At 47.9% G+C, this 144,179-nt stretch overlaps 1 protein-coding gene across 1 annotated transcript; it reads right to left on the bottom strand.

Moving 5' to 3' along the window:
- Window positions 1–18,495: 18,495 nt before the first annotated feature.
- Window positions 18,496–102,950, bottom strand: KCND1 (potassium voltage-gated channel subfamily D member 1). The gene is made up of 5 exons (XM_086940301.1): window positions 102,797–102,950; window positions 58,849–58,932; window positions 52,825–52,920; window positions 47,319–47,554; window positions 18,496–20,495 (listed from the first exon to the last, which is right to left on the bottom strand). Exons 1-5 carry the CDS (start codon window positions 102,947–102,949, stop codon window positions 20,285–20,287), a joined length of 780 nt encoding a protein of 259 aa, XP_086796427.1. The 5' UTR covers window position 102,950; the 3' UTR covers window positions 18,496–20,284.
- Window positions 102,951–144,179: the final 41,229 nt, after the last annotated feature.

Genomic DNA, 144,179 nt, shown 5'->3' on the forward strand with positions numbered 1-144,179 from the left:
GATACTAACATGCCACAGTGATCGGTGACGGAGCCTTCCTTCCTATTACAAATGAGTGGTTTTGAGCCCCTTCCGATCGCGTTCAGCAGCGCGAGACCTTCAGTGTAAGACAGTCTGGTGCTTCGTGGTCCCCACACAATGGTGCCCAACCTAAGTCATGTTACTCCATAATATACTATTGAAAACATAGGTGCATGGCATCTTCAAAGTTCAGTCACACTGAGGTCCACTGCTTCCCCCATCCCCCAGAATTCTTGTCCATGGCAATCTATGTGAAGCATCCTTAACTGAGAGACTCAAGGTCAAGTGAGGTACCACCCCCCCATTTACCTATGAGTGGAAGACCCTGCAGCTCCTTGGTGCACACACACATGCATACGTACATACAAACATACATACATGCATACATACCTACATACATAAACACATACATACATACACACATACGTACATACATACACACATGCATACATACATAACCACATACATACATACACACACATGTACATATATACATACATACAGAAACACATACATACATACACACATACGTACATACATGCATACATACAGAAACACATACATACATACACACATATGTACATACATGCATACATACCTACACACATACATAAACACATACATGCATACACACATACGTACATACATATGTACATATATACATACATACATACATACATACGTACACACATAAACACATACACACATACACACATACATGCACATAAACATGCATACATACATATGTACATATATACATACATACGTACACACATACATACATACATACAAAGTGGTGGCGGTCACTCATACCACGTATCATCATACTCCAGGGGTATTGTCGTGACAGTCTGTCCTCTGTTTTGTCACTTTCTCGCACATGAGTGCCCCAGACTCGCTTTGATCCTCTGCAATAAGAAGAGTCCGCGATATCAGACTCTGCAAGCTAAATTTGGCCGCCATGTTGGAACGGGAAACCTTCCTTCCTTTCAGTTACCTGAATTTGACTATATCACAGTGACAACGTCTCTGAGACATCCTTTTCTGTGCCTCAACAAACTGCGGGTAAATGTGGCTGTGATATAATATCAAATGTTCCGGATCTGCTCTTGAATTACTGAAGCCAAAAGTGAGGTGTTGCCAGCGAGTACTCACATACCCAGGTACACTGCTTCGTAGGTCCACCTTTGGGTGAGAACTGGGGAGTACTTAGATCTGGCATGAGTGACAATGGGAAACATTCTACTTACCTCGGTTTTTGATGGCACTGCTCAGAAAAGCGAGCAAATCCTTCCCGTTTAGCAGGCGTAATTTAAATTAAACGGCCTGCATTGCTCGTAGAACGCTTTACAGGGATTGCTCTTGTTAGAGCATTACAGATTCTCTTTTTTTATAATTGCATTGGCAGTCTAGCGTGGAAACTGTCCCCTTGGGATACAACGAGGGGGGGGGGGCTGTTAGTTAAGGCATGGCAGCCTTGTTGAGGTGCAGGTTGGAGAAGCTTAGTTGCTCATGTTTTCTTCTTTTTCTAAAATCAGGCATTGTCTGCCCAATGCAGATTCGGCATTTTGGTTTTCTACTCATCCTCATCCAATCCCCGATGTAAGAAAGGATGTAGTAAAAAGAATTAAGGGTTATACAATACAAACGAGCATTTGCAATGCAATTGGTCTCGCCTTTGGGACCTTATATGTATTTAGCTTTGCAGGACATTAGCCTGGGTGCTGAAGCATCTACTGGTCTTTAACATGGAGGGAAGGTAAGCACCAAAACTGCATGACACGCCAGGTATGGGAACACATGGAGAGAAATATTGCCTTTTAGCGGGAAATTGTAAGCTCTGTTTTTAAGACAAAATCAAATATTATTGTCTTCGTGTGCTCGTGGAAGACAATTTCTATGGACTGGAATATAGAGAATGCTAAAGTGATTCTTGTGTTTTACTGCTGGTCGTTTTCTATCAAGAAAGTTAAATAGAGGTAGTTGCCAGAACAATTAAAAAAATTAATTTTCGGGTATTTTACTGACCTCTACTGGTCGTTTTCTATCAAGACAGTTAAGGAGAGGCAGTTGAACAGAAAAAAAGTCCCTAGGTGGAAGCAGACTGGTCCTAGGGCTGATCTCCAGAGGCCACAAAGTACAAACACAAATGAGTATATACTAAAGTATATACAAGAGGTCTCCAATGCTCGACCTTAAAATGGTGAGCCATGCAGAAACACTGATTCCTGCATGTTACTCCCTAAAAACTTTTAACAGGGCGTTATTAGATGACCGTGGTATTGGAAATCCGGGAAGTGGAAGAATTAAAGTTTAATCAGACACTTTTGTGACCCACTCATAATTGATGTCTAAGTTAGGTCTGATTTATTCTGCCAATACCTCTGCCTCAGGGTACAGCACGCTCCCTTCTAGGAGGTGGCCCTGACCTTTTAAGAACAGTGTTTAGTTGTTTGTGGGGCTTGTCCGCCAAATGTAGGTGTTTGTTTCCAAAGGGTAAGTTCAAAGCTCAAAAAGTTGAAAAGAGACCCATCCTATCCAATCCTGGACTGATGACTTGGTTGGAGCTATGTTAGCCTTCGCCCCCTCATCAGCACCTGCTCCAAGCAATCTGCCTTTCTCCACTTCTTTCCCCTACAACCATGGAAACCAACAATGAGAAAGACAGGCTTATTTTAACTCTCACAAGTGCGAAAGGGTGGTAGGAGACCAATGATGGAGCCTTGCGTGTTCTTTCAGAGCTTCTCTTACTCTCTTCCCAGCACAGAGTAATACTTATCGATAATCCAATGTATAAGCATAGGTGGTGGACCCTAAATAGAAAAAAGTGTTCTGCAAGAGCTCTCCACCACCTGCCATTAAAACAGATGCCAGGCGCCCGGTGATTCTGTGCACAGTGTGCCGTGTGGCAGCATTGCAGATTTCCACTGGTGGATTGTGTCTGATGAAGGTAATATATTGATTGGCCATAGGACCATGAACCTTCAAGCCTTCAGGTGCAGGACATTTCTAACTGCATAGGAAAGAGACACAGCCTCCCTTCTTCCTTTGCCTCCAAGGCAATTAACAATATGTTTGTGGTTGTTGTTGATGTTGTCAACATTTACCTGATAGAGCTCCCTTTCCAAGTTGGAGCTCTGAGGCCCGGGAATCAGGGCTGTCAGAGACACTAATGGTCAAGATAAAGAAAAGCAAGAACTTGCAGTCAGTACAAAAGATCTTTTCCAGATGGGATTTAAATTCTAGCGGTGTAGGTGAAATTCTTCAATCTCACTACTCCCTCAGGCGGAGGTGATGGTAACCAAATAGCGCTGTTCGAAGTCAAATGCTAAACGGTTGGACTAATGTGTGGCGGGATGAAACTAAAGGTTAAGACAAAAAATCCCAAAGCAAAGGATGTGAAGAGTTAGCAGATAGGAAGACCTTCCCTGGTGCTCTCATGAGACAGGAAGGCCCCTCTACAACCCATGAGAAGGTATGTGGTGTGCCTATTCAGGATAAGGAAGCACTGCAAGAGCCAGGTGCATCTGATACCCTCTGGCTATAAACTCCATACGACCATATAAACATTGGCTACACAGATGGAGTTGGACTGTGAAAGGGCCAACTTTGGGGTCAGCCAGTGATACGCTGAGGGTTCTACATCTCAAAAAGAGAATGCGAAAGGAGTGGGACTTCCTGGGTCACATGGAAGGGTGGTAGAGGTGGAACCTAAACCATACTGGGAGAGAAAGACCAGGGGATCCTAATGATGCCACAGGCTTCCCTGGAAGCCCTTAGTGAGGTATCAAAGGTCTGATAGTGGAGCATCGAAGGTGCACCTCAGTGCTGACGACGACAGCAGCCAGAGGAAGCCGAAGGAAGACCAGTTGTGTGGACATGTGGTGGGTCAGTTTCGACCACACTTTGGGAACTTTAACATCTGCATTTTTTCCACTTCTTATGTGCACATTTGCAAAGGATAGAAAGGAAGAAACAATTCTTCGGTCCACATTTGGCCGAAAGAACCTGAGCCCTCTCGATGGCACTAGGTAGGAACAAGAACAAATAGTGTCTTTAGCCGCTGTGTGTCACGTCTCTTTTTTCACTTTTTGTCCCTGTCCCGACTGGAAGACAAATACAGCTCTTGAGTCACATCACTTTGACTCTCTTGAGAACAAGTTACCAGGACCTGGGAGGAGTCCTCCTGGTCTTCTGCCCCCCTCTGGCCTGAAATGAAATTGCACAAGGATCTGCAGCAACTTTCATTAACCCTTGACCTATTCATCTTGCCAAGAAGTTTATTTTGAAACAGAAATCCACAACTGTGTCTTTAGAAACAGGGAGTTTGCAAGTAGGGGGAGAATCAGGCGGGGCTGGTGCTCTGTGTGCATATATCCTTTCAGTGCCAACAGCCTCGCTGGCTGAGTTTGTGCTGCTGCTCCTGAAACATTCATGCATTTAGTTCGCGTCTTGTAAGATTACACTCTAAGATGTAACCTGGTTTTGGAAAGGTTATTTCATTTTTTTGGGGGTGGGGGGGTTCTTTTCATGGCCTTACCACAGTTGCCTATCAGGGTCTAGGGGTGGAAGTTCTACATTCTCTATGTAACTTCATTCAACAGCATTCACTTGGGTGTAAATGGCCATAATATTTTCATGATATATGGGTTTGCAAGTATAGGAGCACACTCTCTAGGTTTCTGGAGGTTCTTTGGGGTATGTGTTTCACGGTATTGGCTGGTGTGAGGAAAATCCCAGGACGTCTAAATGTACACTGTGAACAATCGGGATGGATCAGTAATCAAGCAGGAAAAATCAAGAAGTTAACAATGTCTATATAAAATATATATCTTTAATGAGTATTTGTTTAAAAACAACATATAGTGTGTGACCACGAGGTCAAACCATATAATAAGAGTAAAAAATGTTTCAATTACATACAGTTCTAATAATCAAACAACATAAAATTCATAATCAGTACATGAAATTTATACACAAAAATACATGTAGTACGTCAAATATTAAAAAAGAGCATAAGAACTCGACGCGCGTTTCGGCAGTGAACCGCCTTCTTCAGGAGACATAGAATACAGTACTTGACTAACTAGAACTGTTCATAGATTGATCATTCATACTAGGTCCAACCTTTATCCTAGAGAGACATAGCTGATAACCTCTTCTTAGACCGCTATATATTAGCTATATTTCAAACGTTACATTATATCACCCCATTGGTGGAGGTTGTAAATATGAAGTGGATCGATCCACTACAATCGATAGACATCTTTCTGCTAATCATTGCCACTGAGTGAACAAATTGTAATGGAGGGTCAGTGTGATAGTAAGGAATGTCATGTTTTGATGTGTTGATATATGGATTGTATTTTAATAGACATTTTTCTTTCATATATGTATTTTCAGGATTTATTCTATGTCTCCTGAAGAAGGCGGTTCACTGCCGAAACGCGCGTCGAGTTCTTATGCTCTTTTTTAATATTTGACGTACTACATGTATTTTTGTGTATAAATTTCATGTACTGATTATGAATTTTATGTTGTTTGATTATTAGAACTGTATGTAATTGAAACATTTTTTACTCTTATTATATGGTTTGACCTCGTGGTCACACACTATATGTTGTTTTTAAACAAATACTCATTAAAGATATATATTTTATATAGACATTGTTAACTTCTTGATTTTTCCTGCTTGATTACTGATCCATCCCGATTGTTCACAGTGTACATTTAGACGTCCTGGGATTTTCCTCACACCAGTTGTTACCCTGCCCTAGGAGTCTATATACTACCCAGGGGGTCCTTGTTGTCTTCACCTTTTCACGGTATTGGCTACACGCGTGTATGCCAGTGCCTGGTCATTCTAGTTCCACATGTTATGGGGTGCCCCTGTGTTCATGCATTCACTGGCGGGTGTCAATCGCGCAATGTGGCTTTGCCAGACATTCTGGGAACTCTTTGTTGTCCTGGACTTGCACACAAATGCCTTTCACATCTCCTGATTTGTCAGTGTTCTCTATATCTGACATGAGCAATATTTCCATAATTTTCCCATCCATTCATGGGGCAGTGACTCCCATCAGGCTGTGCCATTACTCGCATGTGTCTGCAGCAGAGTGGCTTTGCCAGGCTTCCACACATTCCAGAGATTATAACTTGTCCTTTTCTAAAACCAGAGAGGTTTCCATATGACATAGGGAAGACCCAATCATTATTGATTACCCTTGTAAGCCGGACCCCTTGAGGTGTGCGCCCTGGGAATAACCTTGAAGTTTAATTACCTTTAAATGCAATATATCTGGTTACTAAGCAACCAGTTGTGGGGCCCCTACAGGTGGCCTAAAGCTCCTAGACACCTTGTTTTAGTTCATAAAGGCGGTGATGAAAATACTCTGTTTCAAATGATAATGTCTTGGGGTCATAAAAACTTTCTGTGTATGTTTTGTTGCAATGGCCTGAAATCCTGATCTCTTTACTGCTTCCTGCCCTAACCAATATCCTGTGCTTAATTTGTAAAAAAACATAATTGCCAGGGCTCTCGTCAGGAGGTCACTGCAGCTTGCACCACACATTGGCCCTTCGTAACAGAGCAACTACTAAACATCACACTCCTGCAAGTGTGACAATCAGACTATTTCAGGCCCCCAAAGCTGGCTTTGACGGCAGGTAATAGTCATTTTTAAAGGATATTGAATAAACAATTAACTATTGTTGTGGTCATTTCTAAATTAGCCAGACAGCACCACCTTGTGGCAGACTGTCACAAGCGCTGGTGTTGACAATTAAGTGCCAGTGCAGAGCACCGCTAACCACTGGCTCAAATTAAGCACTGCCCATATCCCTCCTGTGACATGGTTCATGAGGCTGAACGCCACTCAGCTGGGATGTCTTGTGGTGAATCACAGTATAGTGACAGTGCCCAGACAGAAAGTTAAAAATAAACAAAGCTAGTGGCTGTTTTATGGGCCGTCTATGGGATCTTATCCGTACACCCAAAAAATAATTCATAAACAGCAGTGTCGTTCTCTCACATCTAACCTCCAAACACACAGACATAAGTAGGTCCACCACTCCCCAGATCAGTAAAAGCAAACCAAGGGTCTTGTGGCGAATGTCGTCGTCAGCTGGGTGTCATCTCAATACAGGCAGAACATTCACGAAGCCACTGGTGGCAACACTGGGGACTGCTCAACTGGAATCAAGACGGGATGTAGGTACCAACTGGAATACAGCTAGCAAGAAAGCAGATGGTGCAGACAGATTTCATCCTAGGAGGACCCCAGCACCTCATCTTACATGCAGTTGATAGACGATGCCCCCCATGTCCCACAAGGAGGCCAGAAGCCCATGCCGCTGAGGTCTTGCCACCTGTAGACTGTAACAGGAGTGATCGGGGCAGACAGCAGTTCTGAGTTCATCGATCCACTCCCCCATCCCAGGGGCCTCCCGCTTGTCAAGGGCACCATAGCTTCTTTTGATTCCTGGCATGTCGGTGGTTCCCTGTTAGCCCACAGTTCAGGGTGGACAGATTGGCTGCCCAGTCAAGGTTTTTAGTGCCAAACCAATGTACGCAGAAGCAAGGTATGCTCCTCTCTCGCCCCTGATCTCTCTGGCACATTAGTGGTCCTCTGAGTACCAAAGAGTGGGTGAAGGACAACAGGCGGCCCTGATTCATATAGATAGACCCTCTGAGCTGAGCCCATCACAGTCTTGCACCTCGTTCACAAAGATTTGCACTGGAACAAACATGAATGTGCCAGGAGCATCTTCAAGGTGCATCTGAGCAATTCCTAGTGTTATTCAAACACAATCGCGAGGGAATAAAACAAATTGTATACAAAGAAAGTTGTACAAGAAACAACACTCACTTCATATTTCACTTACTCTTTTCACTCGCCTTTTATAATATTTTTTAAATTATTTGTCTTCTTCCTTCTTGCTTTCATTTTTTTTGTAAATATATATATAGGTGGGCAGTATGTACTTTGGTACTTTTGTATATTTGTACATACATGTAATTTCTAGAAAAGTGTTTGCCATATTGTATAGCTGTGTTGTGTAAATCTCTAGACCGAATGGCTTGTGTATGATGGATTAGAATGTAGTATGTTTCGGTGGTGTTATGTTCAATGACCTATTTTGGTTTCCTCTTTATGTTTCTGTAAATCCCTTCTTTCATTGTTGTTTGTGTCTTGGGTGTGGGTGTCCACACTATAGGTCAGATCACAATATGTAACTGACAGTTTGTGTCTTTTAGTGAGTATATAGTTAAATCTGTGTGCCTTGCATGTTTGCAGCCCTGAGGAAGCCTTTGATAAGGCGAAACGCATTGTCGGCGCTTGTTTGCATATTATGAAGAACACGATTAAAAGACAAAAACAAAGGACCTACTTGTCTTGTTTGTATTATTTCCTTTACAACTTTCTATGTATACACATTGTTTTGTAACCTCTTGATTTTTTTAAATGTCTCTAATGTTTAAGCAATTTGTAGCTGGTCTTTAGAGGTGGGGAACTATAGCTTGAAATCCAGTGATTACCTTAGGTGGTGCTTGCTGCGAGAATTTGTTCCATTACTAGTGTGCTCCATTCTCACATGGACATTTCAGACATGGTTTAGGCATCTTCTGAATTGCTACAGTGCAAATCCTTGTGAGGACAGTCAAAAACAAGTGGCTGGACAGGCCCCCGTTTTCCCCAGAGCAAATCTATGTTACTCAGGCTGGATATCTCGACGCAGGAGACAACAAAAAAGACAATGAACATTTAAGAAGAAATATTTTTTTTAAGAATCAATGTAAGTGAGAGCATGCCAGAAATCAAAGGAAACCAAAACATAAAGTAAATAAAACAAAAAACGAAGAAACAGGCCATGTCAAGCAGTTCTCTTCGATTTCTGTCCGCCACCCTGTGGAGTACCTAAATGTTCTGGGGGGCCCTGGCCTGCCCCTGCCCCCACCATTGCAGTACTGTATTTGTTAACATTTGTGGTTCCAAAGAGAAGGGACCTGAACCCAAAAAATGCCATGGCTGTCCCCCCAAACGTGGCATCCCTGATACCTAGAACGGCACCGAGTGGGCGGTATCCATGCTCCGGCCACAGTCCATGGCTTTTTCTTTAGTGACCCCCCTTCCCCCCTTCCCACCTCCCAACCACCCCCCCCCAAACCCCCCAGGCTCATTATCTTACATTTGCAAAACAGTTTTGCTCTTTGCTTTGTACATGTTAGGTCAATATAGTTTTTTTTCTTTATGTACATTACATTTTATACATGCAGTCAGACCTGGTTACTCAGAAAGCCATGTTTTCTTAATAATCATCTGTGACCGTAGACCTGTGGATTGGCGCCACACGCTACAATCAGAAAGGACCTTCGTGCGTCAAAAACTATATTGCAGATCAGTCCTTTTAACCCCTTTAAATCCAATTTCATTGGGATATAATTTGCAATACATTTTTGATTTTCTTTCTGCAGACTTTTCATTGTCTTTTTTTTTCAAGGTCATTAAGACACAGCTTTCCTTTAGTTAGGGTCAGATGTTTCACAGTAGTTGTGGGGTCTGTTTGCATCACTTACAGGTCTTTGAGGTGTGAATGAGCAGAAGTGATCACTGCTTTACAACAAAGAGGACACAGAGGACAACGGAGCGTCAGATATAGGCGACAATTAACATGCATTGTGTTCTTCGAAGGTGAGTAAGACAACTAACCTATCAAAAGTGTTCTTCTAAGGCAAGTAATCTAAACTGAGACATTCCCTGTATCCAAGCTGAATGAATGAATGACAAGTACCACATTCACTGGGCCACCCCCATTAGTGGTTCCACTTTGGGAAATTGAGTGGCCGTGTCTAACCTGGCACAAGGACTTTGGTCGCTCACCATTACTGTGTGAAGTAAGAAGGCGATGAGAAATGTGCACTCCAGAAACAACAAGCACAACGTCTGTGTGGAACAAAATAAAGCCCGCTTGAAGAGACGCGAGGGATGTCCAAACCAAGGATGTCCAAACCATTGGGTAGTGCTGGAGCCTACTCGATAGGAAACATGTTATGGCCAGCGTGGAGTACGTGGGACGAAGGATGGGTAGTAAAAGCGAAGCTGTAGAAGGACAAAATGAACTGGAGTGGCTATCAGGTGTAGAATTGTTTTTCTTTTTTGTCCATATGTCCCTTCATTTCTACATGTGAAAAGATTTCTAAGAGTGATATACAGAGAGAGGGACAGGGGAAACATGGGGCCCGATTCACAGAACTAATTTAAGACAAAATCCTAAACTTACTACTTTTGGTATTCACAGAAGTTAGGATTTTGTCTTAAGTTTGTCTTAAGACAGACTTAAGACAGACTTAAGTTAGGATTTTGTTTTAAGTCTGTCTTAAGTCTGTCTTAAGACAAAATCCTAACTTCTGTGAATACCAAAAGTAGTAAATTTAGGATTTTGTCTTAAGTTAGTTCTGTGAATCGGGCCCAATATGTATGGAATATTATTGTTTCTCACAGCTTCTCTAAACTGGGCACCAGCCCTGGAACTAGTATCTAATAGATAACATTTGTGAAAAGTGTGAAGAGGCATCCAGATGGCTGCCTGATAGATGACATCAATTAGAACTTATTGAAATAACTTTTATCCTAGCATTGTGGGTTTGTATTCTCAAATCAATACGGTAGTGGTGGAAATTCTAAAGGGTGGAATACAATTCTAAAATGTGCTAAGTAATTTACTCGGCAACAGATGAGCTACAGTATTTTCGTGGCTTTTCTGCATGGACCAGAATCACACAGGCACAATGCGCTTTTTGATTGATAGTGAGGTGCATAATATATTCCTGCCCAGAAGGGCATCGACAACAGGCCCACGCTTTCTCTTTATGGCAGTATACAAACCCAAGAAATGCAGGCCAATCTCTGTGAGAAAAAGCCTAACTATGGATAAATCATATCTCTAGCTGAGTTAGAGGTGGAATGAGTGAATTGAAGGACTGACTGTAGTTAAACCAAAAGAAGCGATGGGGCAAAAGCTTCTAGAATTGGTAAGAGCTTCAAGATAAGATCCAGTTAAGTAATCAGGTCTTGCATCTTTAAACCTGAGATACAGCGCTTAGCATGGCAGGAGCGTTTGGCACAGTAGGCTCTGTGTCCTTCAAGGAGTTTTCTTTTTGAAAACTTTGTCCCAAATTAGGAAGTCTTCCAAGGTGAATCCTTAAAGCACTGGTGGATGTTTTTGAATCAGCAAACTCCAAGATTCGACTCATCGCTGTTCACTCAACAGCTACCTTTGTCCTCTTTTCACAGCAAATTTGAAAAACATATTATTGGGCCGCTTGCCTGTAATCTGAACTTGTACGGGTGTTCTCAACCAAGCTCTTTTATCTTCAAGCTTAATGGCATAGGCATGTACATATACTGACTAATGGTGCTTGGCCAACATTTCGCGATTTGTTGCACATCAGCTTTCCCGCAAAGTAAGGTGAGCTACAATGGAGTGGAGCAGTGGGCGGATCTTCGTTCGCGGGGCAAGCTTCCTACTCGAGTCCTTCACATGACTCATATTTTGGGATATTTTTAGATCTGTAATAACTGTGTAGGAGCAGGCACACTGCAGCTTTCAAGAGTGTGATTACAGTGTTAAGGATGGCAGGTCTTTGTAGGAGTCACATTGGGAACCTGCTTTAACTATCTGAGAACTAGGTAGATTGCAGGTTTGTGAAACAGAAAAGTATAGTTAATTTAGTTCAAGCTTTATTTTAAGGATTAACATTTTTGTATAATATATGTGTCTCTCTAACATTCAGATTTTTGTGCCCAGGTTCATCTTCACTATTCATCTATCGGGTCAGGTCATACCACTCTCGTTCACCATTAAGGTACATACGAAAGATATCACCAGTTGAATCCAGCTGTACTACGTAGTCTCCCATCGACTCTTCCTCTGCATTTTTTGGGGGGTATCTGTCCATTTAAATGTGAGCTTAGTCTCTTCCATTTTGGGTTAGTTCATGTTGTTTCTTCCTCTTCCAAGCCACTGCATTATGGGACAACTTGTAGAAACTTTAGCAGGGATATAATCAATTCTTAGATGATTGTTGTCTTTAGTTATGTGGAATTTGGTAAATTTAGAATGATAAGTGACATAAAGCGGTGCATAGGTAGTTATTCCACCTATACAAGTTGAGATAACTTTTAATGACACTGGTTATTTATCAATTGTACAACATCACTTCATTAGAAGGAAGATGGACTTCATTGGTACAGAAGAGGAAGAGCAGGTGTAGAATCTGCTTACCTAAATGTGTACAATTTTGGGATTAGTTCATTTTATGTCTCTCATATTCTTGCTCAAGGAGACCAATGCAAGAAACATAATCTGTAGCATTCTCAGTAGCAATTTAATGAATCCTGAATAAGTTATTTTCCAGTATGTGGGAGGATGAGCACATAAAATGTAATTTGACAGATTTTGCCAATTGTTGTAAAGATTGTTGCTCTGAAGAAGGCTTGCAAACAACAGTCTCTACCTAGCCGAAACGTGGCATCAACAAAGACAAATGCTGTAACCAATACACCGTTCTAAGGATGTTATAGGAACAGGTGGATGGTACAAGACGTAGGTATATGTTGGTAGCAAATCGATTTGTAGACAGAAAATATGTCTGAAGTAGTGTCACATAGTGGGGAGTTTGTTCTAACTTATTATAGAAGATTATCAATTTTTAGAATGAATGTGACAAAATGAAATAATGAGATGGAACTAACAAAAACATTCATATATCTAAGACTGCAAATAAGTGATGGTGCGAAGACACAATCATGTTAATAGTCATGGAAGGTACAGTATGTTGTGTTAACGGTTGCAGACAGAGATTCATTTTGTTAATTTATTTAAAAATTCACCTGAAGAGTGGACCTGTCTTGAATTTGTTGCTTTTGCTGTTTTTTTCCTTGTATGATGAGAAAGTATGAATATCAACTCACCTGTGCATATGTGAATGGATAGTCCATGTATTAAGAGACAGACATAAAATTGCACCTGATAAGAAACCCCAGAGAAATGCAAGCAAAGTATCTAAGAGTCAACATTGTGAAAGTGACGGCACAGCAGTTGTTAAAACAAATGCAGAGGCACAAGCTAATGGGAATGCCATGAAATTCTACATAATTTCTAAAAAAATAAAAAAAATAAAAAAAACACAGAAGCCCAGACTTCTCAGTGAATGAAAAAATACATCAGCCTGCTCAGTGGATGCCTCCTGAAGATTATACAATATTTCCTCTCTACTACTGAGAAAAAGAAATGAGGAGTGTTTCCTGGGGGTGAAGGTTGCCAGGGGGCAGCCTATTCCCAGGCTTTGAAGCGAAGACTGCCAGGCTCTTAAAGTGACATTGGACGGAATACTGCACTCTCCTATGGCTTGGACACCCCATAGGTAGGACGGGACCCAAGAGGCCATTTATTATGGATTAATAACAAACATTGTCAATGGGAAATGAAAATAAAGCAACCATATGTCAGATTGCGAGACACGCGGGTAACCCAGACTAACCAGGGTCTGACTGCATAAATGTACACATATATTTGTGTGTATATATATATATATATATATACACACACATATAAAATCTCTTCCAGTCTCTCTCCCTCTGCTCCCCCTCCCCCAAAAGTTAAGAATAACCCATGACCCACCCTCCACCCTCCTCTACCCAATCCCCCCCAAAAAAGGAGTGACAAGGACATGCAAGTATTTTCTACAGCATACGTCTTGGAATCATCGCAGAGATTCAGGCATGCAGATTCTGCAGGTAGGGTGATGCAACCGCGGCGCAAAGAGAGCTCCTGCCCGCGGCACAAACGCCTGCACAGTTCAGATTTGCTGAGGCCTCCGCACTTCAGGGGATTGTGGGAAGGGTCAGTATTCTATCAAAAATATTATTTTTACATTATTTTTAAAGAAAAGTTCAAGTTGCTGCCCTTTTACCTCTGCCGCCACCAGAGGCAGACTAGCCTGTAGAGAAACCAGGAGGGCTGATGGCTCTGAAATGTTGATAGGCCTGGGGGTGAGCCAGGTTTGATGCTAACTGTGCCCCACACCTACCCAGCCCTTGATTCACACCAGGATGCATAACTGACTGACACCTGGCTCTCTCTTGCATTCACTGACCTTTCAGAGGCAACAGCCTTCCAGGAGATCCCCCATTTCTTATAGGCCTGCCGGGCAGACGCAAAGCGAAACAATGTTCATCTATGGTTAGCCATCTCTAACCCATGGCTGACCATCTCTAACCCATGGCTGACCTTATCTAACCCATGGCTGACCATCTCTAACCCATGGCTGACCATATCTAACCCATGGCTGACCATCTCTAACTCATGGCTGACTATCTAACCCATGTCTGACCAAATCTAACCGATTGCTGACCCTATCTAACCGATGGTTGACCATATCTAACTCAAGCTGACCAAACCTATCTCAGAGCTGACCATCTCCAACCCAAGGTTGACTGGGTCTAAACCATGAACGACCATAGACTTTTCACGAACATAAGAACAGGATAGGGAGCGTGATGCAACAACCCTAGTGACTTGTGCAAGGCATGTGCGGGCACGTGTGCTCAACTGCACAGAAGCCCTGTGTTGCAGCTCTGCAGCATCCTCATTAAAGCTCAGGAGAGGGCAGGGGAGAGGGGATTTTGGCACAGCAACAAATGGGAAAAAAAATAGTGCAAATTGGCTGTGGAATGATAAGTGTGACGCTAAACTCAGCCCTTGTGTAACTGTGCACCTAAAAGTAGTTTCACAATGGAAGGTGCAGACCACACCTGAAGCAGGAACGCCTCCCTCATTGGTTCATGCATAGATTTCTTTGTCCGCGGGCAGCGGAATCAAATCTGGGTACATCTCATAGATCTTGTGCACAACACCTTGATTTACCGGGCCCTACTGAAGCGAATCTCGGAACTGGCCACGTTTTCACCAGCCTAGTAGACTGAGGAATGCCAGTACCCAGAAGATGCCACGCGTGCTAGGCCTAAGATCAGCAGTCACCCCACAGGTGAGATGGGATATGTTCATGTTTGGAACGAAAGACGCTTCTCAGCATTTAATGACAGCTTTGCAAGGGCTTTAAGTGCGGTGTCACCAGCTCGAACGTGGGTTGCTCCGAAAGCAAGGTGGAAGAGGTGTGGTGCAGCGGCCAGGGTGCCTGACTCTGGACTATGGGGTTCATGGTTCGATACCCGTTGTCCGCAGCAATTTAGCCCAGCACCATGTGACTCTGGGCAATAGCTCGCTTAATCTTCCCGAGGGCCCCCAGCAACGGGACACCGCTTCGGAGGTAGCTGTGCGCTTTACAAATACTGGTATTTCATTTTCTTTTCATTTCATAAGATCAGGAGTACAGGAAGGCATTACACCCTTTTTCAGACCTGGGGAGTAGGATGAAGGTTCACTCTGGCCCTGGGTAAGGACATTCGGAACCTGAGTAAGATGCAGAAGGTGGGCGACATTTAACCTGGAACCAGATCCGAACGGACAGAGCCCCTTACCAGACACTCATTCCAAGGGGGTGTATCTCCCCCCACAGGAATGCTAGGAAATGACAGATATATCTGGTGTGGGGATACACTTTTGACAGGGTTAAACATTTATACTGTGAAAGTCTGTGAGTTCTGAATGCCTGAAAAGGGCCCAGGTGGCACTTTTTGGTTATGTTATTGCTATGTGTCCATCTCTTGCAGCCATGACACATGTGATAAGTGAATTAGTAAAGAACAGAACAAGGCAAGAGGCCTTGCCCAGGATTAGAACAACATCCCCATATCCACCAGGTCTGCCCCACGGCTGCTCCAGCCCAGGGAAGAGCTGAAGACGCCCCTTTAAAGGACACCACTTCACAACGAAGCAACTCTTTACTGCAATCTCACAGCCAGTTTCCCTCCAATCACTGACTCTCTAGCTTTGCCTTTTACCCAGAATCCCTTGCATTTTTGCTTGTTTCGCTCATTACACATACACAAATCTACATACAAGTGTATGTATGCTTTCTTACATGTCCGGCACGACAGCAGTTTGCTTGATTCAAATCGGGTGGACATCCGACCCAGTCCTTTCTGAATTCTACACTTAATTCGTTCCCACAGCTGTGATATTTAAACTTCAGATGTTAAGCCGCTCTTCCTCCTCCCTTCCCTTCTGTCAGGTGTGAACCCTCGCGTGACCCATCACAGCGGCATCATGTCTCGCGAGACCGGGTTCCCCACGTGTCCGTGGTAGGAGAGTAAAGGCAGCTCAAGTCTGACTGTGAGAAGGATAAAACACAACATGAGCTCACGAGAGAACGACAAATAAAGAACAGCCGTCAGATATGCCACGTGGTTACACCTGCGCCCTCTGAAAATAGGCTATGCATTTCTCTTTGAGGGTTTCATGATGATTTTTGATACTTTTGAATTACCCATGTGTATCGGTGAACCCTCTGCATCCCACAGTCAGGTGCAAGAGCCTGGGCTCCTCGCTTCCAGAACACAAGCCATTATAGGGCATATGCCGTGGGCACGGTCTGGCACTTGAACGTCAGTGTTAGTGGCACACCCTACACACCACACTTCCCACATCCGTAATAAATATTAGGCCTGGGCGAAGCACTACGCTACACTCGCGGAGTTTGCGAAGTTTGCGCAACTTCGCACTACGCGAGCTGCACGTAGCACAGTGCGAACACGCGTAGTGCAGCGTAGCGTAGTGCAGTGCTCATTTCTTGCTTGTTCGCGGTCCTGAACGTCATGTTCGCGACCGCGAGCAAGCAAAATTACATCCCGGCGAGATTCTCAACGCGGGGAGGTCAGGTTTCTCATTGCGAGTGGTCGCGTATGCTCACGACCGCTCTCAATGAGAAACTACCAGTTCGCGTTAAGAAAGCTGCAGCTCGAGTAATAATCTACTCGAGCAGCAGAAAACTACAGCTCCCACTGTGCAAGATGCCGTTTTTAATGATTGCACAGTGCCGTATGCTTGTCCGCACGGTGCAATCATTGAAAACACATCTTGCACAGTGCGAACATGCTACTACGCAGCTCGCGTAGTGCTACGTGAAGTTAGCGTAGTGTGAAGTGCACTTCGCGTAGCGCTACTTCGCGAACTACGCCCACCCTTAGTAAATATCCAGCAGTTTGCCCTGGATCAGCCATTTTGTTTTTGCTGGAATCCATTTTGTGATTCTTGCACGGCATGGTTGACTCGGTGGCATGCACAGCAGGTATGCCACTTTACCCATACAATGTGGCAAATATGTCTAAAACATGGTCCACATAGACAATAATGGTCACATACTCAAGAGATGTAATGGCTCTCCGTGTGTTGAGCATCCACAGGGTACGTCTTGGGCACTCAGTTCGGAAGCTGGCATGGAATAGCTGCATCCTGTGCATATCACATATGGCCTGGCCTTCAATGTGCCATGAAGAGGTGAGTTTGGGCACCATATAGAGGTTGGCATCAATCTTAGGGAGCTGTTAAAACATGATGCGTGGGACGGGTATTTCCCTATGCCTCAAGTCACTGAGTAGCATCCCTGTACCTGATGCACGTGACAATTTAGACCAAAATGGGCACATATTGATACTATCCTGTTCAAGAGAGGTATTCAGGCGTCAAGCAGCTGCAGGCTTCAAGTGAAGTGCTTCCAACTACTTCTACCCGCTCTGTTTTTCATCGCATCCAAATCACCACCGCACTATAGTGCTTAGCTAATCACGATAGAGGTGAAAAAGGGATGCAGCCAAAACACCCCTAAAGGGATCACATTTCGCATTTTCCACTTCATAAAAAACATAGTCTCATCTACAAGGCATAGGGCCTCATTTAGATCTGGGCGGACGGGTTACTGAATCATAACGGTGATGGATATCCCGTCCACCGTAAAAAAATAATCCCATATGATTTTTTTGGGCTGACGGGACATCCGTCACCGTTGTGATGGAGAAACCAATCCGCCAACATCCAAATCGATCCCTATGTCCTTGGATTCTCATCAAGTGGCCTGCTTTTTAAGGTCTGCCCATCTCATGGAGACATGGTTTCCCAAAAAGAAATAGCCGAATACCTCAATGTTTCTTCTCTGTTTAAAGTGGTAGCATTCAAAGAGCTGAAGAAGCTTATGAATTCCTTAAGTTTCTCCGATAAATAGTCGATGGCAAAAAAGGACCATCTTTGTTGGGTTAGTGACCTTCAACATTGTGATGATAAAAGAAGTTTGAATTCTAAGAGATCTTGAGGCGGGCGCGCCCACTAGATTGAGCAAGCCTGACGCAAGGCTTAAGAAATGCTGGCACGGGCATGGACCATGAGCCCCAGAGTCAACCGGCAGGTCTCTCAAGCTAATTGGACATCATCTGGTGTTGTCTCCTCACCATGATGGTCGGCACTCGGGATGGCATAAGCTGATCCTTTCCGAATTCCGTTCTATCCCACTTAAGAACCAAGCGTACTTAGCGATGCGTGAAACATGCACTGAGCGGGAACGAATGTACCAAGTTCCCACGTGTCTTCACCCACCTTGGGTGCCATTTTGTGTCGATGGAGGTGGCAAGCGCGTACAGCACTGTGCTGGGAATCACCTAGCCAACTAAGCAGATACCTGAATGTCAGGTCTCCGGTAGCATTAAAGCCCTGAATGGCATGTTCCTTATGACAGTGTCTTCCCACGATCCTTTGGGAAATCCTTACTGAGAAGGAAATGTGCTTATGAGGTGTCAAGTGTACTATTGTTTTGGTGAAGACCTTTGCTTCTAAGACATTTTGCGGTGGTTAAGGGGGTGTGGTGGGCACTGATGGCTGCTTCGTAATGTTCCTGTGTCTTCTGGAAATGACTGCTGCTGAAGACCTCTTATCTGTGAGGGACTGTGGCACCTTCTGACTCATTCCCACTGAATTATCTGATGGGGGTATTTCACCCCTGATTAGAGACTGGTGCGAACCTGCCTGATTCTGCTGTTTTCATACAAATTATTTCAAGGTTCAGAATCTTCTATTCTTGGATGATATAAAGGTCTTTGTTTTCCTGTTAATTTATTCATAGATTCCTTGGACGGTCTGATTCATTTTATTAACTACTTTGCTATTCACTGATTTCAGCTGATGACTAATGTTGTGTTAACAGAATTAATAGGGTTGGTATTTTGTGTGGGGATTAAGTGGCTGCCAGATAACTTTGGCCTTCAATAACTAGGGGCCTGTTTAGATCTCAGCGGACGGGTTACTCCATCACAACGGTGATACTACTCGCTCTTCAATAAATGCGAATTTACCCTGTGTTAATTGGGTCGTTGCCCACTCGTGATTGAGTCTTTGTCCATCAATGATGTTACCTGGACCAGTGATGACTGGTACATGGCTCATCGATGACAGAGTTTGCCAATCAACACCTTAGTGTTTGTCCGTTGTTAATTGGGGCTTTGCCAATCGATATATGGGACTTGGCTCGTCAATGACTGGGACTTGGCCCGTTAATGACTCGCACAGCCCTTTAAAGGCTAGTTAAAGGGAAGGTTGCAGGGATTGATAGGTTGGTCTGCTCTGTAACCGCCACAGTGAAAGGGCTGAGCATGGTGGCTGGCTGACACGGCAAGCTAGCAAAGCTGTCCAGGATGCAAACGCCTTGCGTGATGGAGAAGCAATGACCCTGCGGCGCGGGATAGGCATGCATGATACATGGGTGCTCTGCACATTCAATGCATATGAACAAAGTGATTGTAAAGCAGAACACGTTATGACTATGGCAGCAGGGTAGGAGACTAGGACAACTCTGGCTCACAGTAGTAACTTCTCCATCTATTCAGTCAGCGCGCAGGGTAGATGGCCCAGTCCTCTTTGTGTGCCATAATGTCCCTGACTGCTTTAGTCCCACAGGAAAAAGCTGCCCTCAGAAACAGGCTCCCTGTATATTTTCAATAAAATGTGACCCTCCAGCTCCCTAGGAGGCCGGCCCTACCGTAGACTTGCTGTGGGCAAGCTTGTAAAATGCAGAGTCGTCCTTTGCCGAAGCAAAGCAGCAAATCTTTCCCCTTGTCCGTGTTACAACTGCGCGTTGCTTTCTCAGTGCATAGCTCTTTGCACATGGATACACACATACGTGTTCCTCTCAGTGTACAGTGATCTCGTGTCATCTCCATGCAGGCTGTGGTCTTGACGTTGGTTTTCCCCCAAGTGGGTCTCCTTCCGTCTGTACCGCGGGCCGGAGACCGCCAAGGCAAGGGTGGTGCGGTCAACCCTACAATGAGGAGATCTTCACAGTTTCCTGGACGTAGTGCGCCGTGAGGTTGGAGTTCCTGAGAATGCCCAGAATGTTGGGGGACGAGGGCTCGCTGTCATCTGGGGTGTTGGCGGGTGGCGTGGGGATGCTGATGATGGCTGCGGTCAGGTCCGTGGAGTCACAGTTTAGCTTCATGTTGTCATGCGATTTGGAGTTCAAGCTCGAACGGCTGAAAGTTAGAGGGGAGAGGGAGACAAGAAAATACACTTTAATGGAAAAGATCAGGAATTCATCTATAAAACTGTCATGGTGATGCGTGTGTGACCCATTGGTGCGAACTCACATAATTTATCCATGGACACAGAAAGAGGACAAGATGAAATAGTTACTGCAATACCTGTAATGTCATAGAAGTACAACTAGAGGGGGTGTGAACTCACATCATTTATCCATGGACACAGAAAGAGGACAGTTTGAAATAGTTCATGCAATACCTGTAATGTCACAGTAGTAAAACTAGAGGGGGTGTGAACTCACATCATTTATCCATGGACACAGAAAGAGGACAAGCTGAAATAGTTAATGCAATACCTGTAATGTCATAGAAGTACAACTAGAGGGGGTGTGAACTCACATCATTTATCCATGGACACAGAAAGAGGACAAGTTGAAATAGTTAATGCAATACCTGTAATGTCATAGAAGTACAACTAGAGGGGGTGTGAACTCACATCATTTATCCATGGACACAGAAAGAGGACAAGTTGAAATAGTTAATGCAATACCTGTAATGTCATAGAAGTACAACTAGAGGGGGCATATGCGACCACTACCTTTCTCCTTGCAACCCCCTCGGCTGCTTGGCAGTCCCTAAAATGCAACCAGTCTCACGACTGCTTTTTCAGGGGTCAGCATGCATTCAGCTTTTACTCGTTTTAGGAAGTGGCTGTCAGCCCTTGTTGGCCTGACATGCTATGCTGTAACTTCATGTTCTTTTCAGTTAAGATTGTTCAAAAGAAACCTACCATAGTTTGTCTTCGGGGTGAAAAGTAATTTGGTGTCCTATCCTGTTATGTCATCAGACTCAAATGGTGTGTCATGTCATATTTGCTAGTGTTATGATTTGGGTGAAATTATACCACTCAGTAATAGAAAGGAACTACCTAAACATAAATCTGAATATGTCTTGAAAATAGTCTACATCCAAGATGGCTGCCACTTTGCACCCTTACTTTTGGTGTTTCGAGAGAAAGAGGAGAGAACTCTCGGTATTACATTTAAGAGAATCAAGGCTATTTGTAGTGTAGTTTAAAAACGATATAGACTCTTATCAAAGTATAATAAAGCTGGTGTGTTTTAAGGTTAAAGTACTTTGTTTAATCCTTCATTGAGGAGCTTCTGATTGTGGTTGTACGTCAAAATACCCAGGGAAATATTATCGACCTGCCCTTACATCAACTTCACAATTTTGACTCCCAACATGTCTTTAAGGGAAGCAAACACAAGGAAGTACAGGTTTACTGTTCTTAACTCCACATCGAAGGACCTTGATGGTTTACTGATGGTCGATATTGTGGAGTCGATGTCAGATAAATACTTGATTTTTTGGGAGAACACCCTATTTGGTTAAAGGGATATTGTAGAGTCACCAGTTCCCTTCAGATCCCAAAGACTGTTTAGCAGCCACAGCCTTTGATCCTGAGCAGACACTTGAACCTCATGGTGCTTGAGAAAGATAAGCCAATGGGTTGGATGGGGGGAGAAAGAGAACTGAGTTGTCTTAGAGCCAGAGGTTTATGGATGGCAAAACTATTGGTCTTTGGGGAAGATCCCAGTGAGCGAAAGCAGATTCAAATGGCCGAATGTTGAGAACGTTAAATATCAACAAGTTGCAAACTGTTTCCAACTAATCTTTGATGGCCCGCTAAGGAAACAACCTTATCTGGACCTTTCGTCTTCAAACTCACCAATCTCATATGCGGTTTCCGTGAGCCATTCCAAAGCATCTCCCACTCTATAAATTCCATTTGTTCGGGCGCACTTGTACATGATTTCCAACAAGTCTGTGAAGAATTATCAACCGTGTTCACTGAAAAATTCATCAAAATCTGCGATCACATTCAAGAACGTAACAATGGCATGTTCAGCTGGTAGGTCCTCAGAGCCTAAGCTGTTGTTACCCAACTCTATGTATACTTTGAGAAACATACCTTCTAGACCCACCTTCTTGACCCGCTCAAGTCCAGTTTCTTCCCAGGATAAGGAAGGCACCAAGAGATGCACAGCAAGCCTGCTAGCGCTTAGAGACCTCAGAGTGATTTTTAAAAAGGTAGACCATGAGCCTTTCAGGTTCAAGCGCTTCCTCTATGGCCTAGCTCAATGCCCCAGATTGGGCTGCTTCCTCTTCATCTCTTGATAGATCTTGTGTGGTGTCCCACAATGACCCAAATGTTACCTGTGCTCTTTGCCATCTACATCCACCCCATCCTGAAGATCCGAGACCACCAGAACCTGCTCTACTATGTCTACGCTTTAGGCGCTGCCTATGCAGAACCAACGAGCACGGCCAAAACCAAGCCTGATAAACCTTTCCAGCTGCCCCTGAGCATGGATGGAACTTCATAAAACTTAATCGAAATGGAACTGGACTATTGCTCCACAATGCTGAAACACCGCCAAGCCCCGTCCATTCGAACTCTGATGCCCATCCTTGGTCAACAATTCCCACTATCACTAAACTGCAACTTGACCTTCGATTTTCAGATCGACTCCTCGATCAGCACTTGCCACTAGCCTGTGCCTATTCCAAGGCATCTTCCCTTTCAGAGATCAGAAGGACTTCCCAACTCACTCCTTCTAGGCCAGCCAAAAACTGAAAATGTCTGATGATGTGTGGTCTCGAAGATGGCAGGTGGTAAGAAGCCCTCAGAGGGCATCTCACTGATCCGGAAGTCACAGCACTAGCGTCTACGCACACTTTTTAGTCCATTTGCAAAACACCTACAAATGCCTATATGGGAAGCCCACAGAGTATCACATCATCAACATACTACATGGCATCCTTCAACATGCCCTGCGCCTATCCAACACAACTATCTCCAGAAAACCCAACACCATGGGGCTCAAAACGAGGCAAATGCACTAACGCCCAAGGACCAGGGTAAGTCAGTCCTTGGGAGCAAGGACTAATGGCTGGGGGTGATTGCACAAGGATTGGTGACCTCTGGAGCCCTTGTGCAAAGAACCTGCCTCTATACAAACCAGCAGGTAACCAATGGCACTTGGCCAACACCCACCCCCCTGCCCCCATTGGAATGGTCAGATACTGCAGCAGCTTGCCTCCTTTGTAGACTCACTGAACGTAAGAGTGATAGGTAGTGATTCACAAAACTTTAAAAAAATAATGACATTTGGTTTTGTAGCAAATCTCTCACTTCTTTTTAAGAGTAAAAGAATTCCAGGAGTAAAGAAGGGAATGTACGACACAATAGCTATGAATAAGTATTCTGTCGGCAGAAATATTCACATGTCAACTATTTTGTATGCAGAAGTTGATTGTAAATGTTGTCAATGAGTATAAGGGGAGGGAGGCTGCCTCCTTCCTGCGGCTGCGAGGAGCATAGACGACATGGGACCGGATCGGGCGGCTAAGGTAAGTAATTAAAAAAATATATAATTAAAATTGAATCCACCAACCCCTGCGCGACCCCCTACCCGCGTGTCCACCCCCACACCCGCGAGTCATGCCAGCGGCGACTGTTTCATCCACATAGAGAACGGGGCGCTTAGGGACCTTAGCAGGATCCTAGCTTAACATGGGCAAGGGTTTGGTTCTGAAACTGATCTTTGCAGCTAGTCAGATCACATCCTGATCTATCAACAATGCACAGTCTTCATTCAGTTACACAGACATCTAGTGTGGATGACTTAACAGGAGGAACCCGGAAGCATCTGAAAACTCGATCTGGCAGACCACAAATCAAGGCACATAATGTGCATTTTATGTATGCATCCCGTGCAAACGATTTTGTCACCTTTTCCCGCTGTCGGCGAAGAATCATTATCAATGAATAATCTTGTTGTTTATTCATTATTCGTGGCTGAGCTCATCGCTTAGCATATCCCAGCTGCTAGGATAGAAATCCGAAAACAGGTTTTACATCTAAAAACAGATCTAGGATTTGGTGTAAAGAATGACATGACATCATTTCCTGTGGGCACCAATATTCACAGGCAGCACAGTTGTTTCTTCCTGCTCCTAGGATGGAGTATTTTAAGTACCATCTCTGCTATAACAATGTTTATATTTCTTCCTAAGGCATTGCCTTTCAGAGGTTGATAAACCCATTAAAGTAATGTTAAATAGAAATGAACATTTCCAAAGTATTAATAAAAGGCAATGTTTATGAAGGATGCTGACCTTGAGACTGAGTCTGACTGCTTTATAGTGACCACACGAGTGTAATCACCTATTCACAGTCAGGTACCATCCCTGCTGAAAGAGATCTTACTTCACTCTCTGTTGTCCATCTGATAAGGGTGCTGGTTCTGAGGGGTTTAAACGTTTACAGCTGTTTGACAGTATGCGATAAACAACTTTAAGGAGTCAATATTATTATTCTGTGCTCAGTCTTTCAATGTATGACCACACTACAACATATGGAGCCCCCTTTTGCATGTCTGGGTTCTTGACTTTTATATTTTGCTCCTTCCACCTTTCTGGTGTGAGTGAAAGCATGCCCTCGCGTCCCTTGTTGGGGGCACTGGCTGCTTGAAAAAGTGTCAAAAGCCTTGGAAACCACGCATCACCCAACCCAGTGCTTAAGTTGTCAACTATAAGTGCCAGGGGCCTCGCCAAGAGGCCATTGGAGCTTCCATCACCCACTGCCCCACTACCACTGCCAAAGACAGCACCAATACAACTATCAACCCGCACACCCCTACAAATGTGGCAACTCAGACGATCCCAGGCCCCCAAAGTTATAAGAATGGCTAGGGTTACAGGTATTAGTCACCTTAAATACACTTTGAATTCTTAACCCCTTCCATGCTTCCGTCGGCCAACGGCCGTCATGAGCACTACCTCCGTAGTGCTGTGCACGTCTGTTGGCCGACGCGGCCCCGCCCTCTCATTAAAACCGCCGCACCGCAGCGGAATTCGCTCCGATTAAGCGGTTAAATAGCTGTTGTGCTAATATCTAAATTAATCCACCAGCCTCTCCATGTGGCAGACTGTCATAGATTGCTGGTGCTGACAATCAAGTGCCAGTGCTGAGCACCAGATACCACCGTCTCAAATTAAGCACACTGACGTCCATGAAAGCCCCCAAATACTAATTCTAGTCATGACCTCCAGTAGAGGGTGGATTAAATATTTTTGCAAGGGCTGATTTTGGTTTCCACTCCAGTCCTACAATTCAGGGGTCGCCTTGGGCAGCTGCTACCCCAATTTCACTCTTTTCTACTCTCGAAACTGCACACGCACCCCCTAGTCTCATAAGTCAGAAAGTCATGAGCAGGAGCAGAGAGTAGGCATTGGTTTCCGAAATATCCAATCTCACTATAATGTTCACACAAGCTCTTCCCCCAGCACTCAGCAGCACATTGGTGCTTGCTGAGGAGCTAAGGGTAAGACAAGCTGTGAATCCTGTGATGTCATCAGTGGGCTCAAAGGGTGCATGATGCTACTTCCACTACACCCTATATTTTAGTTAATCAGCATTTGTGATGCAACACAAACATTGCCTTTCTGGATACAAACACTGATCACCCAAAAAGAAAAACAATGTAGGGAAAATGACCATGTTTTTCAAAAATCAGGTTGAATCTAATGAAAAAAAGGAATATGAAAAAAAATAAAAGTTTGTTTGAAGCAATACAACACACAGAGCAGAATCCAATGATTCCGTATTGGAAGCGAGCAATATTATTTAGCAGGACTGTGATTGTTATCAACGTTATTATCTTTATTATTGCAATTATCACCAAGTGAGAAACCAGAAAAGTATACCACCCATTCAGATCCATATTGCTGAGCGGTTGGTAACCTTTTTACTTCAGTGGACTCCAGCCGACTCACTAGGGAAAGTTTGCGCCTCCGGCTTAAGCAGATTATATGATTTGAACCTCAAACACAATACACAAATTAACAGAAACAAATATACATCAAATATACAAATTATGAAATATTTTATGTAATTCACATACAAAAAATATACAAAAATAAACATTTTAATTGGGAGGTTGGAGCATTTATAAATGTATTTTTATTTCTATAAGACAAAGCGATATTCTAGACTCTAACAAGTCACTTGTGTTTTTTGCTCCTAATGCATGCTTCCTTTTTATCACTGCGTTATTGGCCACCAATTGGCCATACTTGATTCTGTATGCTGTGCATGTGCTACTCATAAACACAAAAGGGCAGGTAGGATAACTTGCCAGAAAGGACAGTCATGGAGGATATCCAAAGATTTTGGAGTAGACGTCTTACCCACTTAATAGTGGCATGCATCATCATCAGCGCCTAGCCACACCCTGGTATGATGGTACAACCAGGGCAGACTCAACTTAAAAAGGGCGGGGTTCTTTTATAAATCATAGCTGTTAATGTGGTAGTGATCCAGAAGGTAAGAAATAAAAATGTCTCAAGGTAAATCCAGGGACTTTTCCTTTAATAAGTAAGTACCCTAGACATAACTAAAAGCAGAGTTCCGGTCTTAATATTGGGTTCCAATGTTTAAAAAAAATCCTAATAAAGGCAACATGTTTCGGCTCACCTTAAAATCCCATGTCGTCAGGGATGGAAGTGTCCCTGCCTATCTAATCAGCCATGTCCTTCAAACAGTGAGGCCAAAGGCTCTCACCTTGGATCAAGGAAAAATTCCTTCAAAAACCCTGTATTTGGGTGGTTCAAGAGTAATGCGCTTCGGCAGGAGACACCCTCCTGTAGTCACACATTTGTCAAGGAAGGGTGTCTGTAGATTGAACTTGAATCGTCCCGTATCACACCGTCGCCACGCATGGGTAAAGCTAAGAATGACGACTTAGGGTCTGAGTTCGAGTTTCGCAGACAGGGTACTTTGTCCTAGTAAATTCTCGGTTTGCCCGCCTCATTTAAGGACATAAGGACCCTAAGCTTTCTGTTAAAAGAGTCCTGTTAACTCTGTTGATGGGACGTTTCCTCAGACAACCCGACAGAGGAGGGGCCGTGGGACGAAGGCCATTACACGGCCTGCCCTATTTAAGGGGGACGGTGTAGTGCCCTTTTCTTTCTGTCTGCCACTGCCAGGCAAACTTGATGGTGAGGGAAAGAAAACAACACATAATTACCCCAACACCCTGATAGAAAACACCCAGAGTTTTGGGGTCATTAATTTTTGCTTTTCATAAACAAACTCCCACTTTGGAAGTTTGTTTCCGAAAAACAAATTTGAAAAATTTGGAGCACCCCGATTAAAGCTGACAGCGGCTGTCCACTATACATTTTGCACCTAGAAGGCGACCGCTGTGTATGTGGCTTGTTTCAAAGCGCCAAGATGGATTGGCAGTCATCTCTAAATTTGATGAACGGATTGTCGTCAGGATGGCAGAGGCAATGTCCTCCACCATCCCAAAGGACACTACTCCGTTTGTCAAATTCTAATTCAGACCCTTCATTTTTTAGCCAGCAATGTCAATTTCCTTCATATTTACAGAGCGCTTTAAAATATTCATTTTCACATTTTTAACTTTTATGCATTTACACTTTGGTAAAAACTATTTCATTTCCACAAACCCCCTAAAAAGTGTTACACTCAGGCATCCATGGGCCTTAGGTTAGGAACTGCTGATGTTGCTAATGTCATCCTGTGAGACCTGCACACCTTCCATCCTTCTTTCTAGCCATCAGTCAGTCCGTTGAGGCATGCTTTCATCCATCCTTTCACCATTCCTTCTATCCATCTGTCCTTTTACTCATCCACTATTTCACGAATCCATCACTCCCCCATTCTTTTTATCCATCAATCCACCCACTTATATATGACTCTTTTCATCCATCTTTCAGCATTCCATCTATTTACGATCTATCCATCCATCCTTTCATCCTCCTTTTCGACATTCCATCTATTTATTCTTCTGCCTCCAGTCCGTCCATTCTTTGCCCCTTCCATTCATCGACTCGTTCTCCCTTGTACCCATTCTTCTGTCCTTTTGCCCTTCCTTACTACCATATTTTCGTCCTTCCTTCTGTTCATGTCTTCCTTTCACTCTTTCTTAGTGCCTGCTCTCTTTCTCTCGTTCTCATAATTTCTGGGCCTCCAGCCCTGTGCTTGGCTCTGCACCCCCAGCTCTCCCATGGTTTTCCTTTATGTTCTTTTAGGCGTTCTTCCTGCAACTGAGCGGCAGAACAGGCTCAGAAACAAGTAAACATGTGTTCAGGACCAGGATCACAGCCCGTCAGAGCCATGTCACCCCCCCACCCCGCTTTATCTGAACAAGTGTCGACTCCACTGCCTCATCGCCATCAATGTTATCATGACTAATACTCTTTTTGAACGGAGTTCCCTCGTCGGCCTCTGGGTGGCAGTGACGAACCGCGGTTCAGTGAAGCACAGCTTTCTGGCATGTGTCTGAGAGACCTGGGCCCTGGCCTGCCAGGCACAGCCCGCCTCAGCACACCGTGTCCTAAACCCGCCCATGTAACAAGGCAGCTGTGGATCACGGGCTGAGGGAAAGAGGCTCTCGTGCCATGCCTGGCCAGATCCAAATGTATTTTTATTTGCAATTTTATATAGCGCCAGCGGCGTAGCAAGGTCAGGTGGTACCCAGTGCGGAGCATTTCTTGTCACCCCGGCTTGACAAAATAGCAAAAATATGTGTTTAAAAAGACATATTTTAGCAATTTTGTCAACCGCCCCCCCCCCCACTCAGTGATGACTCCCGGGGCGGCCCGCACCCCCCTTCCTATGCCACTGTATAGCGCTGACATGGCCCGAAGGCATCAGAGCGCTTTACAGCAGTAGCATGATGCAAGGGTACAGCAAGTTACAGTTACAATAATTACGTTCAGACATATTGCATCACTATCTGTGACCAGGACAAAGGCAGCCGCTGGCAAGAGACCTACACAGTTGAAGCATTGATTCAGATGAAGGGGGGACACATAAGGGCACCCTTTGGCCCCTATATTTAGGATTTTGTTCTCCCAAAGGGTGAAGCGGTTAGTGAATCTCATGATGCAGGCAGGCAGGGCCTGATTTTTATATTGTGTGAAGTCACAGATTTGGGTAGCGCTACATTTCCATTAGTATGGCCTCATGGCGCTGTGGCAGCCGCGCAGACTGTCTTTGATTCTGAGCTTTCAGCAGGGTGGTTCTGCTATCTATATGTTTATTGGTATGGTTGTTGTGATCGTCAGTGTGGTTGAGTGTGTGTTGGAGGTCTTGATCAATTTGTTATGTGTCAGCAGTAATTGAGAGTATGACACAATAGTTATAGACTACATTTTCCCTTTAAACTACACCAGCTGTAGGGTGTTTGTTGTGTTATATGTTGTCTAAGGTGAGTGAAGTCCTGTCGTCTGCAGGGGACTGGGACTTTTTTATTAGTATGGTAGGCACCGCCTGGATACACTCACAGGTAGCAAGAAGCCCTCCCCAAATCTACTGATTGGTTAATTGATTGTACTGTACACTGTGACACATTTGATTCATTTGCATATCAGAGGTTATATATGTTTAGGGCTCCTAAGACCTATTGTTACCTTACAGTGGGTCTCAAGCCAGACCATTGTTTACCATTGCCTGACTTTGTCACTCTTATTTCCTCGCTTTTCATTTGATGGCTTCTTTGGGCTTTTCTTCCTCCCCTTCTGTTTGCCCTCCGCTGGAGCACGGCCACAGTACGTGTCCTTCCACTGCTTGCTTTTCCAGCACTTCTTCTTTTATTTTAAGTTCAGCACTTTATGAGAGAGCATGTGTTATCCTTCTACCTCCCTATTATACTTTTCTCTCCTGGCCACATTTCGCATTCTTCCCTACCACCTGTGTTCCTCTCATCACCCCTCCATGTTGTGATTGCGCCGGCATGCTTCTAGCCTTATGTTGCTTTCCCGCTGTGCACTTCCTGTTTCCCACTCCACATCTCTCTTGCCCATTGCTTCTCCACACCACTTCCATCCTCTCTGGTCCCGCGCCATCATCCTTCCTGTTGCTTCCCCCACCCACACCCGCCGTGCTTCTTCCTACCACCCACACACTCTGTTTTTCCCTCACCTAAATCCCTATAATGCTTCCCCCTCTTGCGCCTTTTTTGACGCATCCCTCGTCCATGCCCTCTGTGTTGTTCCCCCACTCGTGCTTCAAAAAACACCAACGCGTTTGCGCTATTTTTTCAATTTGCTGATCTCATTCTGCAAATTGAAAGCCACTGTGTCACTTTGTAGGCATGTGCATGCTTGGAAGCATGTCTACAAAATGACTCTGACGCAGCATCACTGCACCTTTTTTTCTTTTTTAGTTATGCTGCACAGCATTAGGGAAGCTGTGCATCATGGCTAAAAAACATTTGCAGTCAATAGGCCCAACAGGCGAGACCTATTGGCTTTGCCCATGCTTGTTTAAAATTTTGAATAAACTTGAATTAAAGGAAAAAAGTTAGAAAACAGAGCTTCTGATCTTTTCACATCTATAAACTTGAAAAAGTTGTTTATAGGTGATTTGCGCCCATTTTATTTGATACTTGGTAGATGAGATTTATTCGCCTTAGCGTAGTCCAACTTTCATGCCCACGATCCTGTTGTAAATATAAGCCTTCCCCTTTTATGGTATTTGATGAGTGTCTGCAAAAAGAGCCTTAACCCCTCCCATGCTCGTGACGGAACCGTTCCGTCACGAGCCTCGGGTGGGCTGTGCTGGTGATGGAACGGTTCTGTCATGGCTCGCTCGCCGCGCCTGCGCGGCGCAAATTCGGCTCCTGCGCTGACGTTCTGAAGAGCAGGCGGGCCGTGACGGAACCGTTCCGTCACAAGCACAGCTCACCCGCGGGCCGTGATGGAGCGGTTCCGTCACGAGCACGGGACCGCCGCGCGGCCCCGCCTCCCCCTTAGCGCCGCGGCGGAATAGCTGCCGCAGTGAAGGGGTTAAACTTGGATTTAGTTCTTCCCACAGCACCAGTTCTGCTTTTCAGAAGTGACGCCCTGGGGCCTCATACCTCTATCTCTTCCCCTGCGATGAGAGCTCCTTCTCTTTAAAGTTGAGAACAGGATGGGATCATTCCGGTCTCAATTCCTCTACAAATGTGCTTTACTTGTCTGGGATTCCATTGTCTTCTATCGTGGAAAACTGCATCAAAGCTAGACAAAATCCTCATTGGGTGGAAAACCTGAACATCTTTCGAGTACATAAAATAAAATAACAATCCATTTGTATTCCTTTTGGATTTTTATATGCAGATGACTTCAAGAGAATATGAGCTCTGTGCCTTGAGGGCTGAAGCTCAGTTAGCTTCAAGGAGGCTCTGCTCGCCGCCGGCCATCTCAGTTCCAATCCACAGAGCAAGAATGGGAGACTGACACATCTCCAATAACTGCAAGGGAGGGCTGCGGGTTGTCAATAGAATGACAATTTCTATGATGGAGATGGACAACGAAGGTTAGAGGCAGGAGATGCTTGCTTCCTTATCATTATATCTGCATTATAACCTCATCACTGCGGCGCAAATTCCGCCGAAGTGCTGAACATTCCTATCGCGGGCGTGGTATGACGGCTCCCGGCCATCATCAGCACACGCCCACCGTGACTCATGACGGCCGGGAGCCGTCATCAGCACCGATGAGGTTAAGTAAGGCTCCCTGTTTTCCGTTTTTACTGATTTTTACAGATAAACACAGACAGAAAACGTGTTTTCTGTCTGCATTTATTTTTAAAAGTGAATGACTACAGACAATTGTGATTCTTTTGAATGACCCCCAGCGCTGTTTATCATGAATTGTAGCCCAACAGCTGAGCAGTTGGACAGCATGGGAAATGAAAAAAGCAGGATGAAATGTATTTAAATAATGGCATATGTCAACATGCATTTGTGGCGTAAGGCTAGTATTTAGTGGGTGTTTTTATACGTAATATTTGGCAGCTTAAATAGCTAAATCATGACAGGCATCAAATTATGAGTGTGTGTACATCAGTTAAATAAATATGGAAATGTACAGTTTTGCAACTTCATTTATATACAAAACACAAAATAAATATGAATAAATACTGATAAAATGACCCAAAAATAAATATGGATAAAAACACACAGAAAAGTAAAAAAATTAAATCCCTTAAAACCGGGAGCATTTATTATAATTCACTCTCTTTTGTGAGCAATTCATATCCATATAGAGGTCATTAGAAGAGGAGCCCCCCCCTCCCCCCCTGGAAAAAAATAGTGTTTTTGACCAATGGCTGCTCTTACATCTGGGCCCAGGCTTGCACGGATATCTGAATGGCTGAAGACATTGCAATAGTGTCCTCACACTGCTAATACATCCTATACAGCACCCTAGAAGGGAACCCAGGCCTGCCAGGTAACCTGCGGACTGATTTAGAGTTTGGAGCACTTACTTTGCCACAAACGTGATGGGTTTGATGTAACAAGGTGGATGGGATATCCGTAACGTTTGTGATGGAGTAACCCATCTGCCAAATTCTAAACTAGGCCCTGTGTTTTAATCGCAAAGGTCTTCAGTTAGTGTTTGTGCGGTGGAGGGAATTTCATCTTATTTACAGTCCTCCACCATTGCAGACAATGTCTTTCTAGCAAAGAGGCAGTGACCGCGACACGAGGAACCACTTCAAAATGAGTGTGATTGAATTCCAGTCGAAAATCCACCGATTGCCACTGGTGGATGAGGGAATTTATGCACCAAAGAGAGTAGTAGCAATTAAACGGGAAGCAGTAGTCGCTTCTCAGTGCCCATCTTTCTGGTTTCCAGATCACAGTGGGGTGTTCCCAGCATGCCAGAGGTGCAGTAATTTGTGTGAAACCCCCAGGTTTCCATGGCCATCTTACAGATCCACACGAGAGAGGGACCACCAGGAGATCCGGCAAAGCATCGCCGCACTCTGGTGAGGCCGACGGTGGAGCTGGGGGCGTTCCATAGGTGAGCCCTTCTCCTAGAACTTAACGTACCCAAGAGGCAAGAATGGCGTATCTTCCTGGTCTCTAAAGGACTCGCTCTTACCTCCCTTTTCAGGCTCAGGCCTAAATGCTGCGACTAGATGCAGCAGTAACTGCTTGTTGGATTGTTACAGCTCATCCCTATACCTTTACTTGTCCTTAAAAATGAGGTGGAACAAGCCCTGTTGTGTGTCATGCAGAGTAATGCCACTCGCCCAATAGAAGATCCTGAAAAGGACAGGTTAGCCCCAGAGCTCACCTGGTTTAATGCATCCAAAGGAAACTCTGGGCCCGATTCACAGAACTAACTTAAGACAAAATCCTAAACTTACTACTTTTGGTATTCACAGAAGTTAGGAGTTTGTCTTAAGACAGATTTAAGACATACTTAAGACAAAATCCTAACTTAAGTCTGTCTTAAGTCTGTCTTAAGTTTGCCAGGATTTCAGACTAAATACCTGAGCAGGAGAGGTCTGTCCAGGGATAGTGTCTTAAGTAGTACTACAAATGCGTGTGCCACATGTGTCCTACAGGTGTGAGGCAGGAATACACCTAAAAATCTTGTATTTGGTGAAAAGTCTGGCAGCTCTGTGGAGTCAGAGATGGCCACCAGGTGAGTGACACGAGAAGGACAAGGACTACACAGCTGTGTCGTCATCAGAGCATAGTCTGAGCGCCACAAATATAAGATGCCAGTGTTAGGAAAACAAGGGAAGGTCTGAGACTGCTCCCCGGTGTACGCTAAGTGGATCTGTGGGGCCTAGTGCTGGGACTGCACCTCCAAAGGCAGGAGGAGCAGCGCCCCTTAGGGCAGGTGGATCTTAACCTCCTAGGGATGGTGGATCTGCACCTCCTAGGGCTTGTGGCACCTTCTGAGGCTGGTGGGTATGCACCTCCGAAGACTTGAGGATCTGCACCTCCTGAGGCTGGTGGATCTGCACCTCCTGAGGCTGGTTGATCTAAACCTCCTGAGGCTGGTGGATCTGCACCTCCTGAGGCTGGTTGGTCTGTATCTCCTGAGGCTGGTGAATCTGCACCTCTTTAGGCTGGTAGAACAGCTTCTCCTAAGGCTGGTGGATCTTCACCTCCCAAGCAGGTGGATCTGCACCTCCTGAGGGTGCTGGGTCTGTATCTCCTGAAGCTGGTGAATCTGCACCTCCTGGGGCTGGTGAATCTGCACCTCATCGGGCTGGTGGGTCTGTATCTCCTGAGGCAGGTGGGTCTGCACCTCCTGAGTCTGGTGGGTCTGTATCTCCTGAGGCTGGTGAATCTGCACCTCCTGGGGATGGTGAATCTGCACCTCCTGAGGCTGGTGGGTCTGTATCTCCTGAGGCAGGTGGATCTGCACCTCCTGAGGCTGGTGGGTATGTATCTCCTGAGGCTGGTGGATCTGCACCTCCTGAGGCTGGTGAATTTGCACCTTCTGAGGCTGGTGGATCTGCACCTTCTGAGGCTGGTGAATCTGCACCTTCTGAGGCTGGTGAATCTGCACCTCCTAATGCTGGTGGATCTGCACCTCCTGAAGCTGGTGGATCTGCACCTCATGAGGCTGGTGGATCTGCACCTCCTGAGGCTGGTGAATCTGCACCTCTTTAGGCTGGTAGAACAGCTTCTCCTAAGGCTGGTGGATCTTCACCTCCCAAGGCAGGTGGATCTGCACCTCCTGAGGCTGGCGGGTCTGCACCCCCAGACATTGGAGGATGTGCACCTTCTGAGGCTGGTGGATCTGCACCTCCTATGGTTGGTGAATCTGCACCTCCTCAGGCTGGTGGAGCTGTACCTCCTTGGGCTGGTGAATCTACACATTCTGAGGCTGATGGATCTGCACTTCCTGGGGCTTGTGGATCTACACATCCTGAGGGTGGTGGATCTGCACCTCCTAAGGCAGGAGGATCTGCACCTCCTAAGGCTGGTGACTCTGTACCTCATGAGGCTGGTGACTCTGCACCTCCTGAGGCTGGTGGATCTGCACCTCTTTAGGCTGGTAGAACAGCTTCTCCTAAGGCTGGTGGATCTTCACCTCCCAAGGCAGGTGGATCTGCACCTCCTGAGGCTGGTGAATCTCCACCTCCTGAGGCTGGTGGGTCTGCACCTCCTAAGGCTGGTGAATCTGCACCTCCTAAGGCTGGTGAATCTGCACCTCATGAGGCTGGTGGATCTGCACCTCCTGAGGCTGGTGGATCTGCACATCATGAGGCTGGTGGATCTGCACCTCCTGAGGGTGGTGGATCTGCACATCATGAGGCTGGTGGATCTGCACCTCCTGAGGGTGGTGGATCTGTATCTCCTGATGCTGGTGGAGCTGCACCTCCTGAGGGTGGTGGATCTGCACCTCCTGAGGCTAGTAAATATCCCCCTGCTAAGTAAGTTGGACCTGCACCTCCTTGTGCTGCTGGATTGTCACATCTTAGGGCAGTTGCCTCCTAGGTAGCATTAATGCACCTTGTTTCGAATCCTGGCCTTTCATTTGATAACCCAATGCTTTGTGGGAGTTGTAGTTTTGACTCTCGCCGTTGTAACCCTTGGGTTGAATGACCAGATTACACTGGTTTGTAAAAAGAAAGCACAGACTAGGTCGTTGGTGCAATGGAGTCTTTCTGCTACCTTCTCCTAGCACCACCATGCACGCTAGCAGAGTGGTATGCACGTGCTCGCGCGCTGTGCACTTCCCTCCTCGCGTGCACGCGCATGCTCGACATACAAACGTGTGAACACAACCACGCGCCTCCTGTGTCCTCTAACTGTGACTCTGTAAGCTTTCTCTCCCTTGGAACAGCAATTGCCTTCATTAGAATAATAAATTAATATTTAATTAACCAATGGCAAGGAGATCTCTCCTCTTGTTTGCATAATTAGCGCCCGGCAGGCCCCAGAAGTCTGCAGCGTCTCCCCCCGCGAGCGCCCGGGGATTTGAGCTAATGGGCGCTTTAATGTGAGCAGATCACCCCTGGGGGCCTAGGCATGCGCCGGGAGGGCGCGGGGGCTCCTAGGCCCCGCCCCCCGGCTACAGGACCGTCATGGCCGCCCTCCTGCCACCAGGGCTGCCCCTCTCAGGGTCGCGCCTCCCCTCTATTGACTTTGCTTTAATCACCCCAGTTTACACTAATGGAATTAAAAGCGGGCGCTAATTGGCGCGTGCGCCGGGAGCCCGGGCCGAGCACGTGCGCAATTAATGCCAACCTGCTGGAGAGCTCGCCAGCTGCAGTGTGTGTCTGCAGTAATGAGGGGGTCAAGGACTGAGGGCGCCTGGAGACTGCGCAGAGAGAGGCCAGGCAGCGAATGGGTACCGGCCGGCCTCCGTTCTCAGCCTCCAGAGGTGACCGAACCGGAGCCTGACGAGGGTTCAGCTGTGTGCACTGAGGCGGGGCAGTGCTCCTCCCTGCACGGAGGCGGTGCTGCACCCTGCAAGTTGGCAGGGTATGCTCAGACGTGAGTCCCTTGCTCACTTTGCCACTGGATTCAAGCAAGCCGGGCTGAAGACGGCTGGAATGCCAGAAACCGATCCTCGGAAGCTTGTTTCCGGTCCAGGGAAGACGTGGCTTGGCAGTTCGGGCTGGACTGTTCCCATGAGGCACAGGGTCAGGCTGATTTGCATATAGCCATGTCTGAAATGGGGTGGCAGAGTGGGCTAAAGAACGGTGATGGATTAAACCCAGATCTGTTGACTGGGTGTGAGTGTTTGATTGGTTCAGATGCTTCGTCCATCACCACCCCCTTTTGTACCGCTTTGTTCGCCATAAGTTGGCAGGGTATGCTCAGACGTGAGTCCCTTGCTCACTTTGCCACTGGATTCAAGCAAGCCGGGCTGAAGACGGCTGGAATGCCAGAATCCAGTCCTCGGAAGCTTGTTTCCGGTCCAGGGAAGACATGGCTTGGCAGTTCGGGCTGGACTGTTCCCATGAGGCACAGGGTCAGACTGATTTGCATATAGCCATGTCTGAAATGGGGTGGCAGAGTGGGCTAAAGAATGATGGATTTAACCCAGATCTGTGACTGGGTGTGAGTGTTTGATTAGTTCAGATGCTCCGTTCTGCACCCTGCATGGAGGCAGAGCTGCACGGGGACTCTACAGTGTGTCCTACTGAACACCGCCATCAGATGCAGTGTGCTGATAATGGAGGAGGAAGGCCTCTGCTGGGGAAGTGACGATGATGAAGATGCGCCGACCACCCCAGGAGAGGATATGTACAGAGATAAGGACTTTTGTCGCAAGATTATGTGGTGTAAAACTAGTTTATAGCAAAACCAAAGGGGATGATGGACGGAGTGTTGAACATTGCAAGCACACACCCCCAGTCAACTGATCTGGGTTCAATCCATCATCGTTCTTTAGCTCACTCAGCCACCCCAGTTCAGACATAACTGGACATGACCATATGCAAATCAGTCTGACCCTGTGCCTCATGGGAACAGTCCAGCCCGAACTGCCAAGCCATGTCTTCCCTGGACGGGAAACAAGTGTCCTGGGACCGCTTTCTGGCTAATCAGCGGTCATCATCCAGGCTAGCTTGAATCCAGGGGCAAAGTGAGCAAGGGACTCACGTCTGGGCATACCCTGCCAACTTAGGGCGAACAAAGCAAAACCAATGGGGATGATGGACGGAGTGTTGAACATTGCAAGCACTCCACCCCCAGTCAACTGATCTGGGTTTAATCCATCATCGTTCTTTAGCTCACTCAGCCACCCCAGTTCAGACATAACTGGACATGACCATATGCAAATCAGTCTGACCCTGTGCCTCATGGGAACAGTCCAGCCCGAACTGCCAAGCCATGTCTTCCCTGGACGGGAAACAAGTGTCCTGGGACCGCTTTCTGGCTAATCAGCGGTCATCATCCAGGCTAGCTTGAATCCAGGGGCAAAGTGAGCAAGGGACTCACGTCTGGGCATACCCTGCCAACTTAGGGCGAACAAAGCAAAACCAATGGGGATGATGGACGGAGTGTTGAACATTGCAAGCACTCCACCCCCAGTCAACTGATCTGGGTTGAATCCATCATCGTTCTTTAGCTCACTCCACCACCCCAGTTCAGACATGGCCATATGCTAATCAGTCTGACCCTGTGCCTCATGGGAACAGTCCAGCCCGAACTGCCAAGCCATGTCTTCCCTGGACCGGAAACAAGCATCCTAGGACCGGTTTCTGGCTATCAGCCTCCATCAGCCAGGATAGCTTGAATCCAGGGGCAAAGTGAGCAAGGGACCCAAGTCTGGGCATACCCTGCCAACTTAGGGCAAACAAAGCAAAACCAACGGGGATGATGGACGGAGCGCTGAACATTGCAAGCGCTCACCCTTTGGTTTTGCTTAAAACTAGTTTATTCAAGCACAGATACATGGACATGAAGCAGCTACACTCCCTAGGCCTGGACCTAAGTGCCTCCATCGAGGCTCCCTCTGTCCTGTGTCCCTCCCTAAGCGAGCACGTGAACGTTTTCCTTGTCCGACCTCTTCCTCAGCCCCCAGTGCCACACATCTCTGGTTTGAATCCATGTTCCTTTGGTTGCAGAGGTTCTAGGTGGTCTCAGCGGAAGACCACACACACATGTAGAGCATCAACCTACCAAGGCGAGGACTGCTGTGAGCATGGACGTGCTGTGGTGTAGGCTGGCTCCCTTCAGCTGAAGCCCGTCCCACCGTCCAGCCAGAGGTTCTAGGTGGTCTCAGCAGAAGACCACACACACATGTAGAGCATCAACCTTCCTATCAAGGCGAGGACTGCTGTGAGCATGGACGTTGATGCCCGGCCTACTGTCTATGCAGAGGTTCTTGGCGGTGTCAGCGGTAGACAACACATACATGTTGAGAGCCAACCAACCAACGTGAGGACTGCTGTGAGCATGGACGTTGATGCCCGGCCTACTGTCTATGCAGAGGTTCTTGGCGGTGTCAGCGGTAGACAACACATACATGTTGAGAGCCAACCAAGCAACGTGAGGGCTGCTGTGAGCATGAACATGCTGCGGTGGCGGCTGGCTCCCTTCTGCTGAAGCCCGTCTCATCATCTATGCAGGGTTTTGCTTCTGTCGCCCAGCACTGTTCTGAGGGCATGGATTCCATACTGCTGCTCCCAACAGGTGGCTGATTGTCATTTTGGACCTGGCATGAGTCCAACACATGCATACATACATGTCGTGAGATCGTCATGGAGTGGCATGCATCTCCTGGCCTGCTCATGTCCATGAACCAGCGGTTCTCGTCCACTCTGGTGCATTTCCTGCAGTCTGGCTGTGACACGGGCTGAGACTTCTCACCGGTTGGTGTTGCTGGGGCGGGATGGGGCTCACATGCTTGTCGGTGGAGTGGGCACAGAACCAACATAGGTTATCCATATTATGGCCAGTCTGCTCTATGTCCCATCTGTCTTCGTTGCGCAGGTGATAAAGTGCTTCACGTCCAACGGTGATGGTCTCAGAGGTCCTACCAGATGGTTTGTGAGGGTCGCCACCGTCCTCATGACTTGAGGGCGGCTGAACCTGTAGTACGTGTGTGTACTCATCACAGAGGGGGGTTGCGGACCTTGTCTGTCCTCATGTGATGGGATGATGTCTGTGGTGCTGTGTGTCTTCCACATGCCGATGGATGCCTGTGCTGTTTGCGTGTCCTTCACATGCCAGTAGATGTCTGTAGTGCTTGAGTGTCCTTTGAATGTGGGGATGCCTGTAGAGCATGTCTGGTGCAAACACGCCAGGGCATGCTTTTAGCTCGTGTGTCCTCCACATGCCGGAGGTGTCAGGAGTGCATGTGTGTCCTCCCAAACCAAGGGATGCCTGTGGTGTTTGTGTGTCTATCACATACCAGGGTTGTGCTTGTAGTGCTTCTGTGTCCGCCACATGCCAGTGGATGTATGTGCTGTTTATGTTTCTTCACATGCTGGGTGATACCTGTGGTTCTTGTGTGATTATCTGTCTTCCACATGCCATTAGATAACAATAGTGCCTGTGTATCCTCCACATGCTGGTGGATGTCTGTAGTTCTTCTCGGCTCTCAACATGCTGCCGATGTCTGTTGTGCTTGTGTGTCTTCCACTTGTTGGGTTGATGCCTGTATTCCTTGTGTCTCCCCCACTTGCCGGCGACTAAGTATAGTGCCTGCGCATCCTCCACATGCTGGTGATGTCTGTAGATCTTCTGTGCTCTCCACATGCTGGTGATGTCTGTAGATCTTCTGTGTTCTCCACATGCTGGCGGGTGTCTGTAGATCTTCTGTGTTCTCCACATGCTAGTGGATGTCTGTAGACCATATGTGTTCTCCACATGCTGGCGGGTGTCTGTAGATCTTCTGTGTTCTCCACATGCTGGCGGGTGTCTGTAGATCTTCTGTGTTCTCCACATGCTAGTGGATGTCTGTAGACCATATGTGTTCTCCACATGCTGGCGGGTTTCTGTAGATCTTCTGTGTTCTCCAAATGCTGGCGGGTGTCTGTAGATCTTCTGTGTTCTCCACATGCTGGTGGATGGCAGTAGATCTGTGTTCTCCACATGCTGGTGATGTGTCATGCTTGTGTGTCCTCCACTTGTTGGGACGACAACTGTATTGCTTGTGTATCGTCCACATGCTGATGCATGCCTGTGGTGTTTGTGTGTTCTCCACATGCCTGTAGTGCCTGTGTGTCCTCCATGTGCAGGTGGATTCCTATGGTGTTTGTGTGTCCTCCACATACCCAGGGATTGCTTGTAGTGATTATATGTCTTCCTACACACTGCTCGGTGACATTTCTTTGTTTTGATGTAAGGACTGTGCATCTGTTTTCTTGAGGCATTTACTAGGATCTGATTGGCTCCTGTTACCTGGGATTAGGTTGCACCTGCAACTGTCCTTCTTGCTCTGTCCTGATAACTCAAACCCCAAACACCCCTGTGGAGCTTCCTTGCCCTTCGAGTAGGCCTGTGCGAAATTGGGAAATGAAATTTCATAAAATGTCACAAAATTCCGAGTACGCGTGAGCAAGGTATTACGAAATACCGAAACACGTTGGTTGTGTCCCTGCTCCTATCAAATGGATTTAAGAATAAATAAACTTACTGAAACATTGCCGCAAGAGTGTGACCCATTTTTCTTCAGCAACGGAGGATTTGATATATATATATATATTCACAATACTCCTGGGAACCCAGGAAAAGATGGGTCGCACTCACCAAAGGAAATCGTTTCAACAGAGTTTCTTCTTATTTCTTAGCGTTATGTTTCCATCGGTCACTCGGCAAGACAACAAAAAGCTGAATAATTTAACAGCGTGGTCCTGCCGTTGGAAACCGCACCGCCAGAGATCGCTGGTTAGCAGGGCAAACAGGACTACTATCGCCATATATATATATATATATATATATATATATATATATATATATATATATATATACAGACCTATATACAGACCTATATATACAGACCTATATTAGGGAAGCAGGGAACTCTGGGTAGTTCCAAAGTTTTAGTTGGAGAGCCGCTCCTTTATATAGAGCACCCTATAACACCAGATACCCTCTGAATCTGCTAACCTCAGATGTCTATTTTTCTAGCAGTTTTTAAGCATAGGATTAGCACAGTGCCATCCGCACCGAGATAGAAAGAGAGAAAGCCTTTTACCGCTCGGTGCAATACGCAGCAGAGTTTGGTTTACATGTGGGACACAAGCTGTGACTTTACACCTACATGTGGTCCACATGGAGCTGCGAGCCCAGTGCGTAAACAGCTACAAATAATGTCAAAAGCAGTTTCATATCCGGACCAAGGCACCACAAGGGCCTCTGTCATTCTGTGAGCTGAAAACATTGCCCAACCCTTGCATTTTATTACAGGAGATACAATGATAGTTATTAAATGCTGGAGTCTTTGGGATTACAGAATGGGCTAATATGAGAGAGAGGAAGAGGAAGAGGACAAATGTGTGAGACAGAAGGTAAACTAGTAACATTTCACACCAATCACTCACATCCTTCATTGTGACCAACTGCAAACATTTCAAGGACAACCCATTCCTTTGAGGGTGAAGTCAAGTCTGTCAGCAAATCAATTGCAGGTAAATAAAAAGAATAATAGAGGATGCGAGAGGACGGTGACATTGACGCGTCCTCTACTCAGAGTTTGTGCCCATGGTGCACAATAAAGCCAAAGGCCATTATCTAACAAAGGCGTTATAGGTTCAATTTCAGAGAAGAAAGACTTCACATCATAAAGAAACATGAGCGGGGAGCTGGACATCCTCCTTTTATGTGCTTCGATAATGCTGACCTTGCCTTGTGGCAGTGTTTCCCTGCTCCAGAGCCAGAACTTGCAAAAAGGCTGTTTTGTCTCTTACAAGTCTTTATTCCTCTGCATATTTCACAGCATAAGCACCGTTCAGAGGTAATTGTGTGGAAGGACCACTCTTTTGCGGCTTTGGAATCAGGAAATAATACAGGCAGAGAAATGGAACGATCCACATAAAAATCAGAAGCAACCTTTTGGCAGGAAGCCCTTTATTGTGTCTGACAACACAGCAATGCCCCTTTGAAACTGTGACAAAGATATGCTAATTAAGAGGAAATTAAATAACACATTTTCCTAACAGAATTTAAAATAACATTAAAAACACTGCCTTTGGGTCTGAATATGACATTTCTGACTCGTAAAGTGGATTTTGAAATAAGAACAAAGACTGAGTTTGCAAATTGCAGGGCTTTGTACTTAGGGCCTGAGTTAAGGTAACAAAGCCCTCTACGACCTAGGACCCAAATACCTCAACAAGCGCCTGACCTTTTACACCCCCACCCGCCAACTACGATCGTCCAATCAAGCCCTTGCCGCGATTCCGCGCATCCACAGATCCACCATGGGAGGAAGATCATTCTCCTACTTAGCGGCCAAAACCTGGAATTCTCTCCCCACCCACCTCCGCCTTACACAGAACCACCTCTCATTCAGAAAACAACTCAAAACTTGCCTATTTGACAAGTAACGAACACCCCCCCCCCCCCTCAAGCGGCTTGAAATCCTATGGGTGAGTAGTGAGCTATACAAATTCTGACTTGACTTGACTTGACTTGTCCTGCCCTTTGCAAGGAGGGGGAGGAGTCCTTACTACTCTCAGGGAGAAGGGTGGAGCCGACCCTGGTAGGATTTGAACCACCTGGAACAGAAGGTGGCCCTAAAACCTCCTAGACAGTGAAGGAACTCAAGCCTCCATCCAGGCACCACTGCCATCACCAAAAACATCTCCATGGCAACCTCACATCACTCGGTCCAGGCTCTGCTACGCGTGGTTTATCTATTGGTGTGCCCGGTGACCACCATGAAAGAACAGGGTAAGGAACTGAAGATTCATCGGGTCTGAACTGTCTCATTGGCTTGAGAAAAGGATAGAAATACTACCCGCATCGGCATCGTTGAAGGAACCTTTGGTGGAACGTGATCAGAATAGAAGTGAGAACCTATTCTGGAACCCCTAGAAGGAGGAGCAGTAGATGGGGGGGGGGGGGGGCGCGGTACCCAAGAGGTGGAAACCAGGAGTGCAAAGATGTTCACTTTGGGTTACTATGACTTACGTTGTTTGTAGAAGGCTTAGGTAGGATGGGAACTGGTCCGGAGACTTCTACAGAAAACCATGGGCATCAAACCCTAGTGGAAATGACACCGCACAACCTTCGAACCCTGCTAGGCTCATGGGCATTCTACTATTTGCTCTAGAACAGTCTCAGATTTGCCACTGGGCGGTTACTGGAGGTGACATGAGAGGAGACTGTAGTAAGAAAACATGGCTCCTAGTGACTTATCTACACCTGTTCCCGCCTCCATGATCATTGAGAGCAGGAGTAGCAAAGCCAGCACCATGGGCTCCAAGGAGTAACCATGAGTAGCACTAAGGAGGAACTCAGACGTAGGACCACGGAGTAACCCAGAGGTAGCAGCAAGGATTGACCCACAGGTAGCACCAAGGAGTAAACAGAGGTAGCACCAAGGAGTAAACAGAGGTAGCACCAAGGAGTAAACAGAGGTAGCACCAAGGAGTATCCCACAGGTAGCACCAAGGAGTAGCCCACAGGTAGCACCAAGGAGTAACCCAGAGGTAGCACCAAGGAGTAACCCAGAGGTAGCACCAAGGAGTAACCCAAAGGTAGCACCAAGGAGTAAACAGAGGCAGCACCAAGGAGTAAACAGAGGTAGCACCAAGGAGTATCCCACAGGTAGCACCAAGGAGTAGCCCACAGGTAGTACCAAGGAGTAACCCAGAGGTAGCACCAAGGAGTAACCCAGAGGTAGCACCAAGGAGTAAACAGAGGCAGCACCAAGGAGTAACCCAGAGGTAGCACCAAGGAGTCGCCCACAGGTAGCACCAAGGAGTAAACAGAGGTAGCACCAAGGAGTAAACAGAGGTAGCACCAAGGATTGACCCACAGGTAGCACGAAGGAGTAACCTAGAGGTAGCACCAAGGAGTAACCCAAAGATAGCTTCAAGGAGCAAACAGAGGTAGCACCAAGGATTGACCCACAGGTAGCACCAATGTGTAAACCGCAGGTAGCAGCTGCTACCTCTCTCTGCGCCTAATTGGAAACTTAGCAGGGGCCCAGCCCAGCAGCCCAGTCATGGCTAACTCCAAGCTGGGGGTAGAGGTTGTAGGTGTTGGTGCCTTCATTCACGTATGTGCATTCGTTCTGGGGATAGAAATATCATACAGTACGCTTACGTTTGCTGTGGAAGTTGTATGTGTGGATACTTTGGAGTACTTTAAAAATGACCTAGTGACATGCTCAAGGGTGCAGGGTATCGATCAGTGCAGTGGTCAGATGAGTACTGTTGAGTGCAGTGGAAGTACGGATGTGCCTACCTCCTGAGTGCAGTGTAAGTATGAGCGTCTACATCCAAGAGTGAAGCATGCCATGCAGTGCAGTGTAAGTACAAATGTTTCTTTCTCACGAGTGCTGCACACAGTTAAGTGCAGTGGAAGTATGAATGTCTGTATCTCCAGAGTGCAGTGGAAGTACAATTGTTCAATCAATCAACTTCGATTTGTAGAGTGCGGCTAATCAACCGTGATGGTGACGAGGCACTAGGATCAGTTGAAAAACAGAAGGAAAAAACAAGGAAAAAGCAATGAAAAAATTAAGGAAAAGGAAGGAGGCAAAACTCCAATAAAAGGGGGAAAAAGCAAGAAGAAAGCAGTAAAAACTAGGGTAAAGCAAGGAGAGAGCACTCAAAACGGGAAAAAAGCAAGGAGAAAGCAGTGAAAAAAGGGAAAAGCAAGGAGAAGGCTCTCAAAAAACAAGGGGAAAAGCTAGTAGAATGCAGTGAAGACAAGGGAAAAGCAAGGAGAAAACAGTGAAAATGAGGAAAACCAAGCAGAAAGCATTAAAAAATGGAGAAAAAAGCAGAGAAGAAAGAAGTAAGAGCGATGCAGTAACATGGGGAGAGCTTGGCCTGGCACCTGCTCAATGGGGTCGCACCGTGACCACGGCCTCCGTTATGTAGGTCCTGGGATGAGGGAGGCACTGGGAGCCAATGGGCAGGGCTAGGCGGGAAAAAACGGGCAGCAGGCAGGGGCGGCAATGAGGGAGAAAAGCAATTAACACAAGGGAAAAGCAAGGAGAAGCACTCAAAAAGCAAGGGGAAAAGCAAGGATAAAGCAGGGAAAACGACAAAAAGCAAGGAGAAGGCACTCAAAAAACAAGGGCAAAAGCAAGGATAAAGCAGTGAAAACGGGAAAAAGCAAGGAGAAGGCACTCAAAAAACAAGGGAAAAAGCAAGGATAAAGCAGTGAAAACGGGAAAAAGCAAGGAGAAGGCACTCAAAAAACAAGGGAAAAAGCAAGGATAAAGCAGTGAAAACGGGAAAAAGCAAGGAGAAGGCACTCAAAAAACAAGGGAAAAAGCAAGGATAAAGCAGTGAAAACGGGAAAAAGCAAGGAGAAGGCACTCAAAAAACAAGGGGAAAAGCAAGGATAAAGCAGGGAAAACGACAAAAAGCAAGGAGAAGGCACTCAAAAAACAAGGGGAAAAGCAAGGATAAAGCAGTGAAAACGGGAAAAAGCAAGGAGAAGGCACTCAAAAAACAAGGGAAAAAGCAAGGATAAAGCAGTGAAAACGGGAAAAAGCAAGGAGAAGGCACTCAAAAAACAAGGGAAAAAGCAAGGATAAAGCAGTGAAAACGGGAAAAAGCAAGGAGAAGGCACTCAAAAAACAAGGGGAAAAGCAAGGATAAAGCAGGGAAAACGACAAAAAGCAAGGAGAAGGCACTCAAAAAACAAGGGGAAAAGCAAGGATACAGCAGTGAAAACGGGAAAAAGCAAGGAGAAGGCACTCAAAAAACAAGGGAAAAAGCAAGGATAAAGCAGTGAAAACGGGAAAAAGCAAGGAGAAGGCACTCAAAAAACAAGGGGAAAAGCAAGGATAAAGCAGGAAAAATGACAAAAAGCAAGGAGAAGGCACTCAAAAAACAAGGGGAAAAGCAAGGATAAAGCAGTGAAAACGGGAAAAAAGCAAGGAGAACACAGGAGCAGGGGTGATGCAGCAGCACTGCGAGAGCTGGGCCTGGGGCCTGCTCAATGGGGTTGTGCTCAATTAGGTAGGTCCTGGGTGGAGAGAGGGGTGTTGGGAAGCAGCGGGCAGGGCTATGCGGGAGATGGGAAAACGGGCCGTAGAAAGGACCAGCAGTGAGAGAGAAACATTGAGAAAAGCAATGAAAACGATGGAAAAGCAAAGTGGAGGCACTCAAAAACGAGGGACAAAGCAAGGGGAAAGCAGTGAAAACAGGGAAAAAGCAAGGAGAAGACAAGAGCAAGAGCGAAGCAGCAGTACGCGGAGAGCTGGGCCTGAGTGTTTCCACCTCATGAGTGCAGCGTACCGTTGAGTGCAGTGGAAGTACGAGTGCCTGTATCTCATAAGTACCGCATACTGTTGAGTGCAGTGTGAGTGCGCGTGCAGGGCCTCCCTTACCTCTGCGGCATGGTGCTCTTCTGGATCTGCAGCGTGTCCAGCTCTTGCATGCTGCCCCGGCTGACGGACACAGTGGAGTTGGCCAGGCGGATGGCACGACGCTTGTTGCGCCGCGGGCAGCAGGATGTGCCGATGCCCTGGTGGGAGGAGATGGAGGTGCTGCGACTCGTCCGGTAGCCAATGGACTCTGCCATGCAGGCCTCGCTGTACGTCTGCTCGTCTGTGAACTCATGACACTATATACAAAGAGAGGGAGAGATACTCAGTACACTGTGTACCATGCACGCGCTGTCACCCCACATCACAACAAAGGGCGGCCATTTTGGATCAGTAAAATGTCAGTCATGGCGAAGCTTTGGTGGATTGGTTTGGGGTGGCAATGTAAGCTGAGTGGTGTATACCCTGATGCTCTGTGGTTTCAGTCCCACCTGTCTGAGGTTCCACAACTGAGATGTATTTTTGGGTTCTGTAATCTGGGAAAGAGGGGGCTTCTTTTGTTGAGCCCCTTCCAGGGGAAGAAAACCCACTTGCCGCCAATGTCGCGGTCTATTGCCAAGGGAATGACCAAGGCATCTCTGGTGGATTGGGTGCTGGGCATCCGTTCTGGCAGGAAGTGTGGGGGGTCCTAAGATCCCATCTAACCACCACCCTGAGAACTGCCAGGCAGATAAGCGTGTTGCCACCCATAGGTGTGCAGTCCTGGTGTGAAGGAACTTCCTGGTGAGTGTGCGCTTGGCCAGCTAATTGGGTATGTGATGCCTGCCCCCTTCTGTTCTTGGCCACATTATAAGGATTAAGTGAAACTTCTGTGGAGAGCATGTAGAATTAAATGTCACACGTGGGCCTCAGGGCAGATTTAGACCAGCAACAAAACACAGCGTCTGGCATGGCCTGTCAGCTTCTGTGGTTACAGCCCTGTGACAGCCTGAACATGTCAGATTTATTATAATATTGTGAGGGCCGCTATTGTCATATGTAGTCCAAAGTGATGTTCTGTACATGGTTTATTCCAGCAGCATTGCGGCAGCCTCAGGACTGGAGCCTGCCCTGGCTTTCCTCTTCACCCTGATGTGAATGTAACTGGGCTCCCTGGTCTGAGTGGAAAAGGCCGCCTTATAGGGTAACCACCACCCTCCTTGTCGTTACAGTGTTTCCAGTCCTGGACTTTTGTGTGGTAGACTGATGCATGCTGGGTGTCGTAGTCTTCTTTTGTTTCCATTCAACGAATTAGACCTGGAATCAGTGATGTATAGGAGAAAAGTTCAGGACTGGAGACAGAGACCATTATGGCTATAGAGTGAGGTGGCCACCTGCATCCATCGGAGCCTGTTAGGAGTAGAAAGGGGCCTGGGGAGCTGGAAGAGGAGGCTGAAGAAGCACTCCATACTCTACCCTGTGGAATGTGCTGCCCTCTTTAGGTCACCACTGACAACTGTGTATGCCAGACAGCCCTCTTCAGAGTACCAATGACCCCCTCCTGGTCCATACTGCTCTCTTCAGAGTATCAATGACCCCCTCCTGGTCCATACTGCCCTCTTCAGAGTACCAATGACCCCCTCCTGGTCCAGCCTGCCCTCTTCAGAGTACCAATGACCCCCTCCTGGTCCAGCCTGCCCTCTTCAGAGTACCAATGACCCCCTCCTGGTCCAGCCTGCCCTCTTAAGAGTACCAATGACCCCCTCCTGGTCCAGCCTGCCCTCTGCATAGTACCAATGATCCCTTCCTGGTCCAGACGGCCCTCTTCAGAGTACCAATGACCCCCTCTTGGTCCAGCCTGCCCTCTTCAGAGTACCAATGACCCCCTCCTGGTCTAGACTGCCCTCTTCAGAGTACCAATGACCCCCCTCCTGGATCATTCTGCCCTCTTTAGAGTACCAATGACCCCATCCTGGCCCAGATTGCCCTCTTCAGAGTACCAATGACCCCCTCCTGGTCTAGACTGCCCTCTTCAGAGTACCAATGACCCCCTCCTGATCCATACTGCCCTCTTCAGAGTAACAATGACCCCCTCCTGGTCCAGCTGCCCTCTTCAGAGTACCAATGACCCCCTCCTGGTCTAGACTGCCCTCTTCAGAGTACCAATGACCCCCTCCTGGTCTAGACTGCCCTCTTCAGAGTACCAATGACCCCCTCCTGGCCCAGATTACCCTCTTCAGAGTACCAATGACCCCCTCCTGGTCTAGACTGCCCTCTTCAGAGTACTAATTACCAATGACCCCCTCCTGGTCCAGACTGCCCTCTTCAGAGTACAATGACCCCCTCCTGATCCATACTGCCCTCTTCAGAGTACCAATGACCCCCTCCTGGTCCAGACTGCCCTCTTCAGAGTACCAATGATCCCCTCCTGGTCCATACTGCCCTCTTCAGAGTACCAATGACCCCCTCCTGGTCCAGACTGCCCTCTGCAGAGTACCAATGACCCCCTCCTGGATCATTCTGCCCTCTTTAGAGTACCAATGACCCCCTCCTGGTCCAGACTGCCCTCTTCAGAGTACCAATGACCCCCTCCTGGTCCAGACTGCCCTCTTCAGAGTACCAATGACCCCCCTCCTGGATCATTATGCCCTCTTTAGAGTACCAATGACCCCCTCCTGGCCCAGATTGCCCTCTTCAGAGTATCAATGACCCCCTCCTGGTCCAGACTGCCCTCTTCAGAGTACCAATGACCCCCTCCCGGTCCAGACTGCACTCTTCAGAGTACCAATGACCCCGCCTGGTCCATACTGCCCTCTTCAGAGTACCGATGACCCCCTCCTGGTCCAGACTGCCCTCTTCAGAGTACCAATGACCCCCTCCTGGTCCATACTGCCCTCTTAAGAGTACCAATGACCCCCCTCCTGGTCCATACTGCCATCTTAAAGGTACCAATGACCCCCCTCCTGGTCCCTACTGCCGTCTTTAGAGTACCAATGACCCCCTCCTGGTCCAGACTGCCCTCTTCAGAGTACCAATGACCCCCTCCTGGTCCAGGCTGCCCTCTTGAGAGTACCAATGACCCCATCCTGGTCCAGACTGCCCTCTTCAGAGTACCAATGACCCCCCTCCTGGTCCAAACTACTTTCTTAAGAGTACCAATGACCCCCCTCCAGCCCAGACTGCCCTCTTCAGAGTACCAATGCCCCCCCTCCTGGTCCAGCCTGCCCTCTTAAGAGTACCAATGACCCCACTCCTGTCCAGACCGCCCTCTTCAGAGTACCAATGACCCCCTCCTGGTCCATAGTGCTCTCTTCAGAGTACCAATGACCTCTCCTGGTCCAGGCGGCCCTCTTCAGAGTACCAATGGCCCCCCTCCTGGTCCAGGCTGCTCTGTTCAGAGTACCAATGACCCCTTCCTGGTTCATACTGCCCTATTGAGAGTACCAATGACCCCCCCTCCTGGTCCAAGCTGCTCTCTTCAGAGTACCAGTGACCCTCCTCCTGGTCCATACCGCCCTCTTCAGAGTACCAATGACCCCCCTCCTGGTCAATACTGCCCTCTTCAAAGTACCAATGACCCCCCTCCTGGTCCAGACTACCCTCTTCAGAGTACCAATGACCCCCTCCTGGTCCAGCTGCCCTCTTCAGAGTACCAATGACCTCTCCTGGTCCATACTGCCCTCTTCAGAGTACCAATGACCCCCTCCTGGTCCAGACTACCCTCTTCAGAGTACCAATGACCCCCTCCTGGTCCAGCTGCCCTCTTCAGAGTACCAATGACCTCTCCTGGTCCATACTGCTCTCTTCAGAGTACCAATGACCCCCTCCTGGTCTAGCTGCCCTCTTCAGAGTACCAATGACCTCTCCTGTTCCATACTGCCCTCTTCAGAGTACCAATGACCCCCTCCTGGTCCATACTGCCCTCTTCAGAGTACCAATGACCCCCTCCTGGTCCATACTGCCTTCTTCCGAGTACCAATGACCCCCCTCCTTGTCCATACTGCCCTCTTCAGAGTACCAATGACCCCCTCCTGGTCCATACTGCCCTCTTAAGAGTACCAATGACCCCCCTCCTGGTCCATACTGCCCTCTTCAGAGTACCAAAGACCACCTCCTTTTCCATACTACCCTCTTCAGAGTACCAATGACCCCTCTTGGTCCATACTGCCTTCTTCAGAGTACCAATGACCCCCCTCCTTGTCCATACTGCCCTCTTCAGAGTACCAATGACCCCCCTCCTGGTCCATACTGCCCTCTTCAGAGTACCAATGACCCCCTCCTGGTCCAGACTGCCCTCTTCAGAGTACCAATGACCCCCTCCTGGTCCAGCTGCCCTCTTCAGAGTACCAATGACCCCCTCCTGGTCCAGACTGCCCTCTTCAGAGTACCAATGACCCCCTCCTGGTCCAGACTGCCCTCTTCAGAGTACCAATGACCCCCTCCTGGTCCAGCTGCCCTCTTCAGAGTACCAATGACCCCCTGCTGGTCCAGACTTCCCTCTTCAGAGTACCAATGACCCCCCTCCTGGTCCATACTGCCCTCTTCAGAGTACCAATGACCCCCTCCTGGTCCATACTGCCCTCTTCAGAGTATCAATGACCCCCCTCCTGTCCAGACTGCCCTCTTCAGAGTATCAATGACCCCCCTCCTGTCCAGACTGCCCTCTTCAGAGTACCAATGACCCCACTCCTGGTCCATACTGCCCTCTTGATAGTACCAATGACCCCCTCCTGGTCCAGCTGCCCTCTTCAGAGTACCAATGACCCCTGCTGGTCCAGACTTCCCTTTTCAGAGTACCAATGACCCCCCTCCTGGTCCATACTGCCCGCTTCAGAGTACCAATGACCCCACTCCTGGTCCATACTGCCCTCTTCAGAGTACCAATGACCCCACTCCTGGTCCATACTGCCCTCTTGATAGTACCAATGACCCCCTCCTGGTCCAGCTGCCCTCTTCAGAGTACCAATGACCCCACTCCTGGTCCATACTGCCCTCTTCAGAGTACCACTGACCCCCCTCCTGGTCCATACTGCCCTCTTCAGAGTACCAATGACCCCCCTCCTGGTCTATACTGCCCTCTTCAGAGTACCAATGACTTCCCTCCTGGTCCATACTGCCTTCTTCAGAGTACCAATGACCCCCTCCTGGTCCAGCTGCCCTCTTCAGAGTACCAATGACCCCACTCCTGGTCCATACTGCCCTCTTCAGAGTACCAATGACCCCCTCCTGGTCCATACTGCCCTCTTCAGAGTACCAACGACCCCCTCCTGGTCCATACTGCCCTCTTCAGAGTACCAATGACCCCCTCCTGGTCCAGCTGCCCTCTTCAGAGTACCAATGACCCCCCTCCTGGTCCATACTGCCCTCTTCAGAGTACCAATGACCCCCTCCTGGTCCAGCTGCCCTCTTCAGAGTACCAATGACCCCCTCCTGGTCCATACTGCCCTCTTCAGAGTACCAATGACCCCCTCCTGGTCCATATTGCCCTCTTCAGAGTTCCAATGATGCCACCCTTGTGCTCAGGGCTGTTGGAGCACCCCGCCCGCCTGGTCCCCTTGCTGGAGACCCCCATGGAGCTTCGCTCACTCACCGTCGTCTTCTCCAGGCAGTGTAGCAGGTGATGGTGCTGCTGCTGGAAGGTGGAGCGGTTCTTTATACACAGGGCATGTGCTTCGGTCCCCTGCTCCTGGAGGGAAGAAGAACAAAGGGCACTGATTGCAACGCATGCCACCCAGGTACATGTCATAAACACTCAAAGGAAGTAGGGTGCATTGTGGGTGGTGCTTTCCCATCTAACATTTTAAAAGCAGGAAGTGTGGTGGCTGGTGAAAGGTTCTTCCCCAGACCTATTCAAGATAGGAGCCCAACACACAAGCAGGAGGCTGCTCAGACCTCTCAGACTCAGTACAATGTCATTCACTAGCTTTGCAGCCTCTATACTCCATACTTAAGTATCCTCCACTTGTGTGGTGGGGAAACACCACCATCTGATGGACACTTGAGGAAAGACACATCTGCGTTCCAAGATGAGGGACAAAGACACATGCACAGACCAGCCAGACCCGCTCATATCCTCACCCTTGTGTCTTAAGCTGCAGTTTCAATACACCTCTGGAAAATAACAATATGGTAACTGGAACGCTGGCGATGAAGGGGTGAGTTGTGACAAATGGAGGCGCTTGGGCTGAAGATAATGGATTTTAGTACGTGTATCTGCTTCTTTATTCGTACATCTACTCTCTCAGCCCCATCCCCATGTGAGGACTGGTTGAAAAGCAAGATGCAAAGGGAAGGATGGCAGCAAAGATGGCCAGCATTGCATGGGGAAGCATGTCTGGTAGGCCTGACTGCCTGCCTCGAAGACTGCCTCCGGGAGGGCATGGTTTCAAACCTTGTGGACGAGGGTAGGGGGCTGCGATGGACAGCTCTTTGAAGCACACATACGTCTGTAAAGGCACTGAATGTGTTGTGTTTCTGAGAGGTGAGTGTACATACCTTCTGTAGAGAGGCCCAGAACCAACTATCAAAGATACAATGGGTGCCTTTACAACATCCCTGCCTCAGTGATTCTCACCAAGGCTCACAAAGAGACCAGGTGACTTATATTATTTCATCTAGAAAATACCACAGTGCTTTTCTGACACCAGCATCATAGGTGCCTGTTGTGTGGCAGAGCTCTGGGAAGAAAGTAGGCAGCCGGATCTCCTGGCTGACATGAAAGTCTGACAGTGTCTGGGTAATGAATAAGGGGTAGATGTAAAATAGCGCCTTGTCCTGTTGGAATACAGACTGCTGCTGAGATACGGAGAGCCACTGCAGTTCACTCACTCACGGGGCAGGGGTGTTCCCAGCTGCCTTCCAGACATGAGCTTCAATTCCATTGTTTGTCACGTGACCAAGCAGGGTCTGCCACCAAGACTTAGAATCATGCTCATGTCCCTTCACATCTCCAGATGTGCAGGGTGACCTTAAAGAGGGAAACAGGTCTTGCAGGGCTTCACGAGGGCGCCTCGACACTCGCTGGCCATCGACAAAACTGTGTTACGGTTTTTCCTTGCTGTCCACCCTCCACTGCTTGGATGGGAGACAAGCTGCTGGGAGGCTGGGCCAGGACTCTGCTCTGGAAGATGTGTCCGGCTCTCATGGGACCACCGCCTTCCACGCACTCATGGTATTTCCTCTGGTTTTCATAGTGGGTTGGAGGCGTCTAGACGCATCCTATGGGGACAGGTGGGTGGGTGCCCCAAAGAAGCGAGAACATGCAATGAGGGACCCTGAAGTACCCTGAAGGGAGGCAACAAAGAATCAGCAACTGCAGGAAAGTTACTCCAAAGTCCACTTTCTCATCTGAGGATTTGTCAGTAGGCCAAATTCGATGGCACAAAAAGAGCGCAGCTAGAAACGCAAGGGCGCTCCATCCTCTGCTACTAGTTCTGCTCTGTGTTTGTGCTGCAATGTGCTTTGAAGCTGCCAAGCTGTGCCCCCATCATTGGGCTGGTGATTGGAAATACCTATGGATTTACCCCAGGCCTCTGCTCTTCACCGTCTGCCCCTCCGCAGCTCTATACGTCTCTTTAATGCCCCCAACTCCTAGTGTAACTGGGTGCAGCATAACACAATCTGGAATGTGGCATCCGGTTCAATGGAACATGCCACAGAGGAAGGACTCAGAACATTAACGTAAAGCCTGTGGCTAAAGCAATCAGCTCAGTGTTTTGGTGCCGTGCACACCTTCGCGGCCACTCCAGACGCACATCCTGTCGCGTGGTCCCCAAAGCTGCCACAGGATGCAGCAAAGACCACAGCTGTGGATGCTTCTACGTGGAGTAAACATGGCCATTCATCATCTAACCCTGCCTGCCTAAAGCAGAGAGATAGCAAAGAATGCCCTCCCCAAGCCATCAACCTTGGAGTAACATCTGTACACTGCATGTAGGGGGGCCCCGGGGGCTCCCTGACTAGACCAAGGCCATGAAGGACCCCCAGCGAGCCCTTGACTCATGCGCAGGAGCACTATCCAAGCCCACAAGCGTCATGGATGTAAGAAATGCAGCTGAATCGCTTCTGCACACACTGAAGACAACCTTTTCATCACACCACAGGGGGAGAGTGCCCATGATTCTGACCAGCCTGGGCGTTGGCAATGCTGGCGACCCAAACTCCCTCAGATACAGCTGAGGACAGCCGGAGAATACAGAACATGGCTCCTCGGCTCCTCTGTGGACTCCCCTCACGGTCATGTGTTTGACGCCCAGCTCTCTCTACTGGTTCCCATCAAGCAGTGCATTCATTCAGAGTGTTATGTTTTGCTCAGAAGGTCTTTTATTGAAACAGACCAACGTTCCTGCCTGAGACCGCCCCTCCCCGTGCCCTGATGAGATCTTTAGACCTGGCTCATTGCATCTGTGAAAAATGGCATCCTTCCCTCTCACAACCGGAACGAGGCCTGCATAGGAAGCCGCAGTGCAAGCTTCTCTCTCACAACCAGACAAGTCCTGCATAGGAAGGCGCAGTGCAAGGTTCCCTCTCACAACCAGAACAAGTACTGCATAGAAAGCAGCAGTGCAAGCTTCCCTCTCACAACCGGAACGAGGCCTGGATATAAAGCAGCAGTGCAAGCTTCTCTCTCACAACCGGAAAGGGGCCTGCATAGGAAGCCGCAGTGCAAGCTTCTCTCTCACAACCAGACAAGTCCTGCATAGGAAGCCGCAGTGCAAGGTTCCCTCTCACAACCAGAACGAGTACTGCATAGAAAGCAGCAGTGGAAGCTTCCCTCTCACAACCAGAATGAACTCCACATAGAAAGCAGCAGTGCAAGCTTCCCTCTCACAACCGGAACGAGGCCTGGGTAGAAAGCAGCAGTGCAAGCTTCCCTCTCACAACCAGAACGAGGCCTGCATAGAAACCAGCAGTGGAAGCTTCCCTCTCACAACCGGAACGAGTACTGCAGAGAAACCAGCAGTGCAAGCTTCCCTGCACGTACACAGTAGGCAGCAGCAGTACAAGCTTCATTCACACAGAACAGGTACAGAGTAGGCAGCAGCAGTGTAAGATATTCTTATACGCAGAACAGGTACAGCACAGGCATCAGAAGTGCAAGCTTCCTTCACACAGAAAAGGTACAGCACAGGCATCAGCAGCGCAAGCTTCCTTCACACAGAAAAGGTACAGCACAGGCATCAGCAGTGCAAGCTTCCTTCACACAGAAAAGGTACAGCACAGGCATCAGCAGTGAAAGCTTCCTTCACACAGAAAAGGTACAGCACAGGCATCAGCAGCGCAAGCTTCCGTCACACAGAAAAGGTACAGCACAGGCATCAGCAGTGCAAGCTTCCTTCACACAGAAAAGGTACAGCACAGGCATCAGCAGCGCAAGCTTCCGTCACACAGAAAAGGTACAGCACAGGCATCAGCAGCGCAAGCTTCCTTCACACAGAAAAGGTACAGCACAGGCATCAGCAGTGCAAGCTTCCTTCACACATAAAAGGTACAGCACAGGCATCAGCAGTGCAAGCTTCCTTCACACAGAAAAGGTACAGCACAGGCATCAGCAGTGCAAGCTCCCTTCACACAGAAAAGGTAAAGTACAGGCATCAGCAGTGCAAGCTTCCTTCACACAGAAAAGGTAAAGTACAGGCAGCAGCACTGCAAGCTTCCTTCACACAGAAAAGGTACAGCACAGGCATCAGCAGTGCAAGCTTCCTTCACATAGAAAAGGTACAGCACAGGCATCAGCAGTGAAAGCTTCCTTCACACAGAAAAGGTACAGCACAGGCATCAGCAGCGCAAGCTTCCTTCACACAGAAAAGGTACAGCACAGGCATCAGCAGTGAAAGCTTCCTTCACACAGAAAAGGTACAGCACAGGCATCAGCAGCGCAAGCTTCCTTCACACAGAAAAGGTACAGCACAGGCATCAGCAGTGCAAGCTTCCTTCACACAGAAAAGGTACAGCACAGGCATCAGCAGCGCACGCTTCCTTCACACAGAAAAGGTACAGCACAGGCATCAGCAGTGCAAGCTTCCTTCACACATAAAAGGTACAGCACAGGCATCAGCAGTGCAAGCTTCCTTCACATAAAAAAGGTACAGCACAGGCATCAGCAGTGCAAGCTCCCTTCACACAGAAAAGGTAAAGTACAGGCATCAGCAGTGCAAGCTTCCTTCACACAGAAAAGGTAAAGTACAGGCAGCAGCACTGCAAGCTTCCTTCACACAGAAAAGGTACAGCACAGGCATCAGCAGTGCAAGCTTCCTTCACACAGAAAAGGTAAAGTACAGGCAGCAGCAGTGCAAGCTTCCTTCACACAGAAAAGGTACAGCACAGGCATCAGCAGTGCAAGCTTCCTTCACACAGAAAAGGTAAAGTACAGGCAGCAGCAGTGCAAGCTTCCTTCACACAGAAAAGGTACAGCACAGGCATCAGCAGTGCAAGCTTCCTTCACACAGAAAAGGTAAAGTACAGGCAGCAGCAGTGCAAGCTTCCCTCAAACCCAGCACACGCACAGAATGAGCTGTAGTAGCATTTCTTCTCCTCTGTGGAGAGTATAGAGCCACACGGATCTTTCCTTTATTTCTATGAAGCGGAACCTCCATAGCTCACCTTTCTGACTCACAGGCGGGGTTCTATTGCTCGGGGGATTTCCTACAACCATTGTCTCTGAAACAACTCGACCATACGGATGGGAAAGGCTTGGTCTGAGTAAAATACAAATCAGGTGCCTCACATGTTGTAAATGCTCCCAGACCACTCCCAGTCTTTTAAATAATCCAGTCTGAGAATAGAAAGCACCACAGTGTCCAGGCACCTTTGGCCACTAGGGTGACATGGTTAAGGACTGGGCATGTAGGGCCCTTTCAAAGTGCTGCTTCAACAGCTTATGCTGACCTCCACTCGCTCCAAGATCCATGGTGCCCCTGATCTCTCCGACAAGTAACATTTGCAGTTCATGATACACGTTCTGACTCATCTCTCTGAGAAACAACCTTCATAGTTTTCCTACTAGAAACGTTTGTTTGTGACAGCATTTTAATGAGCATGATTTTAGTGATAAATGTAGCACTGGTCCAAATGTCACTTGTGTTCCCTCGTGCCCTCTTACCTCCACCCTCAGACCTGTGCCAGGGCTCGTGTTCCCTCGTGCCCTCTTACCTCCACCCTCAGACCTGTGCCCGGGGCTCATGTTCCCTCGTGCCCTCTTACCTCCAGCCTCATACCTGTGCCCAGGGCTCGTGCTCCCTCGTGCCCTCTTACCTCCACCCTCAGACCTGTGCCCAGGGCTCGTGCTCCCTCGTGCCCTCTTACCTCCACCCTCAGACCTGTGCCCAGGGCTCGTGTTCCCTCGTGCCCTCTTACCTCCAGCCTCATACCTGTGCCCGGGGCTCGTGTTCCCTCGTGCCCTCTTACCTCCAGCCTCATACCTGTGCCCAGGGCTCGTGTTCCCTCGTGCCCTCTTACCTCCACCCTCATACCTGTGCCCAGGGCTCGTGTTCCCTCGTGCCCTCTTACCTCCAGCCTCATACCTGTGCCCAGGGCTCGTGTTCCCTCGTGCCCTCCGATCTCCACCCTCAGACCTGTGCCCGGCTTGTGTTCCCTCACCCCGTGCCCCTCTTACCTCCAAGCCCCCGTCGTGCTTGTACTGCAGGAAGGCATTGGTGGTGCCGCTCTTGGCCAGTCTGATCCGTGCCAGCCGGACTTTCTGCAAGAGAGAGAGAAGCAGGGTCAGCGAGATCGAAGCAGAACAAGGCAACAGGCAAAGAAACAGAGGCCGGAGCTGGGTGCCACCCCTCGCTTCACCGTCCTGGGTTATGAATGAATGAATGAATGGGGGATTTATAAAGCGCATTGCTACTTCAAAGAGTGTCCCCGCATGAGGGGCGGTTGCGGGGATGGATAGAGTCTGATTAATGGTAAGTTACTTACCTGTAACGCCGGCTCTCCACGGGGGAATCCTCAGACTCACAGGTTTATATCATTACCAGCTTCTGGGATGACCATGAGCGAATATTGTGCACATAGCATGCACTGCCACGGTTAGCGTGTGCACACAAGAGAACAACAGCGATTGTGTGCATATAAGAAACCCCAGTAAGTGCTCCGAGGACCTCAGTGCCTCAGTGGTGCTGGAACAATTTTCCGAGTGGGGGTGCTGCCTTTTGAGTTACTGCAAAAACAACAAGTGATGGACCGAATGTGGATCAATGTCACACATTCCCCCAGTCAAAAGATCTGGGCCCAAATCCATCGTTTTTTTGCACTCCACACCACCCTGGGTTAGACAATGGCGATATGCAAATCAGCTCTGACCCTGTTGCCCCATGGGAACAGTCCAGTCCGAACTACAAAAGCCATGTCCTTCCCAGAACGGAATCAAGCATCCGAGGACCGGACCGGTTTCGAGGTAACACCTCTCATCAGCCCGGCTAGCTTGACTCCAAGTGGTGTGGAGTGCCTGGGACCCACGTCTGGGCATCCCCAGCGCACTTAGGGCGGCAATTGCAAAAACAACAAGTGATGGACCGAATGTGGATCAATGTCACACATTCCCCCAGTCAAAAGATCTGGGCCCAAATCCATCGTTTTTTTGCACTCCACACCACCCTGGGTTAGACAATGGCGATATGCAAATCAGCTCTGACCCTGTTGCCCCATGGGAACAGTCCAGTCCGAACTACAAAAGCCATGTCCTTCCCAGAACGGAATCAAGCATCCGAGGACCGGACCGGTTTCGAGGTAACACCTCTCATCAGCCCGGCTAGCTTGACTCCAAGTGGTGTGGAGTGCCTGGGACCCACGTCTGGGCATCCCCAGCGCACTTAGGGCGGCAATTGCAAAAACAACAAGTGATGGACCGAATGTGGATCAATGTCACACATTCCCCCAGTCAAAAGATCTGGGCCCAAATCCATCGTTTTTTTGCACTCCACACCACCCTGGGTTAGACAATGGCGATATGCAAATCAGCTCTGACCCTGTTGCCCCATGGGAACAGTCCAGTCCGAACTACAAAAGCCATGTCCTTCCCAGAACGGAATCAAGCATCCGAGGACCGGACCGGTTTCGAGGTAACACCTCTCATCAGCCCGGCTAGCTTGACTCCAAGTGGTGTGGAGTGCCTGGGACCCACGTCTGGGCATCCCCAGCGCACTTAGGGCGGCAATTGCAAAAACAACAAGTGATGGACCGAATGTGGATCAATGTCACACATTCCCCCAGTCAAAAGATCTGGGCCCAAATCCATCGTTTTTTTGCACTCCACACCACCCTGGGTTAGACAATGGCGATATGCAAATCAGCTCTGACCCTGTTGCCCCATGGGAACAGTCCAGTCCGAACTACAAAAGCCATGTCCTTCCCAGAACGGAATCAAGCATCCGAGGACCGGACCGGTTTCGAGGTAACACCTCTCATCAGCCCGGCTAGCTTGACTCCAAGTGGTGTGGAGTGCCTGGGACCCACGTCTGGGCATCCCCAGCGCACTTAGGGCGGCAATTGCAAAAAAAACAAGTGATGGACCGAATGTGGATCAATGTCACACATTCCCCCAGTCAAAAGATCTGGGCCCAAATCCATCGTTTTTTTGCACTCCACACCACCCTGGGTTAGACAATGGCGATATGCAAATCAGCTCTGACCCTGTTGCCCCATGGGAACAGTCCAGTCCGAACTACAAAAGCCATGTCCTTCCCAGAACGGAATCAAGCATCCGAGGACCGGACCGGTTTCGAGGTAACACCTCTCATCAGCCCGGCTAGCTTGACTCCAAGTGGTGTGGAGTGCCTGGGACCCACGTCTGGGCATCCCCAGCGCACTTAGGGCGGCAATTGCAAAAACAACAAGTGATGGACCGAATGTGGATCAATGTCACACATTCCCCCAGTCAAAAGATCTGGGCCCAAATCCATCGTTTTTTTGCACTCCACACCACCCTGGGTTAGACAATGGCGATATGCAAATCAGCTCTGACCCTGTTGCCCCATGGGAACAGTCCAGTCCGAACTACAAAAGCCATGTCCTTCCCAGAACGGAATCAAGCATCCGAGGACCGGACCGGTTTCGAGGTAACACCTCTCATCAGCCCGGCTAGCTTGACTCCAAGTGGTGTGGAGTGCCTGGGACCCACGTCTGGGCATCCCCAGCGCACTTAGGGCGGCAATTGCAAAAACAACAAGTGATGGACCGAATGTGGATCAATGTCACACATTCCCCCAGTCAAAAGATCTGGGCCCAAATCCATCGTTTTTTTGCACTCCACACCACCCTGGGTTAGACAATGGCGATATGCAAATCAGCTCTGACCCTGTTGCCCCATGGGAACAGTCCAGTCCGAACTACAAAAGCCATGTCCTTCCCAGAACGGAATCAAGCATCCGAGGACCGGACCGGTTTCGAGGTAACACCTCTCATCAGCCCGGCTAGCTTGACTCCAAGTGGTGTGGAGTGCCTGGGACCCACGTCTGGGCATCCCCAGCGCACTTGGGGCGGCAATTGCAAAAACAACAAGTGATGGACCGAATGTGGATCAATGTCACACATTCCCCCATTGTCTAACCCAGGGTGGTGTGGAGTGCAAAAAAACGATGGATATGGGCCCAGATCTTTGGACTGGGGTGAATGTGTGACATTGATCCACATTCTGTCCATCACCTGTTTTGTTTGCAAATTCCGCCCTAAGTGCGCTGGGGATGCCCAGACGTGGGTCCCAGGCACTCCACACCACTGGAGTCAAGCTAGCCGGGCTGATGAGAGGTGTTACCTCGAAACCGGTCCGGTCCTCGGATGCTTGATTCCGTTCTGGGAAGGACATGGCTTTTGTAGTTCGGACTGGACTGTTCCCATGGGGCACAGGGTCAGAGCTGATTTGCATATCGCCATTGTCTAACCCAGGGTGGTGTGGAGTGCAAAAAAACGATGGATATGGGCCCAGATCTTTGGACTGGGGTGAATGTGTGACATTGATCCACATTCTGTCCATCACCTGTTTTGTTTGCAAATTCCGCCCTAAGTGCGCTGGGGATGCCCAGACGTGGGTCCCAGGCACTCCACACCACTGGAGTCAAGCTAGCCGGGCTGATGAGAGGTGTTACCTCGAAACCGGTCCGGTCCTCGGATGCTTGATTCCGTTCTGGGAAGGACATGGCTTTTGTAGTTCGGACTGGACTGTTCCCATGGGGCACAGGGTCAGAGCTGATTTGCATATCGCCATTGTCTAACCCAGGGTGGTGTGGAGTGCAAAAAAACGATGGATATGGGCCCAGATCTTTGGACTGGGGTGAATGTGTGACATTGATCCACATTCTGTCCATCACCTGTTTTGTTTGCAAATTCCGCCCTAAGTGCGCTGGGGATGCCCAGACGTGGGTCCCAGGCACTCCACACCACTGGAGTCAAGCTAGCCGGGCTGATGAGAGGTGTTACCTCGAAACCGGTCCGGTCCTCGGATGCTTGATTCCGTTCTGGGAAGGACATGGCTTTTGTAGTTCGGACTGGACTGTTCCCATGGGGCACAGGGTCAGAGCTGATTTGCATATCGCCATTGTCTAACCCAGGGTGGTGTGGAGTGCAAAAAAACGATGGATATGGGCCCAGATCTTTGGACTGGGGTGAATGTGTGACATTGATCCACATTCTGTCCATCACCTGTTTTGTTTGCAAATTCCGCCCTAAGTGCGCTGGGGATGCCCAGACGTGGGTCCCAGGCACTCCACACCACTGGAGTCAAGCTAGCCGGGCTGATGAGAGGTGTTACCTCGAAACCGGTCCGGTCCTCGGATGCTTGATTCCGTTCTGGGAAGGACATGGCTTTTGTAGTTCGGACTGGACTGTTCCCATGGGGCACAGGGTCAGAGCTGATTTGCATATCGCCATTGTCTAACCCAGGGTGGTGTGGAGTGCAAAAAAACGATGGATATGGGCCCAGATCTTTGGACTGGGGTGAATGTGTGACATTGATCCACATTCTGTCCATCACCTGTTTTGTTTGCAAATTCCGCCCTAAGTGCGCTGGGGATGCCCAGACGTGGGTCCCAGGCACTCCACACCACTGGAGTCAAGCTAGCCGGGCTGATGAGAGGTGTTACCTCGAAACCGGTCCGGTCCTCGGATGCTTGATTCCGTTCTGGGAAGGACATGGCTTTTGTAGTTCGGACTGGACTGTTCCCATGGGGCACAGGGTCAGAGCTGATTTGCATATCGCCATTGTCTAACCCAGGGTGGTGTGGAGTGCAAAAAAACGATGGATATGGGCCCAGATCTTTGGACTGGGGTGAATGTGTGACATTGATCCACATTCTGTCCATCACCTGTTTTGTTTGCAAATTCCGCCCTAAGTGCGCTGGGGATGCCCAGACGTGGGTCCCAGGCACTCCACACCACTGGAGTCAAGCTAGCCGGGCTGATGAGAGGTGTTACCTCGAAACCGGTCCGGTCCTCGGATGCTTGATTCCGTTCTGGGAAGGACATGGCTTTTGTAGTTCGGACTGGACTGTTCCCATGGGGCACAGGGTCAGAGCTGATTTGCATATCGCCATTGTCTAACCCAGGGTGGTGTGGAGTGCAAAAAAACGATGGATATGGGCCCAGATCTTTGGACTGGGGTGAATGTGTGACATTGATCCACATTCTGTCCATCACCTGTTTTGTTTGCAAATTCCGCCCTAAGTGCGCTGGGGATGCCCAGACGTGGGTCCCAGGCACTCCACACCACTGGAGTCAAGCTAGCCGGGCTGATGAGAGGTGTTACCTCGAAACCGGTCCGGTCCTCGGATGCTTGATTCCGTTCTGGGAAGGACATGGCTTTTGTAGTTCGGACTGGACTGTTCCCATGGGGCACAGGGTCAGAGCTGATTTGCATATCGCCATTGTCTAACCCAGGGTGGTGTGGAGTGCAAAAAAATGATGGATATGGGCCCAGATCTTTGGACTGGGGTGAATGTGTGACATTGATCCACATTCTGTCCATCACCTGTTTTGTTTGCAAATTCCGCCCTAAGTGCGCTGGGGATGCCCAGACGTGGGTCCCAGGCACTCCACACCACTGGAGTCAAGCTAGCCGGGCTGATGAGAGGTGTTACCTCGAAACCGGTCCGGTCCTCGGATGCTTGATTCCGTTCTGGGAAGGACATGGCTTTTGTAGTTCGGACTGGACTGTTCCCATGGGGCACAGGGTCAGAGCTGATTTGCATATCGCCATTGTCTAACCCAGGGTGGTGTGGAGTGCAAAAAAACGATGGATATGGGCCCAGATCTTTGGACTGGGGTGAATGTGTGACATTGATCCACATTCTGTCCATCACCTGTTTTGTTTGCAAATTCCGCCCTAAGTGCGCTGGGGATGCCCAGACGTGGGTCCCAGGCACTCCACACCACTGGAGTCAAGCTAGCCGGGCTGATGAGAGGTGTTACCTCGAAACCGGTCCGGTCCTCGGATGCTTGATTCCGTTCTGGGAAGGACATGGCTTTTGTAGTTCGGACTGGACTGTTCCCATGGGGCACAGGGTCAGAGCTGATTTGCATATCGCCATTGTCTAACCCAGGGTGGTGTGGAGTGCAAAAAAACGATGGATATGGGCCCAGATCTTTGGACTGGGGTGAATGTGTGACATTGATCCACATTCTGTCCATCACCTGTTTTGTTTGCAAATTCCGCCCTAAGTGCGCTGGGGATGCCCAGACGTGGGTCCCAGGCACTCCACACCACTGGAGTCAAGCTAGCCGGGCTGATGAGAGGTGTTACCTCGAAACCGGTCCGGTCCTCGGATGCTTGATTCCGTTCTGGGAAGGACATGGCTTTTGTAGTTCGGACTGGACTGTTCCCATGGGGCACAGGGTCAGAGCTGATTTGCATATCGCCATTGTCTAACCCAGGGTGGTGTGGAGTGCAAAAAAAACGATGGATATGGGCCCAGATCTTTGGACTGGGGTGAATGTGTGACATTGATCCACATTCTGTCCATCACCTGTTTTGTTTGCAAATTCCGCCCTAAGTGCGCTGGGGATGCCCAGACGTGGGTCCCAGGCACTCCACACCACTGGAGTCAAGCTAGCCGGGCTGATGAGAGGTGTTACCTCGAAACCGGTCCGGTCCTCGGATGCTTGATTCCGTTCTGGGAAGGACATGGCTTTTGTAGTTCGGACTGGACTGTTCCCATGGGGCACAGGGTCAGAGCTGATTTGCATATCGCCATAGTCTAACCCAGGGTGGTGTGGAGTGCAAAAAAACGATGGATATGGGCCCAGATCTTTGGACTGGGGTGAATGTGTGACATTGATCCACATTCTGTCCATCACCTGTTTTGTTTGCAAATTCCGCCCTAAGTGCGCTGGGGATGCCCAGACGTGGGTGCCAGGCACTCCACACCACTGGAGTCAAGCTAGCCGGGCTGATGAGAGGTGTTACCTCGAAACCGGTCCGGTCCTCGGATGCTTGATTCCGTTCTGGGAAGGACATGGCTTTTGTAGTTCGGACTGGACTGTTCCCATGGGGCACAGGGTCAGAGCTGATTTGCATATCGCCATTGTCTAACCCAGGGTGGTGTGTAGTGCAAAAAAACGATGGATATGGGCCCAGATCTTTGGACTGGGGTGAATGTGTGACATTGATCCACATTCTGTCCATCACCTGTTTTGTTTGCAAATTCCGCCCTAAGTGCGCTGGGGATGCCCAGACATGGGTCCCAGGCACTCCACACCACTGGAGTCAAGCTAGCCGGGCTGATGAGAGGTGTTACCTCGAAACCGGTCCGGTCCTCGGATGCTTGATTCCGTTCTGGGAAGGACATGGCTTTTGTAGTTCGGACTGGACTGTTCCCATGGGGCACAGGGTCAGAGCTGATTTGCATATCGCCATTGTCTAACCCAGGGTGGTGTGGAGTGCAAAAAAACGATGGATATGGGCCCAGATCTTTGGACTGGGGTGAATGTGTGACATTGATCCACATTCTGTCCATCACCTGTTTTGTTTGCAAATTCCGCCCTAAGTGCGCTGGGGATGCCCAGACGTGGGTCCCAGGCACTCCACACCACTGGAGTCAAGCTAGCCGGGCTGATGAGAGGTGTTACCTCGAAACCGGTCCGGTCCTCGGATGCTTGATTCCGTTCTGGGAAGGACATGGCTTTTGTAGTTCGGACTGGACTGTTCCCATGGGGCACAGGGTCAGAGCTGATTTGCATATCGCCATTGTCTAACCCAGGGTGGTGTGGAGTGCAAAAAAACGATGGATATGGGCCCAGATCTTTGGACTGGGGTGAATGTGTGACATTGATCCACATTCTGTCCATCACCTGTTTTGTTTGCAAATTCCGCCCTAAGTGCGCTGGGGATGCCCAGACGTGGGTCCCAGGCACTCCACACCACTGGAGTCAAGCTAGCCGGGCTGATGAGAGGTGTTACCTCGAAACCGGTCCGGTCCTCGGATGCTTGATTCCGTTCTGGGAAGGACATGGCTTTTGTAGTTCGGACTGGACTGTTCCCATGGGGCACAGGGTCAGAGCTGATTTGCATATCGCCATTGTCTAACCCAGGGTGGTGTGGAGTGCAAAAAAACGATGGATATGGGCCCAGATCTTTGGACTGGGGTGAATGTGTGACATTGATCCACATTCTGTCCATCACCTGTTTTGTTTGCAAATTCCGCCCTAAGTGCGCTGGGGATGCCCAGACGTGGGTCCCAGGCACTCCACACCACTGGAGTCAAGCTAGCCGGGCTGATGAGAGGTGTTACCTCGAAACCGGTCCAGTCCTCGGATGCTTGATTCCGTTCTGGGAAGGACATGGCTTTTGTAGTTCGGACTGGACTGTTCCCATGGGGCACAGGGTCAGAGCTGATTTGCATATCGCCATTGTCTAACCCAGGGTGGTGTGGAGTGCAAAAAAACGATGGATATGGGCCCAGATCTTTGGACTGGGGTGAATGTGTGACATTGATCCACATTCTGTCCATCACCTGTTTTGTTTGCAAATTCCGCCCTAAGTGCGCTGGGGATGCCCAGACGTGGGTCCCAGGCACTCCACACCACTGGAGTCAAGCTAGCCGGGCTGATGAGAGGTGTTACCTCGAAACCGGTCCGGTCCTCGGATGCTTGATTCCGTTCTGGGAAGGACATGGCTTTTGTAGTTCGGACTGGACTGTTCCCATGGGGCACAGGGTCAGAGCTGATTTGCATATCGCCATTGTCTAACCCAGGGTGGTGTGGAGTGCAAAAAAACGATGGATATGGGCCCAGATCTTTGGACTGGGGTGAATGTGTGACATTGATCCACATTCTGTCCATCACCTGTTTTGTTTGCAAATTCCGCCCTAAGTGCGCTGGGGATGCCCAGACGTGGGTCCCAGGCACTCCACACCACTGGAGTCAAGCTAGCCGGGCTGATGAGAGGTGTTACCTCGAAACCGGTCCGGTCCTCGGATGCTTGATTCCGTTCTGGGAAGGACATGGCTTTTGTAGTTCGGACTGGACTGTTCCCATGGGGCACAGGGTCAGAGCTGATTTGCATATCGCCATTGTCTAACCCAGGGTGGTGTGGAGTGCAAAAAAACGATGGATATGGGCCCAGATCTTTGGACTGGGGTGAATGTGTGACATTGATCCACATTCTGTCCATCACCTGTTTTGTTTGCAAATTCCGCCCTAAGTGCGCTGGGGATGCCCAGACGTGGGTCCCAGGCACTCCACACCACTGGAGTCAAGCTAGCCGGGCTGATGAGAGGTGTTACCTCGAAACCGGTCCGGTCCTCGGATGCTTGATTCCGTTCTGGGAAGGACATGGCTTTTGTAGTTCGGACTGGACTGTTCCCATGGGGCACAGGGTCAGAGCTGATTTGCATATCGCCATTGTCTAACCCAGGGTGGTGTGGAGTGCAAAAAAAACGATGGATATGGGCCCAGATCTTTGGACTGGGGTGAATGTGTGACATTGATCCACATTCTGTCCATCACCTGTTTTGTTTGCAAATTCCGCCCTAAGTGCGCTGGGGATGCCCAGACGTGGGTCCCAGGCACTCCACACCACTGGAGTCAAGCTAGCCGGGCTGATGAGAGGTGTTACCTCGAAACCGGTCCGGTCCTCGGATGCTTGATTCCGTTCTGGGAAGGACATGGCTTTTGTAGTTCGGACTGGACTGTTCCCATGGGGCACAGGGTCAGAGCTGATTTGCATATCGCCATAGTCTAACCCAGGGTGGTGTGGAGTGCAAAAAAACGATGGATATGGGCCCAGATCTTTGGACTGGGGTGAATGTGTGACATTGATCCACATTCTGTCCATCACCTGTTTTGTTTGCAAATTCCGCCCTAAGTGCGCTGGGGATGCCCAGACGTGGGTGCCAGGCACTCCACACCACTGGAGTCAAGCTAGCCGGGCTGATGAGAGGTGTTACCTCGAAACCGGTCCGGTCCTCGGATGCTTGATTCCGTTCTGGGAAGGACATGGCTTTTGTAGTTCGGACTGGACTGTTCCCATGGGGCACAGGGTCAGAGCTGATTTGCATATCGCCATTGTCTAACCCAGGGTGGTGTGTAGTGCAAAAAAACGATGGATATGGGCCCAGATCTTTGGACTGGGGTGAATGTGTGACATTGATCCACATTCTGTCCATCACCTGTTTTGTTTGCAAATTCCGCCCTAAGTGCGCTGGGGATGCCCAGACGTGGGTCCCAGGCACTCCACACCACTGGAGTCAAGCTAGCCGGGCTGATGAGAGGTGTTACCTCGAAACCGGTCCGGTCCTCGGATGCTTGATTCCGTTCTGGGAAGGACATGGCTTTTGTAGTTCGGACTGGACTGTTCCCATGGGGCACAGGGTCAGAGCTGATTTGCATATCGCCATTGTCTAACCCAGGGTGGTGTGTAGTGCAAAAAAACGATGGATATGGGCCCAGATCTTTGGACTGGGGTGAATGTGTGACATTGATCCACATTCTGTCCATCACCTGTTTTGTTTGCAAATTCCGCCCTAAGTGCGCTGGGGATGCCCAGACGTGGGTCCCAGGCACTCCACACCACTGGAGTCAAGCTAGCCGGGCTGATGAGAGGTGTTACCTCGAAACCGGTCCGGTCCTCGGATGCTTGATTCCGTTCTGGGAAGGACATGGCTTTTGTAGTTCGGACTGGACTGTTCCCATGGGGCACAGGGTCAGAGCTGATTTGCATATCGCCATTGTCTAACCCAGGGTGGTGTGGAGTGCAAAAAAACGATGGATATGGGCCCAGATCTTTGGACTGGGGTGAATGTGTGACATTGATCCACATTCTGTCCATCACCTGTTTTGTTTGCAAATTCCGCCCTAAGTGCGCTGGGGATGCCCAGACGTGGGTCCCAGGCACTCCACACCACTGGAGTCAAGCTAGCCGGGCTGATGAGAGGTGTTACCTCGAAACCGGTCCGGTCCTCGGATGCTTGATTCCGTTCTGGGAAGGACATGGCTTTTGTAGTTCGGACTGGACTGTTCCCATGGGGCACAGGGTCAGAGCTGATTTGCATATCGCCATTGTCTAACCCAGGGTGGTGTGGAGTGCAAAAAAACGATGGATATGGGCCCAGATCTTTGGACTGGGGTGAATGTGTGACATTGATCCACATTCTGTCCATCACCTGTTTTGTTTGCAAATTCCGCCCTAAGTGCGCTGGGGATGCCCAGACGTGGGTCCCAGGCACTCCACACCACTGGAGTCAAGCTAGCCGGGCTGATGAGAGGTGTTACCTCGAAACCGGTCCGGTCCTCGGATGCTTGATTCCGTTCTGGGAAGGACATGGCTTTTGTAGTTCGGACTGGACTGTTCCCATGGGGCACAGGGTCAGAGCTGATTTGCATATCGCCATTGTCTAACCCAGGGTGGTGTGGAGTGCAAAAAAACGATGGATATGGGCCCAGATCTTTGGACTGGGGTGAATGTGTGACATTGATCCACATTCTGTCCATCACCTGTTTTGTTTGCAAATTCCGCCCTAAGTGCGCTGGGGATGCCCAGACGTGGGTCCCAGGCACTCCACACCACTGGAGTCAAGCTAGCCGGGCTGATGAGAGGTGTTACCTCGAAACCGGTCCGGTCCTCGGATGCTTGATTCCGTTCTGGGAAGGACATGGCTTTTGTAGTTCGGACTGGACTGTTCCCATGGGGCACAGGGTCAGAGCTGATTTGCATATCGCCATTGTCTAACCCAGGGTGGTGTGGAGTGCAAAAAAACGATGGATATGGGCCCAGATCTTTGGACTGGGGTGAATGTGTGACATTGATCCACATTCTGTCCATCACCTGTTTTGTTTGCAAATTCCGCCCTAAGTGCGCTGGGGATGCCCAGACGTGGGTCCCAGGCACTCCACACCACTGGAGTCAAGCTAGCCGGGCTGATGAGAGGTGTTACCTCGAAACCGGTCCGGTCCTCGGATGCTTGATTCCGTTCTGGGAAGGACATGGCTTTTGTAGTTCGGACTGGACTGTTCCCATGGGGCACAGGGTCAGAGCTGATTTGCATATCGCCATTGTCTAACCCAGGGTGGTGTGGAGTGCAAAAAAACGATGGATATGGGCCCAGATCTTTGGACTGGAGTGAATGTGTGACATTGATCCACATTCTGTCCATCACCTGTTTTGTTTGCAAATTCCGCCCTAAGTGCGCTGGGGATGCCCAGACGTGGGTCCCAGGCACTCCACACCACTGGAGTCAAGCTAGCCGGGCTGATGAGAGGTGTTACCTCGAAACCGGTCCGGTCCTCGGATGCTTGATTCCGTTCTGGGAAGGACATGGCTTTTGTAGTTCGGACTGGACTGTTCCCATGGGGCACAGGGTCAGAGCTGATTTGCATATCGCCATTGTCTAACCCAGGGTGGTGTGGAGTGCAAAAAAACGATGGATATGGGCCCAGATCTTTGGACTGGGGTGAATGTGTGACATTGATCCACATTCTGTCCATCACCTGTTTTGTTTGCAAATTCCGCCCTAAGTGCGCTGGGGATGCCCAGACGTGGGTCCCAGGCACTCCACACCACTGGAGTCAAGCTAGCCGGGCTGATGAGAGGTGTTACCTCGAAACCGGTCCGGTCCTCGGATGCTTGATTCCGTTCTGGGAAGGACATGGCTTTTGTAGTTCGGACTGGACTGTTCCCATGGGGCACAGGGTCAGAGCTGATTTGCATATCGCCATTGTCTAACCCAGGGTGGTGTGGAGTGCAAAAAAACGATGGATATGGGCCCAGATCTTTGGACTGGGGTGAATGTGTGACATTGATCCACATTCTGTCCATCACCTGTTTTGTTTGCAAATTCCGCCCTAAGTGCGCTGGGGATGCCCAGACGTGGGTCCCAGGCACTCCACACCACTGGAGTCAAGCTAGCCGGGCTGATGAGAGGTGTTACCTCGAAACCGGTCCGGTCCTCGGATGCTTGATTCCGTTCTGGGAAGGACATGGCTTTTGTAGTTCGGACTGGACTGTTCCCATGGGGCACAGGGTCAGAGCTGATTTGCATATCGCCATTGTCTAACCCAGGGTGGTGTGGAGTGCAAAAAAACGATGGATATGGGCCCAGATCTTTGGACTGGGGTGAATGTGTGACATTGATCCACATTCTGTCCATCACCTGTTTTGTTTGCCTTTTGAGTTACATCACTGAAGTCATAGGGACTGTGAAAGATCCAAGCATCGTACAAAAAAACAAGTGCCCCAAATGTGCCACGCCCCCTCAGCAGGAGAGTGGTATGGGTGTGGTATGGAGCCGGCGGTGCATTTTGGAGCACCGGTGTGGTAGCGGACTGTCATTTACAGGTAGTGCATAGACATGCAGTTTTACTGGTAAAAATTTATCGCGCAAAAACAAACGTGTGCAGATAGAGTTTCACTAAATGTTTATCACTTGCGCATCACCAAGTAAAGTGTCTAGATTTCTTTTGATCCTATTAAAATCTTTGGGGCAGATTTACAAGCCCCTTGTGCGCCTTTTATGCCGCCGTTGCGTCACTTTTGTGATGCAGCGGCGGCGCAAAAGAAGCGCCATGGTGCGGGGTACTTACAACATGACGCATCTGGGAGATGCGTCACGTTGTAAAGCCCTGCACCAGACGGAGGCGTTCCTGCGCAGGGGGGGGGGGGGGGCTTTCCGGTGCAGGAACGCCTCCTAAAAGTGGCTGAGTGAAATCTACAAGATTTCACTCAGTCACTTTGGGGCCCATGCTGCGTCAAAAGCCTGCGCCTGCTTGAAGCAGGCGTAAGGATTGACGCAGCATTAACTAGATAGGGCCCCCCCCAGTGCCTTTCTGGAGCTGCGTCGCGCTTGCGACTCAACTCCAGCAATGCGCCACTTTTTCATCATAGATGCGTGACGCATCTGAGACGTGTTTGCTCATTGGTGCAGCGCATCAATGGTGGCGGAGCTGCGGCGCACAATAAATGGCGCATCCCTGCTGATATGCAGGGATGCGCCAGCTATTGTAAATCTGCCTGTTTGTTTCCGTTGCATTTCAAAGTTAAAATCATGTGCTTTGTTTGTGCTTTCCCAACGACTGATATGATTTGAAATGTGCGTATGGTTAATTTCCCGATATTTAAATGTGTCAGAATAAAACTGGTATACTGCAGCCTTTCCTCTCCTGTACCCCAGCAGGATTGCCAGCTAGGCCACTTTTACAACACCCTCTCACTTTGCAGTCAGAGAAACACAAGTACACTCCAGTTTCCCAAAGAGCAGCAATTTCTCAGAAGATACAGCCAGATGTTTGACCTCTGTCTTTGAAGCACAGCAAATGTGACAAGATAAATATAAAATCTAAAGGCCTCTGTATTGCTCGTTCACCTTCCGATCTCCGGTATGCCAGTTTCCCAGCACCTATAAACACACACATGAAGACCATAGTGTGTGTGTGTACACAAGAGGGCCACAATGGAAGTGTTCACAAACAAGGGAACCACAGTGTGTGTCTAGTCAAGAAAGCCACATTGGTTGTATGGGCACAAGCAGATCCCAGTGATTGTGGTGACACACAGGGGCCACCGTGAGTTGTGCGTTCGACGGCGCAGCGGTTAGGCTGTGCACTTGTTCGACTCAACTGAGCTCCTGCAGTGGTGACCTGGCCTTGTACTTTCACCCGCCTTGCTTTCATGTTCCTCGTACCTCTACGAGGTGCATTCGAGTATCTAGCCAGCTACTCACAGGCATAACACAAGCCCACGCAGTTCATCCAACCCTTAAGGGGCCCTAACCAATACGGGGGTGCCCATTCAGCCCAAGGCCAATGAATATCTGTGAGGTACAGCAGACTCAGGGGCCTATCATCGCACTTTGCAAGGACCCCCCAATATTTTGCGTTACACCACTGCACAGAGTTATGGGTTGGTTTGTAACAGCCTCCCAGATGAGCACAGTGTAGTGTTGACCTTCCTGATATGGTATGGAAGGATGGGGGCGGGACTTGCCATAGACATGTAGCAGTCACCCCTGCCTGACTGTTCCATCCTGAGTGCTCTCATTAGCAGAGATGGAGGGACTGGGCAGGTGAAGACAGTGGTATCCTTCGTAAGTATAAGATGAACCGGTCTGTCAGGCCTGTCTCTTGTCTCTCCCAGAGGAGCTGCCCCAAAAGGCTGATGGCTGTTCACTGTGAGGGCATCGTGTCTCATCCTGCTCTTTTTGTTGGTGCTCTTCTTGGAGATGCTTCTCACTACTTCCTGTTGGGGGATGATCACAAGAAGACAAAGACGGTGTCTACTCTGGAGAGGAGGGAAACACAAACTGAGCAAACCACCTCGAACCAGTACCAGAACAGTGACAGTAGAATCAATATTCCCTGTCATGAAGAGAACCACAAGTGTGAGCATGAAACATCATCAGATGGTTGAAGGATTTCTCACAGACCGAAGAGGCGACTCTCTACTCAGGGTTAAAGTAAAGAAATACATTAACCCTGATGAAGTCCTCTCGGAGGATGAAACGTGTTGGCCGGGCTCTTTCTTTGATGTATTGAAGAATAATAAAGATAATTATTTTGAGACTTCATACCACGGCTCCCATGTTATTTTGATATTGGAGAAGAGTACATTGATATTGACACCATTGAACTATGTGTACTTCATGAAAGGAGGAGAGAGGAAACAAAGGGAACAAACTCTACAATTGTTGGACTCTCAAGGCATTCCCTTTTGTGTGTTTTTTCAATTTTAATGTATTTATGGCTTTGAAGTAGTTTGACCATTAGAGGGTGAGTGCAGACCACTATTATCTTGTGGAACTAGCACATGTGAGCCTGTCTTTACCCAGAAATACTCTTGCTTTGGGATTATTTTAGAGGTAAATGGATTGAGAGAGTGTGAAAAAGGAAGGAGAATAGAATGCAAATGAGGAGAGAAAAATGAAAAGCAAAAGGGAAGCAGGATGGAAAACGGCACAAAAGAAAAATGGAAATAAGGAAATAAATAAAAAGAAAGGAAATAAAGAACAAGGATGGAAGGAAATAAATAAAAAGAAGCATGTAAAGAAGGACAGCAGGAAGAAAAGATGCAAGGAACAAATAACTACTTCGAAAACTGGAACGAGGGAAGGAAATATGGAGAGCAGGAAAATAGACTGAAATGATGGAAAGAAAAAAGAGAGGTGGGGAAGGGTGAACGAAAGAAAAAAGAGAAACAGCAAATTGAAGAAATAGAAAAATAAAAAAGATGGAATGAAGGGGAGAGAATCATAGGAATGAGGAAAGGAACAAGAAAATAATTAAAGAATTGAAGGAAGAAAGATGGAAAGAAAATGAAATAGGAATATAAAAAAATATCAGAAAGGTAGAAAGAATGAGAGATGGAACAAGAGAAGGATAGACAGATGGAAAGAGGATTGAAAGGAGAATGGAAATGAAGAAAAGAAAGACCAATAGAAAGCAGGAGAGAAAGATAACCTAAAAGAAGGACACAGTGAAAAAAGACAAAAATCAAAGAAAGAAGAGGGAAAGAATTAAGGTAAATTCAGTTTCTGACCAAATTCTTTAAAACCAGGCTATAAAATGCAGTATTATGAACGATTCTTTGCAAATTTGCCTTGAGTTAACAATATTCACTGGCATTCCCAGGAAAATTTGGGATCACTCATGTTTCTCTGTTATTTAATGCGATAGAACTCAAGGTGGAGGGTATTTTATTTTCCAGGCTACTCTCTTGCCCTAAGATTCAAGGGCTGGGTAGGTGTTGTGAGTTTCTACCTCTACACTGCCCCCCCCCCCCGAGAAGACCTGGAAAGGTCGCCCCTGTTCCCTAATATTCAAGGGCTGATTGGGTTTTGTGAGTCTCTACCCCTACACTGCTTCCCGAAGGCCTGGACTGCTCGCCCCTATACCCTAAGATTTAAGGGCTGAATTAGTGTTCTGCATGCTCAGTTTTCAGCGATCTATCCCACAGCCTGGAGACGTGTTTTGTACAAAAAAAATCCAAGTCCTTCCTGTTGGCTTTAGCTTGTTATCTTCCTGTAGATGTCTCGGTGCATTTTGGCCTCCTTCTATGCGTCTTAGAGCATCAGTGGCGGCTCCTCTGCTAAGGCGGAGGAGCATCGCCTCATTTCGTTCAGCAGTGGAAATAAAGGCAAAAAAAAAGATGATGCTTGTTGTGTTTATCATTTTATTTGTTCCTGCTGCGGCAGCTTGGCGGGGCAGGGTTGCTCTGCTCTCAGAGCAGGGGGAGGAGTGGTGGGCACTCTGCAAAGTGCACATGAATGTTTGGCCGGCGGTCTCAGGCCAGCCAAACGGTTACGAACACTTTGCATGTTCTCCATCCAGGCTGTATTATAGCTTAAGTGGAGAAAATGCTGAGGCTCCCATTCCCTGGCTAAGTTCCGAACCACGGCACTTAGACCAATCACAACGCTGCATTGCAGCATTGTGAACAGCTTAGGGAAGCCGGGGTGCTTCCTGTTGCGGGGGTTAATGAGGAGAGACACGGCGAGGAGGTATGTTTTATTTATTTTTTCTTTACTCCCTAAATTCCCCGCCCCCCTCAGTAACCCCGGGCGGCGCTTGCGGAGTGTAGCTACGCGGATTTCCACGGAGTTGAGGTACACTCCTTGGAACTCGGCTCCGCCACCCGCCACCACCCGCCAAAATTAAAATACTACTACACATAATTTAAAAAGAATAAAAGTCCCTTACCTTATTGCAGCGTCCGCTGGCTGCCCCCCTCCTCCTCGCCGTACATCTTGCATGCGCAGTTCGTGCAAGATGTACGGCGAGGAGAAGGGCAGCCCGGGGTCGCCACAAAAAGGTTAGTGACTTTTATTATTTTTAAATTATGTGTAGTAGTATTTTAATTTAGGCGGGGTGGAGGCAGGGGCCCAATTTAGCCCGCTGCGGAGTCAGAGTTTTTTTCCCTACTCCGTGTTCTCAGCGGAGCGCGGAGTAGGGAAATATCCGCAGACTCCGCTGGTGGAGCGGAGTTCTCTGCCCGCGCCTACCCCTCACCCGCCCTCCTCCCTGCCACCCCTGATCCATGCCAGTCGCCTCTGGTTGTCCATGTCTGTGTCCACTCTTGGCTGGATTCCTACAACCAGACTTAGCAGCCAAGGCCTTCTGCAGACAGAGTCGCTTTGGCCTCAGGAAATGTCAGCCACTTGTTGCTGCAATGAAGTCTTTGCACTGACTCCCAGTCCGTAGAAGGGTTTCGCTCAGAGGACTCGGTTTCATGTAGGGTTATTCTAAATACATTTTCCTAGCAAGTCATTTTTGACCAGATTTCTTCGACAATGAATCTTTGATGCAATATGATGACCCTTTTCACTGTCCTCACTCACAAACTCCTTAGCTGGAGAGACGGTGCTTTCTTGTGCAGGGTTCCAAAGTGAGGACAACCCTTTCTTCGGAATAATAGGTGAGTACATTTCTTCTTCTCTCAGAGAAAACTAGCCTGAACCCTAGTGTAGTGTCCATACACAAGAGGACCATAGGGGACGTGTGCACACACACAAGCCCAAGCGCGTGCATACTCTCGGACAAGTGCTGAGTTTGTAAAAGAAAAAAGTGCCAGGGTTCTCGTCAGGAGGCCACTGCAGCCTGCACCCTTCCTCGCCCCCTGCCATTCCACCAATGATATTAACAACACAACTACTAACCATCCCACTCCTGCAAGTGTGACAATTAGGCTTGGGTGTGAAATTCCGCTCCGCTCACTGAGTTTTCGCACTTCGCGCTCCTCGTAGTGTGCGGAGTTCCGAAAAACTCGGAGCAGGGTTTTTTTTGCGCTCACCTATGTTAAGTTTGGAGAACAAGTGAAATCTTACTCCAGACCTCCTCCAGGCGAGATTTCTCAACGTGGGCGGTTGTGGATGGCCGCTTCCACTCGCATTGAGAAACCTTCCGTTTGCTTTGAGGAAGCTCCCGTTCGAGTAGAACATTTACTCGAGCGGCAGAAAGAATAAGCGCCCCCTTGTGGCACGCATGGTGCTGTTCGCTCTGATTTTCTAGTGCAGGACAAACACCGGGTGCTAAAAATCAGAGTGAACGGCACAACCTAAGGCATTCCACCACTTGCAGAACACCGTGTAGGCAGCAAAGTTTTTAGTACGCAGAACTCCGCCCAGGCCTAGGGAAAATTTGGCCTGTTTCATGCCCCCAAAGCTATACGAGTGGCTTGGGAGACAGGTAATAGTAATTTTTAATGTATATTGAATCAATAATTAACTGTTGCTGTGGTCATCTCTAAATTAGCCATATAGTGCCACCTTGTGGCTGACTGTCACCAGCTCCAGTGTTGACAATTATGTGCTGGTGCTGAGCACCGTAAACAACCGGCTCAAATTAAGCAAGTTGAACCCCCGGTTTTAACATCCCAGAGGAAGTGTTTGGAGCACAAAGGCCTTCCTCTCGACTTTATCTTGACTCAATTTATCATCTGCCCACAATGATCTCCACAGCCATCTGCACGTTTTGGGTGGAGTTGGTTCTTCCCCTTCTGTGAAGCTACAGGTTGGAATCATTTCATGAGCATGAAATTACCCAGAATGCCTTACTTCTACCATATAAGTGAATATCAAGGCTACATTCAGCAATCTATCACGTGTAACGATTTCTACTCACGTTCAGCAATGAAATTGTTTCATTATTGATTGAAATAAAAGTGCAATTTCTTTATGGGGAAAAGGTAATACGATTTATAGGTTATATTTTTGGGGAAAATACATTTATAAAACAAGGAAAGAAAATTAATATTTTATGATTTTTTCTTGAAAATAGAATTAAACAAAAAATATAATTTAACAAATATCCAATATGGTTCTTTTTCTTCGATTACCACCGTGAATGTGAGAGCAGCAGAGATTACCACCCTGAGGACTTGCACTCGAGAGAGCCATGGCGAATGTGTGCAGGGCACTGAGTGCACAACAGGACCTTGGGGAAGTGCACAGCAGGGAGGACCACAGTCAGAGTGAGTGCACAACAGGACCTTGGGAAAGTGCACAGCAGGGAGGACCACAGTCAGAGTGAGTGCACAACAGGACCTTGGGGAAGTGCAGAGCAGTGAGCACTGCAGTGAGGGCCTGCACCCCAGAGAGGCCCCCACTGCATGTGTGCACACAAAAGGACCATTCTAAAATGTGCTCACGGCAGAGGGCCATAGTCAGTCTCATAGTGAACAAGCATTTACAATGCAATGGTCTCGGCAATATTATAGGTAAAGCTATTGGCATTGCTCATAATGTTTGTATTTTTTTTATCCCCAAATTAATGGCATTGTCATTTCTATTGGCAATAGCTGAATTGTTTGCAAATGTGAGACCTATTGCATTAGCAGAGAGAGAGTGAGGTAGTGAAATAGAGAGAGAGAGTTAGGTATTGAAATTGAGAGCGAGTGAGGTAGATAGAGAGTGAGGTAGTGAGATAGAGAGAGTGAGGTAGTGAAAGAGTGAGGTAGTGAGGGAGAGGGATGTTGTGAGGTAGTGAGATAGAGAGAGAGGGCCCGATTCACAGAACTAGCTTAAGACAAAATCCTAAACGTACTACTTTTGGCATTCACAGAAGTTAGGATTTTGTCTTAAGTTTGTCTTAAGACAGACTTAAGACAGACTTAAGACAAAATCCTAACTTAAGTCTGTCTTAAGTCTGTTTTAAGACAAACTTAAGACAAAATCCTAACTTCTGTGAATACCAAAAGAAGTAAGTTTAGGATTTTGTCTTAAGTTAGTTCTGTGAATCGGCCCCAGAGTGAGGTAGTGAAAGAGAAAGTGAAAGTGAGTTAGTGAGATAGAAAGAGAGCGAGTGAGGTAGTGAGATAGAGAGTGAGTGAGGTAGTGAGTTAGAGAGAGAGAGTGAAGTTGTAATGTAGTGACTTGCAATATCCTTATAAAATATGGCAGGGGGTCTTTTATCACATATATATATAAAAAAATCTAAAATATGTTAGTGGGAAAGAGAAAAACATGTCTGCCATATTCGGACGACAGGTGGAAGTCTACCAGCAGTCTCAAAGGGATTGATGAAGTGAATGGGTGCTACCAACCAACTCTTAAAAGCCATTGAAGTTGATGTATGCCTGTCGGCTGTCCTCACAGACCAATGGAAAGGCTGGCCAGAGGACCCAAAGTGTTTGTGAAGTAGATTGAATCAGAACTGCTAAATCAGAATATTTGGTCAGGTCAATGTAGTTCGCCAACCAGACGCAATGAGTTGCCAGGTCGGTAGAAGCCACTCAATCACCTCCAGGGGGATGGCAACAAGTATGCATGTCATCCAGCAATAGGTCTTCAAGTAATCAGTGGAATTAGGGTAAGGGCAATACCAACAGAGGAAGACAAAGGATGTATGGTATGTACAAACAATACTACTGTTCCAATTGGTACAGGTAAGTTGGAAGAAATTAATTACAATAACCATTTCATTTTCAAACCAGTAGGTTGTATTACCACCCATCTCCACTGGTAATGAGATAAATGGAAGACTACCAGCCTCCAGGAGACTAGTCAAGTTGATGAAGCACTACAAGCAGTGTCAAAAGGATGCTGGAATATAATAAGGCCGGCTAGAAAGAAGTGGTTCATTTGCCAGAAATCTCTAATTGGGTTTTCTAAGTGTGGTAACCTAAAAGAGTTGAAGTGATTAAAACAAGTCACAATCTGCAAGACCTGTAGATTAGAAAAGGCACTAAGAGCCTACTGTACTTGGTGGAGGAAATGGAGGTGTAGTAACTATACAGCAGTGTTTTGGATATGGATGAAAACATACTTGCTCTAACCTAACAATTCTACAATCAAGCTCTTGACAAAGTAGATGGAGGACCAAATCTGTATGCAGTGGATTGGTGAGGTAGGTGGCAGCTCTCCTGCAATTTGCAAGGGTTTGAGGGGGGTGGCAGTCGGAAAACCACCCCAAACAGTTACGTCAACTTATTAAAATAATAAATGCTATCTTTTAGAAGTTGTACAAAAGGGGGTGGTGCTGGACGGAGCATCTGAATCAATCAAACACTCACACCCAGTCAAAAGATCTGGGTTTGATCGATCACCGTTCTTTAGCCCACTCTGCCACCCCAGTTCAGACATGGCTATATGCAAATCAGTCTGTACCGCTTTTGGCCGCCATAAGTGTGGCAAGGTATGCTCAGACGTGAGTCCCTTGCTCACTTTGCCACTGGATTCAAGCAAGCCGGGCTGAAGACGGCTGGAATGCCAGAAACCGGTCCTCGGAAGCTTGTTTCCGGTCCAGGGAAGGCATGGCTTGGCAGTTCAGGCTGGACTGTTCCCATGAGGCACAGGGTCAGACTGATTTGCATATAGCCATGGGGTGGCAGAGTGGGCTAAAGAACGGTGATGGATCAAACCCAGATCTTTTGACTGGGTGTGAGTGTTTGATTGGTTCAGATGCTCCGTCCATCACCACCCCCTTTTGTACCGCTTTTAGAAGTTGGCACATGATCGGCGTCCTCCTATTAACAGGGTTGGAATACATCTTTTGGAGTATTGCCAACGGGGTGATGCTATGAAAGAAGGCCTAGCACTCAGAAGTTAGACCCCATTGTTGGTCATGAAGATGGGTGATCATCAGCCACTTTTTATGGAGTTTTCCAACGGGTGGCAACATGATCCAAACCCCTCTGTAATTGTTGAAAGGTGGAGAGCTGTATAACAACTGTGTTCATGTGTTTGGCAGATCTGCGGAGGGATAGAACAGTGCTGGACAGCAATATAACACTACTGCTTCAAAAAGTGAAGCTTCTACTACAAATGTGAATGCATATTTGCTTGTATACACCAAAAGCAATCGAGCAAAGAAATGAATCATTAACTTCTCAATCCCGGAGTAGTCTCCTTGGGGTCCGGAACTACATCCCACTGCCTAAAGTAATTACGTTGCTACTGGACAGCCAAGTATACCTCCACCATCCCAGGCCTAGTGCCAATTTTGCACTAAAAACAACGCTGATCAGAACGTATTAGTGGGGACAGCATTTGTCAGTAAATTAAGCATAACACGACAGAGGCTGATGGAGCGTGGGCATTTCCGTCGTTTTTGTTGTTGCCACAATAACACCGTGTGACTTGCGTCGCACAGGATGAGTTCCACGTGTCAGGCACCTTTACACAGCGGGTTTGGTGCGTGCTGCAGGGATCGGCTGGGTCCTGTGCATTAGAAGCAGTGGGTGCCGCAGGTCAGGGCCGAGGCAGCGACCGCAGCATTTCAGGACTAAGGTGCATTGGCAGAGCTGAGGGCGAGTCCCGTTACTGGGGGTGCAGGGTGCGGCGGATCAGGGTTGGAGCTGGGAAGGGGGGGCAGAGGGAGTATTAGCCAGGACTAAGGTGCATTGGCAGAGCTGAGGGCGAGTCCCGTTACTGGGGGTGCAGGGTGCGGCGGATCAGGGTTGGAGCTGGGAAGGGGGGGCAGAGGGAGTATTAGCCAGGACTAAGGTGCATTGGCAGAGCTGAGGGCGAGTCCCGTTACTGGGGGTGCAGGGTGCGGCGGATCAGGGTTGGAGCTGGGAAGGGGGGGCAGAGGGAGTATTAGCCAGGACTAAGGTGCATTGGCAGAGCTGAGGGCGAGTCCCGTTACTGGGGGTGCAGGGTGCGGCGGATCAGGGTTGGAGCTGGGAAGGGGGGGGCAGAGGGAGTATTAGCCAGGACTAAGGTGCATTGGCAGAGCTGAGGGCGAGTCCCGTTACTGGGGGTGCAGGGTGCGGCGGATCAGGGTTGGAGCTGGGAAGGGGGGGCAGAGGGAGTGTTAGTCAGGACTAAGGTGCATTGGCAGAGCTGAGGGCGAGTCCCGTTACTGGGGGTGCAGGGTGCGGCGGATCAGTGTTGGAGCTGGGAAGGGGGGCAGAGGGAGTATTAGCCAGGACTAAGGTGCATTGGCAGAGCTGAGGGCGAGTCCCGTTACTGGGGGTGCAGGGTGCGGCGGATCAGGGTTGGAGCTGGGAAGGGGGGGCAGAGGGAGTATTAGCCAGGACTAAGGTGCATTGGCAGAGCTGAGGGCGAGTCCCGTTACTGGGGGTGCAGGGTGCGGCGGATCAGTGTTGGAGCTGGGAAGGGGGGCAGAGGGAGTATTAGCCAGGACTAAGGTGCATTGGCAGAGCTGAGGGCGAGTCCCGTTACTGGGGGTGCAGGGTGCGGCGGATCAGGGTTGGAGCTGGGAAGGGGGGGCAGAGGGAGTATTAGCCAGGACTAAGGTGCATTGGCAGAGCTGAGGGCGAGTCCCGTTACTGGGGGTGCAGGGTGCGGCGGATCAGTGTTGGAGCTGGGAAGGGGGGCAGAGGGAGTATTAGCCAGGACTAAGGTGCATTGGCAGAGCTGAGGGCGAGTCCCGTTACTGGGGGTGCAGGGTGCAGCGGATCAGTGTTGGAGCTGGGAAGGGGGGGCAGAGGGAGTATTAGCCAGGACTAAGGTGCATTGTCAGAGCTGAGGGCGAGTCCCGTTACTGGGGGTGCAGGGTGCAGCGGATCAGTGTTGGAGCTGGGAAGGGGGGGCAGAGGGAGTATTAGCCGGGACTAAGGTGCATTGGCAGAGCTGAGGGCGAGTCCCGTTACTGGGGGTGCAGGGTGCAGCGGATCAGGGTTGGAGCTGGGAAGGGGGGGCAGAGGGAGTATTAGCCAGGACTAAGGTGCATTGGCAGAGCTGAGGGCGAGTCCCGTTACTGGGGGTGCAGGGTGCAGCGGATCAGTGTTGGAGCTGGGAAGGGGGGGCAGAGGGAGTATTAGCCAGGACTAAGGTGCATTGGCAGAGCTGAGGGCGAGTCCCGTTACTGGGGGTGCAGGGTGCAGCGGATCAGTGTTGGAGCTGGGAAGGGGGGGCAGAGGGAGTATTAGCCAGGACTAAGGTGCATTGGCAGAGCTGAGGGCGAGTCCCGTTACTGGGGGTGCAGGGTGCAGCGGATCAGTGTTGGAGCTGGGAAGGGGGGGCAGAGGGAGTATTAGCCAGGACTAAGGTGCATTGGCAGAGCTGAGGGCGAGTCCCATTACTGGGGGTGCAGGGTGCAGCAGATCAGTGTTGGAGCTGGGAAATAGGGGCAGAGGGAGTATTAGCCAGGACTAAGGTGCATTGGCAGAGCTGAGGGTGAGTCCCGTTACTGGGGGTGCAGGGTGCGGCGGATCAGTGTTGGAGCTGGGAAGGGGGGGCAGAGGGAGTATTAGCCAGGACTAAGGTGCATTGGCAGAGCTGAGGGCGAGTCCCGTTACTGGGGGTGCAGGGTGCGGCGGATCAGGGTTGGAGCTGGGAAGGGGGGGCAGAGGGAGTATTAGCCAGGACTAAGGCGCATTGGCAGAGCTGAGGGTGAGTCCAATTACTGGGGGTGCAGGGTGCAGCGGATCAGGGTTGGAGCTGGGAAGGAGGGGCAGAGGGAGTATTAGCCAGAACTGAGGTGCATTGGCAGAGCTGAGGGCGAGTCCCATTACCGGAGGCGCAGGGTGCTGCCGATCAGGGTTGGAGCTGGGGAGGAGGGGCAGAGGGAGTATTAGCCAGGACTGAGGGGCATTGGCAGAGCTGAGGGCGATTCGGAGTCTCATTACTGGGGGTGCAGCGGATCAGGGTTGGAGCTGGGAAGGAGGGGCAGAGGGAGTATTAGCCAGAACTGAGGGGCATTGTCAGAGCTGAGGGCGAGCCCCATTACTGGAGGAGCTGGGAAGGAGGGGCAGAAGGAGTATTAGCCAGAACTGAGATGCATTGGCAGAGCTGAAGGCGAGTCCCATTACTGGAGGCGCAGGGTGCAGCGGATCAGGGTTGGAGCTGGGGAGGAGGGGCAAAGGGAGTATTAGCCAGGACTGAAGGGCATTGTCAGAGCTGAGGGCGAGTCCCATTACTGGAGGCTCAGGGTGCAGCGGATCAGGATTGGCGCTGGGGGGGAGGAGGGGCAGAGGGAGTATTAGAATAGCAGGGGACGCTGCCAGGACTGAGGGGCATTGGGAGAGCTGTTGTGAATCGTCGGGTGGACGCGCACCGGCCTGCGATCCTAATTACCACCAAAAAACTGGGGTCAGAGGGGGTGGGGGTGTGAGGGGGCATGTCGCAGAGTGTCGGAGAAGCATCCAGGCGCTAGCCAGTCGCTGACCTCAAGCTGCTCAGGGTGGAGGATCCTCTCGGGCCCGCCAGGTGCAGACCATCTGATGCTCAGAGTGGGCGATCTCTCAGATGCCAGCTAGGGGCAGCCTTCCTCTACTAGGACATAAGCAGATAACATCAGGGCCGCTGCGGGTTGTATTTGATGCCCCGTGGCTGTGTGTGGGGGGGAGGGGGGCTTTCAGGCCCCCGTCGGTGTCACCCCTCTAGTCCCCTGCTGTACTCTTGGCACGGGGTGATGCGGGATGCTGAGGCCATCGTAGAAATGTTTACGAAAAGTGAAGGAGCGGGGAAAAGCATTCCCTGTGTGTGTGTGTGTGCTTCAAAATGCCGAGTCGGGCGGAGCTAGGCACTACGCAGGGCAGTTTGCATGAGCCCGGGAGCCGAACATGCCATCAGGATCTACACCTAGTGCCATTAGACAATACCAGACACGACAGAGGCAGATGGAGTGGACTGAAACAAGAACAAGGCACAGAGACAAAACGGGGTGACAGACGAGCGCTGAGCATTCAGGAGGGGGCGGGGAGGAGAAAGCCGAAGATGCAGTACGTAGAGGGGAGGGGAACACGCGCATCAAGCAGAGAGGGGGCTGGGGGACTGTGGGGCAGCATAAGAGATAGATAGCATCAAACAGGGGTGCGGGAGCACTAAAAACGGCATAAACAGGGGCAGAGGCAGAGGCTCGATGCTCACCTTCACTGTGGTGAAAAAAAATGGCGGCCGCAAGCTTCCGAATTTATCGGAATTGGGGGAGTGGTGTTCTGGTTCTGAGTGACAGACAACGTCACTGTCTAAAGAACAGCAAAACTTACGCCCCCAAATCCGAAAAAGACGGGGCTAAATTGGAGTGATGCATCTCTCCTCCAATGGCTGGCCTCCGTTTAGGAAGCCAGCCAAATGAGGAGAGACGAAACGAGAGGCGGGATAAAGCAGCCACTCTAAGAAACAATAATTCTCCGGACTTCCGGCTTGGCCTACGGCCAAGCCTACGGTCCCTCGACCTAAAAAGGGGGGCCACAGTGAGTGAGCTCACAGCGGAGACGGAGAGACAGTGATGAGCGCACAGCGGAAATGGAGAGACAGTGAGTGAGCGCACAGCGGAGACGGAGAGACAGTGAGTGAGTGCATAACAGAGATGGAGAGACAGTGAGTGAGCGCACAGCGAAAATAGAGAGACAGTGAGTGAGTGCAGAGCGGAGACTGAGAGACAGTGAGTGAGCTCACAGCGGAGACTGAGAGACAGTGAGTGAGATCACAGCGGAGACGGAGAGACAGTGAGTGAGCGCACAGCAGAGACGGAGAGACAGTGAGTGAGCTCACAACGGAGACAGGGAGACAGTGAGCGAGCTCACAGCGGAGATGGAGAGACAGTGAGTGAGCTCACAGCGGAGATGGAGGGTCACGGTGAGTGAGCGCACAGCGGAGATTGAGAGACAGTGAGTGAACGCACAGCGGAGACGGAGAGACAGTGAGTGAGCTCACAGCGGAGACTGAGAGACGGTGAGTGAGCGCACAGCAGAGATGGAGAGACAGTGAGTGAGCGCACAGCAGAGACTGAGAGACAGTGAGTGAGCTCACAGCGGAGACAGAGAGACAGTGAGTGAGCTCACAGGGGAGACTGAGAGACAGTGAGTGAGCACACAGCGGCGACGGAGAGAGAGTGAGTGAGCGCACAGCGGAGATGGAGGGCCATAGTGAGTGTGTGTACATCAGAGGCGGAGGTCACAGTGAGTTTGGTTACACCAGAGACGGATTCCTCAGTGAGAGTGGGTACACCAGAGACGGATTCTTCAGTGAGAGTGGTTACACTAGAGACGGATTCCTCAGTGAGAGTGGTTACACCAGAGACGGATTCTTCAGTGAGAGTGGTTACACCAGAGACGGATTCCTCAGTGAGAGTGGTTACACCAGAGATGGATTCCTCAGTGAGAGTGATTACACCAGAGACGGATTCCTCAGTGAGAGTGGTTATACCAGAGACGGGGGCCACAGTGAGTGTGGTTACACCAGAGATGAAGACCTTGGTGAGTGTTGTTACACCAGAGAGGAAAGCGTCAGTGACTGTTGTTACACCAGAGAAGGAGGCCTCAGTGAGTGTGGTTACACCAGAGATGAAGGCCTCAGTGAGACTGGTTACACCAGAGACGGATTCCTCAGTGAGACTGGTTACACCAGAGATGGATTCCTCAGTGAGACTGGTTACACCAGAGATGGATTCCTCAGGGAGAGTGGTTACACCAGAGACGGATTCCTCAGTGAGAGTGGTTACACCAGAGACGGCTTCCTCAGTGAGACTGGTTACACAAGAGACGGATTCCTCAGTGAGACTGGTTACACCAGAGACGGATTCCTCAGTGAGAGTGGTTACACCAGAGACTGATTCCTCAGTGAGAGTGGTTATACCAGAGACGGGGGCCACAGTGAGAGTGGTTACACCAGAGACGGCTTCCTAAGTGAGTCTGGTTACACAAGAGACGGATTCCTCAGTGAGACTGGTTACACCAGAGACGGATTGCTCAGTGAGACTGGTTACAACAGAGATGGATTCCTCAGTGAGAGTGGTTACACCAGAGACGGATTCCTCAGTGAGAGTGGTTACACCAGAGATGGGGGCCACAATGAGTGTTGTTACACCAGAGATGAAGACCCCAGTGAGTGTTGTTACACCAGAGATGAAAGCGTTAGTGATTGTTGTTACACCAGAGAAGGAGGCCTCCATGAGAGTGGTTACACCAGAGACGGATTCCTCAGTGAGACTGGTTACACCAGAGACGGATTCATCAGTGAGATTGGTTACACTAGAGACGGATTCCTCAGTGAGAGTGGTTACACCAGAGACGATTCCTCAGTGAGAGTGGTTATACCAGAGACGGGGGCCACAGTGAGTGTGGTTACACCAGAGATGAAGACCTCAGTGAGTGTTGTTACACCAGAGATGAAAGCGTCAGTGATTGTTGTTACACCAGAGAAGGAGGCCTAAGTGAGTGTTGTTACACCAGAGACAGATTCCTCAGTGAGACAGGTTACACCAGAGACGGATTCCTCAGGGAGACTGGTTACACCAGAGACGGATTCCTCATTGAGACTGGTTACACCAGAGATGGATTCTTCAGTGAGAGTGGTTACACCAGAGACGGATTCCTCATTGAGAGTGGTTATACTAGAGACGGGGACCACAGTGAGTGTGGTTACACCAGAGATGAAGACCTCAGTGAGTGTTGTTACACCAGAGATGAAAGCGTCAGTGATTGTTGTTACACCAGAGAAGGAGGCCTCAGTTAGTGTTGTTACACCAGAGACGGATTCCTCAGTGAGACTGGTTACACCAGAGACGGATTCCTCAGTGAGACTAGTTACACCAGAGACGGATTCCTCAGTGAGACTGGTTACACCAGAGACAGATTCCTCAGTGAGAGCGGTTACACCAGAGACGGATTACTCAGTGAGAGTGGTTACACCAGAGAGGGAGGGCTCAGTGAGTGAGCTCACAGCAGAGAGGGAGGGAGGGCTCTGCATGCTGTCAGAAAAGCAGGGGCATGAAGGTCCGTTTCGTGTCCTCTATCTCTCGCCTGGACCCTTCTTTTGCTTCCTTTCCTTCTCTGAAACTGTCCCACTCCCCCCCGCCTCTTGTTCTCCTCCCCCCTCAGCTCTCTGCTATGGTTCTGTATTCTCCGCACATCTCGAGGTCTCGTCCCCCCTCCCCCATCTCCAGTCTCAGACCCTCCGCCCTCATCCCGCCTCTCTCAGGAGCCGGCGTTTCCTCCTGAGTCCGCATTACGAGGTTTACGGTAAAAGCTGGCAGCTCCGGATTTTCTCCAGATCCGTCTTCCCGTGATGAGAAGCGTGTCCGACAAGGAGAGATGTGCACGGAATGAATGAAAACCCTATGGAATGAGCGCCGCCACTGACTCTCGCGCCCTCCACATTGGCTGCGTGAAACTCAGTCGTAATGTTCAGAAATGCTGCTCCTCCCATTATTGAAAATGTTATTCTCCATGATTATGGAAGTGCCTTCCCAGTGTGTTCTTCTGGTTTGAGTGTCTGCCATTTATTGCGGCTTGTACGTCATGCCTGTCTTCTCAAAATTGTTTGATTGTTTTGGACCGGACCGTTTGTTAGAGGTCAGTCATCCAGCACCGCCGGAAGGCACCCCTAACAAGGACATGTATGTTAAATATGGAGAAGCCATTGTTGCTTATAGCAAAATGTGGCACAAATACACTAGGAAGGACCGGGTGAATCAGTGGCCACTGACGGGATCTTTTGATATCGCTAAAATAGAAATATTAGAAATAGCACTCCACAAAAAGAAAGCTACGCCAGCCATGCTTGACGACTTTGGCCTCTGGCAAAAAGAAGCAACGCAACGAAAGAAAAAGACGAAGCCAGGCAGGATAAAAAAATACGAAAGTCTGCTTACCAGACCTGTAAAAAGCTAGAAGATGAAATAAAAGAAAGGGAAAACGATAAGAATGAACAAGAATCAAAAATGTCAGGCCAGTACCCTGTTAGAACGCCTTCAACTCTTTACCCCGAGTTACAGGCTAAACAGAGAATAAATGACGACCTCTTGTTGGGTCCCCCGATCATCTACATGCCACCTCCTTATGCCCCTACTCATCCCGTAGTACAGCACCAAGAATAGCCAGGTACCAACGGAGGCGCCACAACCGTTTCCGCTCCAGTCGAGACACTTGCACCAAGTGCCTCATCAACAAACGCATTAATAGAAATAGGATCAATAGAAAAAGGGTTGCCCAGGGTTCCACGATTAAGCACGCATGAGTGGGCAAACATTGACAAAATAGTCAAAACCCTCGTGAAGAGAAGAGAAACAGAAGAGTATGTGACTGACATATGCAATTCTTATGTCAAGAGCCACAAACGATTCTTCATTGTGCGGTTCTGCTACTACACACTTACTGCCTATGAAGAGAAATATCAGGACATAGGGGCCGGGAGGCTAATGGCTCTTTATAGAAAAGTTGACATAGGAGACAAAAACGACAACGATGTAGCAGAACTCTTTTCGTCCACGTTAGAAGTATTCCGCCACCTCATAGAACAAGGGCGGATAGATACAGAGAGAGCATCAAAGCTAGTAACACCCCCAATAGAGAAGCTAGATAACATGATGCCGATAAAGGAAGCCACTGCGTATTGGGTTCCCCCTAGGGGATAAGGGACTAATGACGACATAAACCATCAGGACGATAAAGGGAGGGTGGTCTACAATTGGGTGTATCAGCCATGGGACAGACAAGACATCCTGACGTTCCGTAAATCTCTGCCAGATTTGCGAAAGAACCCCACCGCCTTTTGCACAGAACTAGGTACTGCTCTGGGGTCCACAATAATGACACTTGCCGACATCGACTTGTTCTTCGGGTTATGTTTGCCAGCCGATGTGTGGAAGCAAATTAGGAGGATAGACCACACAGAATTGCTCAGTCATACCTGGGAACAACTCAGCACATTAGACAAACAGCGGAATCCAGGCCAAAAATCAGTTAAAGCTATATTGGACCTCCCTGATAAAATAGTGCAGAAGGTAAAAACACTGATACCGGAGAAAAAGATAGATTGGAACATAGTAACAGCGTGCAGCCAGAAACCACAAGAGGATGTTTCTGAGTATTTCTCGAGATTCGAAACAGTGTTCTCCGATTACAGTGGACAGGATATGTCCACTGCAACCGGACACCACTTATTCGTGCAAAATTACGTCAAAGGACTGCTCTTGGAGGTATCACAGAAACTACGAACTAGCGAAAGTAGTTGAGCAGCATCTAAACCAGTGGCTATTCTCCAAATGGCCCAGTATTATGAATATCAGAAAAACGAGAATGACAGGGCTACAGAAAAGAAAAAGAAGGACTTGAAGGAAAGAGTAATGATAGTCCAACTCCAAGGGGTGAATACAGGATGGGAACAATATAAACGAAGATACCAACAGAATGTCCCTAGAGTACAGCCTCCTAGAAATGACTCATTGACACCATATGTACGACACCACAACTTAGGACAGGATCAATGCGCATTTTGCAAGGAATACAGACACTGGAAATCCCAATGCCCAACCTTATCAGGAGCTGGTAGGGGCAGAGGGATAAGGGAAATAGCAAATGAACAGAGAGGAAGAGGACGTGGGAGAGGGTACGCAAGCGAAGGAAGGCCAGGAAGAGTGAACGCATTTGACCGCCCTAGGCAGAACCAGTGTCAACAGACAGATTATGACAACATGTATGACTTTGCATAGGACAGCCAGGGGCAAGGGAGCAAGGGAGGGATCCAGTCGATCTCTATGTTGATCAGCAAGGCCCTTATGTTACCGCAAAGGTCCTGGGCACAAAGTCGCCATTTCAAACGACTGATTCCAAGGGCACCCTTGTCTGGCTCGCATGTGACCTCAATAGGATTTGATGGTACGCTCTCCACCAACCCTTTGTCCAGACCGATCCCTTTCAACCTTGACAACAATATCATTGAAACAACATTTCTCCTCTCTTCAACCACCCCAGACGTCATTATGGGTCTCGACCTTTTGAAACACTTCCATGCGACAATCAGGTGCTCGCCAGACGGAGTGCGTGTCATCCTATATGACAACCGCCAGCACCATAGAGATAGCCCTTCCCAGCACATGTATCCCATCTCTGAGACTGACACATCCCTACTGGACACTTTGCCATCACACTTATGGGCTAGAGCTGATTCAGAGGTAGGACGAATGATGATTGACCCAGTACACGTGACGATACGAGCAGACGCAATCCTACCGAAGGTACCACAGTAAAAAATCTCACCTGAGGGTGAGAAGGCACTGACGGACATCATACACTCTTTGATGGAGGCAGGGGTGGTAGAGGAAGTAGTGAGCAACGTTTGTAACAGCCCCATACTACAGATAATAAAGAGACAGGGATTCCTCAGTGAGAGCGGTTACACCAGAGACGGATTACTCAGTGAGAGCGGTTACACCAGAGACGGATTCCTCCGTGAGAGTGGTTACACCAGAGAGGGAGGGCTCAGTGAGTGAGCTCACAGCAGAGAGGGAGGGCTCTGCATGCTGACAGAAAAGCAGAGAGCATGAACAGGTCCGTTTCCTATCCTCTATCTCTCGCCTGGACCCTTCTTTTGCTTCCTTTCCTTCTCTGAAACTGTCCCACTCCCCCGCCTCTTGTTCTCCTCCCCCCTCAGCTCTCTGCTATGGTTCTGTATTCTCCGCACATCTCGAGGTCTCGTCCCCCCTCCCCCATCTCCAGTCTCAGACCCTCCGCCCTCATCCCGCCTCTCTCAGGAGCCGGCGTTTCCTCCTGAGTCCGCATTACGAGGTTTACGGTAAAAGCTGGCAGCTCCGGATTTTCTCCAGATCCGTCTTCCCGTGATGAGAAGCGTGTCCGACAAGGAGAGATGTGCACGGAATGAATGAAAACCCTATGGAATGAGCGCCGCCACTGACTCTCGCGCCCTCCACATTGGCTGCGTGAAACTCAGTCGTAATGTTCAGAAATGCTGCTCCTCCCATTATTGAAAATGTTATTCTCCATGACTATGGAAGTGCCTTCCCAGTGTGTTCTTCTGGTTTGAGTGTCTGCCATTTATTGCGGCTTGTACGTCATGCCTGTCTTCTCAAAATTGTTTGATTGTTTTGGACCGGACCGTTTGTTAGAGGTCAGTCATCCAGCACCGCCGGAAGGCACCCCTAACAAGGACATGTATGTTAAATATGGAGAAGCCATTGTTGCTTATAGCAAAATGTGGCACAAATACACTAGGAAGGACCGGGTGAATCAGTGGCCACTGACGGGATCTTTTGATATCGCTAAAATAGAAATATTAGAAATAGCACTCCACAAAAAGAAAGCTACGCCAGCCATGCTTGACGACTTTGGCCTCTGGCAAAAAGAAGCAACGCAACGAAAGAAAAAGACGAAGCCAGGCAGGATAAAAAAATACGAAAGTCTGCTTACCAGACCTGTAAAAAGCTAGAAGATGAAATAAAAGAAAGGGAAAACGATAAGAATGAACAAGAATCAAAAATGTCAGGCCAGTACCCTGTTAGAACGCCTTCAACTCTTTACCCCGAGTTACAGGCTAAACAGAGAATAAATGACGACCTCTTGTTGGGTCCCCCGATCATCTACATGCCACCTCCTTATGCCCCTACTCATCCCGTAGTACAGCACCAAGAATAGCCAGGTACCAACGGAGGCGCCACAACCGTTTCCGCTCCAGTCGAGACACTTGCACCAAGTGCCTCATCAACAAACGCATTAATAGAAATAGGATCAATAGAAAAAGGGTTGCCCAGGGTTCCACGATTAAGCACGCATGAGTGGGCAAACATTGACAAAATAGTCAAAACCCTCGTGAAGAGAAGAGAAACAGAAGAGTATGTGACTGACATATGCAATTCTTATGTCAAGAGCCACAAACGATTCTTCATTGTGCGGTTCTGCTACTACACACTTACTGCCTATGAAGAGAAATATCAGGACATAGGGGCCGGGAGGCTAATGGCTCTTTATAGAAAAGTTGACATAGGAGACAAAAACGACAACGATGTAGCAGAACTCTTTTCGTCCACGTTAGAAGTATTCCGCCACCTCATAGAACAAGGGCGGATAGATACAGAGAGAGCATCAAAGCTAGTAACACCCCCAATAGAGAAGCTAGATAACATGATGCCGATAAAGGAAGCCACTGCGTATTGGGTTCCCCCTAGGGGATAAGGGACTAATGACGACATAAACCATCAGGACGATAAAGGGAGGGTGGTCTACAATTGGGTGTATCAGCCATGGGACAGACAGGACATCCTGACGTTCCGTAAATCTCTTCCAGATTTGCGAAAGAATCCCACCGCCTTTTGCACAGAACTAGGTACTGCTCAGGGGTCCAAAATAATGACACTTGCCAACATCGACTTGTTCTTCGGGTTATGTTTGCCAGCCGATGTGTGGAAGCAAATTAGGAGGATGGACCGCACAGAATTGCTCGGTCATACCTGGGAACAACTCAGCACATTAGACAAACAGCGGAATCCTGGCCAAAAACCAGTTAAAACTATATTGGAACTCCCTGATAAAATAGTGCAGAAGGTAAAAACACTGATACCGGAGAAAAAGATAGATTGTTCCATAGTAACAGCATGCCACCAGAAACCACAAGAGGATGTCTCCGAGTATTTCTCGAGATTCGAAACAGTGTTCTCCGATTACAGTGGACAGGATATGTCCACTGCAACCGGACACCACTTATTTGTGCAAAATTACGTCAAAGGACTGCTGCCGGAGGTATCACAGAAACTACGAACTAGCGAAAGTAGTTGGGCAGCATCTAAACCAGTGGCTATTCTCCAAATGGCCCAGTATTATGAACATCAGAAAAACGAGAATGCAGGGCTACAGAAAAGAAAAAGAAGGAACCATATGTACGACGCCAGGACTTAGGACAGGATCAATGCGCATTTTGCAAGGAATATGGACACTGGAAATCCCAATGCCCAGCCTTATCAGGAGCTGGTAGGGGCAGAGGGATAAGGGAAATAGCAAATGAACAGAGAGGAAGAGGACGTGGGAGAGGGTACGCAACCGAAGGAAGGCCAGGAAGAGTGAACGCATTTGACCGCCCTAGGCAGAACCAGTGTCAACAGACAGATTACGACAACATGTATGACTTTGCATAGGACAGCCAGGGGCAAGGGAGCAAGGGAGGGATCCAGTCGAGCTCTATGTTGATTATGTTACTGCAAAGGTCCTGGTAACAAAGTCGACTGATTCCAAGGGCATGCTTGTCTGGCTCACATGTGACCTCAATAGGATTTGATGGTACGCGTCCACCAAACCTTTGTCCAGACCGATCCCTTTCAACCTTGACAACAATATCATTGAAACAACATTTCTCCTCTCTTCAAACACCCCAGACACCATTATGGGTCTCGACCTTTTGAAACACTTCCATGCGACAATCAGGTGCCCGCCAGACGGAGTGCGTGTCATCCTATATGACAACCGCCAGCACCATAGAGATAGCCCTTCCCAGCACATGTATCCCGTCTCTGAGACTGACACATACCTACTGGACACTTTGCCATCACACTTATGGGCTAGAGCTGATTTAGACGTAGGACGAATGATGATTGACCCAGCACACGTGATGATAAGACCAGACGCAATCCTACAGAAGGTACCACAGTACAAAATCTCACCAGAGGGTGAGAAGGCACTGACGGACATCATACACTCTTTGATGGAGGTACGGGTGGTAGAGGAAGTAGTGAGCAACGTTTGTAACACCCCCATACTACCAATAATAAAGAGACAGGGAGAGGGAGATGGAAAAGCCTACCGCTTCATCATTGACCCGAGGGAAGTAAACAAAATTGTAGTACCATAGTACCCAGTAGTTTCCGACATCACTACCATTCTGACCTTAATTCCCTCAACTGCTACCACCTTTTCCGTAATCAACCTGAAAAATGCGTTTTTATCCATACCTATTCACCAAGACAGCCGCTATCTATTCGGATTTACCCTAAATTCTCGCTCATATAGATTTTGTAGAGCACCCCAGGGGTACACAGAAAGCCCGAGCATCTATAGCCAAGCGCTCAAAAGACAATTGGACGCCATACGCGTGACTCTAATACAATATGTAGATGACATCCTTCTAGTGGCAGACACCACACCATTAGTTGTCACAGCTACCATCAAACTGCTCCATTTTCTTGCCGAGAATGGTCACAAGGTCTCCCGAAAGAAATTGCAATTTTGTAAGTCACAAGTAACCTATCTAGGCCACCTCTTATCCAAATAAGGGAGAAAACCCATACCGACAGAATATAGACAATCCTAGACACTCATGTCCCTAGAAGTCAGAAGCAGGTAAGTTCCTTGATAGGTCTCACCTCCTTTAGCCAACAGTGGTTGCCGAACTTCAGCCTCATTGTCAAACCCCTTCTCTCCCTCCTAGCTAAAGACATCCCCTCACCTCTCCCCTGGACCCCTGAATGTCAAACTGCCTTTAAAGAGCTACGTGATGCACTCTGTGCGACCCCTGTCCTAGGAACCCCAGATTACTCCAAACCATTCTCCCTCTTCACACACGAGAAGGAGGGATGTGCATTGTCTGTCCTAACACAATCAATTAGTAACAAACAGCGCCCTTGCACATATTTCTCTGCCACCCTCGACCCAGTAGCCAGAGCTCTGCCAGCATGTTTGTGTGCTGTAGCAGCCGCAGCAGTATCAATACGACAAAGCGAAGGAATAGTGCTTTCCAATCCAATCACTGTGTTAGTACCCCATGTGGTCGACACACTCCTAAACCAGACCAAGACCCAACATTTGACTAGCGCCCGACTGACAGGGGCCGCACAGAGTGCATCACGTAGCTCTTTAAAGGCAGTTTGACATTCAGGGGTCCAGGGGAGAGGTGAGGGGATGTCTTTAGCTAGGAGGGAGAGAAGGGGTTAGCTATCTAGCACCACACATTACCCTGAAACGGTGCACCACCCTCAATCCGGCCACTCTGTTACCACTACCTGAAAACGATCCTGGTGAGACTCCACTACATGACTGTGTGACACTGACAGACGAACAACCAAAGAGTAGAGTAGACCTTAGAGACACTGCCTTTTCCGAATCAGACGGAGAACTGTGGGTGGACGGTTCCTGTATCAAACTCAATGACGGCACCACCTCAGCCGCATACGCTGTCACCACAGCCCGAACCATTCTAGAGACAGCCCGTATTGCTCAACGCTCTGCCCAGGCAGCGGAACTCATTGCACTCACACAAGCTTTTATTTTAGCAGCAGGTTCAACAGTCAACATATACACCGACAGTCAGTACGCCTTTGGGGTGGTTCACCATTTTGGGATCCTGTGGAGGGAAATAGGGTTCCTGACTTCACATGGTACACCCATCCTACATGGAGATTTAGTCTCCACATTGACAGAAGCAGTCCTCCTCCCCAAGAAGCTAGCGGTGATAAAATGCCAAGCACATAAGAAAGTGACTGATCTTATTGGACAGGGAAACGCACTAGCGGACATTACTGCCCGAGCCACGGGAGAAGACAGGACTACGACACGAATCTATGTGACCAGGTCACAAGCCGAACAATGGACGGATGCTAGAACCACTGTAAGAGACATACAGATGACAGGCAGGCAGGACGAACTGACTGAGTGGGAAAGGGTGGGACTGAAGGACGAGGAAAGTTGCTGGAGAACTAAAGATGGGAATAAATGGCTGTTGCCCAAAGCCTACTTAATCCCTATATTGACCAGGGCACATTTACCCGCACACATAGGCTCCCCCCCATGACTGAACTGATCACCAGAGTGTGGCATAACGCCAAGATAGCCAAATCTGCCAAACGCCTAGTGCAACAATGTATAGTCTGCCTACAACACAACCCAGGGAAGGGGACGGTAGTACCACAGGGAGGGTTTGGAGTCCCTGACCACCCCTTTGAAGTCCTACAAATGGATTACATCCAACTAGAAAGGTGCCATGGTCTGAAATATGTCCTAGTGGTTGTGTGCACTTTTAGCAAATGGGTGGAGGCATACCCCACCCAAGACAATGCCGCCTTAGCAACTGCAAAGGTATTGCTCAAAGAATTCTTTCCTCGCTATGGCCTTTGTAAAAATTTATGGAGTGATAACGGCGCCCACTTCATAGCCGAGGTGAAACAGAACATCCTGAGAGGGTTGGGGGTAAAACAGAAATTTCATGCCGTCTTCCACCCCCAATCAGCGGGCCTGGTAAAAAGACACAATGCAACCCTGAAGCTAAAACTGGCCAAAATAGTTGCCACAACCGGGATAAAATGGCCCGACGCCCTCCCATTGGCATTGCTATTGATGCGCTCCACCCCAACCAAGCACAGACTAACTCCTTATGAGGTTGTCTTCGGCAGGCCTATGAGCATTTGGGCAGCTCCAAAACCAACTTTCTTTAACGATGTCCCGGATATGCTAATGTCCGACTATTTGTATAAACTGACAAATGAGCTAACACTTATCCACCAACAGGTGCAGCAAGCCTTGCCAGACGTATCCAGGGGACCAGGACACAAGATAAAGCCCGGAGACCATGTCCTCGTGAAGAACTTCCAGAGGACCAAGAGTCTGGAGCCGAGGCGGACGGGCCCCTGGCAAGTCTTGATCACCACCCGAACTGCCCTTCGAGTGGAAGAGAAGCGAAATTGGCTGCATGCTCACCATTGCAAGAAAATCCCTCCGACGCTAGCAACCCGCGAAGAGGTGGAGGTGCTAGAGGAAGTTCTAACGAAAGACCGACCAGCCCTGAGTTGCTATCCACAAGAAGACGCACTGCAACTCACAGAAGCTTCTGACCCCACAGTGCCGTCCAAGAAGGGGTACAACCTGCAATCAACAAAAGGAGGGTGCTCCGACAACCAGGCCACTTACTGAGTCGAAAACCTCAGATCGATAACACAGCCAACACTACCAGGGTAAAATGCTAAGACAAAGTCTGTGGTCCTGCCAGTCACGAGCCCCTTGAAAATGATGGAAGATATCGAACACAGGAAGAACAATCGCAAAGCCTCCAAGACTGCCAACTCGCCCAGCACAAAGACAATTGTATTTGCAGTTTCATCTTGCCCAATGATCCCTTTCTACGCGCAAATATGCCGCAGCCATTTTGATTGACCGCAACCATTTTGTGTTCTGTTGTTCACCTCTGTTTCACCTGCACTCCCACAAGTATCTGTATAAACCTCTGACCGACTTGGTATGTGTGCTAAGGGCCATCATCTAGCGGACATGCCCACGTTTGATGTTAGCTTCAAAGGGATATTCTATTGCCACCACAAACCTCTGCCCTCCTTGTTCCTCCCCATCCCTGTGCAGATAACCAAAGATTGTAGATACCAAAAGGTCCCGCACTAACCTGGTTTATTGCACCCCGAAGAATGCACTTCCCGATGGACAATAGAACTTGTTTCCCTATCAACAGTAAAAGACGTTAAAACCTGACCAGCCTCGCATTTTCTCGACCCTGAGGCAAAGGCCAGCTGCCCGATAAGCATCATACGTCTGACTGTTTATGATTGGGAGGGTACGAAACAACTTGTCCGGAATGTATGGCATCTTGTCCGGGGCAGGGTATAGTAAGTTTACATGGCACCGCTCATAAAGATTGTATTGTCGAAACACTGTATAAAAGTAGCCCGTTGAAGAGTTGAAGTTGGAACACCTCCCTGAGAGACATCCCGGTGTCTGCAGTAGATGTGCTCCCTCTGGAGAAATAAACCTTGTTCCTCCCCATCCCTGTGCAGATAACCAAAGATTGTAGATACCAAAAGGTCCCGCACTAACCTGGTTTATTGCACCCCGAAGAATGCACTTCCCGATGGACAATAGAACTTGTTTCCCTATCAACAGTAAAAGACGTTAAAACCTGACCAGCCTCGCATTTTCTCGACCCTGAGGCAAAGGCCAGCTGCCCGATAAGCATCATACGTCTGACTGTTTATGATTGGGAGGGTACGAAACAACTTGTCCGGAATGTATGGCATCTTGTCCGGGGCAGGGTATAGTAAGTTTACATGGCACCGCTCATAAAGATTGTATTGTCGAAACACTGTATAAAAGTAGCCCGTTGAAGAGTTGAAGTTGGAACACCTCCCTGAGAGACATCCCGGTGTCTGCAGTAGATGTGCTCCCTCTGGAGAAATAAACCTTGTTCTTGTCTTTCAGTTCCCAGCGCTTGCCTCGTTATTTTCATACAATCGAAGGTGAATTAAAGGTGACAAGCCAAGCAGTTTCGGGGGTCTCAAAGGGGGCTGCTTTTCCATAATACTCTAGTCGTGTTGCGTCAGAAAGTTTGCACCATTGGGAATTCCTTTTTGAAAACTGGGTGTTCTAAAAGAAGCATTTCCATACTCTGCAGGGATCTGGAGCCAATGGACGCTTTTAGTTTCAGGCCTACGTATCAAGAGATTAAGGTGTGTAGCATCTTGTGAGCAGTACATGCCATTTTGTGGATTGCTCTGTTTTTTAAATTTATGGTAAGATTATTTTATCCTCTGTTAAAATGTGCCACATCATGTAATACTGCTTTCACGGGAGATTAAGGAAGTCCACATAAGGGAGTACCTATAGTCAATTTTTGAAAGCACAGAGGACTTAAACGAACCCCTCAGGGCCAGGTTTAGAATTTGGCGGACGGGTGCTCGGTTACAAACATGACGGATATTCCATATGCCTAATGCACTTATAATAAGGCGTGGAGGATACTCGTCATGTTTGTGAAGAGTGTCTATCTGTTAAATTCCAAACCAGAGCCCTAATGTTTAGTTCTAGAATAAATTTACAAATCCCCAGGAAATACTCATCTTATAGCGTGCACTCTTGTCACTCACATTAATTTGTGTTCGAAGGTTAAGTCACTTATGAAGAAGGAAACCCAGAGATTTAGCACTCTCAATGAGGATGGGTTTACAATCTAGAACCGTGCAGGAGTCAATCCAGGATTGGACTGGTGGCTTTAGATGTGACAACGAGATAAGGAGAAACTTATTTTTAGCAGGTTGAGCTTCAAGTTGTGCAAAGTCATCTGATCTAGAACCTTTTCCAAGCTCAGTGCAAGAAGTGAGACATCTTTAAGACCAGAAATCTTAAGATATACCTCTGTATCTCCGGCATATTGATGATAGCGGTTTACTGAGTTCTTGAGTACAACACTTAGAGGTTCAATATATAAACTGAAAATGGTTGGGGCAAATGCCGATTCTTATGGTCATTTTTGACCTGCTGATACCAGCAAATTACATAAGAGGTGAGCCATCGGAGGACTATGCCGCCCATGCCTTTACACTCATGAAGCTTACTATTAAGCATAGAGTTGTTCACTCTATCCAATGCAGTTGTTAGGTCACGAAGCACAAGAAGACAAGTACCGCCTGAATTCAGAATGTGAAATGCATGATCTACAACTAGGAGCAAGCTAGCAGGTTGTGTCGGTGCTGCAACCCATTCGAAAACCATGACCGATGTTCATTAAAAATATTGCTAACAATGTTTTGTTGTGTGAGTTGTACTGGAGCACAGCACTCTATAACTTTAGCATTGAAGGGGGGACAAACTGATGAAGGGTCCAACACCCTCTGCCTGTCGCATAGAATCCACAGTTTATGGCTGGTGTTCACTCCATCGGGATATAGACCCTTGATTCCCCCATTGTATGTCTGTTCAAGAAAGCGTAGGAGTGTCTTCCTATTTAATAATCAGTCATAATCATGTCCATTTATATGTGGCTCCAATTTTATTTCCCAAATGATAGTTCGATGTCCAGTGGAATAAAAACACATGTTTCACCGCCTAGGGCTATTGTGCCTGGGCTTTCTCAAGGCATTAGAGCTTCGCAGATTAGTCTCTTCATGTACTTAGTCAAGATGAAATCACAATTCAGAATATATCTATATCCAAGGGTTAAATCCCTCTCCAAATTAGTTGGCGTTGTGTTATGCCGCCAGCATCGAAGGGCTAGGTGAACATTATTTAGATAATTTCATCCTGATGAAGGCTTCTTCAAAAGAGGAGTGATTGGCCAACTTTGAGGCCCTTTTGGAGCACGCCTTGTAGTAAAGACAGGTTCACTATCTTGGTCCAGTGGGATAAGCTTTTGTCAATATTCCCCTAGGATTGGATCCATTAAATGGTCTGAGGGTTTGACTTTAGTAATGATGTTCGATAGATCATCTTTTGATACTGTTTTAGAGCTAAGCCATTACATCTCAGATTTACAGTTGACGTCTAGGTCCTTTTTACAGCCAGGGAAGAGGGCAATGCTAATTTATTGGCGTTTACCCCTTGATGAAAGAACTCAACAAATGTGTCGGATTTAGCAGTAGGATCTTCGAATCAGGGGTGGTGGAAATATTGTATCTCGCTCTAACCACATCGAAGAGTTCCTTTGGATGATTCTTGGCGGAATTGATGAGGGTGGCCTCGGCACTGAAAATATTCCTTTGGTATTTGCTTTTTGGTGCCCTGGCAGTGTTTAAATTGGAAAGATGGACTATAGTTTGGATTTGTTCTCCACCCGGATTAATGATTTTCTTTCTTCAAACACAAAACCAGGTAGAGGAAGGGTTACGTCATTTTCTATTCATTTTGATAGTGGCTAAGATATCAAAAGGCTCAGCCGAGCAGATATTGAATTAAAATGTGTTAGTCTTCACGTCATCGCTGGAACTGACATGAGGGAGACTCTTCAGAGCCAAAGCAGTGACATTTTCAAGCTCAATAGTTTTGGTTTTGCTGAACCTAGTTAATTTCTTTTTATATTGACCAAAAGTTTTGTTGTGTGAGCGGACCAATGAGAGCAGAATTAAGTAATGGTCAGGCCCGCCAACAGGTATTGGATTTTCAGCAACAATCATCTTGTAAGGTCCAGAGTAGGGCTTTCGATATGGGTCAGTTGAGGGTAGTGTTGGCATAGGCATTGTCTAAGACGAACAAGGACCACCGATTGACGACTGTGTTTTTGGAATCACCCTAATGGTGGTTGAACTCTTGTGAGAAGATGTCTGTTTTGGAATAAGTAGATTCATTAGTGTTATGCTTCTTCCACTCCCCAGTAAAGATCAGGTTGTCACCAGGGGGTGGTAGCTTGTTTCAGCACAGGACAACACAATGTTTAGGCAGATATGGCAACGTGATGGGGCTGGAATATAAAGGGAGTTCCCTTGCACCTTGATATCTGGCCACCGGCAAGGGTGACAGGATACAGGTGTTGGACTCAGATCTCGGTGGACAGGTTACTTCATCACAACAGTGACGGAAATACCATCCGCCATAATATAAATCCGATAGGATGTAATGGGATTTATATTTGGGGCGATGTATGATATTTATATTTCGATGGACTGGATTTCCATCACCGCTGTGACGGAGTACCCATCCGCCAAGATCTAAACCAGGCCCTAAGTTCCCTGGACACGCTTAAGCGCAAACATGAGAAGCTGGATGTGTTGGCCTCCCCATACCCGGCTCATCCCTGGCATGCTTGTCGCTTTACCTGCTGGGCTCTTCGCTTGTCTGCTCGCTGGTTCTGGTGATAAATCCGACTGAAGTTGGAGACAATGACGGGGACGGGGAGGGCGATGACCAGCACTCCGCTCAAGGAGCATATGGAGCCAAAAATCTTTCCGGCGATGGTCATGGGCACCATGTCCCCATACCTAGGATAGGAGAGACAAAATAATGCGGCGTTTACTAACTTGAGCTGACGTAGCTGTTTCCACACCATCATGCCCACTCCAGACATAGCCACTGTGCTTCTGGCTCTCCACCAATATTAAACAACTGCTTCACTTTTTTGTTGGTGTATCAAACATCACACAACTGTTTCCATTTTGTGTTATAGCCAATATCACAGAAGTTCTTCCCTCTAGTTCTATGGTATACCGTACAACAAGGATAGTGCTGCTCTAACACGGCACCTGATACTCACACCATGAGGCACTGAAAGACCCTGCAAACCCCAGGGGTCTCCCTGACTGACCAACAACTGACCGGTCTTGAAATTCACAGAAACAATGTGCTGCTCCAGTTTAGCGCAGCTACTCAGCCCTTTAAAAAACACTACATCACAACACGTTAACCATGCAAAACTCAACACCCTCTCCTTTACTTTCTGAGTTTAAGCTTGCCTTTTCGCATATGTAGAGAGCTCTGTTGCCTTGTGGCTAGGATTGCGCTATAGAAATACCATATACATACGAACATACAGTATTTTGAACGAATTAACATGCTACCAAAGCAGCTTTAAGTCAGTCATAGCCACAAAGAAATTTGTCACGTGACTACTGCCTGAAATAGACTCAAATGCCGCTAATAGAAATTAACTTTGCCAAGGGATTGAAATTTAGTGTCACTTTTCTGACTGTTAGCATGTCAGCAAAGCTGCCATTGGTATTGGCCGGCGGCCATGTTTGTTGTGCGCAGATGATGCTGTTGTCAAAGAGATGAAACCTCAAATCTGTGTGCTTGTAACTGATGTCTCAGCAGCCCTCTCTAAGCCTGGAGACAAGGAGCTGGGAGTGTGGAGAACAGTCACTAGTCCTGGAGGGTGGAGAGATCCTTTCTAACCTAAGAAAAGAGAAGGGAGATATGTCCTCCTGTAGCTGAACTAACAATACCTATATATATGACCCCATGGGGGCAGGAGGTCAAAGGGGTGGCCCTGTAGTCAAACCTTCATCAAGGGTCCCTACCCACACATGCACCTACTTGGCTCCTGCTCTACTCGGCTGGTGGCCACCTTGGGGGTCATATGTTCCCAAACTTTGGGTCTTACCAAGAGTGGCAAGTAGAAACCTGCCAGGGCATGCAGTTGTTAATTGCATGCTACATATGATTAATCAATTGCGTGAATTGCTGCGTCACTGGGGGATTGTTTCAAAGATGAATCCACCCTAACGACAGCCCAGGACCTTTTTAGGCCTGTCAGAGTAGGACTTAAACGAATATATGACGTTACAACGCATACATTTACAACGCATTCCGTTACAATGCAGTTTTTACATCGCAACATCCTTTACAACGCATTCTGTTACATAGTATGCCATTACATCACATATTCAGAAACTACCTTTACAACGCATTCCATTGCATCGCATTATACCTTTACAACGCAAACCATTACAGTGCATACAATTATATTGCATTTAAGGTAAGTGTTGGATAGTATAGGCGTAATAATTACTATTGTAGTCCAGTGAGTGCAACAGTAGGGTAACTGTTGGATAGCGGAGGGGTAAAAATTAGTATTCTAACTCAGTGAGTGCAACAGTAGGGTAAGTGTCGGATAGCGTAAGGGTACTATGTGTTGTAGTGACATGCATTGTAGTGACATGCAATGTAATGGCTGAATTGTAATGACATGCAATGTAAAGGATGTTGCGTTGTAAAGGTAGTGCAATGTAATGACTGCGTTGTAAAGGTAGTGCGATGTAATGACTGCGTTGTAAAGGTTTTTTCCTGACTTAAACATGTTGGTCGAACAAGGGTCATTGGACCATTAAACCCTGCATTCCCTTCCATAATTTAATTTTTACCGTCCCCATCCGCACGGCCAATCAAGAGATACATTGGAATGGATGAGGCATTTTTATTTTCTAGTTATGCAAGATTTCTATCTTCTAGCTATGTCTTCTAGTGCTTTTCTTTATAAAGCTCCCTGAAATCTAGTCGAGCCCACCCTAATCTTTAAGTGCCAGGGTGAACCCGATGGTGAAGCATGACACTAATAGAGTGTGGGAGGGTTACATAAAACATTTTTTTTTCCTTTCCCACTCCTAGCGGGGTGGAGTCTGGGCGTGGCAGGCACCTCCTCTCCTTGCGGCCAGTGCCGTGAGGTCAGGAGGGATCCTCTAAAGGTATTCTTAGCCCTCTTTAAGCCACCAGTACCAACTCTGTGGCCCTGTTTACTAGGTGGTCGGTATATTCCGACCCATGCGTAAACACCTTTTTACGCATAGGTCGAAATTACAAGTTGGTAGGTATTTGACATCTCCGATAACTATTGGATGCATTACACTTCTCAACTGTCCTTACATTTCGTCAGGTCAAACCTGCCGAAATTCAATAGGATGATATCATAGGATAATAATCATACCATGAGCATTTTGGAGCATTCCGATAAATAACATACCCTGTGGTATCATAATTTATCACACGCGATAAATAACATCTAAACTCGTAATTAGCACCTGAGTAGAGATGAAGCAGAGGTGCCGCGGTCTTGTGCAAAGAAAGTTCAATGCTTTGTTATTCCAGTGTTAATATTCACTGCCGCCTTGTCCGTTTTCTTTGTTAAAGCCCTCCCACGATGCAGCACCCTGCCTATAGGGACTGTTCTGGTAGGGTATCTGCCAACTCGAGCATTTCTCACGGACAGCTCGTTTGGCGTTCACATCCAGATCGCTGAGTTATATCGCTGAGTCATATCGCGGATGATACTGCATCGAGGGTTGACCAACGGGCTACCCTCTGGAATAATTCACCATTTGACCGATCCCCTTCCCCCCCTGTCTTGATAAAGACCCGCCGCGACCACCAACTGGGGCGCAACCAGGGTCGAAACGTCGACGCTCTTATTTTGGCCAAGATAACTCCAGGGACTTGGACACTAACCATCTGTTTTCCTTGGAATATTTACTTGTACAATACTGGCCTCATAACGACAAAAAATACTTCGTTTTTCCTTCCCCCGGTCCTTTCCCCTTGTGGTTTTATTGTAAATAATTGTTTTGTATATAAGTGCCACTATATGCATTGCACTGGTCACTTTAATCACCACAGTCACTACTCACGAATTTGAAGTACTTACTAGTAATGTAGTGGAATGAAGTAATTCCAGTATATTGTCTTTCTCTTGTTTTTAATATATATAAAAACTTTACCTATCAGAGAGTTTTGCTTGTTGTATGTTTCTGAGCTGTTTTCAGCCTCCCCAAAAGAAATTAATATCACCACCCAACAGAACCACTTGTTTGTTAATCACATATACCCAGGTTCTGAGGGACACAGGGTTACCCCTTTTTGTTAAATCAACTTCATACATACCAACAGACCCAATTTTAACCCCTTGGGTGCTGCCTCGAATCTGCGCCTGTGCGGCAGAATCGCGAGAGGGCGGGTTTATGACGGACCCCAGCCGTCATCAGCACACGCCCACCGTAGTGCATGACGGCTGGGGGCCGTTCTCAGCATCGAAGGGGTTAAAGCCAAGAATTGCCTTATTTTAGCTGTCTCCCGCCTAAAATAGCCTCTGCTTCAATATAAGTCAATGGGAAAATGCATCCTCTCAATTTTATTTTTACAAAACATACCCCTTTACAATGATAAAATGTTGGCTTGTATGCAACTGGCAGATACCCTATGTGCCCACATCCCACATCCTTTAATTTTGGTTTAGGGGCCTGAAGTTTTTACGATGTGAGCTGCGGCTGGTTCCGCCATATTGAAAACTTGTGGTGGGGCATCCACCGGAACATATGGCTTCGTAAGGTCTGGCGTCTGTGAGCAGGCCTTCCTGTGTCATGTGCGTCGACATTTCTGTAGGTCTGGCCTACTTTAGCCAGCCTCACATTACCCTAAAAATTCATAGAACAATAGGTATATCAGTGCTTAATTTGAGCCTGTGGTTTCCGGTGCTTCTCTTTTAAAAGTGCAGGGAGATCGACACCAGGTAGATATTGAGGGTTTAGGGAGGAGTAGCAGTTATAAGTAGTAAGGAGTTTTTAGGGTTCAGGGATGGGTAGCATTAATTGGCATTACTACTACTACAGCTACTACAACTAGCACTACTACTACAACCTCAACCGCTATTACTACTACTAAATTACAACTACCACTGCTACTACTACTATTACAACTACTTCCACTACTACAACTACAACTAGTACTACTACAACTACTACTACAGCTATTACAGCTATTACTACGACTAGAATTACAACTACCACTAGTACAACTGCAACTACTACTACTGCTACAACTACATTTAGTACTACTATAATAGCTACTACAGGTATTACTACTTCTAGAATTACAACTACCACAACTAGTACTACTATCACTACAGCAAGTACTACTCCCACTACTACTGCTACAACTAGTACGACTACAACTACTACTACTGCTCATCTACTACAACTAATACAGCTATTACTACTACTGAAATTATAACTATCACCAGTACAACTAGTACTACTACTACTTCCACTACTACTACTACCGCTACAACTAGTACAACTACGACTGCTACCCAACTACTACTACAACTACTACAGCTATTACTACTTCTACAATTACAACTACCACTAGTACAACTAGTCACTACTGATACTGCAACTACTACTACTTCCACAACTACTGCTACAAATGCAACTAGCACTACTACAACTACTACTACTCAACTACTACTACTACTACAACCGCTACTACAGCTATTAATACTAATCAAATTATAACGACCACTAGTACAACTAATACTACTACTACTTCCACTACTACTGCTACAACTAGTACTACAACTGCTATTCAACTATTACAACAACTACTATAGCTATTACTACTACTACAATTACAACTTCTACTAGTACAACTAGTCACTACTGATACTACAACTACTAGTACTTCCTCTACTCCGGCTACAACTGCAACTAGCACTACTACAACTACTACTACTCAACTACTACTACTACTATAACCGTACTACAGCTATTACTACTAGTACAATTACAACAACCACAAGTACAACTAGCACTACTACTACTCCAACTACTACTAGTCATGAGCAGTTCCTCTGTGAGGGGGTTGGGGGGTTACCCCACTTATATTTCAGACCCCTTGCCCCCAACTTAAATGTACTATATTGGGCAGCCGTGATGTCATTATATTTAAGTGCTTCAGTTCAGCGGTAGCTGCGTGGGCTAGCTGCAGGCAGTTGAGTGAGCTCGAGCACGAGCAGACGAGCACGTGGTGGGGGGCTCAAAGGTGAAACAATGTTGCCATCTCATGCACCTGCCCGTACAGAAGCCGGCGCAGAGCGCACCTAAGTGCGCATGTCGGCTTGGACGGCTGCCTTTCTCCGGCCAGCCCGACATATGCACTAGGCTTCCCTTAGAGCCTCGTCCACAGTGCACATTACTGAGTGACTCAAAGGCGCAGCCCCGTCTCAGGAATGAGCAGTGAGGTTCCCTGCCCCAGCCAATCCTCACGCTGCTGCCACAGCAGGAGCAGTGTCGGGATTGGCTTACAGAGACCTGGCGGTGTTCCTGCTAGATGCCTCTGCAATGCACGTGACCTGAGGCAGCGCTGCGGTGGGAGGACGGGGGAGGCAGTCTCTCTCTCCCCCTGGACTTTTTGTGCCCATACATCAGGCATTGTTAGGTAGTAAGTTCCCCCTGTGTCTTCACACATTGGTGCACCCCAACCCTGGTCTGCAAGTACCGAGACCTACATGCAGCTCTGCCGTGCACCCCAACCCTGGTCTGCAAGTACTGAGACCCATAGCCAGCTCTGCCAGTGCACCCCAAACCTGGTCTGCAAGTACCGAGACCCACACGCAGCTCTGCCGGTGCACCTCAACCCTGGTCTGCAAGTACCGAGACCCACATGCAGCTCTGCCGTACACCCCAACCCTGGTCTGCAAGTACTGAGACCCATATCCAGCTCTGCCAGTGCACCTCAACCCTGGTCTGCAAGTACCGAGACCCACATGCAGCTCTGCCGTACACCCCAACCCTGGTCTGCAAGTACTGAGACCCATATCCAGCTGTGCCAGTGCACCCCAACCCTGGTCTGCAAGTACCGAGACCCTTACACAGCTCTGCCAGTGCACCCCAACCCTGGTCTGCAAGTACCGAGACCCACACGCAGCTCTGCCGGTGCACCTCAACCCTGGTCTGCAAGTACCGAGACCCACATGCAGCTCTGCCGTACACCCCAACCCTGGTCTGCAAGTACTGAGACCCATATCCAGCTCTGCCAGTGCACCCCAACCCTGGTCTGCAAGTACCGAGACCCACACGCAGCTCTGCCAGTGCACCCCAACCTTGGTCTGCAAGTTCCCAGACCCACAGGCAGCTCTGCTGTGCACCCCAACCCTGGTCTCCAAGTACTGAGACCCATATCCAGCTCTGCCAGTGCACCCCAACCCTGGTCTGCAAGTACTGAGACCCATATCCAGCTCTGCCAGTGCACCCCAACCCTGGTCTGCAAGTACCGAGACCCACACGCAGCTCTGCCAGTGCACCCCAACCCTGTTCTGCAAGTACCGAGACCCTTACACAGCTCTGCCAGTGCACCCCAACCCTGGTCTGCAAGTACTGAGACCCATATGCAGCTCTGCCAGTGCACCCCAACCCTGGTCTGCAAGTACCGAGACCCACACACTGTTCTGGCGGTGCACCCCAACCCTGGTCTGCAAGTACTGAGACCAACACGCAGCTCTGCCAGTGCACCCCAACCCTGGTCTGCAAGTACTGAGACCCATATCCAGCTCTGCCAGTGCACCCCAACCCTGGTCTGCAAGTACCGATACCAACACGCAGCTCTGCCAGTGCACCCCAACCCTGGTCTGCAAGTACTGAGACCCATATCCAGCTCTGCCAGTGCACCCCAACCCTGGTCTGCAAGTACCGAGACCCACACGCAGCTCTGCCAGTGCACCCCAACCCTGGTCTGCAAGTACCAAGACCAACACGCAGCTCTGCCAGTGCACCCCAACCCTGGTCTGCAAGTACCGAGACCAACACACAGCTCTGCCAGTGCACCCCAACCCTGGTCTGCAAGTACCGAGACCAACACGCAGCTCTGCCAGTGCACCCCAACCCTGGTCTGCAAGTACTGAGACACATGCGCAGCTCTGCCGGTGCACCCCAACCCTGGTCTGCAAGTACCGAGACCCACACGCAGCTTTGCCAGTGCACCCCAACCCTGGTCTGCAAGTACTGAGACACATGCGCAGCTCTGCCGGTGCACCCCAACCCTGGTCTGCAAGTACTGAGACACATGCGCAACTCTACCGGTGCACCCCAACCCTGGTCTGCAAGTACCAAGACCAACACGCAGCTCTACCGGTGCACCCCAACCCTGGTCTGCAAGTACTGAGACCCACACGCAGCTCTGTCAGTGCACCCTAAACCTGGTCTGCAAGTACCAAGACCCACACACAGCTCTGCCAGTGCACCCCAACCCTGTTCTGCAAGTTCTGACACCCATACACAGCTCTGCCAGTGCACCCCAACCCTGTTCTGCAAGTACCGAGACCCATACACAGCTCTGCCAGTGCACCCCAACCCTGTTCTGCAAGTACAGAGACCCATACACAGCTCTGGCAGTGCACCCCAACCCTGATCTGCAAGAACCGAGACCAACATGCAGCTCTGCCAGTGCACCCCAACCCTGGTCTGCAAGTACTGAGATCCATGTCCAGCTCTGCCAGTGCACCCCAACCCTGATCTGCAAGTACCGAGACCCATACACAGCTCTGCTAGTGCACCCCAACCCTGTTCTGCAAGTACAGAGACCCATACACAGCTCTGCCGGTGCACCCCAACCCTGGTCTGCAAGTATCGAGACCAACACGTAGCTCTGCCAGTACACCCCAACCCTGGTCTGCGTGTACCAAGACCCACACGCAGCTCTGCCAGTGCACCCCAACCCTGGTCTGCGAGTACCAAGACCCAGACGCAGCTCTGCCAGTGCACCCCAACCCTGGTCTGCAAGTACTAAGACCCATGCACAGCTCTGCCAGTGCATCCCAACCCTGGTCTGCAAGTACCAAGACCTACACGCAGCTCTGCCAGTGCCCCCCAAACCTGGTCTGCAAGTACCGAGACCAACACACAGGTCTGCCAGTGCACCCCAACCCTGTACCGAGACCCACACGCAGCTCTGCCAGTGCACCCCATTCCTGGTCTGCAAGTACCGAGACCCACATGCAGCTCTTCCAGTGCACCCCAACCCTCGAATACACAGCTCTGTAGTGCACCCCAACCCTGGTCTGCAAGTATCGAGGCCCACAGACAGCTCTGCCAGTCCACCCCAACCTTGGACTACACAGCTCGGCCACTGCACGCTAGTCCTTATCTACAACACTGCGCTATTCAGACCATACAGCTCACTCCGGTGCATAATATACATCACTTGAACCCTCTGCGAGAGGACCCCATGCAGTGGCATCTTCTAATGTGGCCCTACCAGTCCCTGCCCCCCGTGCCCTCTGCCCCTCCCAGCAGACACTGTACATCTCCTGTTGTCTGCAGGAGGCAGGGCCTGTCTGTGGTCCCTTCAGTGCCTGTGAACCCTGTGCCCCTCTAAGCAGACACTGTACATCTCCTGTTAGCAGGGCCTGTCTATGGCCCCTCCAGCGTCTGGGGCCCTTGTGCTCTCTGCCCCTCCCAGCGGACACTGTACATCTCCTGATATCTGCAGGAGGCAGGGGCTGCCTTTGGCCCCTCCAGTGTCTGGGCCCCCTGTGCTCTCTGCCCCTCTGAGCGGACACTGTACATCTCCTGTTAGCAGGGCCTGTCTGTTACCCCTCCAGTGTCTGGGCCCCCTGTGCTCTCTGCCCCTCCCAGCGGACACTGTACATCTCCTGTTAGCAGGGCCTGTCTGTTACCCTCCAGTGTCTGGGCCCCCTGTGCTCTCTGCCCCTCCCAGCGGACACTGTACATCTCCTGATATCTGCAGGAGGCAGGGGCTGCCTTTGGCCCCTCCAGTGTCTGGGCCCCCTGTGCTCTCTGCCCCTCCCAGCGGACACTGTACATCTCCTGTTAGCAGGGCCTGTCTGTTACCCCTCCAGTGTCTGGGCCCCCTGTGCTCTCTGCCCCTCCCAGCAGACACTGGGCGTCTCCTGTTATCTGCACGAGGCAGGGGCTGCCTGTGGCCCCTCCAGTGTCTGGGGCCTTGTGCTCTCTGCCGGCCTTAGGCATGTGCAAGCTGTGCACCTGCACAGGGCCACCAAACCCCAGGGGCATCACACCAATATATATCCTTAATATAATAGTCCTCTGAGGATGGATACATATTTGCGTGGCGGCCCCTGGCAGGGATTTGGCGGCCTCCGGCTCTGTTCCACTTCCAAACACCCTGACCCCCCCTCTTCACTGGCCTCTGCGCTCCGCCGCGCCCAGACCTCCTCTTCCGGCCCCCTACCTACGCTCCCTGCCCAGGGCCGCCATGAGCCTAGAGCCGCCCCTGCAGACACTGTACATCTCCTGTTAGCTGCAGGAGGCAGGGGCTGTCTGTGGCCCCAGCAGTGTCTACCCCACCCGCTCCCCCTGCTCTCTGCCCCTCTCAACAGACACTGCGCGTCTCCGGTTAGCTGGGCCTGTCTGCAGAGGCGGCACTGGCTGCTCTTGGGGGGCTTGAGGGGGGCGTCACTGTCGCTTTGTACATCTAAAGCCCTGACTGACTATGTGGCTCGCGCGGATCCCATTAGCATTCATTGAACCTCGCGCCGGTCCCTGCTGACTGCGGAGATAGGAGGCCGCGAGCAGTCACAGGAAGTAATCCATCCCCTCCCGAGACGTGTCGAGGCCCCGGGAGTACGGGTGTTCCCGCCGAAAACACACAGCCCAGGGTCACCTCTGTCAGCTGGGCCTTACCGTTATCAGGCACTTCCGCCACATGTTGATTTGCTGCCTTTACTGCAATGATGTCACACTGAATGCTTCCTTTACTGCACTAAGGGCCCGATGTAGGTAATCTCGATTTACCTACTCTTAAATACCGTATCATATCGATTCGGTATTTAAGATTAGGTAACTGGGATGTAGGTTATTTCACTTTTGAAATTACCGAATCGGAATGATTCGGTATTTACCGAATCGGTAACTGCCATTGATTCCTATGGGCCTTGAGGCCAATAGGAATCAATGGCAATTACCGAATCAGTAAATACCGATTCGGTAAAATTACCGAATTGACAAGGGGGACAGGTTATAACTTTGACAGCCTGTTGCACCCCTCAATTGTGCATGGGTGCACATGTTGCTGACATACATGCCCTTAGGGCATGTATGTCTGCAACATGGCACATTTTTTTAAAGCAAAAAATGCTTTTTGAAGGGTTTTCATTATTTACCACCAACTTCTAGTTGGTGGTAAATAACGAATTCTTAAACCCTTGTAGCACTGATTACAGTGCTACCTACATGTCAAAATACAGAATCGGTAATTTTACCGATTCGGTATTTTACCGAATCGGAAAAATTACAGATTCTGTAAAATTACCGATTCTGTAATTTAACATGCCCCTACATCTCATTTTTCAAATACCGGTCAGTAACGGACGAAATTACCGAATTTCGGCCATTTCCGACCGGTATTTGCCTACCTACATCGGGCCCTTGGTGTTTACTTTTCTTTCTCTGACTGCAAAGTTTACAGACTTACTGACAATCTTGTTGGAGTCCAGAGAGTGCGTAAGGAAAGGCTGTCAGTTTTTTTCTAATACAAAAAGGGCCTCATTTATGAGGCCATGCGTCAGTTTTGCGCTTCCGATGCGTCACTTTTTGTGACGCATCGGTGGCGTAAAACATGCCTCCTGTTGCGCACTATTTACAAAATGACGCATCTAAGCAGATGCGTCACTTTGTAAACCCCTGCGCTACATTATACCTGCGTCAGGTATAATGCATGCAGGGGGGCGTTCCCCCGCAAAAAGCCTCGTAGAGCTGACGCAGTGAAATCTATGAGATTTCACTGCGTCACTTCTAGGACACCGTTACGTCAAAATCTTGCGCCTGCCTCACAGCAGGTGTAAGACTGACGCAGGCCCATGTGAAAGGACGCATTGCTGGAGTTGCGTCACTTTTGTGACACACTTCAGCACTTTTGCGCTTACAGATACGTCAGAAATACTGACGTATCTGTAACTCCTTGCGACATGATGCGTCATACATTAAATATGATGCATCAGGTACATCGCAAGGAGGGCGCACTGAGAAGTGACGCATCGTTGCTTTCGCGCAGCGATGCGTCATTTCTCATAAATAAGGCCCAAAGTTTAAATACCTGTAAATGAACTGTACAAATTTTTCAAGTTATATCAGCAGGTAGGAAAGCACAAATGAGGCGTTTTTTGTAATCCTGCAGTGTGACTGAGGCAACATTTGAATGGGATCAAAACAAATAAAGACATGCTGATATGCAAATGCGAGGCAATTGCTGAAATTCTTTTTCTACACATGATTGCTTGTGTGATATGGTTTTATCTGTAAAACTGCATATCAGTGCACTTTGTGTGACCATTTCAATGTAAAATGTGCTGCCTGTGAATGGTAATGCGCTGCCACGCGACGCTTTAGTACGCCCTCCAGCTGAATGGGCGTGGCTTATTTGCTGCACTTGTTCTTCACGTGACGCTTGGGGTTTTCACAATCTGCATGACTTCTGTGAGGTAACATTGATGGCGGCACCCCTGCTCTGAAAATTGGTTCAGTACCACTGCCTTTACAGAACTGACACCATAGTGCGAGCTGCCTTTAGGACAGCTAGCCGGGCTGATGACGGCTGATTAGCAGAAACCGGCCCCAGGATGCTTGTTTCCGGTCCAGGAATGACATGGCTTGGCAGTTCGGGCTGGACTGTTCCCATGAGGCACAGGGTCAAGACTGATTTGCATATGGCCATGTCTGAACTGGGGTGGCGGAGTGAGCTAAAGAATGATGATGGATTAAACCCAGATCAGTTGACTGGGGGTGAGAGCTTGCAATGTTCAACACTCCGTCCATAAATCCCCTTTGGTTTTGCTTTAGTACAGTAAAGTCACCTTGAGAGCTACCATCACAGACTTGACATCACAAAGCATAATGCCTTAACTGAACTTCGTTAGTCACATAGGGCCATATGTAACAAGCAAATTCGCATTTGCAAAGGCCGAAATTCGCAGAATGTTGGCCTTTGCGAATGCGAATTTGCTAAATGGTGTATATATAAAGCAAAATCTGGTGCAAAACAAGGAATCGCAAAATTTGCGATTCCTTATTTTGCAATTGCATTTAAGGAATCGCAAATTTTGCGATTTCTTAAATGCAATGTATGAAGCAAAAAAAAATTGCAAAATGTCCTTAAGGAATCGCAAATTACCACCAACTTCTAGGTGGTGGTAAGTTGCGAATTCCTAGAAAAATGCACTTTTTTGCATACGTGCGCCACATGTGCACCCATGCATATTTCAGGGGTGCAACAGGGTGTCCATTGGACACCCCTGTACCCTTGAAATTATTCTCAATTTGCGAATCGCAAATTGAGAATAACTTCCCATTCATTCCTATGGGCCTCCTGGGCCATAGAAATGAATGGGAAAGTATTCCTTAATTGCAATTCGCAATTTGCTAATCGCAATTAAGGAATTTTAAGAAATCGCAAAAAAATGGGATTTTGTACATACATAACTATTTGCGATTCTCAAATAGCGATTTCTTAAAAATCGCTATTTGAGAATCACAAATAATGTTGATGATACATATGGCCTTTAATCAAAGGTGGAAGGAAGAAACAGAAACTAATTTGGCTTCCATTGGAAATAGTAAAAAATCAAAGGGGAACGAATCAGACATCCTCTTCTTACCAGGGTCTAGGGTTCTTGTATGGTGAAGACGCTCAATTACATTGAGCATACAGTGCGGTATATCTTGATTCTCCGCTCTGTTGTTTAAGTGAGTAGAATTATCATTGGGTCTTTTATCACTTGAGTGCTCGGTTCTCCAAGTGATCTCCTTATCCTCCACCGGGAGGTTGACCGTCTGGTTTTACGACAGTTGTAAAAAGTGCGAAGATGTGTTGTGAATGGTGAGGTTTAATTAAAAAGATGAATTGGTGGCGCTGTAGTGGAAGTGTCAATGTCCCACTGCGCCTGATTGTAGGTCGTTATATGACGACATGTTTCGGCCCTTGGTAGCCCTCACAGGTCTGTGGGCCTTCTTCAGGACCAAATCGAAGTAAGCTACATTAGAGGTAGCTTATGGAGGGTAGGCACATTTACTCACCCTGCTTCACCTTGGGGGCCTATTCGCTCATCTTCATGTATGGGCTATAGAAGGTACTACTGTCTATAACTTCCAGTGGAGGCAATTTTGACTCCTACGGGGTAGCGAGGAAGGGCTTGTTCTTTATGATGTCCTGTCTGTGCTTGTGCTGACTCTTCCCTTCATGCCCAGACTTGCTAGATTTTAGCAGGGTGAGTAAATGTGCCTACCTGGGCTCAATTTAGGCAAAATATGCAGAGGACAGCATTGACGAAGGTGTGACTACAGGCCTCCTCTCACCCAGGCACGACCATGACACACTATTATGGCGTCCAAAATATACAGAATGACGATACAGGTTTAACAAATCGTATGTATGGTATGTGGATTGCGCCTGGCGTGCAAAACTAAGTGATCCTATTAGAGGACTTATTTAACAACAAGGGGTGGTGATGGACAGAGTTTCTGAATTAAGCAGAATACACTCACCCAGTCAAGAGATCAGGGCTAGATCCGACACCGTTTTTTAGCTCACTGCACCATCCCAGCTCAGAACCTGGCTATATGCAAATTAGTCTGTACCTGTCCCAGTGCATGATGGGAACAGGGCAAACCAAACTACCAAGCCAATTCTTACACTGGGAAGGAAACAAGCTTCCGGGGACCGGTTTCTGGCATTTCAGCCGTCATCGGCCCGGCTTGCTTGAATCCTGATGGTGCAATGAGCAAGGGACTCACATCTGAGTATACCCTTCCACGCTTAGGGTGCACAAAATATTTAACAACAAGGGGTGGTGATGGACAGAGTTTCTGAATTAAGCAGAATACTCTCACCCAGTCAAGAGATCAGGGCTAGATCCAACACCGTTTTTTAGCTCACTGCACCATCCCAGCTCAGAACCTGGCTATATGCAAATTAGTCTGTACCTGTCCCAGTGCATGATGGGAACAGGGCAAAGCAAACTACCAAGCCAATTCTTACACTGGGAAGGAAACAAGCTTCCGGGGACCGGTTTCTGGCATTTCAGCCGTCGTCGGCCCGGCTTGCTTGAATCCTGATGGTGCAATGAGCAAGGGACTCACATCTGAGTATACCCTTCCACGCTTAGGGTGGACAAAATATTTAACAACAAGGGGTGGTGATGGACAGAGTTTCTGAATTAAGCAGAATACTCTCACCCAGTCAGGAGATCAGGGCTAGATCCAACACCGTTTTTATTAGAGGACAGCACAGAGTCGCACCAGTAGAAACAGGTTTCCAATCGGTCCTCAAGAAGAGCCGTCAGGGGAAAGGCTCGAAACATGTTAACCACCTTGAGTTAAATTAATTAATAATTATCTCTTCAAGCAGCAACCCCTGATTTTCACTATACCGACTAGAGGCAGAAATAAAGTAAGGGTCCTACAAGTCAGGAATTTCTAACCTGTTAGCACATCTTTCCCACTCCCCTCACCAATTACTGTCTTTATCATAGACGTTCTGTCTATAGTGCTCCCGCACATCCGTTTGTTTGCAGCACGCCTCGCAGATCGGGATGAACCCCAATGATGAAGCATACCACCAAGGGGCAACCCCGGTGGGTGAGGGTTCTCTAGGAAAAACAACATTTGTCTGATCTTTCCCATCGTCGTAGAGATTTTTGCTTCTTTCCCTCGACTTTGTTTTTTCTATTTCTTGAGTACATCGTCACGAAGAGGGTGAACCCAGTTTTTCCTCTTCCTCCCCCCCTTTTTTGGACAAGTTTACTGAACTACCACCACGTTGCATGATGCCTTTACCGAACTACCATCACACTGCACAATGCCTGTACTGAACTACCATCACATGGATGGCACGTATATATTGCTCTTCTCCGTCACTTCGGGATGGTATGGAGGCAATGTGGAGCTGCACAGAACCACCTTGTGGCAAGTGGGAGCATCCTGGAGAAAGCTTTCTTGATCCAGTCTGGCACCTGGTGAGTATTCTAAGGTGAGGAACCTGCAGTTAGACGTATCCTCCGGAAATCTCTGTTGTTCCTTCGGCGTTGGTTTGTTTGTTTTAGTTGGTTCTGCTCAGATATCTTTGCTGTTCCTTCAGCCTTGGTTTGTTTGCTTTAGTTGGTTCTGCTCAGATATCTTTGCTGTTCCTTCAGCCTTGTTTTATATTTATTTGTCAGTGCTGGTCAAATCTCGGTGCTTTTCTTTCAGTCCCTATTTCTTCAACAGAGTTGACTTTTCTCAAATTCTTTGTTCTTATCTTCTTTAGTCAGCTCTGCTCAGATATCTTTGGTGTTCCTTCAGCCTTGGTTTGTTTGTTTTAGTTGGTTCTGCTCAGATTCTTTGCTGTTCCTTCAGCCTTGGTTTGTTTGCTTTAGTTGGTTCTGCTCAGATATCTTTGCTGTTCCTTCAGCCTTGTTTTATATTTATTTGTCAGTGCTGGTCAAATCTCGGTGCTTTTCTTTCAGTCCCTATTTCTTCAACAGAGTTGACTTTTCTCAAATTCTTTGTTCTTATCTTCTTTAGTCAGCTCTGCTCAGATATCTTTGCTGTTCCTTCAGTCTTGGTTTGTTTGTTTTGGTCAGTACTGGTCAGATATCTTTGCTGTTCCTTCAGTCTTGGTTTGTTTGTTTTGGTCAGTACTGGTCAGATATCTCTGCTGTTCCTTCAGCCTTGGTTTGTTTGCTTTAGTTGGTTCTGCTCAGATTTCTTTGCTGTTCCTTCAGCCTTGGTTTGTTTGCTTTAGTTGGTTCTGCTCAGATATCTTTGCTGTTCCTTCAGCCTTGGTTTGTTTGTTTTAGTTGGTTCTGCTCAGATATCTTTGGTGTTCCTTCAGCCTTGGTTTGTTTGTTTTAGTTGGTTCTGCTCAGATATCTTTGCTGTTCCTTCAGCCTTGGTTTGTTTGCTTTAGTTGGTTCTGCTCAGATATCTTTGCTGTTCCTTCAGCCTTGTTTTATATTTATTTGTCAGTGCTGGTCAAATCTCGGTGCTTTTCTTTCAGTCCCTATTTCTTCAACAGAGTTGACTTTTCTCAAATTCTTTGTTCTTATCTTCTTTAGTCAGCTCTGCTCAGATATCTTTGGTGTTCCTTCAGCCTTGGTTTGTTTGTTTTAGTTGGTTCTGCTCAGATATCTTTGCTGTTCCTTCAGCCTTGGTTTGTTTGCTTTAGTTGGTTCTGCTCAGATATCTTTGCTGTTCCTTCAGCCTTGTTTTATATTTATTTGTCAGTGCTGGTCAAATCTCGGTGCTTTTCTTTCAGTCCCTATTTCTTCAACAGAGTTGACTTTTCTCAAATTCTTTGTTCTTATCTTCTTTAGTCAGCTCTGCTCAGATATCTTTGGTGTTCCTTCAGCCTTGGTTTGTTTGTTTTAGTTGGTTCTGCTCAGATTCTTTGCTGTTCCTTCAGCCTTGGTTTGTTTGCTTTAGTTGGTTCTGCTCAGATATCTTTGCTGTTCCTTCAGCCTTGTTTTATATTTATTTGTCAGTGCTGGTCAAATCTCGGTGCTTTTCTTTCAGTCCCTATTTCTTCAACAGAGTTGACTTTTCTCAAATTCTTTGTTCTTATCTTCTTTAGTCAGCTCTGCTCAGATATCTTTGGTGTTCCTTCAGCCTTGGTTTGTTTGTTTTAGTTGGTTCTGCTCAGATTCTTTGCTGTTCCTTCAGCCTTGGTTTGTTTGTTTTAGTTGGTTCTGCTCAGATATCTTTGCTGTTCCTTCAGCCTTGTTTTATATTTATTTGTCAGTGCTGGTCAAATCTCGGTGCTTTTCTTTCAGTCCCTATTTCTTCAACAGAGTTGACTTTTCTCAAATTCTTTGTTCTTATCTTCTTTAGTCAGCTCTGCTCAGATATCTTTGGTGTTCCTTCAGCCTTGGTTTGTTTGTTTTAGTTGGTTCTGCTCAGATATCTTTGCTGTTCCTTCAGCCTTGGTTTGTTTGCTTTAGTTGGTTCTGCTCAGATATCTTTGCTGTTCCTTCAGCCTTGTTTTATATTTATTTGTCAGTGCTGGTCAAATCTCGGTGCTTTTCTTTCAGTCCCTATTTCTTCAACAGAGTTGACTTTTCTCAAATTCTTTGTTCTTATCTTCTTTAGTCAGCTCTGCTCAGATATCTTTGGTGTTCCTTCAGCCTTGGTTTGTTTGTTTTAGTTGGTTCTGCTCAGATTCTTTGCTGTTCCTTCAGCCTTGGTTTGTTTGCTTTAGTTGGTTCTGCTCAGATATCTTTGCTGTTCCTTCAGCCTTGTTTTATATTTATTTGTCAGTGCTGGTCAAATCTCGGTGCTTTTCTTTCAGTCCCTATTTCTTCAACAGAGTTGACTTTTCTCAAATTCTTTGTTCTTATCTTCTTTAGTCAGCTCTGCTCAGATATCTTTGGTGTTCCTTCAGCCTTGGTTTGTTTGTTTTAGTTGGTTCTGCTCAGATTCTTTGCTGTTCCTTCAGCCTTGGTTTGTTTGCTTTAGTTGGTTCTGCTCAGATATCTTTGCTGTTCCTTCAGCCTTGTTTTATATTTATTTGTCAGTGCTGGTCAAATCTCGGTGCTTTTCTTTCAGTCCCTATTTCTTCAACAGAGTTGACTTTTCTCAAATTCTTTGTTCTTATCTTCTTTAGTCAGCTCTGCTCAGATATCTTTGGTGTTCCTTCAGCCTTGGTTTGTTTGTTTTAGTTGGTTCTGCTCAGATTCTTTGCTGTTCCTTCAGCCTTGGTTTGTTTGCTTTAGTTGGCTCTGCTCAGATATCTTTGCTGTTCCTTCAGCCTTGGTTTGTTTGCTTTAGTTGGTTCTGCTCAGATTCTTTGCTGTTCCTTCTGTCTTGGTTTGTTTGTTTTGGTCAGTACTGGTCAGATATCTGTGCTATTCTTTCAGCCCCTGTTTCTTCAACAGAGTTGACTTTTCTCAAATTATTTGTTCTTATCTTCTTTAGTCAGCTCTGCTCAGATATCTTTGCTGTTCCTTCAGTCTTGGTTTGTTTGTTTTGGTCAGTACTGGTCAGATATCTTTGCTGTTCCTTCAGTCTTGGTTTGTTTGTTTTGGTCAGTACTGGTCAGATATCTCTGCTGTTCCTTCAGCCTTGGTTTGTTTTCTTTAGTTGGTTCTGCTCAGATTTCTTTGCTGTTCCTTCAGCCTTGGTTTGTTTGTTTTAGTTGGTTCTGCTCAGATATCTCTGCTGTTCCTTCAGCCTTGGTTTGTTTGTTTTAGTCAGTACTGGTCAGATATCTCTGCTGTTCCTTCAGCCTTGGTTTGTTTGTTTTAGTTGGTTCTGCTCAGATATCTCTGCTGTTCCTTCAGCCTTGGTTTGTTTGTTTTAGTCAGTACTGGTCAGAGATCTCTGCTGTTCCTTCAGCCTTGGTTTGTTTGTTTTAGTCAGTACTGGTCAGATATCTTTGCTGTTCCTTCAGTCTTGGTTTGTTTGTTTTGGTCAGTACTGGTCAGATATCTCTGCTGTTCCTTCAGCCTTGGTTTGTTTGCTTTAGTTGGTTCTGCTCAGATTTCTTTGCTGTTCCTTCAGCCTTGGTTTGTTTGTTTTAGTTGGTTCTGCTCAGATATCTCTGCTGTTCCTTCAGCCTTGGTTTGTTTGCTTTAGTTGGTTCTGCTCAGATATCTCTGCTGTTCCTTCAGCCTTGGTTTGTTTGTTTTGGTCAGTACTGGTCAGATATCTGTGCTATTCTTTCAGCCCCTGTTTCTTCAACAGAGTTGACTTTTCTCAAATTATTTGTTCTTATCTTCTTTAGTCAGCTCTGCTCAGATATCTTTGCTGTTCCTTCAGTCTTGGTTTGTTTGTTTTGGTCAGTACTGGTCAGATATCTTTGCTGTTCCTTCAGTCTTGGTTTGTTTGTTTTGGTCAGTACTGGTCAGATATCTCTGCTGTTCCTTCAGCCTTGGTTTGTTTGCTTTAGTTGGTTCTGCTCAGATTTCTTTGCTGTTCCTTCAGCCTTGGTTTGTTTGTTTTAGTTGGTTCTGCTCAGATATCTCTGCTGTTCCTTCAGCCTTGGTTTGTTTGTTTTAGTCAGTACTGGTCAGATATCTCTGCTGTTCCTTCAGCCTTGGTTTGTTTGTTTTAGTTGGTTCTGCTCAGATATCTCTGCTGTTCCTTCAGCCTTGGTTTGTTTGTTTTAGTCAGTACTGGTCAGATATCTCTGCTGTTCCTTCAGCCTTGGTTTGTTTGTTTTAGTCAGTACTGGTCAGATATCTCTGCTGTTCCTTCAGTCTTGGTTTGTTTGTTTTGGTCAGTACTGGTCAGATATCTCTGCTGTTCCTTCAGCCTTGGTTTGTTTGCTTTAGTTGGTTCTGCTCAGATTTCTTTGCTGTTCCTTCAGCCTTGGTTTGTTTGTTTTAGTTGGTTCTGCTCAGATATCTCTGCTGTTCCTTCAGCCTTGGTTTGTTTGTTTTAGTTGGTTCTGCTCAGATTTCTTTGCTGTTCCTTCAGTCTTCATTTGTTTCTTTTGGTCGGTACTGGTCAGGTATCTCTGCTGTTCCTTCAGCCTTGGTTTGTTTGTTTTGGTCAGTACTGGTCAGATATCTGTGCTATTCTTTCAGCCCCTGTTTCTTCAACAGAGTTGACTTTTCTCAAATTATTTGTTCTTATCTTCTTTAGTCAGCTCTGCTCAGATATCTTTGCTGTTCCTTCAGTCTTGGTTTGTTTGTTTTGGTCAGTACTGGTCAGATATCTTTGCTGTTCCTTCAGTCTTGGTTTGTTTGTTTTGGTCAGTACTGGTCAGATATCTCTGCTGTTCCTTCAGCCTTGGTTTGTTTGCTTTAGTTGGTTCTGCTCAGATTTCTTTGCTGTTCCTTCAGCCTTGGTTTGTTTGTTTTAGTTGGTTCTGCTCAGATATCTCTGCTGTTCCTTCAGCCTTGGTTTGTTTGTTTTAGTCAGTACTGGTCAGATATCTCTGCTGTTCCTTCAGCCTTGGTTTGTTTGTTTTAGTCAGTACTGGTCAGATATCTCTGCTGTTCCTTCAGTCTTGGTTTGTTTGTTTTGGTCAGTACTGGTCAGATATCTCTGCTGTTCCTTCAGCCTTGGTTTGTTTGCTTTAGTTGGTTCTGCTCAGATTTCTTTGCTGTTCCTTCAGCCTTGGTTTGTTTGTTTTAGTTGGTTCTGCTCAGATTTCTTTGCTGTTCCTTCAGTCTTCATTTGTTTCTTTTGGTCGGTACTGGTCAGATATCTCTGCTGTTCCTTCAGCCTTGGTTTGTTTGTTTTAGTCAGTACTGGTCAGATATCTTTGCTGTTCCTTCAGTCTTGGTTTGTTTGTTTTGGTCAGTACTGGTCAGATATCTCTGCTGTTCCTTCAGCTTTGGTTTGTTTGCTTTAGTTGGTTCTGCTCAGATATCTCTGCTGTTCCTTCAGCCTTGGTTTGTTTGTTTTAGTTGGTTCTGCTCAGATATCTCTGCTGTTCCTTCAGCCTTGGTTTGTTTGTTTTAGTTGGTTCTGCTCAGATATCTCTGCTGTTCCTTCAGCCTTGGTTTGTTTGTTTTAGTTGGTTCTGCTCAGATATCTCTGCTGTTCCTTCAGCCTTGGTTTGTTTGTTTTAGTTGGTTCTGCTCAGATATCTCTGCTGTTCCTTCAGCTTTGGTTTGTTTGTTTTAGTTGGTTCTGCTCAGATATCTCTGCTGTTCCTTCAGCCTTGGTTTGTTTGTTTTAGTTGGTTCTGCTCAGATATCTCTGCTGTTCCTTCAGCCTTGGTTTGTTTGTTTTAGTTGGTTCTGCTCAGATATCTCTGCTGTTCCTTCAGCTTTGGTTTGTTTGTTTTAGTTGGTTCTGCTCAGGTATCTCTGCTGTTCCTTCAGCCTTGGTTTGTTTCTTTTGGTCGGTACTGGTCAGATATCTGTGCTATTCTTTCAGCCCCTGTTTATTCAGCGGATTGACTCTTCTCTGAAATCCTTGTTCTTGCCTTCTTTACTCGGCCCTTCTCAGATATCTCTGCTGTGCTTTTAGCCATGACTTCTTTCATGGAGTCGGCTCGGCTCAGATATATTGCTATTCCTTCTACTACAGGGTATTCCTGCCATCGCCGCAGGTTTGCGGCAGCTCCAGCAGCCGTCGCTTCTGCTTGAGTGTCCTCTGATGGATTGGGCCTGTTATCCATGCCTTCCTGCTGCTGATCTTTCCAGATATTGCTCAGGACCTGCCGGGTCCCAGTGGTAATAACGTGAGATGCATTTCCACTGGGTTCACTGTGGATAATAGAAAGCGCTAAACGGCTGGATCCCGCCCGACCGCGCTTCCGCCTTCCGCCCGCTTCTCATTGGCGCTTTTACTCCAGACCTTAATCCCTCGAAATTGACATCTGATGGGGATCAAGAGGCCAGTCAACCCATGCCCCTTCTCTCTGCAGAACTGTACACTCCACTTAGGCATGATAACTCTGGGGTAAATGAGGCTGCGCAGAGCTCAAGGTCGTGGGAGCCAGGTTCACCAAATTATTTGTGAGGTCCAGCCAACACAGGCCACTCCATGAATGTCAGATGATGCGGCGGCCGGCCAGAGGGAAATCATTTTCAGATGCGCGGGGGAAAAGGGATGCACCTCGCGTGCTTGACCCACGCATCTCTTGCAGGCGCATCAGGATGCCGATCAGCGCACTCGTTCCCGCTAGCCGCTTACCCAGTTGCTGCTATTGGAGGTGATCCTGCTCCTTATCACGGGGCACTTTCCTCAGATGAGAATTGATTCCATTTTGCTCAGGACAATTTATTTTGCCCCATCTCGTTTCATTTTTTAAATTAGTCCATTCCCCGTACATCGCCGACTGCTCTTGCTTCTTTTTATATGTTCTTGACCTGATGATGCCCCTTAATCCACTACGGGTTGAAACGCCTTCGACGCATATACCAATAGGAAATTATTATCTGTGAACTACTGTTTTACCTGAAACCTCAGGACAGAAATTGTACACAAATTACTATTTCTCCATTGTCTTTTGTATCATACACACCAGTGTTCTAAATCTGTTTTTCACTCACTGAGTGATCACCGGAGCATAGAGCACCTGTAATTATGCGGCAAAGTCTACAGTGTACCCTCCTGTCTTTCAATGACGTTGTGACCATCTACATTGTTTGTGATTTGAATACCAGTTCATGTATTGACTTCAGTACTCTAATTGAGCATCCACAAGAAACCTCAGTCCTTCATGTGTGTCCCATGCATAAGTCACTCATTTATGCTGTTTTTAGTGCTAACTGCCCAGCATTTGACCTCCAGGACCGCTTCAAGGCCTACAAAATAGGTGCAAGCATTGTGCTTGTTGTCTCTTTATAGAGGAAGTGATCTCACAGGAAGTGATGTCATAACCTGGTCACACCCTTAAAATAATGGAAATAGGCACATTTTCCTGTAAAAAGCGAAGTGTAATGCATCAAAATATTTATGGGATACAATAACAAGAATTGTACGTAATCCGGATATTACACGTCCCCGAACAGTTCCATAGCAATATGGAGACGCCTGGCTGAGTGCCTTTATTACATCAGGGATCTCCAAAGGCATTTAGGTACATGTGGGGGTGCTTTATTCCGTATAATACCTAGCACTTCAGACATGATAGCGAATATTAAAAAACATACAATCTCTACACAAGGACTCACAATGCAGTGGGGTGTGTTAATAGCCTTATTTTAAACACCGAGAAGTGTAATATATTCAACAATTCTCTACAGTTTGATTGCACAATTGTCTTCCGTAATGAGCTCTTTCTATAGGCACAGGCGTCCCTTGCTGGGGCAGTGGAACCAGCCTTTCCCGTGTTTACACCCTAGAGAGCAGGGTTCGCTTTTCAGGCAGTGTCTGGTCTGGGAACCCCAGGGGGCTTCTGAATGAGTTTGGGGGGGGCAAAGGGGGGTACCAGGCTCTTGCCTCTGTGAGTCCCTCACATGGGAGCTTGGAAATAATGTATGTATCTCGCATTCCTTGCTCTGTTTGCTTTTGGGAATGGAAATCCTTGCGAGAGTCTGAGCTGGAGAGGAAAGGAGGCTGAGCGCGCCCGGGAGGCCTGTCAGCGCGCGAGAGCAGGCAGGGCTCAGGGGCCTGGAGACTGCTCGTCACTGGTGCCCTGTGCCCGCGGGGGCAGGGTGGCATCACTGGGGGCAATGATGCATCATGACAGGCCACCAGTGGCCGTCTGCCTGCTGCACGCCGGCTCCGAGAACGAGAGGCGGGCCTCTGTGTGGAGAGGGCACCCTCCCATGTGCCACATATGAGCAATATACGGGCTCATACATGTATCCCGATGTTCCACGTGTGCAGGGCCTCCATGCATGCTTTATTAACATTCCATCGGAGCTGCCATGTCTTGAGACACAATCTAGCTGTGCAAAGATTGGATTACGAATCAATGCGCTCTTATGCTCCTGTTCTTAACAGTTGTAACATTTCGAGTCGATATAAGTGACAATGTATGTTGTCAAACCCACCAATTTGATATACATGCAGCAAAGTGTTGCATGGGACACGAGCACAGCATTTGGAATTAAGGGGCAGATTTACAAGTAACTGACTCATCTGCAAGATGCCTCAGTTTCCTTGCGTCACCTTCAAATGTCCTTGCTCCACCATGGATGCGCTGTATTTACAATACGGCGCACCATGGCGCAAGAAATTACAGATGCGTCAGTTTCCTTGCGTCACCTTCAAATGTCCTTGCGCCACCATGGATGCGCTGTATTTACAATACGGCGCACCATGGCGCAAGAAATTACAGATGCGTCAGAAATTCTGATGCATCTGTTGGAGGAAAAGTGACGCATTGTTGGAGTTTGTCACAAAAGTGACGCAACTCCAGGAATGCGCCAGAAAACATAGATAGGTCCCATGTAAAATGCCCTGCGTCAATCCTTACACCTGTTTAGAGCAGGCGTAGGGATTTTGACGCAGTGAAGGCGTAGAGTGATACCGTGAAATCTTGTAAATTTCACTGCGCCGGTTCTACGTGGTTTTTTGCGTGGGAACGCCCACCCTGCATACATTATACCTGGCACAGGTATAATGTGACGCAGGGATTTCTATGAATAAAGTAAATGTTCTTGGACACATGCACAAGCAGCATTTTTGCAGCACCACTAACTATATTACAAAATGCTATTCACAAACCTGTGAGTGTAAATCTTGTCCACCTCCAATATCCATTCTGTGGGTAGATCCTCACACGTGTAAGTTTACTACTTAGAAGTACATATGGGAGGGACGGGGGAGTGTTCAATGGTGTAGCAAGGGGGAGGGCGGTGTGCCCGGATGGCACGAGTTTTAGGGGTGGCGGCACTTTTACCCTCGCTGGTGTCTGTCTACCCCTCATGCCCTGCTCTTCGCTGTTACCTGTGGCTGCCGGGGGGCGACAAACGCAGGGACCACCACGGGCAGCAAAAGGTCCGGTTACAACCACTGCAAGGGTCTCAAAAAGGGCAAAAAGGGTCAAAGTCACTGCTACATGGGAGGGATGTAGGAAGGAGTATGGAGGGAGTGAGGGAATATAAGGGGGGGGGGGGGTGGGGAGGGACAGGAACCCACCCACAAAAGAGAAGCCCATTGCTTATCACAAACTGCTCTTCTAAACTTACTGAAGACAAAAAGAGACTTGGAAAAAAAGGACTCAAAACAGTAGTAAATTACTCCAGCTCAGAGGTGGAGTGAGTTCAGTACAACATATAGACGTCCACTGATCCTGCACCGCCTCCCATAGAAAAGAATGGAGGTAGGGATATCAATGAAAAACACATAGGAAATAATGTTAAATTAAACTAAATAATCTACAATGGTTAAAAATGTAAATATATGTAATTTAATGTTAAGTGTACAGCGAACATCTGCGTGTAATAGTACAGAGCACTCTACATGCTCATTCTATCCATGGCCTCTTTGACGTACACATGTGCGGCACCACCATTCAGCACCTCTCTGGCTTTAAAAGACCAGCATTTTCACATGTAATGTTTCCAGATCTCCCCATTTACCTTGGGCAACATGTAGCCAGTTCTGAGTATTTGATCTGCAAGTTATTCGTATCCACGTCTATGGATATACTGTTCAGTAGGGTAATTTCCTCATCTTAGTGCAGAAAACTTGCCCTGCTCCCGCTACTGTCTGTATTCTGCCCCCGGCTCCTATCATTGTGCTGCTCCCGGTGCAGTCTCTTTTCCTTGTGCTGCTCTCGGTGCAGTCTCTTTTCCTTGTGCTGCTCCCGGTGCAGTCTCTTTTCCTTGTGCTGCTCCCGGTGCAGTCTCTTTTCCTTGTGCTGCTCTCGGTGCAGTCTCTTTTCCTTGTGCTGCTCCCGGTGCAGTCTCTTTTCCTTGTGCTGCTCTCGGTGCAGTCTCTTTTCTTTGTGCTGCTCCCGGTGGAGTCTCTTTTCCTTGCGCTGCTCCCGGTGCAGTCTCTTTCCTTGTGCTGCTCTCTGTGCTGTCTCTTTTCCTTGTGCTGCTCCCGGTGCAGTCTCTTTTCCTTGTGCTGCTCCCGGTGGAGTCTCTTTTCCTTGCGCTGCTCCCGGTGCAGTCTCTTTTCCTTGTGCTGCTCCCTGTGCAGTCTCTTTTCCTTGTGCTGCTCTCGGCGCAGTCTCTTTCCTTGTGCTGCTCCCGGTGAATTCTCTTTTCCTTGTGCTGCTCCCAGTGCAGTTTCTTTTCCTAGTGCTGCTCCCGGTGCAGTCTCTTTTCCTAGTGCTGCTCCCGGTGCTGTCTCTTTTCCTTGTGCTGCTCCCGGTGCAGTCTCTTTTCCTTGTGCTGCTCTCGGTGCAGTCTCTTTTCCTTGTGCTGCTCCCGGTGCAGTCTCTTTCCTTGTGCTGCTCCCTGTGCAGTCTCTTTTCCTTGTGCTGCTCCTGGTGCAGTCTCTTTTCCTTGTGCTGCTCCCGGTGAAGTCTATTTTCCTTGCGCTGCTCCCGGTGCAGTCTCTTTTTCTTGTGCTGCTCTCAGTGCAGTCTCTTTTCCTTGTGCTGCTCCTAGTGCAGTCTCTTTTTCTTGTGCTCCTCCCGGTGCAGTCTCTTTTTCTTGTGCTGCTCCTAGTGCAGTCTATTTTCCTTGTGCTGCTCCTAGTGCAGTCTCTTTTTCTTGTGCTGCTCCCGGTGCAGTCTCTTTTTCTTGTGCTGCTCCTAGTGCAGTCTCTTTTCCTTGTGCTGCTCCTGGTGCAGTCTGTATTCTGCCCCTGCTCCTTTCCTTGTGCTGCTCCCGGTGCAGTCTCTTTTCCTTGTGCTGCTCCCGGTGCAGTCTCTTTTACTTGTGCTGCTCCTGGTGCAGTCTCCTTTCCTTGTGCTGCTCCCAGGGCAGTCTCTTTTCCTTGTGCTACTCCTGGTGCAGTCTCTTTTCCTTGTGCTGCTCTCAGTGCAGTCTCTTTCCTTGTGCTGGTCCCGGTGGAGTCTCTTTTCCTTATGCTGCTCCCGGTGCAGTCTCTTTTCCTTGTGCTGCTCCTGGTGCAGTCTCTTTCCTTGTGCTGCTCTCAGTGCAGTCTTTTTTCCTTGTGCTGCTCCCGGTGTAGTCTCTTTTCCTTGCGCTGCTCCCGGTGCAGTCTCTTTTTCTTGTGCTGCTCCTAGTGCAGTCTCTTTTCCTTGTGCTGCTCCCGGTGCGGTCTCTTTTCCTTGTGCTGCTCCCGGTGCAGTCTCTTTTCCTTGTGATGCTCCTGGGTCAGTCTCTTTTCCTTGTGCTGCTCTCAGTGCAGTCTCTTTCCTTTTGCTGCTCTCAGTGCAGTCTCTTTCCTTGTGCTGCTCCCGGTGCAGTCTCTTTTCCTTGTGCTGCTCCTGGTGCAGTTTATTTTCCTTGTGCTGCTCCCGGTGCAGTCTTTTTTCCTTCTGCTGCTCCTCGTGCAGTCTCTTTTCCTTGTGCTGCTCTCAGTGCAATTTATTTCCTTGTGCTGCTACCGGTGCAGTCTCTTTTCCTTGTGCTGCTCTCAGTGCAGTCTCTTTCCTTGTGCTACTCCCGGTACAGTCTCTTTTCCTAGTGCTGCTCCTGGTGCATTCTCTTTTCCTAGTGCTGCTCCTGGTGCAGTCTCTTTTCCTTGTGCTGCTCCCGGTGCAGTCTCTTTTCCTTGTGCGGCTCCCGGTGCAGTCTCTTTCCTTGTGCTGTTCTCAGTGCAGTCTCTTTCCCTAGTGCTGCTCCTGGTGCAGTCTCTTTCCCTTGTGCTGCTCTCAGTGCAGTCTCTTTTCCTTGTGCTGCTCCCGGTGCAGTCTCTTTCCTTGTGCTGCTCCCGGTGCATTCTCTTTTCCTTGTGCTGCTCCTGGTGCAGTCTCTTTTCCTTGTGCTGTTCTCAGTGCAGGCTCTTTTCCTAGTGCTGCTCCTGGTGCAGTCTCTTTTCCTTGTGCTGCTCCCGGTGGAGTCTCTTTTCCTTGCGCTGCTCCCGGTGCAGTCTCTTTTCCTTGTGCTGCTCCCTGTGCAGTCTCTTTTCCTTGTGCTGCTCTCGGCGCAGTCTCTTTCCTTGTGCTGCTCCCGGTGAATTCTCTTTTCCTTGTGCTGCTCCCAGTGCAGTTTCTTTTCCTAGTGCTGCTCCCGGTGCAGTCTCTTTTCCTAGTGCTGCTCCCGGTGCTGTCTCTTTTCCTTGTGCTGCTCCCGGTGCAGTCTCTTTTCCTTGTGCTGCTCTCGGTGCAGTCTCTTTTCCTTGTGCTGCTCCCGGTGCAGTCTCTTTCCTTGTGCTGCTCCCTGTGCAGTCTCTTTTCCTTGTGCTGCTCCTGGTGCAGTCTCTTTTCCTTGTGCTGCTCCCGGTGAAGTCTATTTTCCTTGCGCTGCTCCCGGTGCAGTCTCTTTTTCTTGTGCTGCTCTCAGTGCAGTCTCTTTTCCTTGTGCTGCTCCTAGTGCAGTCTCTTTTTCTTGTGCTCCTCCCGGTGCAGTCTCTTTTTCTTGTGCTGCTCCTAGTGCAGTCTATTTTCCTTGTGCTGCTCCTAGTGCAGTCTCTTTTTCTTGTGCTGCTCCCGGTGCAGTCTCTTTTTCTTGTGCTGCTCCTAGTGCAGTCTCTTTTCCTTGTGCTGCTCCTGGTGCAGTCTGTATTCTGCCCCTGCTCCTTTCCTTGTGCTGCTCCCGATGCAGTCTCTTTTCCTTGTGCTGCTCCCGGTGCAGTCTCTTTTACTTGTGCTGCTCCTGGTGCAGTCTCCTTTCCTTGTGCTGCTCCCAGGGCAGTCTCTTTTCCTTGTGCTACTCCTGGTGCAGTCTCTTTTCCTTGTGCTGCTCTCAGTGCAGTCTCTTTCCTTGTGCTGGTCCCGGTGGAGTCTCTTTTCCTTATGCTGCTCCCGGTGCAGTCTCTTTTCCTTGTGCTGCTCCTGGTGCAGTCTCTTTCCTTGTGCTGCTCTCAGTGCAGTCTTTTTTCCTTGTGCTGCTCCCGGTGTAGTCTCTTTTCCTTGCGCTGCTCCCGGTGCAGTCTCTTTTTCTTGTGCTGCTCCTAGTGCAGTCTCTTTTCCTTGTGCTGCTCCCGGTGCGGTCTCTTTTCCTTGTGCTGCTCCCGGTGCAGTCTCTTTTCCTTGTGATGCTCCTGGGTCAGTCTCTTTTCCTTGTGCTGCTCTCAGTGCAGTCTCTTTCCTTTTGCTGCTCTCAGTGCAGTCTCTTTCCTTGTGCTGCTCCCGGTGCAGTCTCTTTTCCTTGTGCTGCTCCTGGTGCAGTTTATTTTCCTTGTGCTGCTCCCGGTGCAGTCTTTTTTCCTTCTGCTGCTCCTCGTGCAGTCTCTTTTCCTTGTGCTGCTCTCAGTGCAATTTATTTCCTTGTGCTGCTACCGGTGCAGTCTCTTTTCCTTGTGCTGCTCTCAGTGCAGTCTCTTTCCTTGTGCTACTCCCGGTACAGTCTCTTTTCCTAGTGCTGCTCCTGGTGCATTCTCTTTTCCTAGTGCTGCTCCTGGTGCAGTCTCTTTTCCTTGTGCTGCTCCCGGTGCAGTCTCTTTTCCTTGTGCGGCTCCCGGTGCAGTCTCTTTCCTTGTGCTGTTCTCAGTGCAGTCTCTTTCCCTAGTGCTGCTCCTGGAGCAGTCTCTTTCCCTTGTGCTGCTCTCAGTGCAGTCTCTTTTCCTTGTGCTGCTCCCGGTGCAGTCTCTTTCCTTGTGCTGCTCCCGGTGCATTCTCTTTTCCTTGTGCTGCTCCTGGTGCAGTCTCTTTTCCTTGTGCTGTTCTCAGTGCAGGCTCTTTTCCTAGTGCTGCTCCTGGTGCAGTCTCTTTTCCTTGTGCTGCTCTCAGTGCAGTCTCTTTCCTTGTGCTGCTCCCGATGCAGTCTCTTTTCCTTGTGCTGCCCCCTGTGCAGTCTCTTTCCTTGTGCTGCTCCTGGTGCAGTCTCTTTTCCTTGTGCTGCTCCTGGTGCAGTCTTTTTTCCTAGTGCTGCTCCTCGTGCAGTCTATTTTCCTTGTGCTGTTCCTGGTGCAGTCTCTTTCCTTGTGCTCCTCTCAGTGCAGTCTCTTTCCTTGTGCTGCTCTCAGTGCAGTCTCTTTCCTTGTGCTGCTCCCGGTACATTCTGTTTTCCTTGTGCTGCTCCTGGTGTAGTCTCTTTCCTTGTGCTGCTCTCAGCGCAGTCTCTTTCCTTGTGCTGCTCCCGGTGCAGTCTCTTTTCCTTGTGCTGCTCCCGGTGCAGTCTCTTTCCTTGTGTTGCTCCCGGTGCAGTCTCTTTCCTTGTGCTGCTCCCTGTGCAGTCTCTTTTCCTTGTGCTGCTCCCTGTGCAGTCTCTTTTCCTTGTGCTGCTCTCAGTGCAGTCTCTTTCCCTGTGTTGCTCCCGGTGCAGTCTCTTTCCTTGTGCTGCTCCCTGTGCAGTCTCTTTTCCTTGTGCTGCTCCCTGTGCAGTCTCTTTTCCTTGTGCTGCTCTCAGTGCAGTCTCTTTCCCTGTGCTGCTCCCTGTGCAGTCTCTTTTCCTTGTGCTGCTCTCAGTGTAGTCTCTTTCCCTGTGTTGCTCCCGGTGCAGTCTCTTTCCTTGTGCTGCTCCCAGTGCAGTCTGTAATCCCCCCCCTCCCCGTGCTGCCTGCAGTGCTGCAGCTCCTGACGCTGCTTCCGCAGATGATCTTTGTGATGTCAGTGCGCGCGCTATGAATACTTTATTCCCATTTCATTATTTATAGACAGTTTCTGGTCAGCCTGGTAATAACCTCCTTCTGCCTATTAGCGATGCACACACATTGCTTCAACAATTGCCCGTCTTTAAACTGCTTGTCAAACAAGCTCTGGTGAGCAGACTTCGCGCGGGTTTATGACAACAAAACCTGCAATTGTTCAGTAAGGGATCTTTCCAACTGACCTTCGGTTTGCTGACTGCTGCAAACCCCGCAATTCTCCCCCTAAAGATAGTAGGGCGACCAGCGACCACCTGGAACGCAAACCCTGCAATACTCCCCCTAAAGAAAGAAGGGCGACCAGCGACCACCTGGAATGCAACGCCTGCAATACTCCCCCTAAAGAAAGAAGGGCGACCAGCGACCACCTGGAATGCAACGCCTGTAATACTCGCCCGAAAGATAGATGGGCGACCAGCGACCACCTGGAACGCAAACTCTGCAATAGTCCCCCTAAAGAAAGAAGGGCGACCAGCGACCACCTGGAATGCAACGCCTGCAATACTCCCCCTAAAGAAAGAAGGGCGACCAGCGACCACCTGGAATGCAACGCCTGTAATACTCGCCCGAAAGATAGATGGGCGACCAGCGACCACCTGGAACGCAAACCCTGCAATACTCCCCCTAAAGAAAGAAGGGCGACCAGCGACCACCTGGAACGCAAACTCTGCAAATCTCGCCCTAAAGAAAGAAGGGCGACCAGCCACCACCTGGAATGCAACGCCTGTAATACTCGCCCTAAAGATAGAAGGGCGACCAGCGACCACCTGAAACGCAACGCCTGCAATACTCTCCCTAAAGATAGATGGGCGACCAGCGACCACCTGGAACACAAACCAAGCAATACTCGCCCTAAAGAAAGAAGGGCGATCAGCGACCACCTGGAATGCAACGCCTGTAATACTCGCCCTAAAGATAGAAGGGCGACCAGCGACCACCTGAAACGCAACGCCTGCAATACTCTCCCTAAAGATAGATGGGCGACCAGCGACCACCTGGAACGCAAACCAAGCAATACTCGCCCTAAAGAAAGAAGGGCGATCAGCGACCACCTGGAATGCAAACCATGCAATACTCGACCTAAAAAAAGAAGGGCGACCAGCGACCACCTGGAATGCAACACCCGCAATACTCGTCCTAAAGAAAGAAGGGCGATCACAAACCACCTGGGATGCAAACCAAGCAATACTCGCCCTAAAGAAAGAAGGGCGATCAGCGACCACCTGGAATGCAACACCTGTAATACTCTCCCTAAAGATAGAAGGGCGACCAGCGACCACCTGAAACGCAACGCCTGCAATACTCTCCCTAAAGATAGAAGGGCGACCAGCGACCACCTAAAACGCAAACCCTACAATACTCGCCCTAAAGAAAGAAGGGCGACCAGCGACCACCTGGAATGCAACGCCTGTAATACTCGCCCTAAAGATAGAAGGGCGACCAGCGACCACCTGGAACGCAAACCCTGTAATACTCGCCCTAAAGATAGAAGGGCGACCAGCGACCACCTGAAACGCAACACCTGCAATACTCTCCCTAAAGATAGAAGGGCGACCAGCGACCACCTGGAACGCAAACCAAGCAATACTCGCCCTAAAGAAAGAAGGGCGATCAGCAATCACCTGGAATGCAACACCCGCAATACTCGTCCTAAAGAAAGAAGGGCGATCACTAACCACCTGGAATGCAAACCATGCAATACCCAACCCAAGAATAGAAGGGTGATCAGCAACCACCTGGAATGCAATGCCCTGTAATACTCGCCCTAAAGATGGAAGGGCGATCAGCGACCACCTGAAACGCAAACCCTGCAATACACGACTCAAGAACAGAAGGGCGATCAGCAACCACCTGGAATGCAAATAATGCAATACCCAACCCAAGAATAGAAAGGAGATCAGCAACCTCGTGGAATGCAAACCATGCAATACACAACTCAAGAATAGAAGGGCTATTAGCGACCACCTGGATTGCAATACCCGCAATACTCGTCCTAAAGAAAGAAGGGCGACCAGCGACCACCTGGAATGCAAATCCTGCAATACTCACTCTAAAGATAGAAGGGCGTCCATAAACCAGCTAGAATGCAAACCATGCAATAATCGACCCAAAAATGGAAGGGCGATCAGCAACCCCATGGAATGCAAACCATGCAGTTCTCGACCCTAGAATAAAAGGGCGATCAGCAACCACATGGAATGCATACCCTGCAATACTCACCCTAAAGATAGAATGGTGTTCAGCAACCACCTGGAATGCAAACAGTGCAATACTCAACCCTAAAATAGAAGAGCGATCAACGACCACCTGGAATGCAAACCATGCAGTACTCGACCAAAGAATAGAAGGGTGATCCGCAACCACATGGAATGCAAACCATGCAATACCTGACCTAAGAATAGAAGTGCTATCAGCAACCACATGGAATTCAAACCATGTAATACTTGCCCTAAAGATAGAAGGGCATTCAGCAACCACCTGGAATGCAAACCATGCAGTACTCGACCCAAGAATAGAGGGCCGATCAGCAACCACATGGAATGCAAATCATGCAGTAATCTACCCTAGAATACAAGCGCGATCAGCAACCCCATGCAATGCAAACCATGCAATACTTGACCTAACGATAGAAGGGTATTCAGCAACCACCTGGAATACAAACCATGCAATATTCAACCCAAGATTGGAAGGGCGATCAGCAAACACATAGAATGCAAACCATGCTGTTCTTGACCCTAGAATGGAAGGACGATCAGCAACCATATGGAATGCAAATCATGCAATACACAACCCTAGAATAGAAGGGTGATCAGCAATCACATGGAATGAAAACCATGCAATAATCGACCCAAAAGTAGAAGGGCAATCAGCAACCACATGGAATGAAAACAATGCAATACTTGACACAATAATAGAAGGGAGACTAGCAACCAAATGGAATGCAAACCATGCAATAATGTACCCTTGAATAGAGGGCCGATCAGCAACCACATGGAATGCAAGCCATGCAATTCTCGACCTAAGCATAGAAGGGCGATCAGTAACTACATGGAATGCAAACAATGTAATACTCAACCTTAGACTAGAAGAGCAATCAGCAACCACCTACAATGCAAACAATGCAGTACTCGACCCAAGAACAGAAAGAGTATCAGCAACCACCTGGTATACAAACCATGCGATATTCGACCCTAGAATAGAAGCTCAATCAGCAACCACCTGGAATGCAAACCATGCAATACTCGACCAAAAGATAGAAGGGTGATCAGCTACCGCAAGGAATTCAGGGAAGCAGCGAAATCGTCACTGTTTCCTAACTCTATCCCTGCATCAAATTAAACAAAACACTGCAGGGCACTGGGGAAGTCGAATCCTTCCTTAAATGTGGAGCAAAACTGGACGTCATCTGCCTATGGGTGACAGTCTATGGGGTGGGCAGGCTGGATTCTGGTCAGAGGGGCCTGTGCATGCTGAGGAGGGTCTTTGGGTGGGTTGATCCTAGCATTCATAAATGAAAATATTTTTAAACTAGCTGTACCCAGCCACGCTTTGCTGTAGCTCAGTCTGGTTAAATGGAAGAGAAAGAAAAGAGTAAGCGCACGTTTCTAATATGTTTAATTTCACAATGCTTGTGGGTATACAATATGTTTTTGTCCAACTTCTTCCCCCTCCCTCCACCCACTTCCCGGTCTGACGCGCTAATGTTGCAAAGTGAAGCAACTCCTCCCCCTCCCTCCACCCACTTCCCGGTCTGCCATCCTGACACCAACTGTCCATCCTAATCTATTTAGACTATTTTCTCTATGCGTCCTTTCCTAATGTTGCAAAGTGAACCAACTCCTCCCCCTCCCTCTAGCCACTTCCCGGTCTGCCATCCTAACACCAACTCTCCATCCTAATCTATTTAGACTATTGTCTATATGCGTCCCTTGTATTTGTTGCGCAGCAACCAAATCGATAGGGTCTGTTCGGGTTGCAAAGTGAACCAACTCCTCCCCCCTCCCTCCACCCACTTCCCGGTCTGCGATCCTGACACCAACTGTCCATCCTAATATATGTAGAGTATTGTCTATATGTGTTCCTTGTATTTGTTGCGCAGCAACCAAATCGATAGGGTCTGTTCGGCCTTTCGATTAAAAACAAGCGCGTATTGGACACGTGCGTATTCGAATCCAACGTTGTGTATATATAAACACGCGCTAATGTTGCAAAGTGAACTAACTCCTCCCCCCTCCCTCCACCCACTTACCGGTCTGCCATCCTGACACCAACTGTCCATCCTAATATATGTAGACTATTGTCTCTATGCGTCCTTTCTTAATGTTGCCAAGTGAACCAACTCCTCCCCCCTCCCTCCACCCACTTCCCGGTCTGCCATCCTGACACCAACTGTCTATCCTAATATATGTAGACTATTGTCTCTATGCGTCTATTGTACTTGTTGCGCAGCAACCCAATCGATGGGGTCTGTTCGTCCTTTAGATTAAAAACACGTGCGTATTTAACACACGCGTATTCGAATCCAACGTTGTGTATATGTAAACACGCGCTTATTCGAATTCAACGTTGTGTCAAAATTTCAAATCAATAGTTGAAGAACTTTCGGAGATTCATGATTTTTATCAAACGCACATTGACATTTTCATGTGTCTGTTTGTGCTTTCGATTAAAAACACGCGCGTATTCGACACACGCTTATTAAAATCCAACGTTGTGTATATAAAAACATGCGCGTATTCGAATGCAACGTGTCCAAATTTCAAAGCAATCGGTGAAGAACTTTCGTAGATTTAAGATTTTGAACAAATAAACAGTTACATTTGTATTCATATAGATGAACCAGACCACAGAGTTGGCAGTGTTGGCAGTGTTGGCAGTGTTGGCAGTGTTGGCAGTGTCTCACTCTTAATTACGGTGACCCCCTCCCTCCAGGTCATTTTGGCCACTGATTCTAGACATAAACTTCAATGATGTAAAGCAAAATGATGGGCCCCACCTGCAGAATGTGATGAGGGGCCCCTGAGTCTTTCATATCTAACCAATATTTATTGGTCTGGGGCTAAATGGGGGGCCCTCAAGGGCTTGGGGGGGGCCTGCATCGCAGGGGCCTGTATCCTGGCCCTGCGGTAGCCTAAGGCACTCTGGTAGCCCAATGCACTCTGGGTGTTGTAGCCTTCTGCTCCTGCCTATGAGCAAATTAGACTAACACACCTGATATCAATGATTTGTAGATGAAAAGTTCAAGACTAGAAAGAGTGTCCATACTTTGGAGACACATCTCTGCAAACAGACGTAATGTAGTTCTCCTTCAGTCCCTCCGCATGTCTAAGCCTGTGCGGAATTTCGAAGGCGAAGTAAAATTAAATTTAAGTGACATCCCGGTGACATTTCCTACGTCTTCTTCTTACCCTTCTGACTGACATCATGGCTTTTCATGAGCCTTGCGAGGCATCAGGTCAGTAAAGCATCCAACAATTTAATGTGTTTTTTCTTCTTTTATTTACTAAAGCACCTTCTTTACGGTTTATATTGGAAAGCAGTTAACTTGCTATATAAACTTGCGATAATTAATTTGCGAGGTCTACTATATAAATCTGAAAATCGTAAAAACAGATGGGACTGACAGCAATTTATCAAAGTTATATGTTTAGCTTTAGAGCTGTGGTGATTAATATGGGAAAAGTTGCTTTGGGGCGACTGTCCTTTATATTTGCGCCTCGGCCACTCTCTGCATCACAAAAAGTGTCCTGGATTTTTGTTTTGCAGATGGTTGCAGAGTGGTGAATGGGGGCAGGAATGCTGCCTCCCAACTTTTACACGCCCACCCACAAGCATGCACGTGCACGCACACACACAATATCTATCTATCTATCTATCTATCTATCTATCTATCTATCTATCTATCTATCTATCTATCTATCTATCTATCTATCTATCTATCTATCTATCTATCTATCTATCTATCTATCTATCTATCTATCTATCTCTCGCTATATATAATATATATATATATATATATATATATATATATATATATATATATATATATATATATATATAATTTTTATATATAAATATATACACACACATATATATGTATGTGTATATATATATATATATCTGCAAATACCTCGCAGCAGCGGCGCTTACTTAGCGAAACACGAGGCAAGGACCATCTTTTTTCAGCATTCTTGTTTATTTAGCCATTAGACAGATAGTCATAACGCGTTTCGGCCGTCCCAGCGGCCTTGGTATATATATATATATGTATATATATATATGTACTCCCAGTTACCTCCTTTGTTCCGAAGTAGACCAGGACACACGGATTTCGTTTGCAAAATTTATTAGCAGAGTGAAAAAGTGCGACGCGTTTCGCCGATAAGGCTTGCTCACGCTCGTCAAACAAACAATGACGGCCATTTTTAAAGTGCTCTAAACACACCCCCAGTGAACATGAACACTGGTTATATTGGGACATCTCATTTCCATGGTGTCCAAGCCCGACGTGGTAGAGGGTTGTGCATGCCCATTTGGGCTGAGACTTTTTCTGAACTATAGATTGAAAACCAACTTTGAATTTGAGCACTATAGCCCACTGGGGCGGCGTCTGATTGGATTGGAAACCAACTTTGAATTGTATAATGACAGTGATGTAATAGCCCACTGGGGCGGTAATTGGACTCAGATTTAACATGCAAGCCTGACACTTCTGGAGATGCTAATCGATATAACTTGCCCACTTGGGCTTTACTAGTTGGTTACAAGGGAAAAACCAGCAGATTAATGTCAGCTCGTCTCCTAGCAACGGGATCCAATCAAATGGGGCGTAGCACGGGTTAGCTTTACAGCATCCAATGAACGCCAAGGTTACGTGTAGAAATTCAACACGTGATCACGACTTTTGGGCTAGAACTCAGACGAGATTTGTGTGTTTTATTTATTTGCATTTGACTCAATATGCATTTGTTCAATTATGTTCGACCCTTTACAAACCTTATTGCTGCTTTACTACAATGCTTTGAACACGAAGAAATACGAGGCGTTACCATCGCATTCTGGCTGACAATTATGTTGTGCTACTTGTGAAAGTTTACATTATCAGTCTCATTATTATACTGTGTGACATTATAACATTGGTATATTTTGTGTGATATGAATCAGTGTTACCAGCATTCGTACAACATGGCAGCCCTGCATTACCTTGGTGATGATATGTGTACACTGGGGGTGTGTTTAGAGCACTTTAAAAATGGCCGTCATTGTTTGTTTGACGAGCGTGAGCAAGCCTTATCGGCGAAACGCGTCGCACTTTTTCACTCTGCTAATAAATTTTGCAAACGAAATCCGTGTGTCCTGGTCTACTTCGGAACAAAGGAGGTAACTGGGAGTACATATCGAAGGCCAGTCGGTGGCCTATCCAGGACCGCGCCACGACAGCCCAACGTGCGCAAACCGGCACTGGAGGAGAGAAAATATATATATATATATATATATATATATATATATATATATATATATAGATAGCTATATATATATATATATACACACACACACACATTTTCACTGAAAAAAACAAAGATTAAAGTGATGTTATGGTTAGGTCTGGTGATAATATCTTACTTTACATTTACAAAAATCTCACCAATACACTGATAATTCCATAGGGTAAAGTGAAGTTATAGTGAGGTGACCTCTGAGGTAATCTAAGAAGGTGAATTGCTGGGCTGTATCTTGACTCACCCAATAGAGTTTAGTATGCATTATATGCTGTGAGAGGAGATTTTGGTTTAGAATCAATATGCTCAATTGGAAATCTAATAGTCAGACACTATATAGTGTGAGTACACATCATATAAAAATATCTACACACTAGCAAGTAATCTATTTAGTACCGAAGGTGCATGCAATAATGTTTGTGATCAGAATGTAAATAAACCTAAATGTGTAAAATAATTATTAATCAAACAAGCATTTACAGAAGAAATAATCTTCACAATGGTGGGACTCGAGGCTGGCTGTGAAGTTCATCTGATTGGATTTTCGAAATAATTTTAAAGGAAGATGGATTGTGCAAGTTTATGTTAAATATATGTGTGTGTGTCTATCTATCTATCTATCTATCTATCTATCTATCTATCTATCTATCTATCTATCTATCTATCTATCTATCTATCTATCTATCTATCTATCTATCTATCTATCTATCTATCTATCTATCTATCTATCTATCTATCTATCTATCTATCTATCTATCTGTCTGTCTGTCTGTCTATCTATCTATCTATCTATCTATCTATCTATCTATCTATCTATCTATCTATCTATCTATCTATCTATCTATCTATCGCCCTCACTCTATCTATCTATCTATCTATCTATCTATCTATCTATCTATCTATCTATCTATCTATCTATCTATCTCTCGCTATATATAATATATATATATATATATATATATATATATATATATATATATAATTTTTATATATAAATATATACACACACATATATATGTATGTGTATATATATATATATATCTGCAAATACCTCGCAGCAGCGGCGCTTACTTAGCGAAACACGAGGCAAGGACCATCTTTTTTCAGCATTCTTGTTTATTTAGCCATTAGACAGATAGTCATAACGCGTTTCGGCCGTCCCAGCGGCCTTGGTATATATATATATATGTATATATATATATGTACTCCCAGTTACCTCCTTTGTTCCGAAGTAGACCAGGACACACGGATTTCGTTTGCAAAATTTATTAGCAGAGTGAAAAAGTGCGACGCGTTTCGCCGATAAGGCTTGCTCACGCTCGTCAAACAAACAATGACGGCCATTTTTAAAGTGCTCTAAACACACCCCCAGTGAACATGAACACTGGTTATATTGGGACATCTCATTTCCATGGTGTCCAAGCCCGACGTGGTAGAGGGTTGTGCATGCCCATTTGGGCTGAGACTTTTTCTGAACTATAGATTGAAAACCAACTTTGAATTTGAGCACTATAGCCCACTGGGGCGGCGTCTGATTGGATTGGAAACCAACTTTGAATTGTATAATGACAGTGATGTAATAGCCCACTGGGGCGGTAATTGGACTCAGATTTAACATGCAAGCCTGACACTTCTGGAGATGCTAATCGATATAACTTGCCCACTTGGGCTTTACTAGTTGGTTACAAGGGAAAAACCAGCAGATTAATGTCAGCTCGTCTCCTAGCAACGGGATCCAATCAAATGGGGCGTAGCACGGGTTAGCTTTACAGCATCCAATGAACGCCAAGGTTACGTGTAGAAATTCAACACGTGATCACGACTTTTGGGCTAGAACTCAGACGAGATTTGTGTGTTTTATTTATTTGCATTTGACTCAATATGCATTTGTTCAATTATGTTCGACCCTTTACAAACCTTATTGCTGCTTTACTACAATGCTTTGAACACGAAGAAATACGAGGCGTTACCATCGCATTCTGGCTGACAATTATGTTGTGCTACTTGTGAAAGTTTACATTATCAGTCTCATTATTATACTGTGTGACATTATAACATTGGTATATTTTGTGTGATATGAATCAGTGTTACCAGCATTCGTACAACATGGCAGCCCTGCATTACCTTGGTGATGATATGTGTACACTGGGGGTGTGTTTAGAGCACTTTAAAAATGGCCGTCATTGTTTGTTTGACGAGCGTGAGCAAGCCTTATCGGCGAAACGCGTCGCACTTTTTCACTCTGCTAATAAATTTTGCAAACGAAATCCGTGTGTCCTGGTCTACTTCGGAACAAAGGAGGTAACTGGGAGTACATATCGAAGGCCAGTCGGTGGCCTATCCAGGACCGCGCCACGACAGCCCAACGTGCGCAAACCGGCACTGGAGGAGAGAAAATATATATATATATATATATATATATATATATATATATATATATATATATATATAGATAGCTATATATATATATATATATACACACACACACACATTTTCACTGAAAAAAACAAAGATTAAAGTGATGTTATGGTTAGGTCTGGTGATAATATCTTACTTTACATTTACAAAAATCTCACCAATACACTGATAATTCCATAGGGTAAAGTGAAGTTATAGTGAGGTGACCTCTGAGGTAATCTAAGAAGGTGAAATGCTGGGCTGTATCTTGACTCACCCAATAGAGTTTAGTATGCATTATATGCTGTGAGAGGAGATTTTGGTTTAGAATCAATATGCTCAATTGGAAATCTAATAGTCAGACACTATATAGTGTGAGTACACATCATATAAAAATATCTACACACTAGCAAGTAATCTATTTAGTACCGAAGGTGCATGCAATAATGTTTGTGATCAGAATGTAAATAAACCTAAATGTGTAAAATAATTATTAATCAAACAAGCATTTACAGAAGAAATAATCTTCACAATGGTGGGACTCGAGGCTGGCTGTGAAGTTCATCTGATTGGATTTTCGAAATAATTTTAAAGGAAGATGGATTGTGCAAGTTTATGTTAAATATATGTGTGTGTGTCTATCTATCTATCTATCTATCTATCTATCTATCTATCTATCTATCTATCTATCTATCTATCTATCTATCTATCTATCTATCTATCTATCTATCTATCTATCTATCTATCTATCTATCTATCTATCTGTCTGTCTGTCTATCTATCTATCTATCTATCTATCTATCTATCTATCTATCTATCTATCTATCTATCTATCTATCTATCTATCTATCTATCTATCTATCTATCTATCGCCCTCACTCTATCTATCTATCTATCTATCTATCTATCTATCTATCTATCTATCTATCTATCTATCTATCTATCTATCTATCTATCTATCTATCTATCTATCTATCTATCTATATATCTATCTCTCTCTCTCTCTCTCTATATATATATATATATATATATATATATATATATCACATCAAACAGGTACGCACAATTGAAGGAA

Source organism: Lissotriton vulgaris, chromosome 10, assembly GCF_964263255.1.
Source record: "Lissotriton vulgaris chromosome 10, aLisVul1.2, whole genome shotgun sequence".
Classification (NCBI taxonomy): Eukaryota; Metazoa; Chordata; class Amphibia; order Caudata; family Salamandridae; genus Lissotriton; species Lissotriton vulgaris.

Coding starts and splice junctions, on each gene's coding strand:
- KCND1 (XM_086940301.1), bottom strand. CDS start 102,949: ATGGTGCCCATGACCATCGCCGGAAAGATTTTTGGCTCCATATGCTCC. Junction 52,921..58,848: donor AGCACGACGGGGGCTTGGAG/GTAAGAGGGGCA, acceptor TCTTCCCTCCAG/GAGCAGGGGACCGAAGCACA. Junction 47,555..52,824: donor ACTGCCTGGAGAAGACGACG/GTGAGTGAGCGA, acceptor CTTTGTATATAG/TGTCATGAGTTCACAGACGA.